The sequence below is a fragment of the Pseudonaja textilis genome, chromosome 1, assembly GCF_049901715.1.
Source record: "Pseudonaja textilis isolate UNSWEBS1 chromosome 1, rPseTex1.2, whole genome shotgun sequence".
Taxonomy (NCBI): domain Eukaryota; kingdom Metazoa; phylum Chordata; class Lepidosauria; order Squamata; family Elapidae; genus Pseudonaja; species Pseudonaja textilis.
The window spans coordinates 96455562-96599740 of NC_141990.1; the positions used below are offsets into that span (position 1 = coordinate 96455562).

At 37.0% G+C, this 144179-nt stretch overlaps 4 protein-coding genes across 11 annotated transcripts in view; 2 read left to right on the top strand and 2 right to left on the bottom strand.

Moving 5' to 3' along the window:
- Nucleotides 1-1299: 1299 nt before the first annotated feature.
- On the bottom strand, nt 1300-43345 carry RFX6 (regulatory factor X6). Its single transcript, XM_087919489.1, has 19 exons — nt 43150-43345; nt 41147-41306; nt 38934-39057; nt 36529-36590; nt 31201-31278; nt 30196-30223; nt 27070-27177; nt 23318-23395; nt 23111-23224; nt 22210-22259; nt 20828-20987; nt 18562-18706; nt 16566-16675; nt 11500-11617; nt 8367-8489; nt 5893-6102; nt 4880-5395; nt 3711-3923; nt 1300-2179 (listed from the first exon to the last, which is right to left on the bottom strand). The coding sequence occupies exons 1-19, from the start codon at nt 43343-43345 to the stop codon at nt 2004-2006; spliced, it is 2769 nt and encodes a 922-aa protein (XP_087775615.1). The 3' UTR covers nt 1300-2003.
- Nucleotides 43346-77462: 34117 nt separating this feature from the next.
- Nucleotides 77463-110727, top strand: GPRC6A (G protein-coupled receptor class C group 6 member A). The gene is made up of 7 exons (XM_026705392.2): nt 77463-77656; nt 81686-81989; nt 88331-89161; nt 95752-95964; nt 99688-99811; nt 100409-102763; nt 110234-110727. Exons 1-6 carry the CDS (start codon nt 77463-77465, stop codon nt 101539-101541), a joined length of 2799 nt encoding a protein of 932 aa, XP_026561177.1. The 3' UTR covers nt 101542-102763; nt 110234-110727.
- A 29-nt stretch (nt 110728-110756) lies between these two features.
- Nucleotides 110757-134801, bottom strand: KPNA5 (karyopherin subunit alpha 5). 4 transcript variants are annotated; one of them, XM_087912462.1, is made up of 14 exons: nt 134731-134801; nt 131201-131334; nt 129837-129938; nt 129654-129753; nt 127558-127652; nt 126790-126921; nt 124283-124371; nt 122712-122811; nt 120519-120682; nt 118737-118815; nt 116133-116258; nt 115476-115603; nt 114304-114482; nt 110757-114005 (listed from the first exon to the last, which is right to left on the bottom strand). In XM_087912462.1, the coding sequence occupies exons 2-14, from the start codon at nt 131327-131329 to the stop codon at nt 113818-113820; spliced, it is 1611 nt and encodes a 536-aa protein (XP_087768588.1). In that variant the 5' UTR covers nt 131330-131334; nt 134731-134801; the 3' UTR covers nt 110757-113817. The 4 variants fall into 4 exon arrangements, with proteins under 4 accessions (XP_087768588.1, XP_026561207.1, XP_087768591.1 ...); XM_026705422.2 differs by having other exon boundaries at nt 134700-134787; XM_087912465.1 differs by lacking the exon at nt 134731-134801 and adding an exon at nt 134300-134319.
- The window catches only part of ZUP1 (zinc finger containing ubiquitin peptidase 1), a 12781-nt gene continuing 2862 nt past the window's right edge, over nt 134261-144179 (top strand). The window contains exons 1-5 of one of the 5 annotated variants that reach the window (XM_087912496.1): nt 134261-134495; nt 137529-137639; nt 139132-139241; nt 140376-140544; nt 142389-142577. In XM_087912496.1, the coding sequence (XP_087768622.1) occupies nt 134360-134495; nt 137529-137639; nt 139132-139241; nt 140376-140544; nt 142389-142577 (715 nt within the window). In that variant the 5' untranslated portion in view covers nt 134261-134359. Of the gene's footprint in view, nt 134496-136253; nt 136474-137528; nt 137640-139131; nt 139242-140375; nt 140545-142388; nt 142578-144179 lie in introns of those variants that run through there. The other 4 variants (XM_087912509.1, XM_026705421.2, XM_087912525.1 and 1 more) reach the window with 4 other exon arrangements.

Below are 144179 nucleotides of genomic sequence, written 5' to 3' on the forward strand. Positions count from 1 at the left end.
GAAAAAAGAAAAAAAGACAACTTGCCATTGAATATTCTGTAGAACAATATCCACAGCAATGCAAGTCTATTGGCGTACAATCTTCTTGAAGAATGCTTAGAAATAGTAGAAAAATCCTAACCCTCCATAGAAATCTGAGAAACTCCTAAATTCTGCCATAAAATTATTTTATATAGACAGAAACAAAAGTTCAAATTGAAAATTGAATTTCATTGTCAAATTTACTCAGGTAAATATTCATAACAATAATTTTGCTGTGTGTTAAGTAATAATAAGATGACTTTATTGTAAAAACTTAGGTTCTACTGTTAGGTAAGAGTAGCTTGTACTACTAATGTCAAATTAATGAAGCTCCTACACCAATATGTTGACACTTTTAAAAATATTCTGTGTCTTTACAACAATAAGACTGTGGGGTAAATAATAGAGGAGAGCTATTGATATCAAAACTGTATCTTCTACTGCAAAGTCCATTCAAAGCAATGCCTGATGAAGTATCCAGAGAGAAATTCAATCTGTTTTGAATCTTTTTGACTAAGGTATCCTGGCCAAGAGAGGAAGTGAATCATCCTGACTAAGAGAGGAAGTGAAAAGGGGCAAAATGTGGGATAACAATAAAATGAAATCATGAAATCACAGTGAACCACACATATTTTGATTAGAAGATCTGTCTAACAAGGAAAGTTCTAAAAATCAGCAGATTGGGAGAACTACAGTTGCCATGTCCATAACAACCATAGATTACAAAATATTAAAATCATGTAACACAAAATAAAGTACACATAGGTAGTTACCCAGGATCCTTACATCATCACATCATCACCATACATCACCATCATGGTTATTACTATTTTGCCTATTTGTAATTAATTATTACGATAGTTTTCTTAGCAATAATTTTTTGGAAGTGGTTCACCACTGCCCTTTCCTTAAGGCATGACATGGGGAGAACTGATGAAACAAGGTAATTCAGGCCTAACTGATAGGATGGGAAAAGACGGGGTGGGGTATTCAGCAGGTTCTGACCAGTTCTGGAGAACCGGTAGTGGAAATTTTGAGTAGTTTGTAGAACCGGCAAACACTACCTCTGACTGGCCCCGCCCCCATCTATTCTCTGCCTCCCAAGTCCCAGCTGATCGGCTGGGTCTTCGTTTGTTGTTCTGCACAGGAAAACAGAACTGGAAAGCAGGTTAGTGGGGTGGGGAGGGAATGGGATTTTGCAGTATCCTTCCCGTCATGCCCACCAAACCGTGCCCTCCAAGCCACACCCACAGAACTTTTGAATCCCACCACTGCATGGGAAGAAAGGCAACGGTTGTTGCTTGGGAACAAAAATCATAAAATATGCTTTGTCTTAGTATTTTGAAATGATTTAAAATAGGATGTCTTAGTTTGGTGGCTTCAAAATCTCCCAAACAACTTCCTAAATCCTTGCCAGGCAGGTTAAAGTTGTTTAATATCCCTGTCCATCTAAAATTGATTTTATATTCCTGTCCGTCAGGAGGGTGCTGGACTGGGAAAAGTTTATCAAATGTATCATGAAAGTGCATCTTATGTTTCTAAGTCTGGAGTAGATACCACCATCAGGTGCACCTGTGCCATCCAAAGAGTTTCCAGAATATATATTGTGTATCAAAGAGAAAAGACAGCAAAATGGGGATGAGAGAAAGAGGAATTATTGATTTCGCTGGAAGGATAAAACACTGTTTAATGATTGTTTTAAATTGCAATGAGAGGAAAGAGGAAATATGAACATTCTCTAGATGTGCATTTAAACCCAGTCAGCAAGAAGAAGAGACTCCCCAAAACCACTTTGCAAGTATATTCTCATTTATATACAAGAAACAATTTGCACTCGGATTCAGAAATAGCTCAATATTATTTAACTGTAAAATCTTTCTGGATGCTCTTCAAAAACAAATTTGTAAAATTGGATGAAATTTGGATGAAAAACAACTGATGGAAAAAGTTGTTAAGTGGAGGAAGTCAGTGAGAACTAAAAATCAGGTGCCTCCAGCAGCAGTTCCCATGAAGACAATATTAATCGGTGGTAAGGATGACACCATCTCATTGTTAGCTTGTCCAGAAGAGTCCATTGGTTCCTGAGAAGGGCACTGTCGAGAATGGCCATACATGCATTGAGAGGAACTTGTAGGCAGAGCAGGCAGCATTTCTGAAGCTACAAAGAAAATGACAAGAGTTATTCTTTGTGGTGCTTCTAAAAAAGAAATAAAAAGGAAAAGATTCCAGAGCTTTAAATATGTCTAGCAAGATCATCCTCCAATCTGGATTTTGTTTCTTAAAGCCTGGTATGTCAAGATTTACATTAATTATGCACTGAATTGGGAAAGGTAATCTAATACAGAGAGTCCACAACTTACAACCATTATTGAGCCCAAAATTTCTGTTAAGTGAGACATTGGTTAAGTGAGTTTTGCTCCATTTTACAACCTTGCTAGCCACAGTTAAGTGAATCTGGTTTCCCCGTTGACCTTGCTTCTCAAAAGATTGCAAAAGGTGTTCACTTGACCTTGGGACACAATGCAATGGTCATAAGTCTGAGTCAATGGCCAAGCGTCTGAATTTTGATACACATGATCATGGGGATGCTACAAAGGTTGTAACTGTGAAAAACAGCCATAAGTCCCTTTTTTCCAATGCCGTTGTAACTTTGAATGGTCACTAAATGAACTGCTGTAAGTTGAGGACTACCTGTAACAGTTTTAATAATTCCCAAGTCGTGTTTGAAACAGGAATACGTGTTTATGTAATGATCTCAGGGAGGACACATAAGCAAAAGGGTCATCCTTATATGTCACTAACTTTGCTGGTGTGAGTCTGTGTATTAAAGTATCGTTTCTTTGTTCTGCAGCCACCACTAAACTCTGTTTTGGCTTTAGAAATTCTTTAGGTCGCTAAAGTCTTCTATTGGGTGAAGCATAGAGAAGATTTAACATAGCAAAGGGACTTGATTAAAACAGAACAAATATATCTTATTGAATATTTTTTTTAAGGGGGCTTTTAAGCAGATTTGCAAACTTTTATTATAATATCCTGTCAACCTAGCAGTTTGAAAGCATGTAAAAATGCAAGTAGAAAAATAGGGACCACTTTGGAGGGAAGGAGAGCACTGGCTCTTCCGCTTTGTAATGAAGATGAGCACCACCCCCTAGAGCCAGAAATGACTAGCACTTATGCGTGAGGGGAACTTTTATCTTTACCTTATTGTATATCCCACCAATACCAATCTGCAGCATAATTTATTCTTCTGTTTCAATACTAATTAAATCTGGATATCCTTAGCATTTTTATTCTTCAGTTTAATAGTTAAGGAATTATTAGGTAACTTTGACTACCGTATGGAGATTGTGAGCTTGGTTAACCAACACAGTTCTTCTCCCTTTCATATTCATCATCCTCTTTTAACGACCTCATAATCCCTTGCTGAGCAACTGAATGGAGCTGAGTGTTTACTGTCTGGATGCCCTTCCTGTCACCAATGCAGAGGTTTTTTTTCAGCAAATATATTCTCAGTGTGCCCAGAGAGAGAAATATCTGCCTCTACCTGGGATCGAACTCACACCTCTTGATTGTGAAGTGAGAGTTCCACCTTTAGGCCACTGCACCATTCCTCCCTTTCACATTTATTCTAGGCATGAATTCAAAAGATTGAATTCATGCCACACCAACGCTTTTTTAGTTTTACTTACTTATAGAGTTCTGACCAGCGATTGAGGCATCTGGATAATAAGATGCTGCCTGTTTCCTTCCTGTATCCTCTAGGATGCAGAGTGAATCATGAATGTCACTGTACGGAGGCAATGGGCGAATGCTGCTTACGCTGCTGATGACAGAAACGTGCTGATCTACCAATGACTCAAATCTGTGGGAGTCTGAATAGTTTGCATTATTTCCATAGAACCCTGTTAACAGGAGGTTGACAATCAGTGAGTAAACATCTCGAACAACAGACAATATTGTATAAGCACATACACTGTAAATCTTAGTTTTTTTAAAATAAAGCTAATGAATTAGTTTAATAATTTTAAAAAATAAAGTTGAACTTTCATGTTGCAGTGTATGTGCCCTTGTATTGTTATAAATATGGGACAAAGATGCTCTTCAGATAAAGATGTAATCATTCTTATATTTATATAATACTTACATTTCTTAATTTATAGATAAGGTATATTATATAAATATAATATATATTAAATATATAATATTCTTATATTTTGATATTAGAATAAAAGGATTTTTACAGAATATAGATAAATAGACTTTCTAGCAGAAAGGAATTGCCATGATGTATCCTTTTGGAAAGATTTTAATTACATCATTCATTGTATCAGTCAGGAGATATTTGGCAACCATTTAAACCTTAAATATTAAAGTAATGGCTAACAAAATCCAGTTTTTAATCCACAGGACTTTCCCCCCTTTTGCTAAACCGGGCCTGGTCATGGCCAGTGCATGGACACATCTGGCCCGCGGGCCAGGAGTTTGACAGCCCTGTTCTAGCACAGGTAATCCTTGTTTAATATCTACTCATTCAGCAACATTTTGACACTGTCATGGTGCTGACTGATGGAGACTTATTTTCATAGTTGTGGCTGTTGCAGCCTCCTGCAGAATTACCTGAATATGTATCTGTTGGTTAGATTTTCACATATACCCATGAAATGGATCCATTAACTCTTATTCTTTTCTCAACTTTTATCATATCTCTGTATTAATTGTTCACTAAATGGGTGACTTTAAATATATCTGCACATTCTTACACAAAGTTAAAATCCACATGTGAACTACTCCAAGGACTACAAGGAAACTAGACTAAACTATAGATCAAAGACAATGAAATTCTGATAAGGATTAATACCGTTAGAAGCAGCTGTGGAATATGATGATCCTTGACAAGAGCTTGTGGTGTTGTTGTTCATAAAACTGCAACTCCCATTGTTCACAAATTGCATACAATGTGTGTCCTGTGCAGCTGAAGAGGATCCATAGAGAGGAAGGGAATGGGTACTATATGAAGACACAGCACAACTGCTATTGAAGAAGTCCCGGGAGAAACGTTGCTGCTCATTGGCTGCTGGACAAAAGTTAGATTCTGCCCTCTGGGGACAGGACCCCGAAGGTGGATGAGTCTGGGCCCTGAACATGGCTGGATAAGTGGCACTGGCTCCATAGATGTTCTGGTTCATTTGTGGCACCGTCGGGTAGAGGTATTCAGAGTAAGAAGAGCAGTGCGAGTGTGCAGATAATGATGAACCTACACTGGATGGTCTGGCAGCCATCGGTCCCTGGTTGATGACACTTCCTCGGCTGACCATGGCAGGAGAAATGGGTGGAGTGATAAGATGGGCAGTGCTCTGAGAGAGGTCGGTCTGACCTGGGAAAACAAGCAAGATTTTTTTTTCTACAACCAGGCAACAAGCCAATGGTGGGATTCAATTTTTTTTTACTACCAGTTCTGTGGGTGTGGTTTGCTGGGCTTGGTGGGTGTGGCAGGGGAAGGATACTATAAAATCTCCATTCCCACCCCACTCCTGAGGGAAGGTAACTCCAAAATCCCATTCCCTCCCCATCCCACTAACCTGCTTTCCAGCCCTGTTGTCCTGTGCAGGGCAACAAAAGAAAACCCAGCCGATCAGCTGGGACTTGAGAGGCAGAGAATAGATGGGAGCAGGGCCAGTCAGAGGTGGTATTTGCCGGTTCTCTGAACTACTCAAAATTTCTGCTACTGGTTCTCCAGAACTGATCAGAACCTGCTGAATACCACCTCTGCAATAAGCAATAGTTATGGGTATTCAAGTGTGCTTCTTCTGTGACATCTTTTGGCAACTTAAAAAGAACTGATCAAAAGCAAGCATCTCCTTTGTTTCCTACCTGTGGGTTGCACATTCTCACTGTCTCCTGCAGGGCAGGGATTTGCACCGGACGATATGCTACTATGATGACCGGATGATAAAGAGAAATAGGTTTTCTCCATCAGGCATTCGTTTTTCACTGAGGCATCACTAGCAATTGGAGCAGCCTTGTTGCGGTTTGCTAGGAAACAAGAACTGGGGGATGCTGTAAAGGTGGCTTTACTGGCATCTGGAGAAAATGACAAAAGGTTTGGTAGTATGAAACATAGACCAGGAAACAAGGCAGAAACCCATCTTCTACATCTGCTGCATACCATGCCCAAAGGATGGTTTGTGCATGGTGATCACAGTATAAACGCTGCCGTTGCATTCTTGCATCTTGACATATTTCACAAAGGATGTAAGTTGCAGCAATTTGCATGGCGACGTTGTCACACAGGTTTCATCCTTTACTTTCTCTTGCTTAAATAATGGACACCCACACAGGCAGATAAGATATTTGGCGTCATCCCTGGATGGGTTGAGCAGTCTTCCTTAGCCCTAAAGCCCTCCAGATATCTTGGGTTGCAAAGGATGGAAGCTGATATCTGGTATCCTGGGCATCATTAATTTAGTGAAGGCTATTTTAGGAGACTGTACCATACTACTTCTGTTGTAATTTAGAAAGTAGTGACAGTGACTTTCACCTAAAGAAATATTCATAAACCATATAGAATAGAAATGCATTCAGGTCAGTTTAGGAATGAGACCTAGTACTTACCATGACAAGAGATCTGTTAAACAGTGTAAATTATTAAGGTGCTGTACATGATTAAACATTGCAATAACAAAGGTTATAATGAAGATGCCATTTAAAAGATGATTAGCACAGATGTGAGGGACATGGTGGCTCAGAGGCTAAGATACTAAGCTTGTCGATCAGAAAGGTCGGCAATTCGGCAGTTCGAATCCCTAGCACTGCATAATGGAGTGAGCTCCCATTACTTGTCCCAATTTCTGCCAACCTAGCAGTTCGAAAGCATGTAAAAATGCAAGTAGAAAAATAGGGACCACTTTGGTGGGAAGGTAAGAACGTTCCATGAACCTTCAGCATTTAGTCATGCTGGCCACATGACCACCATGAGACATCCTCGGACAGTGCTGGCTCTTCAGCTTTGTAATGGAGATGAGCTGGAAAGGACTAGCACATATGTATGAGGGGAACCTTTATCTTTACCTTTTAGCACAAAGGACAGAATGTATTACAGATTGAACTTCTAGCTATTAGAAAATACGATTTCTTTTTAAGAAAGTTTTTAAAAATCCTTTGAAACATAAAAGAATAAACTACTTTTATTTCTAAAGGTTTTAAAAAGAGGTTGGACAACCATTTGTCTGACATGGGGAACTAGAAGACTTCCAAGACTCCTTCCAACTCTGTTATTCTGTTCTGTTCTGTTCTTTTTAAGTATTTTTCTTCAACAATCTGCATTGGACATTTATTAGTTTCAATCACATTAATGATTCTGGCCTATTATATATGTAATAGCTTGAGCTGAATACTAAAACATACAGAATTTGAAAGCATTTTCTTATTATATGAAAATACATTTTCTTCCCTTGCATGAAGCAAAGTCAAAACTTCATTTGAAGGAATAATAAAAACTTTTGTAGTGATTTATTGAAGAGGATAAATACATTGGAGTATAGATAATTTGGATTTTAACATTTTAATTATAATTAAATAATAATAGTATAATCCAAAAATATTGATTCAACAGGGCCTGCCATTGAATTTAGTGAAATTTGGTTTGTAAGAAATATTTTGAATATTATTAAATGTTCACATGCTTTACAATGAATTATCTAGATATTTAAAGAAACAAGCATAACAGCGTTATGTATGAGACAGTTATTCCTCTATTAGACCAACATGTAAGTGTATCCAAATTATTCTGTCCTTTGATTCAATTGCTGAATACAAAGACAGATAGATAACTCTACAAATTCTTCCATACAAAATTTCTTTTATTGGATTATGTTAGGTATCCTCAAGGTAACTCACAGTTATGCCGAGATGCATCTAGTGTCCAATTCTTTGCATAGTTGAAATCATAGTGTAAAATGATAGTAATCTTTTCATCCCATATTTTATCCCATAGTAGTGGAGCCAAAGGAGAGATGCTAGCATGATGCTAGGGTCCGAGCAAGAGTGAAGAAACCTCCCCCAACCCACCAAGGGTCAATTCAGTGACCAATCAGGATTATAGATGTGACCACATAACATGGACTACATTGCCCAGGATACCTTAACTACATTTACCATGATGCATTCCCTTAAGGGAACAGCTCCCAATTACTAACTAATTATACCAATTCCCATTAACTATAACTGGCTGAACAGCACACAAATATTCACTCAATTTTGGCATCTGCCCACCTAACATTAAACAAAGAGGCACACCCCATTGGGCTCCAGAGCTCTAAAGATTGCAAACTGCCAACCCCAGTTACCTAGATTCTTCATATATTTGTCCAATAAATTCTGAAGTTCTTGTTCTTTATCATTCTGGAATTGGGTCTCCATCGCAAGCAGGATGTATTCATCTAAAAGCATGCGGATGAGATGAAATGAACCTGCCACAGGAAGAAAAGTGAAGAGATGGTGCATAACCTTATCTTGCTGACCATCTCTCAACACTGCACAAGGAGCAAGTGAAACAAACAAATAACTGCTGGACTTTCAGTGACCTACTAAGACCAACAAAGCATGGTGCTTAACTCCTTACCCTAATCTTGCTTGATGCTGGCCCACCTCACTCAATATGTTTACTGTCCTGCAAGTTATTTGACCACCGATGACATCAAAGTACAACACTGATGAAAGTGAGACAGGCTTTATACTTGAACAGACCTACAGTAGAACATGATAACATTGAATCCATGCAGGAATATGGATTTGCTGCATTTTTCGAATGTTAAACGACTAAAAAGAAGCTGACAGAATTTTGACAGCCTATTTGTAAATTTGTATGTATAACGAACTCTAAAAGAATAATGTTGTTATACATATGGCAGAATATCGTCTCTATTAAATATCTAGTGTTTGCATAACTCTCCCACCCACCCATCATATCTATTGTGAGAACCAGGTCTCTCATCTTTTCACAAAAATATATATATCTGATGATTTGGATGGTATAAGGATGAATTCATGTTCTACTTTATGACAGAGAAGTCATACTTATCCTTGTCACATGATAAACTAGTTCTGTGAGTGAAGATGTGGTAACTTGCACATGATAAGAAAGTATATGATTCAAAGGAAGAAAAATAAATAAATATGCATGGCGATCAACAGCTGTTTTTACAGGGGCTGCACAATTATTATTATTCTATTATTGTACACAAAAATGACAGTATACACAGCAAATGAGATAACCATGCTGGGTTTCGTATCACAAATCACTAGACGAACACTTCCCAAGTGTTTAGGACTGCGTGATGTATCGAAGGATTATGCAAGCAGATCCCAGTAAGGTGGCCTTCTGCAGCTAACCAATGGTGATCTTGTCAGCGCCAATGGTTTTTAAGTGCTTGCCTAGGTTTTTAGGCAGAGCAGCCAGTGTGCCGAGTACCACTGAAACCACCTGCACTGGTTTATGCCAGAGTCTCTGCAGTTAGATTCTCAAGTCCTGATATCTGGTGACTTTTTCAAATTGTTTCTTGTTGATTCTCAACTTGAAAAATTATTATTATTACTATTATTACTATTATTATTATTATTATTATTATTATTATTATTATTATTATTTAGCATAGTTGTTGGTGTCACTACACTTTTTAATTTTGTAGGGCTTGAGGAAGGGATTTAGAGGAAAAAGGTGTCTTAAGACTTCAAATAAGTTTATACTCCTATTTTAAAGAATAAAGATTTTAAAAAGTAGGGGAAGCAAACAATGTGGCTTCCAACTCCTTTACCATCAGCAATTATAGAAAAGGCTGTATTCTTTTTTCTGGTTAACAAACCAATGTTTTGTTTTTCAGCCCTCTCTTCTTGTGCACCAGTATATTTTTGTGTAGGTATGTACAAGCAAAGGATAAGTTGCTTATGATCTATAGCAGGGGTTGCCAACCTTTTGGACCTCAGGGACCACCAAACTCATAATTTTAAATCCCGCAGACCAGAGACCCTGGGAAAATTCCAAAAAAAGTCTGCAGGAAAATTCCCCATCCCGTTTTCCTATTGATCAATCATTCTTTATTTGGGAACACAGGATATCATCTCCAGCTCCATTCTCCGGGGGAGAGAGAGCGAGAGAGAGAGACTTTTGGCTTCACGCAAGGAAAGCAGCAGTAGCAGCAGAAGTCTTTCTTTCTCTCCCGCAAACTCCGCCAGAAATGAGACTTTGTGAGACTTGTCACGCCAGCACAGCCTCTTGGAGCAGGATGTCTTGCAGGGTCCCAAAGACTCATTTCTGGAGGAATTTGGGGGAGAGAAAGACCTTTGCTGCTTTACTTGCATGCAGCCAAAAGCAGAAGAAGAAAGAAGCCGCCTGGTGGCCAGGCGAGGTGCATGGGGTGAGTGAGGCAAATTCTCCCCTATGCCCTTTCCCCCCTCCCTTCACTACCTCATGTTGTTCACAATGCAAGCGATGCAAGCCTTGTGTTCCCGTGGGCCATGTGGGCAGTGCAGGCTTGTGTTCCCGCACAGCCTGGATTAATTGCTTTGTGGGGGGTACTTTGGGGGACTGCTTTGGGGGTGGCATTTCTCCATGGACCACTGAAATTTTCTCGCAGACCACTAATGGTCCCCGGCCCACTGGTTGGCGACCACTGATCTATAGGAGTGTTTCTCAGCCTTAGCAACTTTAAGATGTTTTGACTTCAGTTCCCAGATTCCAGCTATTTGAAATCTAGATAATCTTAAAATTGCTAAGATTGAGATACACTGGTCTATAAGGTCATATGCCGCAAAGGGAGGGAGGAAAGGAGGTTAGAATGGAAGTATTCCAAATAATTTGAGGGCTGCCCAACTTCCTCCCCCATTTGGATGCAGGGGGAAGACTTTCCAGAATGTTTTCTCTACAGACCCCATTAGACCCAGTCCATTTTAACTTAATCCTTTTTCTCCTTCTTCTTCTTCTTTTTGCCAGCTTCTTGACAGTTTATTGCTCACACTGTCCTGATCCTGTTTATAGGATTTCTTTCCAACATTCTGCTTGGAAAGAATAAAAAGAATAACTTCTAGCAGTCTCTGTACTTAACACCGTGCCCCATCTCTAATTAAACTACTGATGCTAGCATGATGGCCATTTGGCAATTGATGATATTTTATCTAATTATGCCACTGTATCAGAAACACAGGAATTGAGACATGGTGTGAAATGATTTACTTTCAATGCACTTAATTGAATGAAAGACAGGTTTACTTTACTGTTCTGGAGGTGGCATGCACTGCTTTAAAACTGTTTCTGATTTTTTGTTTTTCCTGGGAAAAAAAAGAGGCTTACTAGAACTTGGTTGAAGCTGAAAGGTGATACTACTAACTTATCAGAAAAGAACCCGTCCTCTGATTTAATATGAATAAAATCATCATCTGGAATACTCCTTAAACAAACAAAAGAATTGGAGAAGAATCAAATACCAAAACTGGATGCATTGTTCAAAGTGAGATTATGCATTACTCGAGCTCCAAAGAAGCTCCACTTGAGAAGGAAATCTTGGGCTCTCTTCTTTAGAGACCGACCATTCTGCTTGCTTGCCTAAAAGAGAAAAAAATACCTGTTTTTGAATCTTTTATATTTTAGAACAGAGCAGATCTCACATTCCTGTCATTGCATTAATATTTCCTGAGATCGGTTTACTTGTCTTTTTCCTATGATGGCCTCCCTAGAAAACTGCATATTAACTAATAAAGAATAGTGAACTTGCATAAAGAGATATTCACAACAGAGGTGGTATTCAGCAGGTTCTGACCAGTTCTGGAGAACCGGTAGTAGAAATTTTGAGTAGTTCACAGAACTGGCAAATGCCACCTCTGACTGGAGATTTTACAGTATCCTTCCCCTGCCAGGGCCACCAAGCCACGCCCACAGAACCGTTAGTAAAAAAATTTGAATCCCACCACTGATTCACACCACATTCATAGCCATCTCCCTTCATGAATAGCCACTGGGCTATTCAGGAGTGGGAGTGAAACACTTTTACCTCAATGATGCTAAAACAGTTCACCACTGGATTTATTTAAAAAACTAAAAGCTTTGAGAAAAGTAAATAGCTCAGGGAAAGAAAAAATAGTAGTGACAGCTAGGCAGTACAGAGAAGCCCTGAGACTTCAATCCAATGGATACCTATAGAATGTATTAAGCAATCAGGAGTTTGAAACTAAATTTCCTACCTCAAAGGAGTTTTCAAAATATGGGTTGGGATCTTGTTGAGAGCACACAAGCAATTTAGAGGAGCTGCTTTTAAAACACTTTGCCTCAAACATAATAATAGAGCTGTGACATTTTGAGTAATGTTAAATAAATGGATTAGCTTTCTGCCTGCTTCCTTTTGTTACAGTGGAACAACCACTTTATGAATCAAAAACAATAGAGTTATTATGTATGTTATATAACTTTATTTTGTTTAATACCTCTTGTAAATATTTGTGTCCCCCCAGCAGCTCTGTCATAGGGTACTTGGTAGCATATTTATAATATTTGGAATGTCTATATGTGCTCAAGAAATTCAATATTTTAATCTGGTGTTTTGCATTTCAAACCTTTGCAATGAATGGTAAGAGGAGGGGAAGCTTAAAATGACCACAAGAAATAATGATAATGGTTGGTAGTCTGCTGTCTGCAGTTTCTGTTATAAAAAGCAATGCTGATAAAAAAATGTGGAACAAGAAATGAGAATGGTTGCCTCAAAATGAAATGAGATATCCAAAAGTAAGCAAACTTATGTTTCTCTCTTATAAATGGGACTTTGCATTTGATTTTTTTTTTTTTATTTAATATGTGTAGAATCTACCTTCCCTGACTAGAAAATTTCTATGACCATCTTTCATACACTCTGACAAGGAGTAAAAAAACATGGAATTTACTGGCATGGCGTTCAGGGATATTAGCTCAGGAGTCAGAAACTGCATTCTCAACTATGAACTATACCTTGGGGAAAGAATAGGGAGCTGATATTTAATTAAACAATGGAAGTTCAAAATCTTTTGTGGGAATAATATACTAAGACTAAGTAAGCCCTTGCAGTGAATACTACTGTGAGAAGGAGAGAGGTTAAAGCTTGCTTATAGGAAGAAAACAAGCAGAGAATCTAGGACAGTCACAATAAAATAATATTAAGTTTGCAGGTCAAAAAGTGGATTTTTTAGTCTGCAAGAAGGCAAGGCTTTACCACAATGTACTGGGAACAAAATGTGCTTTAACTCTGTATCTCCTGAAAAATCTCACAACGTCTGAATGCCATAAATGCAAGAAAGCAACATTTGTACATATCCTTACCCAGTACATTTTTAGTTTCCCTCTTGTGATTGTAGACTTCCATTGGGCCAAACTCTCTCCCTTTTTTCCTCATCTTGAACCTCACACATCCTCTAGACTAACTTTTCCAATCTGATGCCCTTTAGCTGTATGAGAGAAAAGTTCCCCAAAATCTCAGTCACATTCTAAGTCAGCCCATCTGGAAAACACCAGGTTGGGGAAGGATGTTTGGAGTTTATAGTTTAAAATCCTGACTTGGAATCAGCCAGTTGACAAGGTGGTCGAAAGGAGAGGCTGGGTATTTCCCTTCTGAAGCCAAGCTTCTGTCTCAACAGATGCATCTTCCAGTTGTATGATCCTGCACCTCAGTTTGCATTGCAACCCTGTACACCTCACTATATAACATGCACATATTTATTATTTCAATATCAACCATTAGAGAAAGGCCTGATCTGGATCAGATTCAGGATATATGTGGGTGTGAAATTTTTCAAATGATTGCTCTGTATACTTTAATCCTTTAAAAATTACCCACCAATTATAGCTATTAACAAAGGATGAAAGACTGAATTGGTATCCAGAGAAGCATATACTTTAGTTCTTAGAATAATCACATTGTGAATATGCTATATCTACTTGTTAAATTTTACTCTTCTGCCTCCTCTATTATCTTCCTTGATTTAACATTAAATGGAAACTCAAAATTAGATAAGAGAGCCAATAGGTTTAAGTTATTCAGTATGACTTGGTACTAAATATATACAGTTAATCAAGTATCAAACAGCTAAAGATCAAATCAGTCAATAGTCTGATTGAAGATATATTAAAGAGATAGCAGTGATCATAATAAGGCTTCCGTTGGTTTATCTGACAGAGTACATGTACTAGAAATTCTCTTTTAAATCTCCAATCAATCTGGTAGGACTAAAGACAAACCCCTCCACTTGTAGGCTCATCTTTTCTACCCCAAAATTGGTATGCAATGTCCTACCCATCTCAAAGGACATAAATAACCTCACTGATGACCCTCACTCTGTCAAGGACCTAGGAGTACTCGTATCTAATGACCTAAGTGCCAGAGCTCACTGTAACAACATTGCCAAAAAAGCATTAAGAGTTGTAAATCTAATCTAATGAAGCATCTTCTCTAGAAATATTGAATTGCTAACTATGGCATACAAAACCTTTGCTAGACCAATACTTAACTACAGCTCATCTGTCTGGAATCCACACTGTATATCAGACATTAATACAATTGAGCGAGTCCAGAAGTATTTCATGAGAAGAGTACTACACTCCTCTGCTTGTAACAGAATACCCTATATCACCAGACTTGAAATTTTGGGCTTGGACAATCTTGAACTATGTAGTACACAAAATTATCTGCTACAATGTCCTACCAATCAACAACTACTTCAGCTTCAACTGCAACAATACAAGAGCACACAACAGATACAATCTCAATATTAACTGCTCCAAACTTGATTGCGGAAAGTACGACTTCAGCAACAAAGTGGTCAATGCCTGGAATGCACTACCTGACTCTGTAGTTACATCCTCAAACCCCCACTCCTTTAACCTCAAACTATCCACTATTGACCTCACCCCATTCCTAAGAGGTCTGTAAGGGGCATGCATAAGTGCACCATCGTGCCTCCCGTCCCTGTCCTATTGTCCCCATTTAATCGTACTTATTTTCTGTACTCTTACTCATGTTTATATTTATATCTATTATTTTGTAAGCAATTGACAAATCAAATAAATAAATAAAATAAATAAATGGACCTTAAATCTTTATTTGATTAAAGTGTTGTGCTGAGTTTCAAACTACTGGCTTATAAAAAATGTTTTTGAATTTGTAAGTATGTTTTATGTGTAACCCAAAACCCTTTATAAAATAGTTTATAAGCCATTTATGACTGGGTTTTACCCTGAAAAGTGGTATATGCCCATTTCACGAGGTTAAATAGGATCAAACAGTGTTCACATGCTCATTTTGGATAATCCTCTAGCACCGAGTAAGACATCAGACTTCAGCTGTTTGTGGTGAAGTTATAAAGTGCCACTTTCGCAAACAGCAAACAAAAGAAGCCATTTGGTATGATGGAGAGGCCCTATTCTTTTTCACCAAACAGAAGGCTGAGGGCAATGGAAGGATTATGTGCTCTGTAAATCATTACCACTTACTCTCTAATCTTGATTCATATAGTAAATTGTTCAGTACTTTTTTCCAGATGTGGCTGGAAAACACTGGATATTGTACATGTTTATTCTAGAACAATGTTCCATAACAGATATTAATTGATGAGCAATTTTCCTCCACTGCTTTTTAAAATAATGAATATCTAAATATTAACTAAGCAAACCTGGGAGTGTCGTTTTATTATCTGATTATTATTATTTTGGTAGAATGATAGAAGTGTGAAAATAGCAATTATTTTATGAGTGGCATATGATAGACAGTGCCTCTTCTTCACATGTTGTTACATCTCTGTCCATCATCCTTTAGCCTCTCTATATGGTTTATAAGGAAAAGTTCCATGAGAAGAATTAAATATTCATCCCATTGATACATGGGAAATGAGATAGGCTACAGGTTGCTAAAGGAGAAAGCATGGGCATCTGTAGTTCCCTTGTAAGTAATATAAATGTAAGATTAATTTACATTTCTTCTCTTTTTTCTCCAACTCAAAAGTATTATATTATGAATAAATAGTTTGAAAAATATACATGCATACACACACACACATACACACGTACATGTGTGTGTGTGTGTGTGTGTGTGTGTGTGTGTATACACATTCATGTTTAATTTGAGGACCAAGGATGCTTTTCACCTTTAGGTAGCATTCTTAGGGCTACTCTATATATAATGAGTGGCACCAGGATAGAACAAAAAAAAAAGAATACATGAGACCCAGTCCAAAAATCCTAGGCTTGATTTAAATGATGTTAAATGTAAAATTAACATGAAATTAATCCAAATACTGCTAATATAATTTACTTAATTTTTTCCACCATTCTGTAAAAATTACAGTCTGGTGGAAATTTTGGAAGATGTTCTGAAATCAGGCTTCAGAAGATTTTATGGAGGCCTGAAATTACAACTATTCAGAATTAGATAAAAAATATTTCATAAGAAGAAAAGATGATCAAAAAGGCAAGACCCAGAAAATCAGATTATAAACAAGCACCACTGGAAACCATTTATTTTCAGTTTTAGTTTTACCTTAATAACTCTTTGCTCAATGACAGTATCCAGCCATTCAATAAACGATTCCACAGTAGCATTCTTCTTTAAGAGGTCCTTCAGTTCTTGGAACACTGTAATAGAGTCATCTACCATGTAAAAAGGAAAATATGTGGTTGTGCTCTACTCTGAACAGGAGAGGAAGCCACTCACCCGTCATTATTAGTTTTGAAGCATGTAAAGAAAAGAAAAAGGAAGAATTAGAGCAGTGAAGGAAAAACAAGAAGAGAGAAAATATGGGAGATTTCTTGAGTTCATCAAGCTAACTGCTGGATTTATTTCCCAGGGAAATATGTGATTAGGAAGGTTCTGCATTTATTCAAAATTGACAGTTCTATCAATCAATCAAGCTACTCAGTTCTGTTCTGTATTCAAATTTTGTATCATAGAACTTGTTGTTTGGGTTACTACATGCATTTCCTTTTTCAAAAACGTTTTGTCCCACTGTACGTATTCATAGCATTCTTCTTTGAAGAACTCATGAATTAAAGGCTGAGTTCTCAGTTAATGGGATTATATTGTCTCTATTGCACATACGAGAATTCAGATCCTAGCTGCCTATTGCACACAGATGTATGTTAACCAAACCAAAAAGCCAATGACTGGAGGAAATTATAGTAAGATAGTAGAGTAGAAGAAAATCAAGCCTTCTTTTACCCATCCAATGTTATGCTTACTCATCCCATCAGAGTTTTTGGTAGAGAAAAAGAACTATGATTTATTTATAAATAAGCTTACATTTGCTGTTCTTCAGTTCATGCAAACCAGTAACAATATAATTATATCTGTCTTGACGTAGTGGGATCAAGCAATGTTTGAACCTCTATGTATTAATTAACTTTGCCTATCTCACAGCAGTGAGAAATTTATTTAATCAGAATTTTTTTTAAAAAAGGGAGAACAAAAAAAGTAATTTGGATCAACTAAATAAGTAAACAAAAAAAGGAATCCAACAAAAACATTTAGAATCTTCCTTATGTGATGAATGATTTTCATATCACACACAAAATGAAAGAGTACTGCCAGACACAAAGATATTAATCAAAATATAAAGGAACAATCACTAGAGAAATATACACGTTGATAAATTATATGTGTGTGAAGCAGCTATGCAGAAGAGAAGGGAAAGAAGAAAAGACTAATTTCAAATAACATACACAACAAATGATTATAGGCAGTCCTCGACTTACAAGTCTGTTTAGTGACCGTTCGAAGCTACAACGGCACTGAAAAAAAGTGACTTATGACTGTTTTTAAGACTTACAACCATCCTAGCATCCCCATGGTCACGTGATCAAAATTCAGACGCTTGGCAACTGACTCATATTTATGACATTTGCAGTGTCTTGGAGGCCCTATGATCCCGTTTTGCGATCTTCTGACAAGCAGTCAGTGGGGAAGCCAGATTCGGCTAACAACTGAGTTAATAATTTAACACCAGCAATGATTCACTTAACAACTGTGGCAAGAAAATTCATAAAATGGGGCAAAATTCACTGAACAAATGTCTCCCTCATCAACAGCAATTTTGGGGCTCAGTTGTGGTCATAAGTTGTGGACTACCTGTATATACTTTCCAAAGGATATGTCTTGTTTAATGGATTTTGATATTTCAACACTTTCAGGCTACTTTTTAATCCATGTGTTAAATTAGGGAAAATTTTAGGGTCAAAGAGAGCTCCCTGCAGGCAATGGGAACGTTGACTGAAAGCTCCTTTATGCCATTGAATTGAATTGGGAATCTACTGTGATCAGGGAATTTCTGTAGTCAACTGGATATTTCTATAGAGAAGTCCATTGATGTATGTGTGAAGCCAGCTGTGTTTTAAATTGGCTTCTAATGCAAAACAAAATCATATCGCGTATAGAAAGCATAAGGTAAGTTCAAGCGTGCATTTCAGTTTTACAGAATTAGAATGAAGGCCCTAGGACAGGATGAGAAACACAATCCTTTCAGATGTAAGCAGAAGCTTACATTCAGTGTAGGCCTCCACCTCAGAGTTCAGGCTCCCCGAAATTGTGAGAAGTGCCTGAGATCCGATGCCATACAGATCGACCTTTTCAATATCAGTAACCATGGCATTCACTACATGTTGATCAAAGAGAGCGGGTCGTGCAATCTGTGAAGACAAAACAGAGGAAAAATCCTGAATTTTTGTTGATAGCATAGCAGTGGCACAGCACAGCTACGTTTTCAAAATTATCCATGGTCGAATATGATTTTTTTGCTGCTTAAATATTAATATTATGTAATTGAATTTAATGAAATTAATATCTTGCTAAACATGCTATCAGATTGGTAACTAAATTTTAGCTGCCTCAAGAGCAAATACAGGTAGTCCTTGACTTACGACCATAGCTGGGCCCAAAATTTCTGTTGCTAAGTGAGTTAAGTGAATTTTGCCCCATTTTACAACCTTCCTTGCCATGGTTGTTATGTGAATCACTGCAGTTGTTAAGTTAGTGACCCAGTTGTTAAGCGGATCTAACTTCTCCATTGATTCCTCTCATCAGAAGGTTTGCAAAAGGTAAATCACATGATCCCAGGATACTGTGATTGTCATAAATATAAATCAGTTGCCAAGCATCTGGATTTTGATCACATGACTATGGGGATACTACAATGGTCATAAGTGTGGGAAAATTGTCATAAGTCACTTTTTTCCTAAGTGTGGGAAATAGTCATAAGTGTGGGAAAATGGTCATAGGTCAATTTTTTCAGTGCCATTGCAATTTTAAATGGTCATTAAATGAACTGTTGTAAGTTGAGGACTATCATTATGGGAAACAGTTTGGTGTAATAGTTAAGTCTGCAATGGCGCAGTAGTTAAAATGCAGTACTGCAGGCTATTTCTGCTGACTGCTGGCTGCCTGCAATTTGACAGTTTGAATCTTACCAGGCTCAAGGTTGACACAGTTTTCCATCCTTCTGAGGTCGGCAAAAAAGGAGGACTCAGATTGTTGGGGGCAATAGGCTGACTCTGTAAACCACTTAGAGAAGGCTATAAAAGTGATATATAAGCAGAACCGGTAGCTCTGAAGAGCAGCAGACACCAAACCTGTGTTTGCTGCTGTTTGGCCCACCCACCTGCCCAGGCTCTTACCTGTCCTTTATTTCCTGCTTTTTCAACCTCAGCTGCTTTGCGCGGCACAGCTGAGTTTGAAAAAGCAGGAAAAAAGAGGCTTTTCAAATGTTGCGTACCTGCGCACAGTGCTTTTCAGCTGTCCGGGCAGCACAGCTTAAGGTTTTTTACATGCACGTGCACGCAAAACATGCATGCGCATGAAAAATGTAGTCACCAAACTGGTAGTAACACTGGTTGAATCCACCCTTGTATATAAGTCTATAAGTCTATAAGCTATTGCTATTGCTAAGGCTCCAGGCTGGAAACCAGGCAACTGTGTATTCTACTCTGCCTTAGGTAAGAAGCTATCTGGATGATTTTGAGCTAGTCATTCCCTCTCTGCTTTAGGAAGAAGGCAAGGGAATTAAGCAGAAATTTCCTAACAATGAGGACAATTAACCAGTGGAACAGCTTGCCTTCAGAAGTTGTGGGGGCTTCATCACTGGAGATTTTTAAGAAGAGACTGGACAGCCACCTGTCTGAAATTGTTTAGGGCAGGTGTCTTAAACTCAAGGCCCGGGGGTTTGATCCAACCCATGGGGTCAGAGATCCAGCTCATGGGGTGCTGAGATCTGACCAATGGGGCTGCCCAATGAAACAACAAAGGACCAGCCGGTCAGCATCTCTGCCAGCGAAAACGGAGCTTGGGAGGGCTTGCAGTGAACTGTGTTTTCACTGGCAGAGGGTTGCAGAAGGCCATCGCAGTCGAAAACGGAGCTTGGGAGCTTATTTTCCTGGCAGAGCTCTCGGGCCTCCACAGGTGCCCCGAACATGAGTGACATCAAGCTGGCCGCGGCCCACCAGCCACGGCCCCCTGCCCCCAAGATAAAACACAACCCTGATGCAGCCCTCAATGAAATCAAATTTGACACCTCTGGTTTAGGGTCTCCTGCTTGAGCAGAAGATTGGACTAGAAGACCTCCAAGCTTCCTTTATTCTGATTCTGATTCAGGGACATGTACCTCCCCCTCCTCTTTTTCTTATGCTACTTTGCAGTACATATGCGGCGTAATTTCACTGCATTTCTACTAGGAATTTCTGCACATCCTTGAGTACATACAGTGCTTTCTGAATTTACAAAATAAATGCTGTAATCACTCATTACTTTAGCTCTACCTGGGCTAAGTGCAAAAAAGAGGTCTGACGCTTCAGGGAAGATACAAATCTCCGTGCAATCGGTAATTTCTTTGCTGCAAGTTCCTCTGGTAGATTTTCTAGGGCAGAAATAATCCAGTGTTCCCAGTTTTTAGCAAAATTTCTTATATCAGCCAATATTCTGAAACAAAAATAAAGAGTTTGGAATCGATCCATATAAAGTGTTCGTATTCTATGATTAAAAAAATATTAACAGCTTCATCCAGAAAAGTGATCGCTCAACCCAAATCAGACTTTACAGTCTGAATTTAATAGGAAAACTACAGGGCCAGAACCAGAAAACTAAATGTATAAGACTGGGAACAAGAATTTCCACTTATGGCAAACATCATTATAACAAGTTGTGCCAATACCATTGTACCAGCTTTAATTTCCACTGTCTGATTTATTCCAGAATTACAACAGCAGATTTTGACTGGATAAATAGGCTATTGCCACTTCAATCCCTTCCAATCTAAACTTTTGAAGTATTTTATAATACTTAAATTCTACAACAGAACTTAATAGAGGCAGAAAGTAGCATCTTCCTAATAAAATAGGATTCAAATGAGGTAAACGATTGGATCACTGTAGCTGGCTCATGATGAAAAGTAGATTGGCACTCCCTACACAACAGAACTATTGCTTTCTATCTGCTGCTACATACAAACTGTGCAGGGAAGCAAGAGAAATTTTGAAGACACCCTGACATGCAGATGGTGGGCTTTCAACAACAGAAAGCCTTTATAGATGTCTATTTAGAATAGTTTTTAATAATGAAAAAAGGACTCAAGCTTCATAAATTAATATGAATTTCTGCGGAACTGAAATCTAAATGAAAATAAGGGTCTTATTAAGTAAAACTATTAATTCTTTTGTAGTCCATTTTGAACTTTGATGATTTTGAATTGTCATCAAATAAGTGCCCCTCTCACACAAACTTATCAAAAAATATTTCTCTACTGCACATAATGGTCAAAATGTTATTGTCACGTTAAATCATGAACCTGTTCTTACAGATATTTCATTATCAAATTAAGCATCATCATAGGTGTGAGACTAAAAGATGTACCTTAATTTCTTTTCTAAAAGCCAAGAAATCAAAAACCAATATTAGCTATATAAGAAAAAAAGAGATCCATATTTTATAAAAGAAAACCATGCCATTGAATGGCAATCTTAAAAGGAATTCTCCCATATATCTCAATAACTGGCCAGGTTCAGGTGGCAGTTTTTGAGCTAGTTAGGCTTATACCATTTATACCGAAGAACTGATATTTTCTGTGTTTAAAGAAACAAAAATATTATTCTGATTGCAACACTGATCTTATGTTTTCAGTAAGTTCACCTACAGTGCTACCTACCCTTCTGGCATTTCTTGCATAGTTGCAGGGATGAGTACATCTATAAGGACCTTGAATACAGAAGGAGGAAAATTAATACCTCAATAATGCTATCAAGTGCATGGAATCAGGCTAACAGGCTCTGTGGTATTTTGTTGCAAATAAAAAAAATCACTGCATTACAGATAAGAAGGAATTAATTGATGACTCTTCTTGTGTAATCGTACACATGACAGTACAGGATCTGGCAAAGATACAGTGTTTGGCTGAATTCTTCACTTCCCAACTCATATTGGCTCACATTGGTAGAATGCATGGTGTTCCCTCAATAACATGAGGTCCTTCGTAGAAGTGCATATATGTGCATGGATGGGATAGAACAGCAAACTATCAGATGTAAGTTGCAAAGTGGTCTTGAACTGCTGGAAATAGTAGGGTATGTTGCAACCTATTAAGAGGCAATCTACTAGGCCAAAGTTTAAAAATGGCTTCAGTTATCGGTTGCATGAGGCTCCTTCTGTCAGGAAAATTGACATGAAATAAAAGATGCATTCTATAAAAACAAATATACTTCTTTTTTGCTTTTGAAAAACAACCATAGGACATTTTATGGATTTATATAATGTGTGAAGGCATCTACCATAAACATCCCTAACAATGTGCCTGTTTCCTGTATATAGGATCTGGTCTGTTTCTTTATTTGTTTCATTCTGTTTGGTCAACCACTTTTGCTGTCTGAAGCAATTAGTGGTGTCTGCAGCAAACCATGATTACACAATTAAATACCATTGCATATTTTGCTACCTGCCCTCCTTGCCTAACCCATTAAAGCAGCTGACCTAACTTTTCCATGTCAGTAAGAACCTGTTTTGCAAATAAAAATAAAAATAAAAATCTGTCATTGTGACTGAAGGCAACAGACCTTATAGAGTATTGAGTCGCAAACACAGAAGATGTCAAGGATAATTGCATTTTCAAGCAGGGGAAGAAGATGCTCTGGCATTCCTTGCCAGAAATGTAGTAGGAAATGTTGGATCTAGGGAGGAGACGTAAGAGAGCAAATATGAGTGAGATTTCTGGCCACACTCCTCATATTAGGAACGGATTAACATAGTTTTCTAGGTCTTACCTCTTGAAAGTTTCCATTAATGGCATTGTCAAGAACACATTGACAGTGAGTTTTGTACATCATGATAAGGGTGTCCACCTATTTTAGGAATTAGAAATTAAAATAAAGTAACATTAAACAAAATCTTTATATCTCCTTCAGGATTTTTTTCTGTAACATTTTGCATTTGGAAAGGAAGATAGATTGCAGATGATTGCAAATTAAAAGAATAATAATTTACTTAGTCATAGAAAGACCATTAATCTATTTCTAGCTATGATACTTTGCTACTTTGCCACTTTGATAGGATAGGACTTTAAACAATGGAATTCACTATCCCAATCTTGCTTATCGACACTGCAACATCCTTTCTCATAGGAGTTTGAGATTAACCAAGACACTTTCCATTGTTCTCTCGCTGTTGCCAAATAACTACTGTACCACTTTGTGCTTATGGAATTCGGTCCTCATAAAACAGAGGGCTACAAATGTTGCCATTTGTTGACATTCAGATTCTTTCCCAGGATTATGACCAATCAAATCTCTTTTGGGGGGTAAGTATATAGTAAGGACATTTGAGGTAGACAGAGGGAGCCCTAAGCAAAATGTGTAGGATACTCTCATGCCCCTGCATACATTTATTTCTAAACTGGTCAGAGTCGCATAGGTGAGATGGGCAATATAGAAATTGGGTAAATAAATAAATAAGTTGTATTTCAAGCTGTAACACCAAATAGGTTTATCTCTTTATTTTGAAGCTACTAAATTAATCGGTCTCCCTAAAAATATTCATTTACCTTGTTGATATCCATCTCCTGTAATTAACTCATTAGCAAATACCTAACATGCATGCCCACCTTGAAATAGATTCATTGCTCATAAACTTGCTGATGTTATCATCTTAATAGTATCAAACTGGAGGATATACTCATATCATCCTAATGCTGATATGGTCTGTGAGGCTGGAGACCCATTTAGAATTGCTACTAAGCTACTATAGATCAAAGGCACAAGTGCTACAGTAGTCACAGCAAAATACCAGTAGACCTGATCACATACTGCTGAAAGATTTAGACAGAGGGTGGGGGAGATTTGGCTTAGCTTTTATATTAGCAGAGGACAATTTCAGAATAAATGGGTATGACTTAACAAGCAGTGAAAGGTCAAGTAACTTTTACCATGTAAACTTCAATGTGCATCTACTTTCCTTAGGAAAGTTTGGAGGATATATCAATGTTTTAGAGTCAGGAAGAATGGTCGCTCAGAAAATGTGAGTTGGTTGGACACTACATATGCATAGGTGTTCATCAGCACTAGCTTTCTAACTTTCTCACACTATGTAGTGACATTACAGTGCATACCTATAAAGAAACATTGCTTTACAGTTAATCAGCCCAAAATGTCACAGCCCTTGCCCTCTGAGACAACGTTCCTCCACTCCTGGGAGACATGAATGACTCCCTCTCTTCACATGTTCTGGAAATCTATTAAGGCCACGCTCTGCTTGGAATTCTATTCTCTTTTAGTTAGGAGGAAGCCCTGTTGAATTTTTTTTCTTGGATGTTATTTATGTGGTTTTGTCTGGGCAGCCAAGTTTCTTTAAACTGTTTCTTTAATTAAATTATAAAAAAATTAATGGATTCAACATTATTTAAATTAACTTTAAATTTCTTTTAAATATTGCAAACACACAGAGACACAGAGCCTTGACATCAATGACAGAACAGAATTTCCGAACCTATTGCAAAAGGGAAGGATATGCACAACTGAATGTGAGCAACTGAAATTTTATTTGAAAATAAAATCCCATACTTTAAATCAGCAAGACATTTTGATAACTGACACTAGAATCCCATTCTTTAATATAATCCAGTAATTATTGAAATGTATTATCAAATCAAGAACCTATTACTGATCCAGGCCTTGATTAACATTAATTACAAGGTACACAAATAAAATCTTGATGGTTATGGTTAACAGCATTTCTTTCATGCTAAATTTGTCTATGCAGATTAGATCTAATTTAACAATTAAGTCTGTACTTTACATTAGTTGTATACTCAGACTGCCCTAACATGGGTATTATACTGTATTTGGAAATTAAATCTAATCAGTGTATGTATTTCTGTTACTTAAACTTATCATGCATATCACCTAGAGAATTATATTTGTAAAACAAGAAGAAAACACTCCGAGTTACTTTCAGCGGGATATGAGCAGAATATAGTTCTTAAAAAGCTACACCTAAGATACATTGAGTCCCAGTTCTTCCTATGAATAAAAGTGATAGATGCATGCTAGTATCTGTTTCCAATATGACACAGATTTTCTTAAACAGAAAAGTGCTGCATTTTAAGGACCTTCCTTCAGATGGAAGATACTGGAAGATGCCTTTAATGGCTCCTGTACTCTATGTCCCGGTGACCAAGTTTACTAATGAACATATTTTCCTCCATAGTATGTATTATAGAGATGATGCAAGTGCTCTTATTCCGCAAGCCATTCCTCAAAGGGATACCAGACTGTTCTACTACCCACCTATTATTTCTAAACATTAATTCTTTCATTATTTACAAGTTGTGTGTGGTGACGCATGAAATAAGGCAGGATGAGATTGCCAGTAAGCACTGATTCAGCTTATTCAATATTACTATTTTCAGCATACTTCGCAGATATTTGGACTTCCTATTTAAAAACTATATTATGATTTTATTAACTTTTTAAATAAAATATTTTATTAATAATATAACTGGTTATATATTATTTTATGGTTAAGGTTAGGGCAGATTGTTTTAAGATAGGTCTGTGTAGAAGTTTTATTTTTTAGTGTTTTATAAATATTAGACCTTCAATACAAATTTCATCCTTTTATAAGTGTGTTCATATGTCTTGCTTGTGAGTGTATATAACATGATTGCACATAAATATACATACATATATGCATACATATTACTTTTGAATAATAGACTTATTTATTTATATGTAATACAATAAAATGAGTATTTTATAGTAAATATATTTTATGTATACACTTAATGTACTGACTTTTGTATTCTTGTATATTTTATATTGGTCAAGACTGAAATAATATTGATTTAACACAATATCCAAATATATATAGTTGTATGGGTCTGTGTGTATGCCTCCCTGTATATGCCTCCCTGTATGTTCATAATCATAGGATCATAGACATTTTGACTCTTATTTGGTTCAATAATTATAGCATATTATTATTTAAAATTGATTTAACAGTCATCTACCTTTTTTTCCACAAAGAAATACAAGGAATCAGCCACATTAAGAGCACTAGTTAAGAGTCACAGTGACATGTACTTCATTTTCAAATGATAAAGAAATAAAATACAAAAGTGCTAACTTGTGTTCATTGACCAAAAGAAAAAAAAGTAGAAAAATCCACTTCGTAATTTGCCTCAAATAATTTCCTTCTGCCTTATCAGTGTTAAATAAGTCCATTGGTATTTCGAATTGATGGGGCCCTTAACTATTCTTTGTTTTGCCTTTGTCAGTACGAATCCCTCTGTTTGTAAAATATTAGGCAAGTTAATATGTAAATAATTTATCCACTGTTCCAATGGAAAACCCTTTAAAGGGTGATAGTAAAGTTTTGTTCCCTCTATAAATCAGTCAAGTCTGTTTGATTACAAACATTTGTAGCTGTTTCATATCACTACAGTGAATCATTTGAGAACAGGGGTGAAATAAAAAGTGCAAATTTAGAAGTCAGTTTAGTATGCAAACACTTCACATTTTACCTTGTCTTTAGAGATGCATTGGTCCAACACAAGGTGCTGAGCACTGGGGAATTCTGGAAGAAGAGTCCCAGTTTTGGAGCTTAAAGAATACTTCCGTGTAAAACCACCCTAAAATATATGAAATAACTTTACAAATGCATGATCATAATATGCTATGATGATCATCTTATTGAACTGTATACAAGTAATCAAATTTCTCAGTGTCACATGCGCATAAACTTCTGTTCATGTGGTTGAACTCTCTGTTATTATTATTTCCTCTGTAAGAATATCAGGTCTTCTGCATTCATCCAAAGATGTTCATCAAAACAAGAATGCATCAGGAATTTCAGCAGACATGCCACCTATATACACTGGCACTGCTAGGTTTGCAAAGACCTTGGAGAAGTTAATTCAGATTGACCATTTACGCATTTTTGCTGGATAACCTGACTGCTTTCTTTTCTGCTTCATAATTGAAATGCAGCTAATTAGAAATGCTTCCAAGAATAAACAGGTCCTATCCATAAAACTTTTCTGCCCTACTTTTTTCTAGCAGCAACAAAAGTCAGGAAGACGAAATGAGAGTGGAAGAAAACATACAAAATCTGAAATACTGTATATTTTTAAACATTTTCATACGTGCTATTTTGTCTCCTTTAAGTGTTCTTTTAAAAACTCATCATCCAGCCTTCAAAATTTTCTTATTCTCTGCATTATTCCCACCATATCACTGAGTCTGCAGATCTAAGCCTTTAACATTTATGTATAATATTTTAATTGCTGTATTAATAAATAACTTGAAACTATTTGAATAAATGTTCCCATCAAAAGAAATTTTAATGTTTATATGCCTTGCAATATCAGTAAGAGTTGCATAATGGATTCAGCTTTCAAGATATCATTTAAAAAAGAAGAAGAGAGGACAGAAGAGAAGAGCAAGAAAAAGAATAGGTATATGGGTGAGTGCAGAAATGCAAAATATAGACATCAAACAAACAAACAATAAAACAAAATTCCTACCTACATTCCCCAAAAAAGGAATCCCATTAAAATCTCCATTTAGTTTTTGGGCCCATAGCAGATATTCCTGTACATGCTTGGGAATTGCCAAGTTTGAGAAGTCCATCAAATTTATTTTAAAGATTGACTCAGTTCTGGCTTTCTTGTTTTTAACATATGGAGGCATCCTGCCCTGTCCTCAACAAAGATGGTGACCCAGATAATAAGTGATAACATGACCTTAGTTCCTGAAATTCTTAAGAAGTACTTTGAAGCCACATGGTAGGGGATCCGCTTTCTGGCTGAACCAAACAATGGAAACAGTTGGTTTTTTTTTTTAAATATATACATGTAGCTAAAACTGTGGATATTATCAGATTTTTCTTTAAAAACATCAGCAAACAAATGGAATGGAAATTACTGATGGACCTTGGTAAAAGTAAAAAAAAAACGAGTAAATCTCTTCTGAACAACTTTATTAGGGTGTTTCCTATTTCAGATCTCATATTTTAGATCTCATAATTTATACCACTAAACCAAGAAGATAAAAATATGAGTAATGTAAGACAAAGTCATAATTTATTTCATAAAATTATTCTTTACAAGTAATACAATATCTTGTATGTATAGCTTCTAGGTTTATTTCAGTTAAACATTATTACATATAGGCAATCTCACACCTAATGTCCATTTAAGATTGGCACTCTGTCTTTGGATTGTGGCCAGTCTCAAAATCCAGAAAATGTTTCAATTAACAGTTTAGGTACACTTCTTTTTTATAGTAAAGAAACCAAGATTATCCAAGCTATAACTAGCCAGAACATCAGGCTACTCAAACACAGATAAGGAACTAATGAAAGAAGTGGTGTGTAGTTCCCATTGTATGTTGACATAAACATTAGATCATTTAAAAGCTGTCATGAGTCAATATGGCTTCAGTTGAACAATTACCTATTAGTATGTGGTGATTTTTTTTAAAAAAGATAAGACTAATCTGAAATTATTTTCCAAGTATATGATAAAATACACTCTGGGACATTAAGGAGATGGAAAATAAAATGAAAGGGCAGGAGCACTGTGACAGCAAAGCTACAATTAATACATTCACTTATACGGAAGCCTGTGTCTCAGTTACATGTTTGATTCTTTTTACAAATAACTTTTACTTTGAAAACATGACAATGTGAAACTAAGTGGTGATGATACTCAGCCCCCTCATTCACATTGTACCAAGGACTTCATTCTTTTGATGGAGTCTGTCAGCATAGGATTTTTCAAAATCAGGGGAATTGTTGTGCTAGATCTTTTAATCCTTAGTCTGTTGATTAAATATTTCTCTAAAAGAAGCTCAAACATTTAATTAAAGCTAGCATTGTTGGTATAGATTAAAGTATCTTGATCTTAGATTAAAATATTTTGTTCCCCAAGTCATAGGTAGACTGCAGAGCCATTTTGTGAGCAGTACAGAGGGCAGCAAATGGGGAACAATCCTTAATTCTTTGGCAAACAAACATAACTCTTGTTCAGACAGCAAACCATTATTTCTATTGCATGCACCACCCAACATGAACAGTAGCTATACTGGATACTCTATGAATCATAACCATATTTCGCACAAAAAGTGAAAAATGGAAGAAAAATCTTGATCCTACACTTTTCCTTTTCTCTCATCCTTTCATTGCTTTTAGAATTTTCAAACTCTAAATTTTCACACATACTGGCTGGATTATGGGAGTTGAAATTCAATCCAGTCAGAAAGTAGCTGGGTGGAGCAGGTTGCACTTAACCATTCCTACCAGTATCCCTAGTCAGCATGAATTTCTATTTGAACTTAAAAACTTTCCATCTATATAAAGAAGTGGTCTGGATGTATGGACTGTACAAGTGAGAAAAAAACTAAACACAACAGCAAAGCACTGTTTGGCAAGGGGAAAGACACTGATTCAATCCCATACATCATAAATCAGGGCGAGAAAAAAAAATGTCTAAATAAGCCAGTGGTTTCTCTCAGGCAGCTTCCTCAATTATTCTATTTCAAAGTATGTGGAACATTTACAGCTGAATAACCAGAGAGTTGTATTTGTCAAGTTTTTCTCATCACTTCAAGATCAAATAAGATCAAATAAGAAAGTTGAGGGTACTCACCTCATTCTTCAACTTGCTTCCAGAAAACCTTGGAAAACCAAAATGTTTTACTTAGATTTCAGAAAAGAATGCTAGATTAAAGTTTATGATGATGATAGAACAGCATCAAATACCACATTATAAAAAACTATAATAAAAATAAATGGTAAAGGTTTACCTGTCAATAGTTTTCAACTCCAGGGCATGGTGCCTATCTTGGCTGAGGAAGCCAGTATTATCCAAAAACAATTTCAGGGTCATGTTGCCAGCATGGCTATATGCCAAAAGTACATGGAATGCTATTACATTCCCACTGAAGTGGTACCTATTAATCTATTTGCATTTGCATGCTTTTGAACTGCTAGATTGGCAGTATCTCTGCAAATATCTATCGGAATAGTTATTTTTTCTAGTTAGAATCTGTAAAGGCACTTCAAATCTATATTGGAAATGTGATAAACAAGAATGACTAAAAACCTTGTAATATGTTGTGGTTTTATTACAGTACTTGCAACCACAAAGCATTGATACGATATTTATTTTTTAAAATAGATACATATATATACCAAGGATCTGCTTTTTTATCAAGGATATTTGGTTAAGTGATCAGAAATAAAACTATTTTAATCAGATGTATGGAAATGTCTATATATAGGATGTACACACTGGTAAGCATCAACTCTTTAATAAGCAAAGCATTGCTACAACGTAATCTTACAAAGATTTGAGAATCTGCACACAAATGGTTTGTTCACAAAACAAATAAGCAATTCAATTTTTTGAAATTGCTTCATGTGTTGGTTTCTTGCCTGAAATATGCTGTTTCGCATAGAACATTTTATATCATTATATGCTATTGCAAAAAAGCAGAACCATTTAGACATCACCAAGTAACAGGCAGTTCATGTGATGAAAATTGAAATGATAAACATTAATGTGTAGCCTGGTCATAACTGATTTGTCTTTATTCATCATCTAACATTTTATTTATTACATTTTTCAAAACTTTTTTTTAAAAAAACATACCTTGTTAAACCTTTGCCAGAATACACAGAATGATAATATGCACTGCTTTCTTTGATGCCAATTCCATAATAGTGATATCTGCAGAGAAGGAAAAGGCGTATTAAGAAAGATACATAAATCATGATGGATGGTCCCAAGAGCTCATTTTATTTCTGTTTATATTTGTGTGTGTGTCTTGCTGTCTTTCCTCAAACACACATACAGATAGTCCTAGACTTATGACCATAATTGAGCCCAAAATTTATGATGTTAAGCAAAAAGTTGTTAAGTGAATTTTGCCCCATTTTATAACCTTTCTTGCCACAGTTATTCAGTGAATCCCTGCAGTTGTTGAGTTAGTAACATGGTTGTATACATTTTTTTATGAACAACTTCCTTATGAGATTAGTTTTCTCCATTCATTTCTCTAACTGAGTTTTATACATGTCCTATGAGTGGAAGCTAAAATATGACACAACACTTCGGAAATGCAGATTTCATCATATACATAGATACATGTGCTCTCTAAGCCTTTTCAGAGTTAGCAATTTTACATAAAAGGCAGAAAAAATAAGTGGTGAGAAAAAAAGAAAGGGCAGAAAAGAAAGAGAAATAAAATGACTTTTCTTTTACGTTAATACCAGACATTCAACTTCTGTCTATTTTTGAAAATTTTCCTTTCTTCTATTTCATCCAAACAACATTTCTTACACTTGTTCATTAAACTTCTCATTTGTTGTTTTTTGTCAGGGCTGATCCTGACATCCTGCTTGCACCAATGTGTGAATGGCATCTGAAATAGTGTTTTGCTAATGTAGGAGAGACTGTTTGGCCCACCATCTCCACTTTATTCCATCCAACATAAATACTTCTGTTGCAAATGGGGAATGATCTGATAGGTATTCTCTCTATCCCAATCCCTTCCCTCTGACTTTGATAGCACTTTATATTGGGCTATGTGTCGATGGTGGTATTCAGCAGGTTCTGACCAGTTCTGGAGAACCAGTAGCAGAAATTATGAGTAGTTCGGAGAACCGGCAAACGCCACCTCTGACTGGAGATTTTACAGTATCCTTCCCCTGCCATGCCCACCAAGCCACGCCCACAGAACCAGTAGTAAAAAAAATTGAATCCCACCACTGCTGTGTGTCTGGAGCATCACAGAGAAAGAAGAAATATCATTCTTTCCTGCTCCCTGCACAAGCAAAGATTTCTAAAGATTAGACTAGGGGTGTCAAACTCGCGACATCATGGCAGTGTCACATGACATATCAGGACTTTTTCCCCTTTTGCTAAACCGGGCATGGGCATGGCAAGCTCGTGTTGCATCTGGCCTGTGGCCTGCGAGTTTGGCAGCCCTAGATTAGACTAACTCAAAAAAAAGGAGCCAAATTATTTAATTGAAGACAAGGAAAAATAACCGATCGGATCTCCAAAACATTGGATAGAGGTCACCATATTATACATGTGAGTTTATATATATATATATATATAAGTTTTCGTGGGTATTTATATGTATGGTATTCAGCTTGTTCGGGTATTTTCCCACATCATTATAGCTGTGCTTTTAAAGTTGTAGCAACGTTTTGGCAGAATCTCATCTGCCATCATCAGGCTTCTGTATAGTGTTCGTCTGTGAGTCAGACTTTCACAGCTGTTTCTGTTTTAAATTTGGTGCTAGCCTACACTGTGCCAGAATGGTTTTTTTCTTCATCCTGATTGTTTGGGAGTCTTGATCTGTGTTTCTTGGTCTTGGAGTTTGCTGTGTTCTTCTTGATCGGTGTTTCTAATATCTTCTGTTTTGTAGCTTTCTTTGTCTTGATTGGCTGGCAACATTGTGTTTCCTGTATTTTCCCACGTCATTATAGTTGTGCTTTTAAAGTTGTAAGTTCCATTGATATATATGTGTATGTGTTTTCTTAAGTTTTTGCGGGTACTTACATGTATGGTATTCAGTTGCACATGCATTCAGATTTATGATGAGTTTGGAAAAAACAACAGAGCTACAGGCAGAGAAAGGTAGGCTGGATCTGTTTAATTTGTATTAGCTTGGAAAGAAATAAGAGCGGTGATGCTCATTGTTAGCTTTCTCATTAAAACTTCCAGGAAGAAACCAGCCAGGCTGATTTTTCTCACCCTCCTTTTCCATGTGCACGAACATCTGTCCCTGTGCTGCAAGCAAACCTGACTAGAGCATATGCCAACACAAATGATAGCTGATAAGGCAATGATATGATTAAGCTGCTCAGGGACTTGCAATAACTCGTTATCGCAAAGCCAGCTGCCATATCAGTTTTATTAACCCACTAAATCACTTTTAATAAATAAGATAATGCCTTTCAGAAAAGGTGGAAGGAAGTTAAGATTTAACATTGATCAAAGTGTAGACAACCCACCCCCAAATTAAACCGCAACAGGAGTTCACAGTCCCAAGGGTTGTACAGCAGAGGTGGTATTCAGCAGGTTCTAACCAGTTCTGGAGAACTGGTAGCAGAAATTTTGAGTAGTTTGGAGAACCGGCAAATACCCCCTCTGACTAGAGATTTTACAGTATCCTTCCCATGCACCAAGCCATGCCCACAGAACTGGTAGTAAAAAAAATTGAATCCCACCACTGGTGTACAGGTAGTCCTTGACTTATAGCAGTTTGTTTAGTGACCATTCAAAATTACAACATCATTGAAAAAAAGTGACATGACCATTTTTTCACACTTATAACTGTTGCAGCATCATCATGATTTACCTTCTGACAAGAAAAGTCAACAGAGAGGACAGATTCACTTAACAACCATCTTATTATAACAACTGCTGTGATTCACTTAAACAATGTGGCAAGAAAAATTGTAACATGGGGCAAAACTCATTTAACAAATTTCTCACTTAGCAACATAAATTTTGGGCTCAATTAATTATGATCATAAGTCGAGGACTTCCTGCATTCTGCAGCCCATACACATATTGCCTTCAAAGGAAGACCCTGCAATACTGCTGATGTTAGCTCTCACTCAGACTAAATCTAGGCTGAATTTATTTCTCTCATTAATTCCCACTAAGTTTATATGCATCCAAGTCTCCTGGATTGGCATAATCATTGTATATGATCCTTGCTGATTCCTCTTCCATGGATGTCCTTCATTTCAGTTCCATTTTAATGGCACACTTGACTGAAACATTATTTGCTGTTCTCTACTGCTGATCTATAATGCTTGTGCATTGCTGCTCTACTCATTAGAACTCTTAATTTTCTTCACTCTTCTCTTGCCTGAATCCCTTGTTTTTCTTCTCATACCACACCTCGTTTGCTGCTATGATAGTAAGAATTAGCAACTAAAGGCAATGGATTTGATAATAGCAGTGGTATACTCTACTGAATGTCACTTGTCATCTCTATGAAGGAATTTCCTCTGAAATTCCAGAAAACACCTGACAATAATTTGCAACAATTGTAAGTTAGATGAGAGCCAGTTTCTTACAGTAGTTAAAGCACCAGGCAAGAAACCAGGAGTCCATGATATGATTATTTTGTGTGGTTACTTTAAATATTAACTTTGTGAAACGTAGTAAATAAAATTAACACAAGTTGTTGAAAGCACTATGAAATTAGTACTAAATTTTAGCTGCCCCAAGAGCAAATATGTAAGCCAGTTTAGTGTGGTAGTTAAGGCATCAGGCTAGAAACTGGGAAACTGGGATGTATTTTAGTCTCAATTTAGGTACCAAGCCAACTGGGTGACCTTGGGCCAGTCACTTTCTCTCAACCCTAGGAAGCAGACAATGGCAAGCCACTTCTGAAAAACCTTTCCAGAAAACTGCAGGGACTAATTAAGGCAGTCTCTGAGAATCAGACAGGATTGAACAGGGGAAAAAAAAAACAAGATATTTTTTTGAAAAAAAAATTGGCTGTCGCTTGTGCAGAAAAGATAGCTAGCTACAGAACACAAATGAAGCATTTGGGAAGTGCCCTGTCTTCTCAAAGATACAGGAAATGCCAGGCATTCATTCTGTTTTAACTCAAGTCTCGCATCTTCCTTTGGCTCAAAAGATAATTCCTCCAAGTTAGCAATCATTAAACACACTACCAATGTAATAAATTCCTCTATCATTATAAGGCTTCTATTGTGGGTAGGAAATGAGCACCTTCAGTTCCTGCAGGTATTGTTTGACTCCAGTCCCTATCAGCCAAAGTGTATGTACACTATTCGGCCTCATCCAACTAGTCTTTCCAAACCCATTGTGCTAGATAGTGAGAGACTGAGATTCTTGCACTCATTCAGTATCTAAGGTGCCGGTTTCTTAAATGGTGAAATTGCCTTATTACAATCATGATCACTAATATTCAATAAAGAAATTATGGATAATAGAGCATGATAGGGAGGTAAGAAATAGCGAAAATTACACATTCCCTCCTCCCCAGAAAAATATTCATACACTATACCCTGAAGCTCTTTTTTTTTTCTTCATTTTTAACTATCAATTTGCTGGGAAATGAACTTCTTTCCATATCCATTCAATTCAAACAGCTTCATGACCAGGAAATTCACATAAAAAATTTAATAGTTAAAATCTTGTCCTTTTTTCTCTCTCATAAGAAAAGGGGGTAGGAGTGGGGGAGGCTACATTGGCAATATTTTAAATAAAAATATACAGCCAGTTTTGTACAGTGGTTAAGGCACTAGGTTAGAAATGGACAGATTATGAGATCTTGTGCTTTAGGCAAAACACCAGCTGGCAACCTTGAGCCAGTCACTCTCTCTCTGCCCTAGGAAGAAATGGCAAATCTCTTCTGAAATCTTGCCAAGAAAACTGCAAGGACTTGTCCAGCCTCTTGCTAAAGTCAACACTGATTGGAAGGTGCACAATAAACAAACAAACAAACATATAACGAGAGCTTCTCTGCAGAACTATGCCATTTGGGGTAATATATCCATCACCTCATGATCCCTTTCATTGTAACCCACATATAAAGGGGTTTTCGGGGATTATAAGGATCTGGAGCATGTGGGAAATGGGAATTGATGGTTTTCAGTAAGCCAGTCAATGCAACTTGACAAGAAACATGCAAATTGCTACATCATACTATAACCTTTATAGCAGACTTCCACACATCTGGATTTCTTTCAGATATGTAGACCTTCAGTTCCTGTAATCTATTAGTTAGCATTGTGTCTCTTGGATTATTTTAGAAATTGAAATTCAACAAAACATGGACTACCATCGGTTTGGGGTAGGTTCCTCTAAAAAGTGTTTTTCAGCTAATAATACATTTTGGGTTCCATTTACCTCTATCAAGAATGCATGACTTTATCTGGATAAGCATGAATTTAAAAAGTGTAGCTCTTAAGAACTTACTTGGAATGGCCTCTTGTACCCAGCCGCCTAGTGGTGAGGAGAGGAAATTTCTGGCGAATTGTCTATAGAAAAAGTCAAATTGAAACTGGTAAATTCAAAATGATTTTATTTTTGTTTTCTTACAATATCTGTTCTAATTGGCCCTTCTATAAGTAATTAATTATGTTAAATTCATTTTAATGATCAGTGGCAAAAGAGTAATAAACGTATGAAGTAGAAATTGCAACAAAATACGATCATGCTCCCATCAAAGGTATGATACCCAATATTATAGAGCAAATGGAATAGCATCCCCTTGGAATAATATAACCCAACTAGATATAAGGAGATTTTATTCCATTTGCTCTGTAATATTAATAGCACATGATACCATCAAAGCTTATCATGGTATTAAACAGAAATCCTTCTCTGCAATTCCCTTCCTAAAAAAAATCATTGTTCCTACTGAGTCAATTTTTAATTTCCCACAAAATTATTTTAAAATTCAATTTTATTGAAATTTGGCTTTATTAAAATGTATTCACATTGAATTATTGTGTTGTAAACTTCTATTGGAAGACTGGGGTCTTGAAAAGAAGTAAATGATGGAATGGATGAAAATAGAATGGTGCTTAGAAACTTGCTTAATATTAGAATTCAAGCAACATGCCTGTAGAGATATGGGGTTGTTTTGGTGTAGGGTTTTTTTGCACCAAAGGATGGGTGGACAGATGGATAGACAGAAACAGCTTTTTGAATTATACTCCTTTCATTTTACAGTACAATGCTATTGTACAGGTGAAGGATAGTGACCAGACGTGTGGATCACAATTCAATTGATGAAAAATTTAATAAGAGAACACATCTACATTATAGTTACATATACAAGCTCTATAGCTCCACCCAAAGAATCTTGGAATACAGTTTGATTTGGGTGGAAATGTCCTTTGATAAAACTGCAAAAGGAATGACTATCAGTCTACATGAAACATGTGCTATTGTTATCACAGAGATTTTCAGTGAGATTTCGGGGTTTTTTTTCCCTATAGATATTTCTTGCCTGAACTAGCAATTGTCGCTATTATGTCATTCGAATGCAAAATCTACACACCTGAAAATGTACCGCTCAGTTTTCCAAATGCTCTCTTTTTTTTTCTATTACACAAAGAACAAGGGGTCAAATAAGTTTGCCCAATTTATACAAGTGAGGCTTGTAGCTCTTTTAGTATAATAGATGAAACTACCAGAGTTGGAAGGGACCTTAAAGGAGACCCTATACCATTCCAGACAAGTGGCTATCAAGTCTCTTCTTAAAAGCCTGCAATGATGGAGCACCCGCAACTTCTGAAGGCAAGCCCTTCACACGTTTTCATATACACATTCATACCCCATCTATAAAACAATTGCATTTCAGTTAGTAACTTTGTGGGTGGGACTGTTCATTTGGCAAATCAATTTAATAGCTAATTGAGAGAAGCAACTCTGACATTAAATGGAAATGCGATTATGATCAAGCCTCCCACCTTGGTTTATCTAACCTGATACAGTGTAAAGCCTGGCTTTGAAATGTACTTGCACAGGGAGCATTTGAAGATGAAACAATAGTCTCCACCTCAACAGATATCATAACCCAGCAATCAACAGTAAAACAAATACAGAGACAGGCAACGAAGAGAAAAAAGATAATCCTGCTATTTTCAAAGCTAGAAGAGAGGGTTTTTTTTTAATGTTTATAATCAACTGTATTCTCCTGGTTCTGAGTCATTTAATATCATAGAGGGATGTGAACCCCAAATTTCATTAAACTAATGTGTTTCGTTTTTTTAAGGCAATTGGAAGCGATTGTGGATGTTTTAAAAAGACTGATCTCTGAAGCTGTCTTGGTATTTAGTTTCACCAGCTCCTAGTAATTTGGATTTAATTTGGAAAGGCCACCTCTCATGTTGATTAAATGATTTCAGCTTTTAAGTAGAGTAGGTGTTGGGGGGGGGAGGAGAATATCTATAGTCAGCACTCTTTCCTCACAAAAGTTGCATTATTTCAACTTTGCCAAGCTAATGGTTTTCTTTCCAATATCCTACACTCCGTAAAGCAGTGTTTCTCAAGGGTAGCGATTTGAAGATGTGCCTGGAGAAATCTGGGAGTTGAAGTCCACACATTTTCAAGTTGCTAAGGTTGAGAAACACTGCCTTAGAGTGACCTGCAAACCTCTTACTTCCAGATTAGAAAATAAAAAGAGCCACAAATATCCCCCCCAGCAGCAGGATTTAAACTACTCTTAAGATGCATCAGTTGCAGGTTTTCTCAACCCTCCTGGTTTTGCAGAACAAGTCAGAGATGTTGATTATATAAATCAAGGGAAGATAGTGGAAATGGTCTTCTAATATAATATTAAATAACGCAAGAAGATCAAGTGGCTTAATTACCTTCCCAAATGTTGCAGCGCAAGCAGGCTCAAGTTTCTCCTTTCTGCAGAAGTCCAGATAGTGCGTATAAAGGATACATCGGGGCAAGCAAACTCCTTCACAGACAATGTAATTTTCTTCTAACCTGTAGATGAAAAGCAAGGCAAGGATTTTAAAAATGATTCCTATAGTTTTGCCATATTTTTTCACTATTACTACCAAGCTTATAATATTTTAGAGAGCTTTTTGCCTTCAAAGTATAAAATATTTTAATTTTCCCCCAGTACCCATTTGTCCATTCCATTCCATTCATTCTTTAAATTTCTATAGCTACCTATCTCATTCTAATTGACTGAGCAGTGAACAATATCACAATTAAAACCATAAAAAAAAACCCAAAAACCTATTCTCTAGTAACTAAAGATGTGGTCTTTTGAATTTCTTCACAGGTCCCATTGCAAATCGTAATGTTGACTTACTAATATATATATAATTAATTGAAATAAAGAAAATCTGTTGCTTGGTCATGTTGCATGAAAAAAATCATCCTTTACTTTGATTGGGATTGGTAACATTATACATGCATACAGAAATGTTTCTTTGACACTGTCACTTGCTGTTCCCAGGATGGCAGTAGGAAAATGATGTAATAAATCCACAGGATACTGTTTTGGGCTGAATATCAGGATCAGAGTTAAAACTTGGAGAAAAAAATAGACTGGAATTTCAGTACATCTATAAAAGTAATTATTTGGTGGGCATAAAGTGGATACTTGATATACGGTAGTTTTTTATTGTTATTAAACATGAGCTTCAGATGAATTAAAGCTACAATCATGTAGCTAAATAGATATATTAGCATTAGAACAACCACATTAGCATTCAGCTGTGGCTGGCAATTAATTTTTCCAATTGGCTTTGATAAGTGCTAAGAATTTATGAGTCAACATCTTAACTGCTAATTCCTGCAAATGGATGGCAACTAGAAAGAGGCAGGTAGAAAGATTAGAATTGGGCTCAGTTTGGTTTACTATGTTATATATACTATCTATTAGATCAACTTTTACAGAATGTTTGTATATATTTCCTAAATATATATCCTTGTTAAGTACTTCATTATCAGGGATTACTACTGTTATGTTATATTTATATCCTGCCTTTCTTCTGTAAGCCCAAGTAAACTGGGAGCTCCCTTCCCATCATGACAACAGCAATAGGACAGACCTGGAGTCACCAAGTGACCTACAAGATTGAGTGATAACTTGAACCTGGATATCTTCTATTTCAATCTTATACTTTAGTCACAAGTGTTCACTGGCAGAAAAAAAGGCAATCCTGATGATTCAATGGCTGCTACAAGGTACTTTCCCCAATCCTATAATGAAAGAGGTTTATCATTGCTTTCTGCAATATTTTTCCCACTTCCCAATCAAGTCTACAGCCCTAGGGTTTTGTGGCAGCCTTCCATCCAAATGTCAACCAGCTAAACCTGCTTCTATTTAGCCTTTTTTGAACTTAGCCAAGGTACAATGTTAAAAATGGATGATTACAATATAATTGCCTAGGATTTTATTAAAGGCCATAAGCAATTGTAGACAAAACATTACATATAACTTTTTGGACCACTCTTACAGAATTTTGCAATTTTTGTTTTCTTCTATTCTATTCTATTCTATTCTATTCTATTCTATTCTATTCTATTCTATTCTATTCTATTCTATTCTATTCTATTCTATCCCATCCCATCCCATCCCATCCCATCCCATCCCATTTAAGGCCCAAAAGGAATATTGTTTCTGAAATTTAAACCAAACAGATGAACAGAAAAACTCAGGTAAATCAATACATTTATAACCATTTTCCATAAAATATACAATCCAGTTAAGTGAAACCATGCCAAAACATTTACAAAAACAGGTATTTACATTAGATGGTTGAGTTACAATACGAACAATGTATTTTCTTATATTTGTTTTTATAAATGTTACATTGATAGAGTTTCACTTGTCTAGAATTATTGGCGGTTGACTTTCATCCTTGACCACCCACAGGGGATGGGGGCCAATGACATTGCATGACATTTGCATGCAACCTCATTTTGAGATCATTATAACTTCTATCAGAAGACAAGATTTCCTTTTTCCCATGACAATACAGAAAAAGCTAACTAGCACATACTGTGTAGTAGAAAATAATTCCCCATTCATTAAAGCTTCCTTGGTTATTTAACCTACCATTGCAAAGTGAGTTGTGTCTGCTTCTTTTTATCCTTCATAATCTGAGTGATTGTTTTCTTTGGAGGCAAATATTTGCTCAGAGATTTTATCTTGTTTTCTTGAGTCTCTCCATCCTCATCTTCTGAAGAAATAGGTTCACTTCTGAAATGAATTTCTGCGCGCCAAGAAATTTAAAAAGAGAATGTATGTATTTATCTATCTCTCTATGTTATAGATTAGTTTAAGTAATGCTATGTAGATAAAATTAAGTATATTCAAATGAATTGTTGAGTATTGGATTGTATATCTGGGCAATAGCTGCAAGATTAATCACTGAAAATGTTTAATTTATTTGTAAAATTCTCTGATGATGCAAATGAAAATAAAGGAGGTAGGAAAAATTCTTTTTTGTCCATTTGTCCAATAATAATATCATAATTTGCAGACTCCATATGTCTGATAATTTGGGGGTATTTTTAACTCTGTTTTTCTCATCCAAATGTAAAACTCAGGAAAAATGCTATGGCTTTTACACTAATAAAAATATTTTACTGAGCAAATCTGATTTAGTACAGGACTCTTTTGCCAGTACAGTGTAAGGGATATGCAGATTGAGAAGGAAAGTAAACAAAAATGACATGTATAAGCAGTCCCTTCAAGAAACACTAACATTCTGACTATATGAACCCATTGTAAAATGAGTTCATATGCTGCTCCCTCATCAACAGAATTCCATACACCAAAACCCCAATCCAACAGTTTGTTGCCTGTTGGCTTTGAGACTTTAGATATTTAGATGAATGAAGAATTCTGTGTCACTTGGAAAATTACAAACTCCAGCATCAGAAAACATGGCACCATATGTCTGCAGGTAGGTAAAGCAACAGGTAGATAAATACAAGAGGCCTCTGGAAGATCAAAGAGATTTGGATATTTCCACACTTGGAGTATATATACATGGAGATATATGGAAAGATATATGGATACATAGAAGATGGTAGATAGATAGATAGATAGATAGATAGATAGATATATAGATAGATAGATAGATAGATAGAGAGAGACAGGGAGAGACAGAGAGAGAGACAGAGTCAGAGAGACAGAGAGATGTAGATGATATATATATAGATATGGAAATAAGTCCCTGTTTCTTAGGATCAGTGATGAGAGGCAACGTGATATAACTTGTTTTGAGGAAAATGAAGAATTCTGAATAACTGAAGGAAGAACTTTTGCTTCAAATATTCCATAAACATATATCCACTGAGTACAGAATAATGACATTTCCACCTTTGAATCTGTTCCAATCCCTCTTCATCTCAGTGAAAATGCATGTTTTCACTAAGGCCATATTGTGCCTCTTTCCACTGAAATTGTTTCCAGGTCACCTTTTCAATAAATAAATGACAGGGGAAGCCAATAATGTGTTTCTGCCGGAACCCCTTCCCCTCCCTATAGCTGTCCAGGGCTCAACCTGGCATCCTCCTTCAAGATTTGACTGATAGTCTATAACAAGCCTTTCCCATCTTGCATCTGACCATAGCATCAACGTGCCCTGGAAGTATCCTTTTTCTGCTTGGTCCCTATGATGTTCCTCTCCTCCCCAGCCAATGAATGAGGCAGGCTTAATTCACTTTAATTGTACAAGTGTCACCTTTTATTACTATACTGTCCAAAGGCAGCATCCTGCTAGATAATTTTTTTGTCCCTCAATACCTTGGAAGCAAGACTGCATTTACACCATAGAATTTTCTGCCCCCACGAAGATGGATGAAGAAAAGGCCCACCAAGATGGAAATTTCCTATTTACAGGAATCAGGGAAGGGAAAGAGGGAAAGTGCCCAAATATATCCCAACTTCTATCAGAAGATGTGGCTGAACACAGACATCTCTAGCTCTAGCCAGGTGAAGCAGGTTCTCCTCTGACCGAAGGTAGCACAGACATTAACCAGGTTGAAAGCAACCGAGGCGCCCAGTTGCTTCTCCGCCCAACTCCGAGCCTGTTCGAAAGTGGCCCTCACCTGCCTTGATCCCCGCTCGGAACCCCAGCTCCCCGTGGGGGCGTTGCAGTCTGCCGCGCAGCGAATCGACCTCGGACAGCGGTTCTCCAGAGGGCGAAACCTGAAGCAAACCTCTGGAGAGGAGCTCGTCATAGGAGTCCTCCAAGGATTGGCTGTGCGCAAAGGCGCCATCGACCCTGGTCGGGTCCTTGGCCATCGCCTCTTCAGGACTCGGAGCCTTCCCTGTCCATGGGGCGTCGGAGAAAGGGACCGGGTCGCGGGGGAGGGAGGTTTGCAGAAGAGTTGGGATCGGGTGATGGGGAGGATCGCTCGGGAGCCAAGCAGAAGGAAGCGCTGGGAAAGGTCCGGGGCAAAGGTGCGCAATGATGGACGGACAGGTGGCTGGAGAGTTGCCTCGACGGACGGAGACGGGCAGTTTTTAAAACGCGCTCGGGCTCCAGTCCTAGGTGACGAGGAGGAGGAGGAGGAGGAGCAGGTTGGTGGCTAGAGAGTCAACCGCGGGTCGAGATCACTGCGCCACAAGCCTCAGTCGGGCCGGGCACAACAACAAGCCCTGCCCACTGATTGTCAAGAGCTCAGCCTGGACTGCTCCGCCTCAAGTTTGTTAGAGTAAACTCCCAGTCCCGTCCCCCTCCCTCCAAACACACACACACACCACTCTCTGGAGGTCTTCTTTCAGGTCCCTTTGGGACTGTAACCGGAACCGTAGAAGAGTGGAGGAAGGCAGGAAAAACGCTGACAAGAGTGCTTCTGAACACGTACAGAATCTCAGCGGTTGTGGGGCTGGGGTGAGGTAGTTTCCCATCTATCTGGGCAATGTGGTGGATGGCTTTCAAGCCAAAGGTTTGTCTGAGGCTTCTTTTGAGCCTGCTTGCCTTCAAAGGCCAGAGAGGGAAGAAAAATATGTCTCGGGCTTAAAACAAGCACTTTCAACCCCAATCTGCTCCAGGAACAAAGCCAACTGTGCGCATAAGAGGGGAGGGGAGAATGGGATGGAGAACGCTGCTTTTTCTGCCATTAACTGGGAGCAATAGCTCTTCGGGGTCTTTTGTTATTGGATCTCTGAACCCAGGGAATGATCACTTCTTGCATTGGGAAAATGGGCCCCAAAGGGACCGTTCTTTGTGGTCCTGGCCATTCCCCGCTTCTTACCATGCTGCTTGCCATCTGTGGCAGGAGTAGGGCAGAGGAAAGAGAGAGACTCCATTCTCCCTTCTCTTGGCCTTCCTCATTTCCAATAGGATCAGTGAACTGGCACGGGAGAAACCCTTCTCTCCCCTTGTGCACTTGCCTTGGGGCAAAGGAGAGGAAGGGAAGAGGGTCTTGACCATTTACTGAGGAGAGGCACCTAAAAATGTTCCCTTCATGAGAAAGGCCGCCAGATACGTGTCAATGCCGATGCAGCGTATGTGCTGCAATGCCAAAACCACAGGAAGAAGAGGTATGAGGTGGAGGAGAGGCAAATCTCGACTGGGAAAGTGACCCCATAAGAAGAGAAGTGGGGAAAGCAGGGCTTCAGCTATCACAGCATAGGACAAATGTGTCTCTTTAGAACAGCTGGCACCAAAAAAAAAACCCTACTTCCTCTCCATCTCTCCCTGCTTTTACTTCTACCCATGAATTGAGGAGAGAAATTCTTTTCTTTTCTTTTCTTTTCTTTTCTTTTCTTTTCTTTTCTTTTCTTTTCTTTTCTTTTCTCTCTTCTCTTCTCTTCTCTTCTCTTCTCTTCTCTTTTCTTTCTTTTTTTCTTTCTGGCACAGTCGGAAGCCCTCACCCTCCTACTGGCAAAAGGAAAGGGTCCCTGCAATAAGTGGCCAGGACAAAGGAAATGGGTGACTACACGGGCCCCAAGTGGAAGCTTTGCTGGCCCCACCCTTATCCTTATGATGATGTGCTTCGGGACTGAATGGAAAAAGCTGGAAAACCCCTCTCGACAATTATAGCAGGAAAGGCGGTTCAAGCTGTCCTCTTGACAGGTTGAGTAAGTTGAACATGACATCATCCAGTCATGTCTTTGAGCTGTGTTTGCTGAAGCATCTCTGACCTGGGTCATGCCGAAGAGATTTTTGGAACCGTCTTTTATTACCTCAGACTGACATTTTCTGACTTGCTGACAGCCTAATATCCATTTTTCCCGCTGTGGTGGGGGAAGGGGAAGAAATGACCATATTTTATAGTCTTGTCTTGGACCATATCATTTCAGTCTACCACTTCTTTTCGCAACTAGGATTATTATCTACACTTGGCTGGCAATGCAGAAAGCACTGGTTTGTTTCAAGTAACATTTTACAGTTCACTCGTGTCTGTAAAACTATGTAATTTATTCCATAGTATAAAAACTCATTGATAGACAATGTCTTTTTACAAGCATATAACAGGTACATCTCCACTGGCATATAGAATCAACGGAAAGTTGCTTTTTGGCACTTTATACATGTATACATACACATACAGTATACATACGCACACAGATCCCAGGGTTGTTGTCTTTTGAATAGACAGCCCCAGGCCATTAAAAGTATATTAAAGTTCATGAGGGAGAAGTTGTAGAAATTGAGGAACTGCTAAGGGAAAAAAAACGAGATTTAGAAAGACATCCAGATTAGGACCTAGATATACTGTAGAAATATATAGAAATACGCAATAATTAATGATAGAAATGTGTACCCTTCCCCCTCCCCCATACATACAGAATATTAAACTACAGCACATAGTCTATAAATACCCCTGATGTTTGTTTTAGATATATATACATATATTAAGTGTCAATATGATATTCTTTTTTTCTTTTTTCCCCTTTTTACCTGAATTAGTGACCTATAAAGATGATATATCTTTGTTTATTAATATTAATTAAGAACTGTGAATTAATAGAGTTAATATACTAAAAAAACCTGTCAAATTCTATGCATCTATATTCTATATGGTATTTAGTGTACTGCCAAGAAAATGATATTGAAAGATGCTGATGTAATTTCAATTACCAAAACTTTTGTAAATCTTTTTAACATTTTGCTTTGTGTAAACATTTTAATATCTTGAACTTTAATAAAGTATTTTTTTAATTAAAAAAAAATAAGAGTATGTTAAAATTCAACCCCTATCATTTTTTTTCACTAGTTGTAGTGGAATAGGACACAGGCAGGTAAAGCACCCATATTCTGCCTCTCTGGAGGATGTAAATGGAAGGTTTACATCAGGGGTCTCCAACCTTGGGCCTTTGAAGCCTGGCGGACTTTGACTCCCAGAATTCCCAGCCAGCAAGCTGGCTGGGGAATTTTGGGAGTCAAAGTCCACCAGGCTTCAAGGGCCCAAGGTTGGAGACCCCTGGTTTACATTATTAATTAATGGTGTTTATTCCAATAAACTGATACAATTAACCAATTCCCACACCCCTGAGCTGGCCAACTTCTCCAGTCCAACTTTGATTATTTGTGGTGCTAATGAATGCATTTGGTAAAATGCTCTGAGAAATGGGGGAAATGAAAAAACACCTCACAATCACCCCTGGTGCATCCTCTGGGGTCTTTGGAGATGCACATGCTTTCAGAACCTTTTTCTCCCCATTTAGCTCATAGGCTTCATATCCCAAATGGCACAGTCTTTTGGATGTGTGCAACCTGCTCTGTCCTACACATTGGTAAAAAAAAAAAGTCAGTACACCAAATACAAGCTAGGCAGATGTGACCTCGTTGACAATCCTCACTCTGTCAAGGACCTTAGAATACTCATATCAAATGACCTAAGCTTGAGAGCTCACTGTAACAGCATTGCCAAAAAGGCATTAAGAATTGTAAATCTAATGATACGAAGCTTCTCCTCCAGAAATATTGAATTGCTAACTAGGGCATACAAAACCTTTGCTAGCCCAATACTCGAATACAGCTCATCAGTCTGGAATCCGCACTGTATATCGGACATTAATACAATTGAGCGAGTCCAGAGGTATTTCACGAGAAGGGTACTACACTCCTCTGCTTGTAACAGAATACCCATATCACCAGGCTTGAAAGTTGGGGCTTGGACAATCTTGAACTATGCTGCCTATGGTTGGACTTAACCGTATTACACAAAATTATCTGCTACAATGTCCTACCAGTCAGTGACTACTTCAGCTTCAACCGCAACAATAGAAAAGCACACAACAGATACAAACTCAATGTAAATCGCTCCAAACTTGATTGCGGAAAGTACGACTTCAGCAACAGAGTGGTCAAGGCCTGGAATACACTACCTGACTCCATTGTTACATCCTCTAACCCTCACTCCTTTAACCTCAAACTATCCAGTATTGACCTCACCCCATTCCTAAGAGACATACATAAGCGCACAATCGTGCCTACCATCCCTATCCTATTGCCCCCATTTATTCCTACCTATTTCCTGTATTCTTACTCATGTAGGTTTACTTATACCTATTATCTTGTAAGCGATTGACAAATCAAATAAATAAATAAACAAACCTGATTCCAATTTGACTGTCCTTTCTGATGAGGAATCAGGAATCCAAGAAGGGACAGTGAGAAAATTGGGAGATTTCAACCAATCAGAAGTGGCATAAGGAAGAAGAACATGATACATTTGAAGAAGAAATAGTTTGATGGAGAAAAAAGAAAAATGACAAGGATTCATATGATGGATCCCAGGGAAAGTAAAGAAAGGTAATCTTTGTTTTTAAGCTGTATGCTCTAGCTAGCTGTATCCTTCGTTCCATTCCATTATGGTGAGAAAAAAGAGGAACACCCCCCCACACAAGAAACTGCCTTTATCTTTGCCTTTTTTATGACTGTTTGTCCCAGAGATCACAGCATTAAAGCAGAGCTTGACTATAAGGAGCCAAAACTCAGCGATTCCAAGTCAAACTCAGAGAGTATATAATCCTATTCCTAACCATAATTAGTAGCAATTTCTAACCTTTTAAGGATTGTATTGATTTTCTATTGTTTACATTTTGTTAGTGCTTAATAAACATCATGTTGTTTAATTGCTTAAACTACAGGTTACATTCTTAATCTCCACCTCTTTTTTTCCAACCACTGGCAAAATAAAGTCCATGTTTGATAATATTCTGTGTCTTCTTTTTGTTTAATCTCCAGTGTAAGTCTGTCCATTTCTGCACAGACTAGTATCTTTCTAATTATCTCGTTGTCTCACGGTGTTTCTTCATTTTTCCAATGTTATGCAAATATAATCCTCACTGCTGTTAAGACATGCAATATTAAATATATACTTTGTTTATCAAATTTTTCTGATATTCTACTTGATAAAAACAGTTCAGATTTAAGATCTACATGTTTTCCTATCATCTTTTCTAACAATTTATGTATTTTTGCCCATTTTTTTTGTTTTTTTTGCTTTAACACAAGTCCACCACATGTGCCCCTTTCTGGTTACGTTTCCAACATTAGCTAGACATATTTTTAAACATTTTAGCTAATCTAGCAGGTGATAAATGCAATCTATAAAACATTTTATATAGATTTTCTTTATAATAAGTTGCCATTGTCAATTTATAGTTCCTTTCCCATAAGTTTTGCCATTTCTCTAATTCTATATTATAACCAAAGTTTTTTTTTACCTAGTGTGTCATTGTTTCTTTTACTTGCTTGTCTTCCATTTTCCAGTTTAGTAAAACAAATTATATATTTTCTTAATTAATTAATTTTTCATCAGAGTTTAACAATATATGATCAAAGATTACTTGTCCTTTATAAAAGCCATACTTTTTCATGTTTTTTATTTTATTGTATCTAGATTGTATTTGCAATTGAGGCCACCATGATAATATAATGCCTTGGTCTTCAAGCTCTTGCTTAGATTTTAATTTCTCTTCAGTGTCCAAAATATCTTTATATGTCACAATTTATTCAAATTTCACCAGATTTGGGTATGTATTTCATCATTGAGAGCCATTTTGGGATTTTCGAATAAATCTTAGTTCTTATTTTTCCCCCATACAGATAATGGTGAGTTGCTTATATAGCGATTTTGAAAGTATCTGTGAATTTGATTCTTCTCATAGGATCCCAGTTGTAAGTCCATGTCCTTCTAAATATAATAGTCTCTTATGCCTGAGGGTTATCCATTCTTTTAGACATGTTATCATACATGTTGGTAATATAAAAGCCAATCTGATAATCCAAATCCTCCATTCTCTTTAGATTCTTGTAGCATTTTCAGTTTAATTCTCACTTTTTTTCCTTGCCAGATAAATTTCAAGAGCAGTTTATTCAAGTCATCCAATAATTTCTTTTAAATTTTTATAGGTGCTGTTTGGAGCAGGAAAATCAATTTTGGTAGGGTATTCACTTTTACAGTAGCAATCCTTCCCAAAGTTGATAGCTGGAGATTTTTCCATTTTTCCAAATGTAATTTTATTTGCTTGAATAATTTTATGTAGTTGTCTTCTTTTATCATTGCACATCTTGCTGTTCGATATATTCCCAAATATTTAACTTTCTTAACTATTTGCAAGTCCACTTTTTCTGCCAATTGTTCTTTTTGTTTTTGTGTAAGGTTTTTGACTATAACTTTATTTTTATCTCTATTTATTTTTAATTCTGCTACCTCTCCAAACTCCTCTATCTTTTTTTAACAGTTTAGGGATTGTCTCCAATGGTTCTTCGACAATAAATACAAAATCATCTGCAAATGCTTGTAGGTTGTATATTTCCTCTTTTATCTCTATTCCTTTAATTTCTGGATCTTGTTTAATATTCCTGTTTCTAGACTTCCAAAATAAATATAAATAGTAAGGGCAATAGCGGACTTGTCTTGTTCCTTTCTTTATATTGAAATTTTCTGTGTAGTTCCCATTTATAATTACTTTAGTTGTTTGCTTATAATATATTATCTTAATTATATTTATAAAATTTTCTCCAAAATCCATACAATTTAGTTGATGTGTCATAAATTGCCAGCTTACATTATCAAATTAGCAATTAGCAATTTCTAACTTGAATTCCATAAATATGACTAGTCCCTATATTAAAAGATGCTGAATTATAACTATTAAAGCTATTGCCATTGCCCATGTTGTGACAGCGAATTATATAAGTTAATGATATTATGAAATCCGTCCTTTAAATTTCCCTGAATTCTTTGCCAATTAGATGACAGTAATTGGTTTGTGAGAGATTAAATGGTTCTACTTGCTTTTTTGTTTAGTTGAAAATATTGATCTGGCGGGTATTATAGACTTGTCTGATAGAGGACAGGAAGTCAACCTCTCCTAGCTCCAACTACTGAGATACTCTGTGATCAGCTTAGAACTAGAAGATAGTGAGGTGGTATAGCTGGACCCATAGAAACCCATGTCAACTCCCTGATGTTCTATCTCATTGTCTGGCAGTTCTGGGTGTTTGCTGCTACTTCTCAGATAATTAAAGATATTATTAGTATACTATTCAAGCCATTGTACAACAGTCTTTCTTTTTCAACTAGCCTGTGAAAAGAACTTTTTTTAAAGTGTTTTCTAGCTCCATTATGAGGAATGGACCAATCTTCGGTCAGTTTTAACTTGGCATCTCCTTGAAACTTCTGGAGGAGTGGAGGACCAGTTAATATGGTCCAAAACTAGTCCCTGATGGATCCAGATAGTTTTCTGAATGCACATAGGGAATTTGTTGCTGTGTTCATTCTCTTGGTGGCTTTTTATCCTCCTTCTTGGGTATCTCGCATGGGTAAGTCTTGGAAACATCGTTTTGCAGAAGGATTAGAAAGTGATACTGAGTGACAGCAAGGTTATTGTTTAATTTGCTTATTTACATTTATTTATAAGATTCAGATACTACATCAGTCTCCTAGCTCTAAGTAGTGTATGGTTACAATAGTAACAAAACTGCTAATTCAAGTAAATAAAAAAAACACAGTTTATTAAAAAAAATCTAACACTGAAATAATTTAATGAAAGCATCCAATACCCAGTGCCAAAGCAAGCAAATCCTGATGGAATTCCACAGGATTCTACTATAATTCTTATTGTGTTTAATGTCTACATGAAACCACTATAAGAGGTTGGAATTTAAATTGTAGAGTAGGTTCCAAAAGGATCCTTTTCTCAAAATCACCAAAAGCAACACCACACCATTACAATACGGGTAGTCCTCTACTTCCAACAGCTCATTTAGTGACCATTCAGAGTTACAACAACACTGTAAAAAAGTGACTTATGGCTGTTTTTCACACTTACGACCATGGCAGCATCCCCATGTATGATCCTGTGATCAAAACTCAGACCCCTGGCAACTGGCTCATATTTATGACGGTTGCAGTGTCCCAGGGGTCATGCGATCACCTTTTGTGACCTGCTGACAAGCAAAGTCAATGGGGAAACCAGATTCACTTAACAACTGGGTTACCAACTTAACAACTTCAGTGATTCACTTAATAACTGTGGCAAGAAAGATTGTAAAGTGGGGCAAAATTCACTTAACATCTGTCTCACTTAGCAACAGAGATTTGGGGCTCAATTGTCATAAGTTGGGGGCTATTCGTTCAAGGTCCACTCTTTTCATAGATATGTTTGAGATAATAATACATACACGAAGGAGGTGGAGTTTTCATTGTGACAGAATAAAGCTTCTTTCATTATTTCCCCTCCCCTGGCAAAACCCAGCTCTATAATTCTCTTCTTCTAATTCCAAAGTAGTATTCAATGCTCTTGAATAGTTCTGAATCTTAATATTGGGATGCTGCTGGGTAAAAGATTAGATCCGTGTTTGTTGCACAACTATTGCCTATGTTGATTTGCAGAAACTCTCGAGGTTTCAGACAGAATCTTTTCCAGTCTAGGGAATTAAAATTGGCCTTTCTACATATACAAAACAAAACTCTTTTGGTGAATTGCATCTCTTGCTTCAGGTTAGAAATAGTCCACATTGTAAGCGTGCCAAAGAGAGTGGTGATAGAGTCTCTGGAGTTTGTATTTTTCAAGGAAAGGAAAGAAATGAGCATACTTGGGCAACCATTTAGATTCCTCGGTTTACTTCTGTGTTGTAGCTAACGTAGTAACATTTTTTACTAAAATGTCAGCCTACATCAAGGTTATTGAGATTATATGTTTGTCCTGGGGTCACAAATTTTGCATCTGGATGCAATTTAAAACCAATTTGATAGTAAAATGTATCATTTCTAGTATCTTTGATGGCACGTCTGCCAAAATAGATACTGTAGAATTGATTTGGGGAAAAAAATGTATAGTAAGTCTATTTTCCAATTTTCAGTGAGTAAATCTAAGCACTTCCTTTCCACTTTTGGCTAAAATCCAGGAAACAAACAAGCAAAAAAATAGAATGATGCAATTTACACTGATTTCTAATATTCCTGAGGGGGTAGGAATGGGAAGAGAACTATAGAATCACTGTCCTTCTGAGATGATTATAGCAATTTTCCTGGTAGCATATATTTGTTTGACATGTCTGAGTTGCTTCTTTCCAATTCAATAGCGTGTTGGAAAGAAATGATGTGAAGGGCCTGTTTGCCTCTGTCTGTTTATCTGTCAGTAAGATAATCACCTGAAGACCAAATTTAGTAAATTTAGTATGAGAGAGAAACTAGTAGACTGTGAGTTCTAGTCCTGTTTTAGGCATGAAAGCCAGCTGGGTAATTTTGGATTACTCACTGACTCTCAGTGCAATCTACCTCACAGGATTGTTGTTATGGAGAAAGTAGAAAGAGGAAAGAATATAAGGCCATAGAAGTATTATAAAGGACCATAATAAAGATGGAATTTTAAAAATCTAGAAAAAGAAAGGTTCGTTTTAAAAATAGAGCAGATCTGGACAAGAGAGGGATTAAATGAACCAGATTTTTTGTCTATGTATTTGTTTATTTGTGTCACATCTTTATTATTTTTACAAGTAGCTCAAGTTGGTGAACATATCAAACACATTTTCCTCCTCTTCTTTTCCTCACAATGACAATCTTGTGAGGTGAGTTGGACTGAGAGAAAGTGGCTGGCTTTAGGTCACACAGCTAGCTTTCATGCCTAAGACAGGACTAGAGCTGACCATCTCTTTTTTTTTTAGCCTGGTGCCTTAATGGATCAGATGTGGATTTTTAAAACAAACTTCCAGAAACAAAACAAATAGACTTTTCAATGCATTTCTATGGGAGAGATCATCAATTACTTTCTTCTTAGGTCCCACTTTATCCTAGTCACATGATCCAGAAAGAGCTACTGTATTTAAATTAAAGTTGGGAATTGGAGGATTTTTATATATTGTATGTGGTGGCAGGGGAGTACCGTTTCCTAGAGGATGCCCAATAACATATCAATTTTGGGACCGTGATGCTAATATTTCTCTGACCCATTTGTGTCACAACGTTGTTATAAGATAAAATTGAAAGGTTATTATGAGGATAACATTGAAAGAGCTCCTGGAAGTTCAACAGTCTATAATATTCCACCCTACTGCAATCACATTAGTAGTGAAAGGCGGGTCAAAGAAGCAGTGCCTTTGGAAGAGAAGTTCCTTCTATTAAACTAGCCAATCAATGAAGCCATAATTATGATTGACAACAAACTGTTTCTCAAATCACAAGATGCCTGAATGTGAATGGGGTGAAGGATAGGGTTTTATTTTCCCTGGACATAACTGATGGGCATCACATTTAAAAAAACAAGAATATCAGTTCAGATTTTGTAGATTTCAGAATTTTTTTGCATTTTACCCTACACCTGCTTAGCTTCTGAGCATCAAATGTCTGGAAACAAAGTGATTTTAACTTTTTCTTCCACTTTGACCATGATAATGGTCGGGTTTTCTTTCCATACCATTTTGAGCATATTACTTTATTGGTGGATTTCCCTGCTTGGACTCTTGTCCCTGTTTTTGCCACCACCAATAATAAAATCTGATGTCCAAAAGGATTTTGCTCAACTGCTTATTGCTATTTGCACAGGCAGGCTGTGCAAGATTTTATGAATCCCTATGTGAATATTAATTAACAGCTCTATTACATGAGCATTACATTACACGCACATGTTCATACAACAGCTGTATTACATGAACATTCTAAATGTATCATTTAGAATCTGTTTGAAGATATCCTTGCTGTGGTTATGGAACTTTTTGAAGGGACACCTCCTCCCCGCCCCCCCTCCAAAAAAAACCCAACTAAGAGTCCCTGCTTTTTTATTCCTTCCACCTGTGCTAGAGAAGTAGCACCAAATGAGAGTCTGGGAACATATGTTTTTTACAGATAGACCTTTTGTATGATCCTCATACCTGACTGCCTCCCATCTGTTGCATTCACTGGAGAAAAGGGAGGGAGGAAGTGAGGGAGGGAAGAAGGAAGGAAGAAGGAAGGAAGGAAGGAAGGAAGGAAGGAAGGAAGGAAGGAAGGAAGGAAGGAAGGAAGGAAGGAAGGAAGGAAGGATATCGACCTTTCAATGCTTCCCCAATTGATCTGATTGTAAAGTAGTCCAGCATTTCACAGCATTTCACCATTCCACTAATGAATTTGTTAACTGTTCTTGGTTACTCATGAGGAGATCAGAAGGAGGGATTACAGATTGGATCCAGAAGGTGGTCAACACCTCATTGTAGGACAAAGTGATGCCAACAATCTTGAAGAGGAAGGCACCTATAATTGTCTTCTCTCTCTCCTTCTCTCCCCCCTCTCCCTCCCTCCCTCCCCCCCCCTCTCTGCATGAAGCTGGAAAAAGTGGACCCATTCCATTTGTAATTCAGATATGGGCAAGGAACAAAGGAACCATTGGTCACTGATTGTAAATAATGTAGATGTAAGTGCAAGTAATCTGAATGGACTAAACGTGCTCATCCTGGTCCAGGGGTGTCAAACTGTGGTGGCCTGAGTGCCCTGCCAGAGAAAACAGGCTCCAGAGCTCCATTTTCGGCTGCAAATGAGCTTGGGAGCCCGTTTTCACTGGCAGAAGCACCTTTGCTGTTTCCAAGGATGGCCCTGTGGACCAGATCTAAGTATCCTGCAGCCACCCAAGCCTTGAATTTGACACCCCTGTCCTAGTCCTTTTGAATTTCTCAGTGGCTTTCAGTTTATCTTTTTGGACCACTTATGATAGCTGGAGGTAGAGGTGCTACCACTCCTTCCTTAGTAGGCAATCCCAGGAGTGATAATGAGAGAGGATGGACCAGCCAAGCAACTCCTCTTTGGTGGGGTTCTGCAGGAATCAGGCCTTTTCCCCCTGTTCTTTAATATGTACAGTAAACTGAAAAAAGTCACCTGCGGGTTTGTGGTTCAGTATCATCCATATGCTAATGATACCTATTTATATGCAGAATTTGAGGCCATATGAGATATGCAACTAAGGTGTTTAGATAGTGTTTGGAAATGGTGGGGATCTGATGAAACACCCTGATCTGAGCTACCCGTAGGTATGTCTAGCCTATTGAAGAGGATTAGGAAAGACATGATAGCTATCTTCCAGTATTTGAGGGGCAGTCACGTAGAGGAGGGGATCCATTTATTCTCCAAAGCCCCAGAGAGTAGGACAAGATGCAATGGGTGGAAGCTTGTTAAAGAGAGATCTAACCTAGAGCAAAGAAGAAATTTCCCCACAGTGAGAGCAATTAATCAATGGGATAACTTGCCTCCTAGAGTTGTGGATCCTTCATAGCTGGAGGTTTTCAATAATAGACTGGACAACAATTCGACTGGGATGATATAAGCATAAGATCTCCTATCTTCAGTATGGTGACCTCTAAGGTTCTTCCAACCCTATGATTATGTGTTCTATTCTATGACTCTTTGCAAGTTGAAGTTACCCTTTGTTCATTGTGGTTTCTTGTAATCCCAGTTATATCTTTTGATGGAAACAGATTCATAATTTGGAGGTGCTGCTGGATTGTACATAGATGGGCATTACCACTCATTTGAACCATGGCAGTATGTTCCACATGATGCCCTCTTTGGAGATTACTCAGAAAATTCACTTAATCCAGAATGCAGCAACTTGACTGTTGGCAGATGCTTGCCATTGTAAGTACTGCAACACCAATGCTCCAGGCTCTGCCATGGTGGACTATCCATTTCCACTTCTGATTTAAAGTGCTAGTTTTGATCTTTAAAGTTCTACATGGCTTGGTGTAGAGGTATCTCCAGGACCATCTCCTTCACCACGTTTTGTGGAATTATTAAATGGTTGACTGAAGGAAAATACCACCAGCAGATGGCAATATTTAATAAAGTATGTCTTCTTCTGTCACAACTGGCATGATCCCCCCCCAAAGAAAAAATTAAAAGGAAACTTTTAGTAATTATAAATGCACTTTCTAAAGTCTCTAGAGTAAATCAAGATAAATGTTAAGGTTTACCAACAAGAGCATTTATATGTGGAAGTGTTATCTCTGAAAATATATTTCTGTGAAAACTATTTGGTTTGGAGGGACAACAAAGTCTATAATCATATACTTATATAAATGCTATACAACTTTATGGTTTGTTCCTTCTATAATTCAAAATACTTCCTATATAATGCAAATAAAATTATATTTATTGGATAGAAGGATTTCTAGACAACGCAGTAAAATCAGATGTGTTGCATCCTAATTTACTTTTATTAAAAGATAGACATATTCTTAGCTTCATTTAATTGTAAGAATACAGATTTTTTTCACTTCTCAGAGAAAGAAACCCAAATATTTTCTGATTTATATCTTCATTAAAAGTTATCATCTTGAAATTGTGGTTCACATCACTGACAGTATACCAAATATTATGTTATATTTTTAATTATGTAACAATATGTAACTTGAACTATGATGTAATAAAATTTGAACTTTAGTCTTAAGAGGAGAAATAATAATAAAACAAATACTATAAGAGGAGACCAAATGCTATTTTCTGAACCTTTTAAACTTGAAAATCCTTTCAATAATTAGCCAAGATTAATGTCAAATATTGAGGTAATTAAATCAATTGAGAGCCAATTTTCCCTAGTGATTAAGGCATCAAGGCAGACTCTAGGAGACTATGAGTTCTAATCCTATTTTAGGCATGAAAGCTGGCTGGGTGACTTTGGGCCAGTTACCCTCTGTCAGCTCACCCCACCTGACAGGATTGTTGTTGAGGGGAAAATAGGAGGAGGAAAGAGTTTTGGGTATTTTCACTACCTTGAATTGTTTATAAAAATAATAAAGGTAGGACTTTAAAATCTGTTTAAAAAATCTGCCCTTTCAAAGAAAATACATTGAACCTCAAGGATACTAGATGGCAGGAGATAAACTATCAGATTATTGAAATGTTGGATTATGCAGTTCACTATATCATCATCAAAAGCTTCTGAGCTCAGCAGAGACCACTTCTAGAGAAGAAATGGTGAACTGAAGGCTGCATGAAAAGCAGAGCTAATGACTGGGATGGAATAAAGAGCCAGTGAGTAGACTGGTTCCTCATAATTCCTCTCTGGACAAGGAGAAGATTTGAGATCAGATCAGCCATGAGGGTTCCAGAGCAGAGGTGGTATTCAGCAGGTTCTGACCAGTTCTGGAGAACTGGTAGTAGAAATTTTGAGTAGTTCAGAGAAACGGCAAATACAACCTCTGACTGCCCCCACCATCTATTCTCTGCCACCTGAGTCCCAGCTGATCATCTGGGTCTTCTTTTGTTGCCCTGCACAGGAGAACGGAGCTGGAAAGCAGGTTAGTGGAGTGGGAAGGGAATGGGAATGGGAATTTTGCAGTAACCTTCCCCCAGGAGTGGGGAGGGAATGGGGATGTTACAGTATCCTTCCCCTGGAGTGGGTGGGAATAGAGATTTTACAGTATCCTTCCCCTTCCATGCCCATCAAGCCACGCACATCAAGCCATACTATGCTCACCAAGCCACGTCCACTGATCCGGTAGTAAAAATTTTTGAATCCCACAACCGCTCCAGATGATTGCTCCTCACGAAGAGACTGCAAAACAGCAGTCTCCTTCAGGTTTAGAGCTCAGGGTTGGGGACAATGGCCATCTTGTTCAAACCACAATCAGAAACAACATTAAGTTATCAATCACGGGGACGGAACTCATGGGTGGATTTCTGTGTTTCAGAAATATATGTTTAAAACAATCAGCCTTTGAATCACCCTGGGATCTTTCTGAAACTCACCATAATGCCTTTTGGCCACTTGGATATTGCCTTCCCCATCTCCCCCCAAAAAATAGGGGAAGAGAAGAGAAAAAGTAAATTGTCTTATTTATGCATGTAAGTGGTACGGTTAACAATTATTTAAAGAAAAATAAAATCCATGTCAACAATAGTTGGCAGGGCTGTGACCAGTTGATTTGTATGCAAGCTTGATCTAAGATCCAGTTGCTAACCATAGATGATAAATTCAAGGCCTTACTTCCTCTGTTCCTTTATTTTTTTTAAAAAAAAATGCCTTGGCCAGGCCCTCCAATTATGACTCATGCCCACTTTGGTGTATTCTGGAGTGGTGACACTCATCTGAAATACTGAGAAACAGAACTGAAAAGAAGTGCTTTTAGAAATATGATTAGCATGACAAAGTAGTGTTATGTTGCTAAAAGAAAACTTATCCAAAATGAGATAAATAGATTTCCTTTCTGTTGGAATGAAGGACTACTGCTACAGACTGATTTTTTAAAAATGCTTCTGTACCTACTAAGGAAACAACTTGCCTTGATTTTGTGCCCTTGATGGAAGAAGTTGTGGCTTCATTTACAGTTAATTGTGTTTGCTGCAATTAAGTCTTGCCACAGATGGCAAGAGTAATGGGGTGATCCAATAGCAAAGTAGATAAGAAGCAGAAGTCAGAGCAATCTATGAAAAGGAATAAATACAAATGTTGCTCATACATAGTTCACTAATGATGACTGTTTACAAGGAAAATGTTGATCAAATTACTGGCTACTGATCAATTGGCGGTATTAGAGCTACAAGTGTCAGGTTATTTGTCACTTCTTTTCCAGGTCACATCTATCCAAACTACCAGAGTGGGAAGGCAAGGAATGTTGAGAAGAGAAGAGAAGAGAAGAGAAGAGAAGAGAAGAGAAGAGAAGAGAAGAGAAGAGAAGAGAAGAGATTCCTCTCCTGAGGAAGCATATCTAACGGAACCAAGAAGGGATTTCTCCATGGTAGCTCCCTCCTGAAGAACATTATCTCTGCAAAAATAAGATTGTCCCACACTTTGATACTAACTTTCAAGGCCCTGAAGGCTCGGTTTTGCCAGTGGGCTCGAGGAACCCAGAGTGGATAAGAACCCAACAAGTGCTCTATTACTCTAAATTGATTTCTATTGTTTTTTTTTAATATGCCATTTTTTAAAATCTTTGTAAGCCATTTTCAGAGTCACTGAAAGTGAATTGGGTGGCCATATAAATTTTCTTAAATAAATAAATAAGATGATTAGGGGACTGGAGGCTAAAACATATAAAGAAAGTTGCTGGAATTGGGAAAGTCTACTTTAACAAAAAGAAGGATTAAGGGTAATGATAGTAATGTTCCAATATCTCAGGGGCTGCCACAAAGAAGAGGAAGTCAAGCTATTCTCCAAAAGCACCTGAGGGCAGGAAAAGAAGCAATGGATGGAAACTAATCAGGGAGAGAAGTAACCTAGAATGAAGAAGAAATTTCCTGACAGTTAGAACAATTAACCAGTGGAACAACTTGCCTCCAGAAGTTGTAAAAGCTCCAACACTGGAAGGTTTTAAGAAGAGATTGGACAACCAATTGTCTGAAATGAAATAGAGTTTCCTGCCTGAGCAGAGGGATGGACTACAAGGTCCCTTCCAACTGTGTTTATTCTATTCTATTCTATTCTATTCTATTCTATTCTATTCTATTCTATTCATTAGAGCCCTCTCCAATCTATTATAGACTTCCTGTGGTTCAACTACTGATAACCCCAGCATGTTTTACTACTGTTTTAGAATAGTTATTTGGCTGTTGTTTTCAATGTACTAAGTATGCAGTTCATCATCACATTAGAAAGAGTGCTACAGGGACAGCAACATCATTGACCATTGCTTAAAAACAATGTAGTAATTGTCAGAAGCAAAGATAGATTTATCAAGAACTCAACTTGCCAGACAAATTTTAACTCATTTTGATGGTTCACTTCTTTGTAAATTGTGGGAATGTTGTAGATATATTTTGATTTAATCAAAACATTTAATAAAGTATTCCGTGACATTTTGATCAATAGGTTAGTTAAGTGTGGACCGATAAGCATGACAATTAAATATGTATATATTTTACTCATTCTTGAACAGGGTTTGTCAATAGTTCCTCATTAAATTGATACATTGAGTGGGATAACAGAATTTTATTCCTGGGCCTGTTCTCATCAACATATTTATTGATTTCTTGGATGAAGAGGTAAAAACAAGACTTTTCAGATTTTTTACAATAAACATTGAATGAGAGCTAAGACAGAAGTAAAATTCAATATTATCTTTGAATAGAGTAGACTTTTTCAGTAATTTTACCCTGAAATAATTTTCAGATTTCAGGGAATGATTGCATAAAATCACAAAAAGTGCAGTACAATGCAATCCATGTTTTATAATGTTTACAACAGTGAAACAGCAGCCAGTGGCTGAGTTGCAGCACCTAAAATTTTTCACCATTGCAAGTGCTAGTATTTTCAAAAAAATTAAATTAATTAAACAATGTTTTTAAATTGCTATCTCTTGGGGAACCCCTAGCAACCTTTCATGGAACCCCAGCTGAGACGGAGTGGTTAGAGAATGGGATGAAATTAACATAATGCAAATTAACACAGACATATGCAATATTCTTCACCGAGAATTAAAATCAAAAACATAAAATATGAGAAAATGATCTCAGAACAACTTTGACTGGCAGTAGATTTGAATTGGCAGTGGCTACATCAAAAGCAAGTGTTGTCTTCACTTTCATTATGTAATAATTCAATTTTATTCTATTTTAGGGAGAGCTTATTTATCCCTTACCTTAGGGACTGTAATCAATGCTGACCATCGCACTTCAAGAAGGATGCTGAGAAACTGAAACAGGTTCAGAAAAGGACAACTACAATGATCAGTAGACTGGAAATTATACCCTATAAAGAGAACTAAAGATGCCAGACATGTATAGCCAAGAGAGAGAGAGAAAGAGAGAGAGAGAGAGAGAGAGAGAGAGAGAAGGCGGGGAAGATGACAGCATTCCTGAGATTACAAACATAGTGTTATTTTTGTAGCATTGTTACATCGCAGGGAGAACAGTTGCTATTAAACTAAGATAAAATGGTAGGAGGAAAGGTGGAGAGAGAAAGGTAAGTCATAGAAAAAGAAAAAAGACTGGAGAAAGGAAAAGGAGAGGGAGCTTGGAGAAATTAAGAAAGAGAGAAGCCCAGGTGTCACAAAGAAGAGGGGGTCAAATTCAATTTTGGGGGGGATTCAATTTTTTTTTTACTATCAGTTCTGTGGGCGTGGCTTGTTGAGCATGAATTGGTGAGGGTGGCAGGGGAAGGTTACTGCAAAATCCCCATTCCCTCCCGCACCAATCGTGCCTACCATCCCTGTCCTATTGTTTTTTATTTTTCTTATAAGTATCTATCTCATGTATTCAAAACTATATTTCTTCTTATACCTGTATCTTGTAAGCGATTGACAAATCAAATTTAAAAAAATACTAAAACCTGCTTTCCAGCTCTGTTCTCCTGTGCCAGGCAACAAAAGAAGACCCAGCCAATCAGCTAGGACTCAGGAGGCAGAGAACAGATGGTGGCGGGGCCAGTCAGAGATGGTATTTGCCGGTTCTCTGAACTACTCAAAATTTCCATTACCGGTTCTCCAGAACTGGTCAGAACCTGCTAAATACCACCTCTGGTCAAATTATTCTACAAAACACCAGAGGGTAGAACAAGAAACAATGGTTGGAAACTAACCAAAAAGAGAAGCAAACTGGAATTAAGGAGAAACTTTCTAACAGTGAGGACAATTAACCAGTGGAATAGCTTGCATTCAGAAATTGTGGGCACCCCATCATTGGAGGTTTTTAAGAAGAGACTGGACAGCCACTTATCTGAAATACTACAGGTTCTCCTGCTTGAGCAGGGGGCTGGACTAGAAGACCTCCAAGGTCCCTTCCAATTTCTATTCTATTCTATTCTATTCTATTCTATTCTATTCTATTCTATTCTATTCTATTCTATTCTATGAAAGTCAAATCCTATCCTCTAACTTTCTTGCATTCGGGATACATAATGTTGCATTGATTGAACGTAAGTTCAGGGAAAGCAAATTCTAGCTGAATGTTAGGAAGAACTTTCTAACATTTCACATCAGTTGACAATTACAAAGATGGTGATCTCAAGTAAAAGCTAGATAGCCATTTGTCTGGAAAGTTTTAACTTCTTACATCGGGCAAGAGGCCATTTCCAGCTCTGTGTGCAGTTGGAAATACATGTAAAAAGTAGTGCATGCTCAGAGAAGCTTTTTCCACTCCTCTCATTAAAAAAACTCTGTGTGTGTGTGTGTGTTGTGTGTGTGTGGCGGGGGGGGGGAGATAGAGACAGAAATGCCCCTGCTTATACCACCCATATTGTATCAATGTTCTCTCTACTCCATCTGTCATTCCCTCTTCTCCTCTCTTATTGCTTGCATCCCCTGACAAGAAAAAGTACCCCATTACTCTGCCAAAGACAGAGGAACACTTTTCAAAACAAAACCTGAATGATAACATACATGTAGTCCTCAACTCATTATTGGGACCAGAATTTCTGTTGTGAAATGAACTGTGCCCAATTTTATGACTTTTGCCATAGTTGTTAAAGGAATCACTGCAGTTGTCAGTTAAATCATACATGCAATAACAGAACTGGCTTTCCCCGTTAAGTCTACTTGTTGGAAACTCCCTGAGAAGGTCACAAATGATGATCACCTGATCCCAGGATGCTGCAACCATTATGAATAGATGTCCCAATATTTGAGGGGCTGCCACAGAGAGGAAGGGGTCAACCTATTTTCCAAACACCTGAAGGCCAGACAAGGAATAATGGATGGAAACTGGTCAAGGAAAGATTCAATCTAGAAATAAGGAGAAATTTTCTGACAGTGAGAACAATCAAGCTTGCCTTTGGAAGTTATGGGAGCTTCATCATTGGAGGCTTTCAAGAAGAGATGGGACTGACAGAAAAGGTGTAGGGTCTCCTGCTTGGACAAGGGTTGGACTAGATGTCCTCTAAGGTCCCTTCCAACTCTGTTATTCTCTTTTAAATAGAGATTAAGAGGCTACTTAGAACTACTTCAATGTCGCTACATTCAGTAAACCATAGAGCAATGCACTGTGGAATATTGTCTATGGAGATTCTCGATCGCCCAGGTCATGGTTGTCCCAAAGGTGGTTTATTTCCCCCAAAAGGCAACTGAGCTTTCTTGTTTTTTTTCCCTTTGGAAATGTTTTGCCAGTTTTTCAGAATCGATGAGAAACAGAACATTTTCAAAGAAAAATTCCCAAGAAAGCTTGGATGCCTTTTGAAAAAAGCACCTTTGGGACAATGTGGAATATTCTATCTCCATAGTCTCTGGCAATTGGGAAAATGTGGGTTTGTAGCAATCAAAGCTAAATTTGTTTGTGTGTGTGCAACAACGTAATGTGTTGCCTGTATAAGGAGTGAATCAGTGGCATACCTCCCTTTTCTCATTTTGTCTGCACTCTTAGATTTGTTGTGCAAGTTTCTTAGTGATAACCAGCTTCAGCTAGTTTGTGCATTTCATATGAACTCCATAAAACCTTCTAAAACACCATCTGTCCAGTCTGGAAAGTGTTTTGCAAACAGTAGAAAAGCTTTTGCTGTGTTTTCCTATTCAACAGACTATGTAAGGTGATATACTTGCATTGGACAACTGATTTTTCTTAACAACCTATTAATGTTAGAAATTCAGGTACGTTATGAAGATACTTTAGTAATTTTTTAAAACCCTCTTCTGATATTTAAGCCAATATTAAAAATAAGTGATTTTTTGAAAAAAAAAAAAAAAGGATTGTGTTCCATCATTCCTTGCAATAAAAATATTTGTTTGTTTTAAATACCCATTGAACAAATGGAAATAATAATGCCATAGTTCTATATCTTTCAGAATGAGTAGAAGTAGAACACGTTTTATTTGTTATAGAAACAAAGGGGGGAAATACCATTTAGTATATTTTTTAAAGGATCAAAAAACCCATTCATTTTATATTTGGTTACCCTAAATAAACTTCTCTGGATGAAATAGTTATAAAAGATAGCAACTGGACCGAACAAGAATAATCTCATGGTTAGGTCTTAGTATTATCCAAATTTGTCCAGCTCATGCTTTTTAGGATGAATTTTTAAGATGTTCAAAGAAATGCAGCTTATAAGATGCATTTCTGCCATAAAAGTGCTCAGTGTGACATACAAGAACATTGTGAACTGAGGCATTGTTTTCCCTATCAACTAGAACTGAAGAAATATGCATACTCTTTTAAAAACAAACAATATTCTTTATTATGTTTGTTGTAAAAATTACTCCTTTTAGTTTTGGGAAGGTTGAAAACGCATCTCTTAGATTGCATGAACAATAATGATGCTGCCTTGTACGTCTTATTTTCTAAAATATATAAATGAAAATAGTACATACAGATTCTAGATGCCTGAAAAGTTGGATATATCTCACTTAGCAATGGTAATGTTTGACTCAGTTGTAGCCATAAGTTGAAGAGTAAGTGTACTTTAAAATCTGCAGAGGTTTGGATTTCCATTTCTTGAAGTGGATGGCACTATAATGCAGTTGTCTAATTGTGCCTTTATCTTTAGGTTCTCTCAGTTTTGGCCTTTGGGCAAGCATGAGTTTCAAGGATGAGGTGTAATTAATGTGCCACACAATTCTTAGTGAACTGATCTTACAGCCAATACAAAGATTTCCATCTTCTTGGCAATTAGATGGCCTACGCTTGAGTTAGAACATTACCTAGACTCTCAGGCTGGTCTTCCTTGCTATTTTCTCTCAAGTCCAGGACCCAAAATTAGATTCCCAGAAAGAGCATTAGGATTCGATGTAAACATACAGGAATGTGAAAAGGCAAAAGTCATAATGCAATCAACCTAACAGATGGCAAAGCTTCAAATTGCAGCGTGGATTCAATGAAACTCCTTTCCTTGAATTAAAAATCAGCTCATTGACTTTCTAACTGCAACAGGCACTTTAATCTTTGAAAACAAGTTGAGAATGGTCCTTTTTCCATTAAATGTTTTTTTTTCCCCCAGCTCAATGCAGAAGGGTCTTTCGCAGAAAAAAATGTTCAAGTACTTTATTTTAATTAAAGAGAAATTTAATATGCTGGCTAGACTAGAAAATAATGAAAGGGCAGCAATAAAGATCCAATTTGGTCTAAGAAACCTACTCATAAGGACTTCAGTCTCTGGAAGTGAGTTAGCTTTTGAAATTCCCAGTGGTTCTTCTACAATACTTGTCCATTTCCGTGTATCTATGCCGGATGATATAGAATGGATGTTAGCCCCATGAAAATCCATCAGTAACCAGTATGAGCCAGTTTTGCTTTGAGTTATTCTTCCAAGATTTTGTCAGTGGCCTGCCAGAAAGGTCAACAGAGCTGACAGTTATCAGCTCTACCCCATCCTGCTCTACAGAATTCCTTCCAAAAAAAATTTACATCTGACTTTTCCTGCAGTTGCTCTTTAAAAAAGTATTTCATGTCTATTCTTGGTGCTTGCAATTTAAAAGGTTTTGTCATCTTCATCTATATGTAGGAGATGATTAGGTTGAGCGGCCAAATACATCATCAGTCCTGAGCCCCTTTGTGCCCACAAGAGTTCTAAGTCCAGCCCACTTTGAATTCCTTCTATTCTTAACTCCTGCTAATTTCCCTTGACCGTTAGTCAATATTCTTGTAGAGAGCTTAAGCTTACAATAAATCCAGAGACTTCTGGTTTGAGCTTCTTCAGTAATGAACCGAAATCCATGATTGTGCATGGTTTCAATCCGTGCTCACCACTGGAGCATCCCGAGCCAGCTGGATTTGTGGCTAAGCCATCCCACAGAGGTGGTGAAGAGAGGGGAGACTGCCAGCAGGGTCAAGGAGAGCCTCATCTCTCCTCCTCAGCTGGTCATTACTCCCTTTCCTGAAGGTGGTTGCAGTGGTGGTCAGAAATGGCCACCTCAAAGAAGAACTTGACTGGAAAATAATGTGCAGGAGGAAGATAAGAAGAGAAAGTTTTGGCTGACCAGGTTAAACTGAAAAAGCAACAACATAAGGTACCCTGGAATTTGAACTATAAAAAATAACATTGTTCCCAAAGAAGACTTTGAAACAGCGAAGGAGAGAGGGAAAGGAAAGGATTTGGCTTTTTTTTCTTCCCTTCCTCATACTGACAGCTAAGAGATTTAAGTAAGAAATTGACAAATTTAAGCTGAAAATAAAATGTCAAAAGGATAATAAAGACTTTTGGATACTCACAAACCTTTAAAAGCAGGCAAGGAGAGAAAAGGAAAGAATAAAAGGGCAGGATCTGGAAAAATGGAGGAGACTGCCTGGAACTAAAAGGAACTTACAGTGAAACCTTAACAAAATTCCTAAAAGATACATTCTAACTTAAACTTTGTAACAAAATAATAGAACTCCAGGAAGAGAAAATGGAAAAAAGAAGCAAGAAGAAACAGCTTTGGATTATTTGGATTACTTGGTGATTTTTGGATTTGTGGCTATTGGATTTAAATGACTAAAATCAATTGGGTGGTTGTTTAAAAGTGTTTAAAATGGCATCACTTTTAAAAGAACTGAAAATGGAACTTAAAAACAGAAAGAAGATGCACAAGAAGGAAGAGGTTCTTTTAGCTTCGTATTTCAATTTTTAGAAATGGAAATCTGGAACTATGAGAAACAACAAGAAATGCTTGTAGAACAAGAAGGTTGGGACAAAGAAGAAGCCATCTTTAATGATCAAGTAATTTTTTGTGGGGACAAAAAAGAAAAGGGAGAAAGAGAGTGAAAGGTTTAAGATTTGAAAAAAAAACAACCAAAAAAAGAATAGTTTGAAAAATAATTACAATATTACGAAGCAACAGAAGAGAGAATCACAGAAGAGAGAATTAGAAGTAGAGAGACAAGGGGGGGAAAGGGGGAGGGAGAAGAAGGGGGGGGAAGAAGGAAAGGAAAAGAAGTTATAAAGACAGAAACAAGATATAGAGAAACAGGGAAAATGTATAAGGATTGAAAGTACAAGCCTATTTAGAGATAATGGGGGGAAATTTAATTGAAAAAGGGATTCTGCAAAGGTGCATAAGATACTATTGTTATATTAGAAATAGAAATAATTTTAGAAAATATGAAACAATGTATGATTAAAATGATGGATAAAATACTTATTGTAATGCAGTGGAATGTTTGTTAATAAATAAATGAAATAAAATGAATGAGAGAATGAAATTAGGAAAGGATGGGGACATTTTAATTATTATTCATGATTTATAAAAATATAAGTGAAGAGAAATATGGAAAAAAAAGAATTAATTATGGAAAGCTTATAAGTGTTCACAAGGAAGTATGATATTCAATTGAAAAGAAATGTTAAAGATGTTAAGATTCTAACTAATATTAATGATAGAATTGAATTGGATTGCAATGAGTGTTTTATTTACTATTGGTACATTCTTCAAATGCACACTATGTTCTCTCTCTATATACATATAACTATATACATATAGAACATAGTGTGTATTTGAAGAATGTACCAAGCAGAATTCAATTGGAAGTTATGTACTATATTGAATGTTATAATTTTAAGGCATAAATTGAAGTTTAAATAAGAGTTGAATGGATAAAATTAAAATATATAAAGGTGTCATACTCTAATTTGTAAACTACAGGGGAAATTTTGTTTAATGAGAAAAGATAATATGAAATTGAAACAGAACAGACAAAAGTCTAAATATAACGATTGGAAAGACATTGAAACTTAGAAAAAGATATATAATTTAATTTAGATATGAGATAATTAAAAATAAAGTTGAGAAAACCAAGGAAGGGGAAAAATTATGAAGAAAATGTTAAAATAGTAAGATATGGAATAGAACACAAAGATGAATATGAAATTGAGCTTGTGTCTGTATGAAGAAGTGATAACCCGGGATCATGCTATTCTCAAAAAAGATGTTTTATTTGAATTATGTTTTTGTGAAAATCCAAATAAAATTTATATTTAAAAAAAGCTTACAATAAATCTTTAAACACATTTGAACTGCCTGGATCTCCTGATTATTGTGGTGTCTGACAATATATTAGATAGTTGAAGTGCTCTTTGATTTTAACTGGCGTTTGTTTAATCAAGTTACATTTTAGATGGTGACACAATTTTATACTGATAACTGGTTTTTTTAACTGTGATTTTCTGAGAAAGGACATGATTTTCATACTTGGTTTAAGAATGTACACGTAATATTTTTTCTTTGCATGTAGGCATTGTATATCCTTGCTGCTGTCTCAATTAGGATTTTTTCCTTACTTTACATTAGGAGGGCTCAGTGTAAAGATGAGCAGTTTCTATTAAAACTCAATAGATTTAAAATGAAACATTAGATTACATAAGCTGCACACTAGACTAAGAATTCAACATGGAGTCCGGGCAGCACAGAATAAATTGATTTTTTTTTTTACTTGCTCAAATTGGAAAATTATGCTTCTCTTGATGCATAATTATCTTTAGGTTTTTTTATGCTTCAGCCACATTGTGTGCCAATCACATTAAGCTTATGATCTACTACTGTTCCAATATGTTCCTCTCAAATACTATTGACAACCTAGAATATCATCTATCCTGTATTTGCTTGCTTAATTTCTCTTCCCATTATGGAGTTACCCGATCTGGCTTTCTCTCCTCAAAGGGCTGACAGTAATGCAGCATATTTAAAATCTAGAAAATAAAGCAGCATCCACAAACACAGACATTCATTTCTGTTTTATCAGTTATTCAGCAGCAAATCTGATTTTGTCATTGATCGTGCAGCCAATACAGTATAGTAATAAATCATGGTTTGCTGATTCATGGTACTCTTTAGAGGTGAGCAACTTGTGAGAACTTCCAGATATTGCTGGACTACAGTTCTTAGCATTCTTCACTACTACCATGCTTTCAGAGACTGCTAGGAATGGATCCAACAACAGGTTTTTATCCAAAGCATACTGGAATGCAAGAATGTTGATACATGGTACTTTTGTCATTGCTTCCTTTCATCTTTAGGTTTAAAAACATCTTGCAAATGAAGGCAAATATACATTTCCCAGGATAATATTGCAGGATCCCATTTGAGTCAATCATTGGGATCAGAGGTTTAGTCTTCCAAGCTTTCAGATTTGTCCTGGAGCTCATCTTCAGGGAACCTCTGTTTTTTCCAGAAAGTGTCTGGAAATAGAAAATTTCCCTGAGGATAGGCTCCATCACAACTCTGAAAACTTGAAAGAATAAACCTCTGGTCCTGGTGATCAACTCATGTTGCATCGTGCAAAGTTTAATTTATTCACACACACAACAAAAGTTTATAGGAGTAGACATTAAAAGATGAATGCCCTAAATAGTGAGGAATTTAAACCAGTAAATACTGGACATCATCTGTATTGATCTTCAATTCTCATTATAACCATAATAAAACCATAAACTGGAATCTGGTCACTGTGTTCTACAAATATAAGCGTCATCAAAGAAAGCAAACTGAAAATTGTATTACACAAGCGTTTGAAAGGAACATTGGAATTACAGTTCATGACAGAATTATAAACAGAGAAATTACAATGGAGGGGAACATTCACGTGCTCTGTCATGTGCCTTAGCTGGTAGAATCAACACTTTAAAAACATTTTTTTAAAACGAAAAAAAATGAATAAAAAATTACTTTTTTGGTTGTCCTCTATGCTTCCTGCAACAAACAATTTAACAGACAAAACAGATAAAGATTTTACAGAGTTGATTAAAAGCAAAATGTTTGCAGTATAACTTATAAAGCAAAATGAAGCTACTGAGATCTAAAATAAAGATAGGGGTTATACAAAAGTGTGCATTCTTCTCCCACCCTCTCCCAGGGACAAAGTGTACCCCTCAAAGGACAGACTAGATGGACTCAAAGGGTCCATGATGACCTGCCTTAGTTTCCTGGAGAGCCATTTGTCTGGAATGGTTTGAAGATTTCTGCACTCAGATCCAAATTTCTTCTATCCCCATGATTCTAAGTCCTCACTAAGGAGAGGTGATCTACAAATATGTGACAGATTTCTTCTCAAATACTGTAATTTGATGGATCTCAGCAGATATCAGCAATCTCCCTTTCTTTGATGGAAAAAATGTATACTAAGCAATGCTACATACAAATGCAGCATGGAAAAATGTTCCCAAAGGTGCTTTTTCAAGAGGCAACTGGATTTTCTTTGTTTTTCCTTGAAGACATTTTGCTTCTCATCCAAGAACTGAATCTTCTTCAGTTCTTCAGCTTCACTTCTGAAGAGAACTGAAGAAGCTTCTTGGATGAAAAGCAAAACATATTCAGGGAAAAGCACAGAAAATCCAGTTGCCTGTGGAAAAAGTACCTTTGGAAAAATCATGACCTGGATGGCTAAGAATCTCCATAGACATGGGAAAATGTATGCTAAGGAGGAGAAAGAGAAGGAGGAAGAGGAGGAGAAGGAGAAGAAAGAGAAGAAGATTTAAGAGTGCTGTCTTAAGAACATGGGAAACAATCTTATGTCAAGTAACACTTTACGAGACATGGACATAGAAATACACATACATACCTCAACTGTTTGATAAAATGTTTCATATATTATATATATTACTCTTTATGAACAATTCTAAAAACAAAAGATTAATAATCAGTATCTTGTGTTTCCATAAATAATATCAAATCATGTGCCAATTATGTCATGTTTATTTTGTAAACTTCCATTCCTAATGTGAAAGCCCTCCATGTTTTCTTATCTAGTGCAACCCATGTAATTCTGTTTAACACAACTTGATATGTAGCCAGAAACCACAGAAGGATTTCCAGATCCTTCCAGCTACTAAGAATAGAGTCAAAAGGCATCCCAAGCAATCACACAGATCCTCTAGGTTCTAAAATCTGTTTCAAGCATGGGCTAATTGATGCACATCCCGAAAGAAGTATTTGTCAATGAACTGCTTTCAAAGTTCCAACGAATAGCATCAACCAGCATGGAAGAAATATATAAAAACTCAGAAACTCATATAAAGACAGTTGAATGAAATTTGATATATTCAGTTACTGAAATGCTGTCAAAAACAGGACTTTGAGGGAAATAAGCAGAGACTCACTCAGCAGAAACAATGAACCTTGCCCCTCTTAAGATTGAAGACCTGACTATTTCCAAAGACATTAGGGCTAGAATGTTAGAGAAGTATCCTGCAAGATGGAGTATTTGTTGGCATTCCCCCAACTGTGTGTTTGGTTGTTGTTTTCTGCAGTGGTTGGTTGCATTGCACCACTTCTTCTTCTATTATTGTACACCACTTGAAGTCAGTTTTGTAAGTTGGGTGGCCATATAAATACTCCTAAATAACTAAACAGATATAGAAAGCAGTATCTGTTGAAGCATCCCTTGTGAATTCGGAGCTTTGCTATAGCTTCTTATCTGGATTCTTAACTTCAGCTTGCTTCTTTGATTGGACTGTGTCTCAAGGTTATCTCAATAACTGTGGTTTGAGGTCATGTCCTTCCAGTGCAGCCCTCTTGTTATCTCAACCCATGATCCCATTTTGGATTTTTAGCTCTGGTATGAAAGGGTTGCTTTACGTTTTCTAACAGCCCAAGGCTTGCAATGTGAACAATGTGCAATGCAGAGGTGGTATTCAGCCAGTTCTGACAGGTTTTGGAAAACCGGGAGCGGAAATTTTTAGTAGTTCAGAGAACTGGTAAATACCACCTCTGGTTGGCCCCGCCCCCATCTATTTGCTGCCTCCCGAGTCCCAGCTGATCAGTTGGGTCTTCTTTTGTTGCCCTTCACAGGAGAACAGAGAAGGAAAGTAGGTTAGTGGAGTAGGGAGGGAATAGGGATTTTTACATTATCCTTCCCTTGCCACACCCACCAAGCCATGCCATGCCATGCCCATCAAGCCACGCCCACAGAACCGGTAGTTTAAAAAAAATTGAATACCACCACTGGTGCAATGCTCATGAGTAGTCAGAGGTTTCAATCTGCTCAGCTCTTTTTGGCTACTTTCCCCAAGTTGAAATGATACAGGTTACCAGATAGCTTCACTAACTTGGATCAGGCACTGCATATGATCCACACATGGATGGGTGCTTCTCAGTAATGCAGGGGCTGAAAACACCCACCCACAACTGCAAATACATATCTGGCAGAAGGTAAAGGCACTCGTCCAGCCACCTGTCAAAATCCTCTTCCTCCTCTAACCCTAGTCTGTCTTACAGAGAATGACAAGCAGATGATATTGTTGTCTGCAGAGAAATCCACCAATTGCTGTACCTTAACCTGCAGTAGAGGCTTAGAAAAACACTTTACCATTTTTTAAAAAATGAGGCCACGTAGACACTGGCTGTGCAGGCATGGCAAATTTATGCTGGCATACTTGGTGACACCTCCCAAAGAATTTTGCCCTTGGATTCATTCCTCTTCACTATATCTTTGAAAACCTTGACCTCTATTTGGTAGCTTTCACTCTCTATTTACAGCTCTTAAGCTCTGTTCTGGTGAGGTGAAAATAAATACATTTGAATCCAATTTAACAGGCAGTTTAACTCCTTATGACCCAATGTACAGTCCAAATTAGGTGCACTGTTTTACATCAAGGATAGGCTAAAGGGATTAATTGAGGTACAGTAAAATGCAAAGGAAGATGTTTTCCATTCAAAATGGATGCTGACTACAGAGAGAAGGGAGATGATGAAATGAGAGACAGTTCATATGGAATGCAAGAAATCATAAGGTAAACCAGGCCAGAAAAGTATGCAGAATATGGGTTTCGGAAGTCTTCAGCAGTGGCCATAAGAGACCCAGTTTTCTGTGTAACAAAGTAATCTGCTGCATCTGTATATGTGACACACACACACACACACACTTTATATATCTATAACTATATACACTACATCTCTCTATCATCTATCTACCTATCTACCTACCTATCTATCAGTCTATCTATCTATCTATCTATCTATCTATCTATCTATCTATCTATCTATCTAACTGTCTGTCTGTCTGTCTGTCTATCTATTTATCTATTATCTGTCATTATGTGCTCTATCTATCTATCTATCTATCTATCTATCTATCTATCTATCTATCTATCTCATCATGTATCTATGTATCTCGAGCCATGGTGGCACAGTCATTATAAAGCAGTATTGCAGACTGCCTCTGTTCACATTGCCTGGAATTCGATTCCTTTGATTCTGACCAACTCATGATTGATTCATCCTTCCATCCTTCCAAGATCAGTAAAATGAGGGCCCAGATTTTGGGGGCAATATTCTGACTCTGTAAAACAGCTTACAGAGGCTGTAAAGCACAGTGAAGTGGTACGTAAGTCTAAGTGCTATTGCTATTGCTATCTCTCTATCTAGTACCAGAGTGCCAAAATAGAGCTGTCCTGTCCAGCCAGTGTATGGGAATTGGATAGTTAGGTAGCAATTGTGAGCTGTTCCCTTAAGGGAATGCCTCATGGTAAATGTAGTTAGGGTATCCTGGAAAATGTAGTCCATGTCTCGTGACCACATCTGTAATCCTAATTGGTCACTAAATTGACCCTCGATGGGTTGGGAGACTTTTCCTCACTCTTGGTTGAACTCATGGACTTGTGGTAACTGTTCTACTTCTATCGTTACAAGATGGGAGAAAAAGGATAGGAGATAAACCATCTTTTTACCTACAAGACAGATATGCAAAGGATTGGTCATTAAAGAAGAACTTCATCACAAATGTGAGTTATGGAGATACCTGATGAACCAATAAAAGTACTTTGTTATGGATATTTTGTGGAGTTTATCTATCTGCATTTGTACAGGATATAGAATAAGAGCCTGTAATGAAAATTTGCTGATTTCCTGGTTAGGAAAATGAAGCAAAAATTATATCTATAATCTAGACATACTTTTATAATATTTTAGATTTGATATTTTGTATTATTATCTCTTGTGTTTTTATCAAAATGTAATGTGTCATCTAATAAATAAAGAATAATAATGTGGATACATGTTGCCTCTTTGTTTGTGTGGGTCAATAAGTAAGATACATGCAGATGTGATGCTTCTGCGTGTGTGTGTTGGTCTCTGTGTGTCTGTATTCTCACCTCACATACCAAAACTGAAACATTTACTTTCCAAAGATTAATCCTGCTAAGGGAGAAGACAGAGTCTAAGTCCCTTCACATAATTTCTTTTCAATATTCAATTGGGTTGGAAAGAATATGGAGTTTTTTCATCTTTCTAATGAAGGATTGATTCCCCAAGTGTTTGGTTCCTGAAGAGAACTTTGGCTGAGTGCCAGAGGATTTTAGCATTTAAGCAAATGCTTATAGTTTTTGGCATGAGTAGCTAAAAACAGAAGCAGTCTTGTAGCATCTTTTCATACCAATAATCATTCTTAAATAGCATACGAGTCAAAGAATGTATGCCTTTTAAAAATGTAAATATTAACCTGAAAAGACTAATCAGACTTTTTCTGATTTTTAGCTACCAGAAACCAATATATATGGCCCTCCTTCTGGAATGTTTGTCATGAATAGGGCAATTACCGTTAAGCATAAGAAGACACACTAAAGGATTGGAGTAATATGTTGAACAACCTAAGACACTTGAGGCACAGCATCTTAGATAGGACAAAACTGACATCTATTCAAGTTGTAATGGGAGATGAAAAAATTATACCACCTCAAAATGCTTGAAGCACAGCTCTTTACAGGTGAGCTGGCATTTTGTCAAAACAGACAAGTTACTGAAAACCTTAAACATGTAAGTACAGCAAAGTCTTTCCTCAAGCTAAATGTCTATGGAGATTCTCAGTCATGGATGTCCCAAAGGTGTTTTTTCAAGAGGCAACTGAACTTTCTTGTTTTTCTTTGAAGATCCAAGAAGCTTCTTCAGCTCAGCTTTACAGATTTACAGCTGAAGAAGTTTCTTGGATGAGAAGAGAAACGTCTTCAAAGAAAAACAAGAAAGTTAGTTGCCTCTTGAAAAAGCACCTTTCAGTCTTTCCTCAAGGTTCTACAGATAAAGGAGCTACACTGCCTACTGGCTCTGCTTCAGATATGAAGAAGGTCTTCATAGCAGGTAGACCCTTTGCAATTCCTTAGGCTCTTTTCTCAGAATCCTGCTGCAGGTACAGATTTGAAAGGCAGCTATGAAAACAGAGAAAAGACACTGCTGCTTTAAGGAGTTGCAGACTACAGGAATCTTGCCTTGCAAACTCTGAAGGACTGCACTAATCTAGTGCCTAATCATAACAGAGACTTTGAAAGTTTGTTTGGTTGAAGACAGTCTGTAGTGGAATTTATTTGTTACATTTGTAGTAGATTTATCTGTTGCAGCCACACAAAGAAGGAGCATCTAAAATCTCTCTCTCTCTCTCTCTCTCACACACACACACACACACTCTCACACTCTCCCTCCCTCCTTCCCTCCCTCCATCTCCGTGTCCCACTCCCTTTTCCTCCCTGTCCCTTTCCCTCTCCTTCCCTCCCTCCTTCCCTCCCTATCTCCCTATCTACTACCTATCATCTATCATCTACTTACCTACCTACCTACCATTAATATAGCTTTAGTACTCTGAGTGACTTACAAAATATTAAAACCAAGAGGAGAAAAAGCACAATTTTAAACAATATACAAAAAAGTAACACTTTACAGTGTCACTAAAGCCTTCACGTTTGGTATATGTGCAAGGAGGTGAAAGTGAAGCTATGTGTTCTGGAATGATAGTGGAGAAGACACTGGACCTTTTGCTTTGTTAAATAGGATGGGCCAAAAGAACTTAGAGATACTATCGAAAAGACACTCTGCCAGGTGTCCCTGGAAGTCTGATGTGTGAAGTTAGAGTCAATGGTAAGGGCTACAGAAAAGAGGGAGGAGAGAAACAAAACAAAATGAAAGTCAAAAAGAAAAAGAGGAGCTGAGATATTAGGGAGGAGAGAGGGGCAGAGAGAAGAATGGAAACAATGGAAGGTGGACATTCTGACAGGACAAAACAGGACCTCCTACCAGGCTGAGAAACTGTTCACTTGGATCTTCAGAGGAAATGTTGCAAAACTACTTTTATAGCATTAGAAACATCGAAACACAGAAAACTGACAGCAGAAAAATCCATAGAGGTCTGTTGGGTGTGTCCTTTGAGCATATTTGTGGGTTATTGTTTGTTTTCATTTTTATTTATTATTATTGTTTAATTATTTTATTTTTTGTCAGATGATGGACGTGTTTATTCCCAAGTATTTTTAAATTCAGTTACTGATGATTGACCCACTACCACCACTGGAAATTTGTTCCGAGCTTCCACTATTCTTTCCATAAAGCAGTGCTTTCTAACATTACTTCTGAGCTTCCCTCCTGTCAGTTTTAAGTTATGCCTCCATCAGAGGTGGTATTCAGCAGGTTCTGACCAGTTCTGGAGAACCGGTAGCAGAAATTTTGAAGTTGGAGAACCAGAAAATCTCTGACTGGAGATTTGACAGTATCCTTCCCCTGCCACGCCCACCAAGCCACCCCCACAGAACCAATAGTAAAAAAATTTGAATCCCACCACTGGCCTCCATGTTCTTGATTTTTGCTCAGTGTTGAAAATACTGCCTTCTAGAACTTTATTCACACCCTTAATGCAGTATATTTAAAGGTTACAACCATATCCCCTCTTTGTCTTCTATCCTCCAGGCTGCACATATTCAGTCCACATATTCCAATCTCTCCTGATACGTTTTGTCCCTCAAAACTGTTTTGCTTCCCAAATTATCCTTTATCACAACCAACGTCAGTCTAGAAACCTCCAGAAATGCAGGTAGGGGATAATGGGAAGTGTGCTGCATTGGATGAGGATGGAAGTTATTGGAAGCTGAAAGTTAGAATTCAGTGTATCTGGAAAACACCTTCAGGAAGCCTGCTCAGTCAGAAAGGTTTCACTTCTCACTCTGTCTCTCTCTGTCTCTCTCATACACATGCACATCTCTACCACCCCCAATAGCTCCTCCAGTGGTCTGTTAAACAAGACCTGTCAGAGCTGGTAACCAGCATTTGGTTAAGGCGTGTGCCTGCTTTCCAGAACAGCTCCTTTCCCTTTATGTTATTTACAGGTGAAATAGGAATGGTCTTGTTTGCGGAGCTGCTTGCTTAATTGACTGAAGGCAGCTAAAGATCAAATGCAAGAGAACGATGGCAATATTTTGTGTGTTAATACCTGTCTTCCTGATTTGCTCTCCTCTTGGTGACTCCTGCCGGAGCCCTGATGACTTTGTGGGTGCCAGTTCTCCTGGAGATATTGTCATTGGAGGCTTGTTTGCAATTCATGGCAAAATGTTACATTCTGGAGAAAAGCCCCTCAAACCTATGATTGCCAATTGTGCTGGGTGAGTAACAACAGCTCTCTCTGCCATAAAAAATGTTAGAAGGAAAATGACATGAAAGTGAATGGGGCTACTCAAAAGGGGGAGAGGACTGGAAATTTAGTGGATTTTAAAAATGATTCTTATTTAAATCTGACAGTTGAGATAAAAGGACTGCATGACTAGAGGACTGTTATACTACTATAGGCAGATAAAATCTAGTACCAGGGATTAGGGAGAGCTTCAACATCTATCTTACTCAGAAGTTATAAAATAAAAACTAATGAGTTTATCTTTATGCCAATGCTGTAGGATTGTGCTGTAAAACTAATGTGTAAATTACTGTATGACATTGATCCATTGAATTCAACAAGCTTTATTTCTGAGTACTGGGGCAGAAAGAAGGACTGAAAGTATTTTATTGATTTATATCTCTTCTGCAATAAATGATTAATTATTACAAATTTTAATATTTAGATCCATGATGCAGTAATATGATTTTAAACACATGATGTGACCGGAATCTAGCTCAAGTATACAATATCCTTTGTGCTGCAGTGTTGTATATAACTTATTTTTAAAAATAACTGGAAGTAGAAACTTTTATATAATAATTTAGATGCAATCTCAGTGAGAATCTGGGAATCTGTATCAGATCTGGACTGTAATAATCCGGACAACCACTAGATAGCACCAAAGAAATACATCAATTTCTAGCTCTTTACTGCCATCTAGTGATCATGCAGAGTTTTGCTGTACAGTTTGATTAGCCCCAATGGATTCAGCCCATTAATTGTATCATTCTTGCTCAAGAATGTATAAAGGCCATGCTTGGAATTGCAAGAATTTCACAAAATCAAGTCACTTTACCTAGGACTGACTTCTATATTATATATTAAGAGTGAAGCAATCCATCATCACTAGCTGCCAGCCAGCATTTTCAAAGTGCATCTCAAAGGGTAATTAAATTCTCTTCCTTCCTTTATACCTAACATCTTTTCCCCCAACTCAAGGGATACCAAATTTGGCCAAATGATCACTAGAGATCAGCAAAGAGATACAGAAAATACTAAAGCTAGGCTGCCATCTGATGTAGAACCACAATTTTGCAGCCCAGATCTAAAAGTCCTATCCAAACTGATGTGTTCCAAATATGTGGAAATGGAATTCTCAGGCAGCACGGCCTATCATCCTCTGTGCTGGACAACCCCTGTGACATCTAGAAGTCACTAAACTAAGGAAAACATTTTTGGATTAATGCAATTAGCAATAGCACTTAGACTTCATAGTGCTTTTATGTCAGCCTATTCTCACCCAACAATCTGCATCCTCATTTTACTGACCTCGAAAGGATGGAAGGCTGAGTCAACCTTGAGCCAGTCAGAATCTAACTCCTGACAAGAAGCAGTGAGTTAGCCTGCCATACTCCATTCTAACCATGGCACGCCATTTTTCTGAGACGTAGGTGCCTTTGTGAAACTGGGAGATATGGGTAGGAAAGAGTTAATGAGGTCAGCAGGACTACTATAGTTTTTCAAGAGCCCAGTTATTATGACACTTTACAATAGATATCAATGAACACTAACCAAGCTCTTCAACCAAATTTACTGTAATATGTGGAAATTTAGAGTCCTACCCACTTTACCAATTGTAGAAGTTGACTGGATCAAATCAGGATCTTGGTCAAGAGAGAGGAGAAGAATACCTTATTCTCACCTTTCAGCAAATCTGATACAGGAAAGATAGCAGAATCCAGGTTCATATTGTTCTTTCTCCAAATAAAAAGTTAGTTGGTGGATAGAAGGAAAATTAAGCTCCTGATCAGTTTTAACTTATTTGCTTGTGATCTCTACAGGCAGAATTGTTACCATATTATAGGTAGTCCTCGACTTACAACAGTTCATTTAGTGACCATTCAAAGTTACAATAACAGTGAAAAAAGTGAGCTATGACCATTTTTCAGTTAACTGCTGCAGCATCTCCATGGTCATGTGATCAAAATTCAGACACTTGGGCAACTGACTCATATTTATGACAATCCTGGGATCATGCGACCCTCTTTTGCGACATTCTGACACGCAAAGTCAGTGACGAAGCCAGTTTCACTTAACAACTGTGACACTAATTTAGGAACTACAGTGGTTCACTTATCAACTGTGGCTGGAACGGTTGTAAAATTGGGCAAATTTCAATGAATAAATGCCTCACTTAGCAACAAAAACTTTGGACTCTATTTTGGTTATAAGTCAAGGACTACCCGTACTTCTCTTGTGGTCGTACTGTAAGTCGAGGACTGCCTGTACTTCCATTGGCAATATTGAGATAATTATCCTGACTTTGACATTTCTAAAGAACCAGATCATTAGAGAGGAGCTTGTGCTAAGGTCCAGGGGGCTCATGCACATGTATCTTGGCTTCATCCACCATCACTCATTCTATTCACCAGTATCATGTCCAAAGGATAAACGTTGCTCTCCCCCAAAATAAGTCTCTTGACCTCTCTTAAAGGACCTAGGAAAAAATCCTAGGAAATGGTAAGGTTCTTAACCCTCTTCCTCCAGGCACTAGACTAGACTAGACTAGACTAGACTAGACTAGACTAGAATAGAATAGAATAGAATAGAATAGAATAGAATAGAATAGAATAGAATAGAATAGAAGCTGGAAGGGATCTTCGGAGGTCTTTTAGTCCAGCTCCCTGCTCAAGCAGGAGAACCTATAGTATTTCAGGCAAGTGACTATCTAGTCTCTTCTTGAAAAACCTCCAGTGATGGAGCGCCCACGATTTGTGAAAGGCAAGCTGTTCCACTAGTTAATTGTCTTCACCGTTAGGAAGTTTCTCTTAATTTTGAGTTGCTTCTCTCTGTGCCTAGTTTCTGTGATAAAAATCAACCAAAAGACAACTGGAGACACAACAAATAAGAGCTTTATTATGAAGCTTTTGCAAAAGGGAATTCTGCTCATGGGCAGAAGACATGGTTCCCAGGAAGGCTGGGGTTTATATACAGGTTCAAATATACAGTGTCTGCCCCTTTCAGGGTTCACAATCTATCCAGCTACGTATCCAATTATGCAACACCCCTATTATTATTGTAGCATAACATCTGTTTCCCCCTCCTGTTTATCTGTTTCCATTTCCAGTAAACTCCATCATTAGCATGACACTGGACAGCATAACCTGCCAGATATATAACCTTTATACAAAACAATAGAGAATTCTTACATAATATTCCAGTAAATTATCTTAGGTTAACACAGAGGTTTAAAATGGTGTTACCATTGCTTTATATTTTCACAGGTATAATTTTACATATCACAGTTTCCAACCATTGTTTCTTGTTATGCCCTTTGGTGCTCTGGAGAATAATTTGACCCTTCTCTTCTTTGTGGCAACCCCTCAAATACTGGAATACTGCTATCATGTCACCCCTAATTCTTCTTTTCTTTAGACTAGCTAAATCCAGATCCTGCAGCCCTTCTTCATATGGTTTTGTCTCCCAGGCCTTTGATCACTTTAAAACTTAGATGAATTAATTCTGAGTGTGATGAACCCATTTGGAGGAAGAGAAAGCACATTGTGGGGCTCAGTAACCTAAAAGCAGTGAAGATTGCTTATTGCCGTTGTTAGTAGTCTGATCCAAACAGTGCATTTGGTTGTCAGGGATGGAGCATTTCAACATACAGTAGACAGAGATCCAGAAGAAACTGTATGTATGTAAATACATTCACATGTTCCAAAATCCTAGAAAACATTCAGAGGTTATTTAATCTGGGTAACCGCTGCAGAATGGCATTTCTATTGTTTTCTGGAAATCAGAGATAAATCTAACCATATACATCTGTAGAGGAGAGTTCAAATAATGTTGACAAATGCCTGCCAGGTAGTTGGTCTGACTTTTCTGTCAAAGGTATGCATTATCCGTCTTATAAGTTCAAGGGACTTCATCACTATGAGTTTATTGTGAGCAAATAGGAAATATGCATCCAGATATTATATAATGTTATACAGCTTCCATTGAAACAACTAAAAATTATTTCTGTATTTCTTGGCAGCTTTGAAGTTCAAGTGTTTCTTCAGAGTCTTGCAATGGTCCATGCCATAGAAATCATCAACAACTCCCCTCTTCTACCAGGAATTAAACTGGGTTATGAAATCTATGACACTTGTGCAGAAGTTACCAGGGCCATGGCTGCAGCTTTGAGGTTCCTGTCCAAGTTTAATGCTTCCAAAGACCTGGTAGAATTCAAATGCAACTATTCAGATTACACACCCCGAGTAAAAGCTGTCATAGGAGCTACTTATTCGGAAGTGTCTATGTCAGTTGCAAGAATATTGAATTTGCAGTTAATACCACAGGTAAGTCATTCTGGAAACATATCCTTATTTTCAGTCAGTAAAATCTAAATGAATGAATGAATATCTCAACCAGGGGTGGGATCCGACAGGGTTAACTACCGGTTTGGTGATTTACGAGGTTTGGTGATTTACGATGTGATTCCCTGCATGCTGTGCGTGCCTGTAAATCATCATCAGCTTGCTGCCTGGACAGTTGAGCAGCGCTGAGTGCAGAGAAGCGGTGTTTGAAAAAGCACCTTTTTCCTGCTTTTTCAACTGCACTTGTGCCTCGCACGGCAGCTGAGGTTGAAAAAGCAGGAAATAAAGGTCAGGTAAGAACCCAGGTGACGGGTGGGCCAAAACAGCGGTTCTATGTCTGCTGCTCTTCAGAGCTACCAGTTCTACAGAGCCGGACAGAATCGGTAGAATCCCACCCCAATCTCAACGGCATAACTAGAACCTGAATATAGTTAAGAAGGAGCTGCATTTGGCACAAGTTGTGCATTTCCACAACTTTCTGGATTTAGAATACAATTCTGTACAGAACTGAGTAATGTATCTGTATTTTTCTAAAAGTATTTTTAGGCTGTATATGTTTCCACTTGTATGATATTGCATCCTCAATGCTTTAGAAGTACATTGCTAGTCTTGATATCTAGAAAAAGCAATATGGAGAAGCAGAAAATTATGTTGGCAAATTCTTCCAGGTTAAAATTACTCAGGTTTCTCCTTTCTACATACAGATAGTTCTCAACTTACGAGTATTTTTTTTAACAACTGCTCAGAATTTTGGTGGTACTGAAAAAAGTGACTTTATCAGCCGTCCTTACTCTCATGACTGTTGCAACATCATCATGTGATCAAAATTTGGATGTTTAGCAACTGGAGCATCCCGGAGTTATGTGATCACCACTTGAGACTTTCCCAAGGGGTTACTGACAAGCAAAGTCAATGGTGGAAGCCAGATTCACTTAATGACCACGGCAATAAAAGAGGGTGTGGCTTATTTACCAACCGCATCACTTAGCAACAAAAGTTTCAGTCCCAACTGCAGTTGTAAGTCAAGGACTACCCATGGAGAAAAATGCTTTTACGAACATGCAGGACAATTTAGCAGTCTGATCTTCTCTTACAATCTGATGTGTTACAAAAGGTTAACATCCCTCCCTATTATCTCTGCTCATTGAAAATGCTTTTAGTTGTAGTTCAGCAATATCTAAAAGGCCATGTTGTCAGCTCTGTTTTACATATTCTAATTGGAATAGTCATTTGAGATTAGAGGCTCACGTACATCTAATTTTCTGCTACATTTTCATTCATTATGACAGCACAGCCATGAACATGAGTGTAAATGTGGAAACGAGGAGTGGGGGAGGAGAGGCAACTGTAAATAGGAAGTAAATTTAAACAAAACTGTTTCTCTACTAATACTTCATCTGTAGAAATCAACATGCCAACTGATCTTGAAGAGAAACTTTCCTTTTTTTACAGTTAGTGCCTAGACAAATTTGGGTTTATCCTTTAAATTATCTAGAAATAGGGCTGGAAGGAACCTTGGAGGTCTTCTAGCTAGTTGTTTACTGAGAAAAATCATTCAAATACCTAGGCATAGTTTTCAGGCCATGATCACATATAGATGAAAAAAGCAAATGTAGGATAATTAAGTAGTTCAGAAGGTCCATTCTACACTAACGAGGCATTCTTTCTCCCTGCTGCATATGTATTTGGCCAGTCAAAGCACAGTGGCCAAATAGGCCTATGCAGATCCCCTCTTCCCCCCAGAAAAGTCTAGATCAAGTTCTTTGCTATACCTGAAGCCTGATTCTTTGCTGCAAGGTGACCATTGAGACCAACACCTGGGTATCTACTTTCAAACTGTATATGTATTTTGCTCCTGTAGATTTGATCCCACAAATTCTCTTACAGAGAATTTTACTTCCTCCTGCTTTAATGCAATAAATTAAAGTTTTGAAGGTCCTCCCCGCTTTAACTCTGTACAGTACTTGGACAGGAGCATGCAATTGAAGATTTGAGGTAACAGATTAATGACATGGATGCACAACTAAAACTAGCATAATTTCCCATGGAAATATTCCCAATTATCTCCCTTACTCTTCTTAGACCTGCCAGATATTGAAGTCAAATCATAATCCATAAATATTTTCTCTTCTAGCATGTTTCAGTGTGGTTGCTTTTAGAAGGGAATCACAAGTGAATTCCATTTGACTAAGGTTCTGCCCATGTGCAGGGGCTAAGGGAATACTGAAATTGTAAATCACATTTCATTTATACATTTTATGCTGATACCTATTTATAGTTGATGTCCTCATATTTGAACAAATTCTCTGGTCTCCTCTGTTGCTTTTATTTACTCTCAGACAGCTGTGATTTTGCTACTTAAACTTCAGCCAGGTTTAGCTATGCATATGTGAAATGTGTAGCTGATTTATGGATATGCTTACTCAGTTTTATTCTTAAAGATTTTTTTCCCCCTTTCTCTCTGCCTAACTTATTTTGGTCATCAGGCTTCATTATTGGTCATGGACCTCAGGAAAGATTTATTTTCTTTTTTAAAAAGGTTTTATTGTTTTTAAAACAACCATAAAAAAATACAACATAAAAACATCAAACCATCTTCCATATATGTGCATACAGTGTGTCGGTTGGTTTACAAATCGTTTGGTGCTTCCACTTCGTAGTCTTCAATTACAATTACATTGTATATGTTCTCATATTGTCAATCAAATATTCCTAAATACATTAATATTATTGCTAATCAATCATTCGACTATACTATTATTCATTCATGTTTTACAAGATAATCCATATTTTACTTAATTTGTTTTATGACAGTTCATATTATCATCTCAAATCTATCCTATAATCATTTTGTAGATATAATAAAAATACATCTTTATATATTCATTATGTTCTAAAAATCTGCATATTTCATTACCATGTTTTATTGTCTAACCATTGATAGAATAGATCCCAAATTTTATAAAATTGTTTATCTTCTTGTTCTCTGATTTCAAATGTCAATCTACCATGTTTTATTGTCTAACCATTGATAGAATAGATCCCAAATTTTATAAAATTGTTTATCTTCTTGTTCTCTGATTTCAAATGTCAATCTACTCATTTCAGCACATTCCAATATTTTCTTAACAGCTTCCTCCTGTGTTGATATTTTCTCATTTTTCCAGTTTTTAGCAAATACAATCCTAGCCACTGTTAATACATTTACAATCAAATATTTCAATTCTTTACTATATATTTCAGGTAAAATTCCCAATAAAAATATATCTGGTTTCAAGTCTATATGCTTAGGAAAGATTTATTATCTTGAAGGAGTCCTCATACACTCCCTGGTAAGAGGTGAAGAAGCTGCTGAAAGCATAGGAATGATCAGGAGACACACGTGACTGTAGATTGTTTTGCTGAAAAGCAAGGATGCCTACATAGGTGAAGGGAAGCTTGCCTGAGGGAATGTTAACATTTGCGATGTGTAAACAGGGCTTCTCTTGCTCTTCTGTCCTTTCCTGGACTACAAAGAAGCCAACCATTTCAACAAAATGCTGAAGTGAACAATGCGATGGCATGATCCAAGCTCTTCCCCTTTCCTATGTGAGTGAGATATTACAATACCTGTCCCACCGGAGCAAAGTTTGTGCTGGGACAGCCCAGTGTTTGTTTCATCATTGCCTTCTTGCTTGCATTCAAACATGGCTTTCCCTTCTGAGTTACTATTATGGTTAAGGCTTCAGGCTAGAAACTGAGGGACCCTGAATTTTAATTGATCAAAGGCCTGGAGATTAAACCATATGAAGAACAACTGAAAATGTTGGGTCTGGATAGTCTAAAGAAAAGAAGAATTAGGGGTGATGTGATAGCAGTATTTCAGTATTTGAGGGGCTGCCACAAAGAAGAAGGGGTCAAATTACTCTACAAAGCACAAGAAGGAAGGACAAGAAATAAAAGTTGGAACCAAGAGAAAAAGCAACCAGGAATTAAGGAGAAACAAGTTGAGGACAATTAACCAGTGGAACAGCTTGCCTTCAGAAATCGTGGGTGCTCCATCACTGGAGGTTTTTAAGAAGAGTCTAAACAGTCTCCTATCTGAAATGATATAGGTTCTCCTGCTTGAGCAGGCGGCTGGACTAGAAGACCTCCAAGGTCCCTTTCAGCTCTATTCTATTCTAACAGTTCTGACTTGAGCATGGGTGACCTGGGCTAGTCATTTTCTCTCAGCCCTGGGAGCAGGTAAGGGCAAACTCCTTCCAAAATCTTATCAAGAAAATTGCAGGAATCTGCCTAGGTAATTGTCAGGACACAACACTGCCTCAAAGGCTATACACACACATACACATACACGAACACACACACACACACACACACACACACACACACACACACACACACACACACAAACTTATTCAGTGGCCTTCAACAGTTCAACAGTGGCCTATAGCAGTTCATTTAGTGACCATTCAAAGTTGCAAGGACAGTGAAAAAAGTGAGTTATGATCATTTTTCACTCTTACAACTATTGCAGCATTTCCATGGCCACATGATCAAAATTGAGACATTAATGGCAACTGATTCATGTTTGTGAGGTTTGCAGTGTCCTGGAGTCATGCGATCACCTTTTGTTACCTTATGACAAGCAAAGTCAATAGGGAAACATTACTATCTTAACAACTGCAGTGATTCACTCAACAACTGTGGCAGAAAAGGTCATAAAATGAGACAAAACTGGCTTAATAATTGTCTCACTTAGCAACAGAAATTTGGGGTTAATTGTGGTTGTAAGTTGAGAACTACCTGTATTTTGACTTGCTTCTAGTGTTCATATTTTCTTCACTATTCATATATGCCTTCACATAAATATGTGTGCTTTACATGTGTGTACACATTCATACCGGAACACACATACACTTTTTCGTTCTCCAGGTAAAAAGGATGGGTTTCTATCCGAACGTGCAATCCTAGATAGCTGGGTATTATACAATCATTACATGTTTATAGTTTTATCTCCTCTTCCATAGAAAAGATGTCATATTAAATTCAGGGTTATCTTCTTTTTTCTTTAAAAATGGTACCTATTTACATTTCACAAATTTCACAAATACATTTCAAAGCTACAAAAATTTGGGTTCTGTGCAACGCTGTGCATGTTGAGATCTAGAAAATTTCCTTTCCCAGACAGGAAAATAACCCAGCAATAAGAAATTTTGGGCAGCAAATGAAGTTATTCAGGCTAGAAATGTATACTACTTAGCAATACAGACATTCCCTCGAATGCAAGAGGCTTTCCTTTTGAAGAAATTGAACAAAGCTGCTTTGGCAAGGAATGAGCCACTATGTGGAAGCTATAAGAGCTTTTTCAACCCTGGCTGAATATAACCTTCTACCTAAATAGTCAAACTGTTTTGACAACGTGACTGGTATTTTTAAGAGCTTCAATTGACCATATCAAGTGGGGTAGCTATGTCAAATACAAAACAATGAAATAGCTCTGTTGTTTTCACTTGTTAAAATTAGCATTATTCAGAATACCTACCCTTCCTGCCTACCTTTGTTAGCCACATAATATTGTAAAAGATTCAGTCTGTATGTGAGCCTTCCCACATTTCATGCCTGCTAGAGGTAATAAAAATCCCCCCCCCCCCCGGAAGGTTTAGCCATCATGGCTCAATTTACTCATCGTGGAACTTTTCTTGGGATGGATAATGGTGGCCAGCCTCTATCCTAGTTAGTGTTTATCCTACAGTGGTTCCATTGCAGCATAGAACCCAAATTACTCGATTAAAAATTCATGGCTGATTTTTTTAAATTGCAATCTTTTACTGAGACCAAAATGGCTGATAAGGGAAACCTAGAAAACATGACAGAAATCTTAGAAAATTTCTAAGAATGCAAAATTCAATTCAATAACATAAAAGGGAATACTAGCTCTTTTGCCTGAATGATAATTACCTAAGACTTCCATCCAGATAAGTGTTTTGTATTGATTCATATATGGAGCAGGGTATTTCAGAAAACTGCTATCCACTCTTAGATTTTCCTCTAAAAACTTAATAACTAACTTTGCTTACATTTCCCCCCCAAAGTATGTGTGTGTGTGTGTGTGTCCGTAGACACACACACACTCATACACACACACTTTTTCAGGACCTAAGAATGTAGAGGTGTTTAGACCATCAGGTATTAGAAAATGAAAGCTTTAGAGCTATCATGAAGTCATATCAGCGCTGAGCTCATTTTGCTGAGCGTATAACCCTTAAATAATGGCCTGTATTGGTGACCTAGTCAAAACATCTCCCTGTTTCCATAACTGAACTGTTTTTTCCTCTCTGCAGGTCAGTCATGCATCCACCGCAGAAATCCTTAGTGACAAAGTGCGTTTTCCTTCTTTCCTGCGCACTGTGCCCAGCGATTCCTATCAGACCAAAGCAATGGCACGATTAATCCACAAATCAGGATGGAACTGGATTGGAATCATCGCCACCGATGATGACTTTGGGCGGCTCGCTGTGGAAAGCTTTGGGTTACAGGCCATGGCCAACAATGTCTGCATTGCCTTTAAAGAAATGTTGCCAGCTTATCTCTCGGACAGCACGATCCACGGCAAAATTAAACAAGCACTTGAAAAGATTGTCAAGGAAACCAGGGTAAATGTCATCGTCGTCTTTCTGAGGCAATTCCACGTAATGAGACTTTTCAGAAAAGCAATAGAAAGGAACATAAATAAGACCTGGATTGCAAGTGATAACTGGTCAGCGGCTGTGAAGATTAGCACCCTTCCAAATATCAGTCGCCTGGGGAAAGTGGTTGGATTTACATTCAAAAGTGGCAACATGTCCTCTTTCCATGAATTTTTGAGCAATCTGCCAACCACACCCAGGGGCAACAACACATTCTTAAGGGAATATATGATGCTAATGTCAACATGCTCCCATATAAATGATCAAGATCTGAGCAAGTGCATTTCAAACCATTCGGCAGAGAGTTTGCTCCAAAATCAGATTCGCCCAATCAACAGCCTTTGGCGAGAGGAATTTCTCATTGCCAATATTGAACCAGGATTTATCCACAGCACCATGCTGGCAGTGCATGCCATTGCCAAGGCCATTCAGAAACAGTGCAAAGACAGAGACTGCAAAGATCCATATGCTTTTGCTCCTTGGGAGGTAGGGCTTGATTATATTTTTCATGCTCATTTGGCTCTGCTTTGCATCTCTTTTTTCCTTGCATATTAGTGCGCAAATATTAATATGAGGGCCTATTTTTGTTATTTATTTAGGATGAGGTAAGGATGCTCTATCATCAAGATTAAAACAGCTTGAATGTAATATAATGTGTCACTTTCCGTATGTGATGTTCTGGTTTCTTAGCAGTTGAAATTGTGTTCATTTACTTGCTTCTGCAAGCCAGAGATCTTTGTTTCTCATGGTAGTTGGAGAAACCTTACATCACCATACACATCATGCAACAGCGTCCACTCTCACTGGATTCACAAACATGCAAAGCCACGTCTTGTTAAGTAAGCCATAAAGAAGCTGGATTCATAGTAGTACATGCTAAACTAAAACCAGACAAACCACATCATAACTTAGGATAATGTGTGATTGTGCCCTGTGTTTTAAGAGATAGCACATTTTGTTAAATAATCAACAACAGTGTGTGTGTGTATATATATATATATATATATATGCATATTAGAGGATTAAGATTCTCTTGTTTAATTTTGTTTGGGGATAAACATTTGAAATTGAGGAGCCACTTACAAGATCAGTTTTAATCATTAAAATTTAACTCCAATAAGAAGGACTTAATTGAAATGTAAGTTTTTTGGGGGGAGGAAGCTTCATTTTTGCTCCTACATAAAAATAGAAATAGATATCTTTACTAGTCCATATAACCCCCACACACACACACCTTTTCCCCACCAAAAGATTACTTGATAATTTCTGGGTGGGTCAACATTTGGAGAAAGCCAAGATATCATGAATACAACTTGGCAAAAGGGATGTAGATCAAATCCCAACAGCAATTCCCCTTCAAAATTCTGAGCATCACATTTGAGTTAATTCTTTTGAAAGAAAAAGCCTTAGTTTCAAGAAGAAATTTTTCCACTATGATCTATAGCCATTTGCTCCTATCTCAGCAATAATATATTGTTTCATCATGCTGTTTCCAAGTGTCATTGGAAAGTACCTTACCTAAAAAATATTCTAAGCAAAACATCATAGAAAGCAAGTCGACATTGGTTTTTACCCACAGATGAAAGAATAAAGAGAATAATCTCAGTGAGAGATACCCTTGAGATTATCAAGAATTGGTGCTTAGCATATACTGAGGGCTCTTCATCCATTTCAATGCAGCCGGTTTTCATGCAAGTCCTTAGTTAGTCTGACTCTAAATAATGGCCATGTTTACTTAGTTAATAGACAACCAACACTGGCCTAATGCTTAACCATCTCTTAGCAAACTAACCTAACAATTTTCTAGAAAATGGCTCTCAAACAGGAAAAAGGATATTGCTAGCTTCTTTCTTCAGTATCAGCCTGAACAGAGAGATTTCCACTTCAGCTAATTTTCTCTGACTTTGCCCTTTCATTCAACATCAAATATAAGTAAATCATTCCTGACTTAAAAGAAATAGTTTTGTGACTTTCAAGTACCCAGAATATAACTGCCCCAAATCATTTATCTTCCTCTAAGAGAGGCAAAACAGGTGTAGAGCTATAATAATCAATCAAATAGAATCCAATTGACATTTTTATCTAAATATCAGGGCTAGAATATTCTCTTCTGCATTTTTCTTTTTCCCTTATACAGCAGAATCTATTTATAAGGCAAATAGCGAAGCACCCTTCATAGCCCTTAACCTTCTTTTGATCTTATAATTGAAGAAATATTTGTAAATTTGTGTAACCCTGAAGTCATAATCCTCCTGGACAATCAATACAAACTTTTGATAGACATATATATATATATATGAGCGTTTCTGGATTAGTTGCACACATTCTTACCAAGCTATCCAAGCTTTGATTGTTTAGGATTGGATCTTCTTTCTCATAGCCAGGCCTGAGCAAAGGGGGTTCCAGGGCCCATGGAGTTAAAGGGGAGTCCATGAAGGGGAATTTTTTTTAAAAAAATTACAAAACTAAATTTTTAAAAAGAAAAACAATATTGGATATATACTTTATACTCTATACTTTGTGTGTATAGCAAAACCACCTTGCGGCCAGAGGTGGTATTCAGTAGGTTCTGACCAGTTCTGGAGAACTGGTAGCGGAAATTTTGAGTAGTTCAGAGAACCAGCAAATCCCACCTCTGACTGGAGATTTTATAGTATCCCTCCCTTGCCACGCCCACCAAGCCATGCTCACAGAACTGGTAGTAAAAAAAACTGAATCCCACCACTGCTTGTAGCCTTGTTTGACATAACCTTTAGTAATCTGAAACTCAATGAACAGTTATTTATGTAATTTATTGAATTTTAATTTCTATGGCGCGCGCCCTCTGCAGGAGTCAAACTGTGCTCCCAGCCTGCCCTGCCCTGCATGCGACGCCCTGCCCAGACCGGGCCCAGTCCCGCCAGCTCCATGAATAGCCCGGCCAAAGAGTTTAGTCTTGTTCTAGCACTTAATAATCCTCTCAGCGGCCCTGGTCATAGCACCTACCCTATGGATCAACATTCCTCCAGATCAGTGGTGGCTAACCTTTTTGGGTTTCTGTGCCATAATTGCACATGCCAGCACCCAGAAGGCAATGCATGTGCACACAACCCCGCCACATGCCCCACACGTCTGTGCTCATGCATGCATGTCTCCTGTGCACCCCCGCCCCCCCATGCATGCATGCCAGATACCTGACAATCAGCTGTTCAGCGGGCGGTGAGCACATGCGCAGTAGACCTCCTCTGGACGAGGGCTTGCGTGCCGACAGTAATGGCTCTGCATGCCACTTCTGGCATGCATGCCATAGGTTCAACATCATGGCCCCAGATAGTTGCATGATCCCCATGCTCCCCACCTTCAAGTGAGCCCTAAAAAACTGGCTTTTTTCCCAAGAGTTGGTTGCAAAGTTTGGGTTCAAAGGGTCAAAGTGGGGAACTTATAAGTGAGTGTTTTTATCAGTTCTCTCAGAGCAAATAAATAGGGAATTTCTATAATGTTTTTTCTTGCTTTCTCGTCTTCTGAATGCTCCCATTTTTGTCGTTTTGGAGTTGGGCAGTCTAGACTCTGTGTGTGTGTGTCTGTGTCTCTGTGTCTCTGTCTGTGTGTCCATGTGTTGAAAGGATTTTTGAAATCCAAGCCCACTGATATGTTATACTTGCTTCTCACATAATGTGTTGAGCTTAACATTAATGCTGTTATTTGGGGAGTACTCTGTCAACTTATCTTATTTTTTGGGTGGAGATACACTTCCAAAAGAGTTTCCCCACAATTGCTGAACTCTCAATTTTCTGGCAAGTGTACCTGAGTTTAAAATGGTTTCGTTTGTTTTTAGCAAAGACTCTTGTGGTCATCCTTTAAATTAGTATTCCTTTCAATCAATAATCGGGGGGGTCCACCAATTTTTGTGAACTTTAATTTCCAGAATTCTCAAAAATTGCAAAGGGGCACTTGGAAGCTGAAGAACGCCCCCATACACACACACTTTTTTTTTCTGAGACAAAGGATTCCCCAAATGAAAGTCATTCACTTTATTATAATTTTTAATCATGTTTACAAAATGGGACTTTCCTCATTTGGAAGTACTGTGATTGGTTATCAAACATTAGGATTTACAAACAATTTGAAGTATGGCTATGCACTTTATACTCTGCTTGTGAATTTCCAAAGTACAGCAGACAGGGCACTGTATGTCTGGAAGAGAAAATGCATAAATAGTCAATAAAAATGGTCAGGAATTTAGATCATCCCCTTATCAGGAAAGCCAAAAGTTTGCGGGTGGCACGATAGAGGTTGAGACATCTATCAGTTTGGAAAAAGTAGATCAAAATATTTTTCTTCTCTCCTGAAAATAACAGATAATCAGAGTTGGAAGGGACCTTATAGGTCATCTAGTCCAACCCCCCACCCAAGCGGGAGACCCTACAGCATTTCTGACAAACGGCAGTCCAATCTCTCAAATACACAGTGTTGAACTCTTTTGTGAAAATGACAATTTCTTCAAGCTAAATGACAATTTCTAACAGTACTGTCTCATGTCTATGTATATTTATTGATATGATGTGGCTGTAGTATTATTTTTATCCTTATTATTATCTTCTTTACTCCCCCATTATAGTTGTTGTTGTTATTGTTATTTTATTTTGCATGCATACAGAGTCTTTCTCTACTGGAAACAAATTCTTGTGTGTTTAATCAAACTTGGCCAAATAAAGTATTCAATTCAATCCCAAAATGCATTTTTTTTTCACAGGTATACCCTTCTAAAACTCTAAATAGTGATTGGCACAGGTTAGAGTGGCTTTTTTCCAGTTTGAACAAATGTACCAATAATATTTTATCTATATTAGTGATCTGTTTGATTAATATTCTTTCTTTCCTCCAAGAATTTGATGCAGCTTCTGTGAGAAGCTCTTCTCAACAGAGCAGGAATATTTGATGCTAAAAGTGTTGTGTTTTTTTTTTTTTATGGTAGTTTAGTGAAATTCCACTTTCCCAATGTCTTTCTGAATGTCATTTGAGGGTAAAAAGATCAAGAAAAAATTACTGGTATTATGCACTATATACAGGATTCCATCCTGGAGGTATCTGATTGGCTTTTGCTAGAAGCAGGGTTTGGTGGGGGAGAGGGTAACCGGAAGTTTGGCTTGATTTAGAAAGGTAATGTGCATGTTGCTAGTCATTGAATTTACAATATTTGATTTGGGGAGAATACTAGCATCAAACATAAATACTTTCCTAAACCATCAAATGCTTTGTCATTCAGTAATTCACAGCTTTATCACCACATCACTTTCCCTGAAAACACTGTATTTGAAATGATAGCATTGATCTGTAATGAGCCATACCCTTCACATAAACATAATATAATTTGATATTACAGACATCAAATAAAGCAATTAAACACACAGACAACAAGCTTTCACTCAGTTTAGTATGAAATCTAGGAACAAATGCAGCCAGTTTTATTAAAGCTGTCAAGACTGTATTCCTGTGTCCTGAACAGTTTCATTAAAAGCAAAACTATACACAAATGGCACATCTATTTCCTAATATATCCAAGTGGTCAAATGAGGAGAATATGAGGTGTGAAATGAAATACTGAAGGACTGTATTTGAGTGATGAAACCAATGTGAAGGGAACAGAATGGATTAGGACTCTTTTTCCTGAGTTGCTAGAATCTTAGTTGCAAGGGGTTATCATTTGTTTTATTTTACTCCGGATAGGGGCATATTCAACACTGTCTTCTTCTTTTACAACCACAATAGTCTGCTATTCTCCAATGTGCATAGATCAAGCTATAGTGAAGTGGTAGAATGCCTGGTACTGTAAGAAAGCATTGTATTCCTGTATCCCCTTCTATGTAAAAATTAAACTCCTAATAAACTTAAAATATAAGTTATTTGCAAATGCAAAATTATAAACTGAACAATGATATGACAGCCTGGGCTTTTGTCTGCTTTGCTGTTATTCTGTTTGTAGTCAGTTGAGGTCAACTTGCAGTCTGAAAGTGATGTGGTTTATCCCAGCTGAACATTCAACCATCTCATTCAGGTTGAAGTTATTGCGGTGAGAGGATGCAATTGTGAAATTCTCTCAGAGATGGGCAGCTGGCCAGATCAAGTCACAGGTGGACTTTTAAGCCTTGAGAACAACCTTGAGAATCATTTCAATTATATTTCTAATATGGAAGGGGAAAAAGAGTTAATCACATGAGGTTTGTATCAATGCAATACTTCAAATGCATTTCCAAAAAAAGCTGGTGCAGGCTTTGGAAAAAATATGAAGCTACTTTAAAGAGTTACAGACAGGAATTATGTTCATATACAAAGCATTTTTCCAAAGTGCTTCAGAGAAGTAATTGCATGAACTGTGCTTAATATTTTGAGTTATATGATTGATTCATATTACAAGTATTTTTTTCTGACTTAGCTGACTTCTTCAGTAGCCCTTGGAAAGCCAATCAAAGGTCAACTGTGGCCTTCAATTCAAAGAAGATAGTCCATAGCCTGTATGTCATAGTATTACTACTGCTAAAACTCATTGAAGCCCAAATTGTCCCATGTCAAATACATCAGCCATACTTTCACTAACCATGTCCTTCTCAACTACAGTTATGATGAATAAAAGCCAAGATCTGCTTGTTCCTAAAATGATACACACATTATAGAAAGCTACACTGAAGACTTCATAGCATTTGCAAAAGTTAATCACATTATTAACTTTCTATACAGCTTAGTAATATTGTTAAAAGCTTATTTGTTTCCAAGGAAATAAGATTAAGTTAATATTTTGTTTTTATTTTAGCAAGTAAAACCAATAATTTTATTTTAGAGATGAGCTCAAGCTGATGAACTGCCTTCTGAAAAAAAAAGTAATCAGGAAAAAGATTTCTTTGTGTTTATTTCATTCCATGATCCTTTCTTATTATTATTTGCCCACCAACTCCCCTTGCTTAGATGGTTTCAATAAACGTTCTTCTTAATCTATAGTTAGCACAATCCTGAAGTATGCAATGCTATTAGTAGCTAGTATCTGGTGTTTGCCTTCCTTAAGCAATATTGTTTTTAATCATTCCTTGTTTTCATTATTGCAGTTGCTCGAAATACTTAAAGAGATAAAGATCACAGATAATGAACGGGAGGTCTATTTTGACTCTCAAGGAGACATTATCACAGGATATGATGTCCTGCTCTGGAAGGAAATTGATGGAAGAGTGGTGATTACCAACATGGCAGAGTATGACCTGGAGAAAGATGACTTCATATTTTCAGATAAAGAAGATGAAATTGAATTCATGAATCTAAAGGTATCTGAAGGCACCTTGGAAAAACAATGGGACTGAAATACACATGGGTGTATCTGTTCAGAAGATTTGTATAGATTTGAATCCATGCTTTAGTTTGCCACTAAATGGAGAAAGAAAAATGCAGGAAATATTGGATTAATAGATTATGCATAGGCCACCTGGATCCCATCCAATCGTTTAGATTAGAATATGAATCCATAAGTCTAATTTGGTAACAGCTAGTATAAGTTGTACTGAAAAACATCTAGAAGACTCTAGAGTCTAAACTGATTATCCTTGTAAGTCAAAAAGCTGCTTTAAGGAGTTAAAGAGTAGCCTTTCATTGTCACTCCCAGACCCTCTGAAGCACCTTTTCACCTTCAAATGTGAGGGGCTGTAGAGCCCTAAACTCCTGTCATTAAAACATAAAATACATATTTGTTTTCTCCCATTGTCACTTCTGGTCAAACAGGTTTTTGAAACAGTTCTACAACTTGTTTTCCAGAAATATAAGTGGGATGAGAGTACCTTTATGCCTTTCTTTGAAATATTTTAAGACAAAATCTCCTTACCACAATGTGTGAAAATAATTTTACAATAATAGCACATTAATACATTTTTAAAAGGCAATTATTTGAAACATCAGCATAAAGAAATCAAACTAACAATTGTAATAGGAACTCTAAATTGCAGAACAAAACTGGGCATTCATTATTTTAAGAAAATGCATGTAGATTGTGGTAGTCCTTTACAGAGGTCTATGAGAAGATATTCTGTAATGATGACACTTTTTTTTTGATCAACAACTTGATAGATTTGTACCTTTAGGCACATGAATTAGGTTTATGTGGCTTAACAGAAGAGCCAAGGGGTGCATGCACTTCTTCAGATAAGATTCAGAAGGCATTTAGAGATTAAAAGATCAATACCAGAGCAGGAGCTAAATTCTAACTTTTCCTCAAACTTTTGAGTTATGGGTGTAATATATTTTTATTGCCTTTGCCCAGAAGAGCAACTGAGAATACCCAAGTGACCTTGAAAAATAGAAAGTTAAACAATGCTCTAATATCAGGACACAGATGAGAGCAAAGTCCTTTTCCAGACAGGAATATAGCAGGTGAATCAGTAAAAGATGACCCTAATAGTCTTCCAGTAACTAATAGTGACACACCTAGAGAACTTCAGGCTGTACACATGGCCCTTTGAAGCGAATTCCTTTTAACACTGTTGTCACAACTCCATTATGATGATATGGGTGCCCCTCTTATGGCCTCTAGGTCTCAGCTGGCCTTCTATAAATTCCCTCCAAAGATCTCCTTAAGATTTCTATTCCCTCACTGGAACTAATTGAAGGAAACTCCAAATAAAGCTATTGACTTATTAGCCCAGCTGGCAAGATTTCTGTGGAATCCCAAAGACAGTCCATATTTAAGGATGTCACAACAATACCATCCACTTAGGTCTGTTCAAAAGGGAATGGAGCTGTTGTAACTTTATGTTTTGTGGTCCTACCTCAGCTGGTCACTTGGTAACAGTACTGTACTGAAGGACAATGAAGGATCCAAGAAAAACAACAGGTGATGATGTCCCTACCAATTCTCCATTGATCCACCAGGGGCACCAAGTTTGCAGATGCACCACATTGCACCCACAGATACAAGGAATCAGTTTCATCTAAGACTGTATACTACATATAGCAAGCAGTCAGGCTTTTCACATGCTTCCATTCTCAGTTAATAAAAATCTGTGAGCAGGACCCAGATTAAATTAGTGGAATTTAAATTTAGAGTCAGGTTAAATAAATGATATAGGCATTGTGGCTGACCTTAACATGTGCTGGAAGCCTTTTCTTTGCCACTACAGCATCTTCTCATTGGTGGTATCGTATTGTAAAAAGTATTATCTGGTGCATACATTGGTTGTTTCAGCTCCCAGATATTGGTCATTTCCACTCCTGTCATTTAAACAAAAAATCCTCAAGTTTTTTGGTCTTATTAATCTCCAGCAATAGATTTTTAAAAAGAAAGAAATAAAACACCACTATCATGCTTTCTGAAATTTAAATATGTTGATAATTTTATCTTTATTTTGTGCATTTATTTCTATAAATGCATTCTCTTTTTCTGTAAACAGCCCAGTGAACATAAAATGAACACAGTAACTATGCTATTAATAAATAAATAGTGCTTTTCATGCAATAGTGCGTTCAGTGCTTTTCACTCACATGACTGCAGTGGGCCCATCAACACGCCCCTGGTCCCCTCATGTTTCTTGCCCCAACTACCTTTACCTAATTGTTTAAGGTATTTTTATTTACAAAAATAATAATAAATGGGAACTTGGCATGTTACAAAGTCTTGACCAGTCTCAAACATAATTTTTCCTTACAAGACTGTCTCTAAACATCATAGAATTGTCATCCCCAAAAGTTGCATTGGTAGAAGGCAATTGCTCAGTGCTTTGATTAGAAATGTATTCACACTATTATCATCCTAGAGGGAAAACAAGAAAGATATAACAGATTGTCAAGAGTATTGTATAGTGTTAAAGTAACTTTACAGTTTCTCAAATTAGCCAATTGGGGCTTAAGGCCTGATGCGGCCCTCTTCATGATATCAATTTAGAAAATTAGTTCCCTGCCGTAGCAATCACTTCAAGAAGAGCATTAAGAACATATCCCTACATTCCAAATATGCCCATCGGTTTGAAAAGGTTGCCAGACCCAACCCTGGACAATCATTGATGGTTTTCAGAGTAGCAAACAGCTGTCTATCATTTGAAATACAGATGGTCCTTGACTTATGATCATAATGAAATTTCCATTGTAAGTCATGAGGGTCATAAGTCAAGCTACCCATATGATTAGACCTGATTTTATGATTTGTTTCCAATGCCTGTTAAAGTGAACGCCACAGTCATTAAGTAAAATCTGCAGTCATTAAGCAAATAATGTATTGCAGGAAACTGGGCAAAAAGGCTAGAAATCAACAAAAAACATAGTGCATTGTGGTTACATGACCATGGAATGCTGCCACCAGTAGTAAAGGTGAACTGGATGCTAAATGCCCCAAATATAATCATGTATCCCAAAGTGTATGCAGCCATCAAAACTCCAGAAATGGGTCATAAGTAGCTTTTGTGGGGGTCTATTGTTAAGCAACCAGTCATAAATTGAGGACTATCTGTAAGAAAGTAGGAGAGAGCAAGGGAGGAGCTCCATGACATTCTTTGCAAGACTATGGCAGTATGAAATTTCAGCATGGCCATTCAGTGGCATTGTCTATCATGGATGGCACATAGGCAAGTTACTTCCACCACAGTGTGTGGGTGGACATCAGCTATAGCAATAGCACTTGGACTTATATACCATTTTACAGCCCACTCTAAGCAGTTTACAGAGTCAGCCCATTGCCCCCAACAATCTGAGTCTTCATTTTATAGACTTCAGAAGGATAGGATGCTGAGTCAACCTTGAGATGGTGAGGATCAAACCCCTGACAATGAGCTGAATTAGCCTGCAATACTGCATTCTAACCACTGCACCATCAGGGCTCCTAAGTATTTAGGATTGGCCTCAAATAATATACATTTGACAGAAATAGTCTGCCCTGGATTTGGATTATTTACACTAAGGGTCAGATTACAGAATAATGTTCCTGGTAAATTTACAATGAAGACATGTTAGTTAATAATTTATTATCATTACTGTTTTTTTTCCCTTCCTGGTGTTTTTTGTTCTTGCAGAATGTCCAGTCCAAATGCTCTAGGAAATGCAGACCAGGACAAGTGAAAAAAGTTTCCGCAAGTCCACATACCTGCTGCTACGAGTGCATCAGTTGCCCTGAAAACTACTACACAAACCAGACAGGTGAGAATCCTCAAGATTAAATTTGTTGAAGGATATAACATTTTTATGGGTTTGTTTTAAAAGAAACCCTCACAGAAAAACAATAATACATGTTTTTTTTATCTCGTGGGTCTCAAATGTGGGCTTGCTAACTTCCAACCCAGCATCTTAACCACACAAGCCCCCATGCTCCTTCCTTTTCCATTATAAAAGCAAACATGAGCCTCTGAGGGGTGAGCTGTGGAGTGGGGAGATATGATATTTAGTATATGTCATGGCATCATACAAATGGTCAGTTGTCAGGATGCAAGTATATTATAGCAGCATTCAGTGATAATGTCACTGAGTGGACCTCTTCATTTTAATATCATTGTAATTTGCTGCAGACGCCACTGATGGTTGATTTGAAATGGCTTACAAAACCATTCTAATATATTGCTCAGAATTTTTTCCCCCCATTCTTATTCTTATACTTGTGCCTAGACTTTTGTCAGACCAAATATCTCCCAAATTAAACAAAAATAATTAATTCAAATGAACCAAGTTGATACATTTCTAAACTCTCAACAACTTATGGGAACTGATAGGTGATTTTTTGTTTTGTTTTTCCACACATAGATATGGATTACTGCATTTTATGCAACAACAGAACCCACTGGGCCCCAGTGAACAGTTCAACCTGCTACAGGAAGATGGTTCAATACCTCAACTGGAATGACTGGTTTGCTGTTTTGCTAGTGGCTCTCTCTGCCCTTGGAATTGTGTTGATTTGTGCCATTTTCATAATATTTACTCGAAATGTGGACACTCCTGTCGTAAAGGCATCCGGTGGCCTAACTGTATGCTACGTTATACTCCTCTGTCACTTCCTGGCTTTTGTTAGCACAAGCTTATTCATTGGCCAGCCCAAGGCATATAAATGTAAACTAAGACAAGCTCTCTTTGGCATTAGCTTTGCCCTCTGCATTTCATGCATTTTGATTAAGTCCCTGAAAATCTTGCTGGCTTTCAGTTTTGATCCCAAGTTACAAAAATGGCTGAAGGGTCTCTACAGGCCCATCCCCATAGTGTCTTTTTGCACAGGGATTCAGATCTTGATTTGTTCGGTCTGGATCACCGTGAGAAGCCCTTTCGTGCAGGAGAACTTCTCCATCCGTAGAGTTATCATCCTGGAATGCAATGAAGGTTCAGGGGTGGCCCTCGGCATCATGTTAGGATACATTGCCCTCCTCGCATTCATCTGCTTTATCTGTGCTTTTAAAGGTAGGAAGCTCCCTGAAAACTACAACGAGGCAAAATTCATTACCTTTGGCATGCTCATTTATTTCATTGCATGGATTATATTCATCCCTGTCTACACAACCACTTTTGGCAAGTACTTGCCTGCAGTCGAAATCATTGTCATTTTAATATCTAACTATGGCATCTTGTGTTGTACATTCTTCCCCAAGTGCTACATCATCCTGTATAAGCAAGAAGCGAATACTAAATCTGCCTTCCTTAAAATGCTGTACAATTATTCTTCCAAGAGTGCAGGGAGTATCAGTGTCAATCAAAGTTCTCTGGACTCTAAGAGTGGGACCCCTCCGGTTTCTAGCACAAATGCTTGTTGTAAAGTTAAGGGTGAGAAAAACTGGCTGAATGGTAGTTGCCATTTGCAGGGCCCTGGGCCCAGAGAAGTGAGAGGGGAAGTCCACTTCAAAAATACAGCAGGGCCCACAATACCAAGGAGAAGACTCTCTAGCATATGAAGGGAGATTGGAAGTGTGTGGGAGGGGTTGGGGGGAGGTGTTCTGGAAATATCATTTCAGGATAAGATCAGTTAATCAATCCTTAAATACCCATCAACACCCAGGAGATGCAGTCTCTGCAGACATGATGTTGACTTCCTATGATAGTTCCTTCTCTGCTTTCTTCATCTATTTACCCAAGTGTGATTCCTAGCTTACCTAGGATTTGAAATCAGAGGTTGAAATGATTCTCAGCCTGAGGAAAATAGTAATCCTGGGTTAAGGGAAAAAATATTTAGCCTTTATTAGACCAGTGGTAGGTAACATGTTTTGTTTCTTTTTCCTGTGGAGGGCTATTGTGACCTAAAGGCCAGGGTGAAGCAAGTGGGAGAGACAGACAATGCCAAAAAAGAATGGGAATCCCAGGATTTTGCTTTCTGGCCTCCCTTTGCTTCCTGGGTTTTCCTTTGATTTCTTTCGCTCTTTTTCTGACTGTATTTTTCCTTCTCTCTCTCTTCCCTTTTGCTAAACATAAAGTAAATCACTTTTGCCCAGGGTCCAAATGGCTTCCTTGACTTGTGAAGGACTTTTAAAATTAAGATGAAAGCTACATTCAATAAGGCTAATGTCTCTTTATGGTCTGGTAGCCATGGTTGTTCATCCTTGTACTTGACCATGGTTAAGAGAAAGAGTCCTTGGGTCCACACATTTTATTAAGGACAATATGTGATTTCAGCCATTGTAACTGTGGCTTAATGTGGTGTGTATACCAGCTATTGTGGTCTGCAAACCATTGTTTATAGTACAGCAGAATGTGAAACATGCATTCACCTATTGTAAATAAGACTATTTTCATAAATATAGGTACATAAAGACTACTTATTTTAAACAACATGTAAATGGTACTTCAACAAACCACAATGAGGCCAACCTCAGTTTTGTGTGACACATAAACCAGATTAATGAAGGGAAGAGAAATTTTGAGCAAGGGAAAAAAATCATATAGCTGGCTTTTGTTTTACGAAATGATTGTTTTAATGAAATTGGAAATTGAATCCTAACAGCAGCCAATTTTGACTCAGGTGCACCAGTGATTACAAAGTATAATGATACAATAGCAATGATATAATAGTTTTGCTTTCCTGCAGCACTGAGCAGAACTTCAGTAGTGACTCCATCCTTAGGGGTATCTGCAAATCAAAATGTTATCAAAGCGATGAAATGTACATGGTAGTGTCATAATGTAAGTCTACTCATTATGTACTTGTACATGAAATTTTGCAGAAAAGAGTAAAATGCTTTTGTGATGTTACAGAGCATGTTTCTTCAATGCACCCTCCTTCCACCCTCCCCCTCTCCAGGTGCCCCCAATACACATTATGGAGTTAAGTTCAAATATTTCATGAATTCAAATAACCTTAGCTCTCCTTTGGATTGAGACTACTGAAGATAAAGAATATGTCTCAGCAAGGAAGAGATCTCTTGAATTCTGAAATGAGCTGAGAAATGATTTGTTCTCACACCTCCGTACAAATAAACTAGGCTGCTCTTAAAGTTTTAATGGGACTATTTCAAGCACAAGCTTAAAGGCTGTCTCTCCAAAGATCTGAATGAATTGCATCATAAGCAATATTCTTTTCTGCTTCTTTCCACTGTGCTGTATTCTCCGAGTTGCATACATATCTTATTCCTGAATTTTCCATTGTTGTGCTTAAAAATCAAGAGGAGTCAGGAGGTATTGAATTATCTTTCATGCAATTAAAACAGGAAATTATTGCTGATTTAATCCATATTATGTCATTCCTTAATATAAGAAGTGATTGGAAAGTAGCTGCAGATAACAGGTACTAAAAGACTAAGGCTATTTCCTTGACAAATTTATAGTAACATGGCTAGAATGTTTATTAACAAATGGATATATCCTTTAGCAGTAGCCCTAATGTATCTAACGATAGGGTGAACTAATGACCTCACTGAAACAAAGAAGGGTATTTATCATGCTTTTTAGACGCAAGATTTACACCCATTAGTCTTGGTATAAAACCATGCATCTCTTTTTTTGTCAATACACACACACACATGCACACACACACACACACACACAAACACACAAACACACACTGATTTATAAAATAATTTACATAACTTCTGTTGAGAAGTTACTTTGTGATATTATGGATGGAGCTGAAAGGGATTTATTTTTGGAAAGATTACACTGTGAATACCTGTGGGCATATTCTTTTCACCTTTGAAAAAGTGTTTTTTCTCTCTCTCTCTGAATACATATTTGTGTGATACATATACATGTGTGTGTGTATTTATCTCTACATACAGACACATACACAGAAACATTTGAATGTATATATACACATGCTTGTAAATATTTGTAAATGCTGTTACCAATACTTCACAAGTCTTCAATGTTAAATATTTGCTGTTGAAAGCTAAAATGCCTGAAATTTGAATGTGGTTTCAGAACAGAGCCTCGCATTTAATAAAATGGCTATTCTTTCATCAATGTTGGAATGAATATTTTTGTGAACAGAAACTTCTCATTATAAAAGAAAGAGTATAATTACACTCCTCTTAAAGATTTGAATTTATCTTCTTCTGGAATACTTTTCTCTGGAGAGGGGATGATGAATAACCAATAATTGTATTGTTTTTATAGAAATTCAAAAAGAAACTTTTCTCTTTGGGGATGAAAAACAGATTAAACTGGAAATTTCTGTGGAGCAACTCAGTGGTTAAGAACAGATATTTAGATATGTCTTTACAAGTAAGACATTTGAAAGATCAAGGAATTTTATTGAATTGTAGGAAGTTAGCACCCATCCCTCTCCTAGAAAAATGAAATATCCTGGGAAATATTAAAAATATTAAAAAGGCAAAAGAATAGAAACTCAAGAGCAGAAAATCTCCAGGTAAAGGTATAGCAATTGCCCAAGAGCCCTTTCAGTGCATCATCATCCAGCAAGGCTAAACCAAGCCTGGAATTCAGGAAAACCTACAAAGTTAACTAAGACCCGCCCCTGGGTCTCATTGACAGCCAATGAGATACATTTCTTGCACAGGAACAGGAAAAACTAAGGTAGGGCCCAACAGAGGGTATATAAGGGCCTCTCAGCATCTTGGTCAGCCTCTACTTGATCTCTTCCTTTATCTAGAAGCACGTGATCCTCCTTCCTTTTCACTCTGGAGCTCCAGGCCATGTGGTCCTGTCCACCATTAAACCTTCCAAACAGCCTCCATGTTTCCAGTGTCTTTTTCCCCATTTGGAACTGAACCCAGAAGGATAATCTTCCAACAGAATCATTAGAAGACAGCATAGGATCAGTAAGGGGCTATATGTCCAATGGGTCAACAATAGGATCTTTTGTCTTTTTCACAGTAGAAAAAATGAGCTATAGCAGAAGGTTTAAGTTGTGCAGAGACTTGTACAGTTTGTTCATACAATTCCCCCTCCCCTAAACCTTCCCCCCAAAAATGTTTGTGCCAATTCATTACTGTTTGGGGTACTTCTCTTGATGCCACACTCCCTGTTGGTTTTGTTTCCAATGGTGTTCTCACTATAGCCACCATTTCAGTGGATGGACAGTTGCCCACACCCCAATAACTACCCTAGCTCCCATACGATCTTCCAGCAACCAATACAAGTGCAAGCTGCACCAATAGTTCTCTTTTTATGGGTAAAGATTTAATATCAAGCTCCTTTTAAATAGGAATTTCATTAATGTCTTCAGATGTAAGAAACAGCGTGGGCTGGTTTGAAAAACCAAAACAGGACCAGCTCTCTACAACCTAAAAGTGAAGGACTGTAGCAGAAAAGAAGTGCAAGAGTTATTGAACACTGCCCTCTTATGGACAAAGCACAAATTGCTGCTATGTTGAAGGTGGGAAAAAGTTGTACCTATCTATAGAGGCCATTTGCCTTTTACACTACAGATGCCTGTCATGATAATATCCTACTGTATTTCAGTCTCAGCTGTCCCTTTTCTAGTACTTGTTTGAGGCAGCAACTTCAGTGAAAAGTAAATGCCTGCTGTCCCGTTTATATCCCTAGGAGAGTTAAAGACTTTTATTGGCCAGCCATCTTATGCAACACAACTCTGGTGACTCACAATAGTATTGGTGCTATTCATTGCTTATAAGAAACAGCAAAAATTGGGTGAAGTTGCATATATAACTGCACATTTATCTACTATTCTATAGTAACTATCCCATAACTCAGTGTGCCTCAGTGTTAAAAAAAGGTTGTTGGATTTGAGATTTGGAAGACCCTGATAAGCCCTGTGGATTATGTATCCCTTTGGGCTTCTCCTCAAAGTCTGTTGTCTCTGTTCCTTAGATCAAAACACCATCTAAAATGGGTTGCAATTATGAGGTGGTTCTTGACCCACAAATAACAAAAAGATATTACCGTATCTTGCGAGTAGATATGGTTCATTATGCTCCTTCTATTTCCAAACAATATCTGGAAAAGGCATCAGGCAACACTGTGATGCAAAGCAGTGGGTATACTTTATTTATTTATTTATTTATTTATTTATCTTTGTCAATTGCTTACAAGATAATAGGTATAAGTAAAAACATAGTTATGAATACATGGATACATATAAGAAAAAGAAAAAAAGAAAAGAAACAATAGGACAGGGACGGTAGGCACATTGGTGTGCTTATGCATGCCCCCTATAGACCTCTGAGGAAAGGGGTGAGGTCAATGGTAGGCAGTCTAAGGTTAAAGTTTTTGGGGTTTGGGGAAGAAACCACAGAGTCAGGTAGAGTATTCCAGACATTGATCATTCTGTTGCTGAAGTCGTATTTCCTGAAATCAAGTTTGGTGCGATTAACCTTGAGTTTGTATCTATTGTTTGCTCTTGTGTTGTTATGGTTGAAGCTGAAGTATTCATTGACAGGTAGGACATTGCAATGTATGATTTTATATACTATACTTAGATCAGACCGAAGGTGGTGTAGTTCTAGATTTTCTAAATCTAGAATTTTGAGTCTGGTGGCATAAGGTATTCTGCAATGAGTAGAGGAGTGGAGAACTCTTCTTGTGAAATATTTCTGGACTTTCTCAACTGTGTTAATATCAGATACATAATGTGGGTTCTAGACTGATGAGCTATATTTGAGTATTGGTCTAGCAAATGTTTTGTATGCTCTAGTTATTAGTGTAATGTTACCAGAGAAAAAGCTACGTAAGATTAGGTTAACAACTCTTAACGCCTTTTTGGCTATGTAGTTACAGTGGGCTCTAGCACTTAGATCATTAGAGATGAATACTCCAAGATCCTTGACAGAGTTTGGAACATCAACAAGGTCTTGACTATTCAGTCTGTTGTTGTTTTTTTTGCCAATATGTAGGACAGAGCATTTATTTGTTGAGATTTGAAGTTGCCATTTGTTTGACCATTCTGATTCATGGTCAAGATCTTTTTAAAGGGTAACAGTATTGTCTGTGGTGTTGAATAGCTTTACATCATCAACGAAAAGAATGCAGTTGCTCTTGATATGATCACAGAGGTCATTTATATAGAATATGAAAAGAGTTGCTCCTAGAACCCTGCCTTGGGGGACACCATTGTTGACAGGTACAGAATTTGATAAGACACTCCCAATTTTGACCATTTGTTGTCTCTTTGACAGGAATGCTTCTATCCAGTTATGCAGGTGTCCAGAGATACTGTAAGTTTTTAATTTTAGGAGTAGTTTGTCATGTACCACTGAATCAAAGGCTTTGCAGAAGTCTATGTAGATTGCATCTATTGCTTTGCCCTGATCGAGTTGTGTAGTCCATATGCTTTTGCAGTGTAAGAGTTGCAGATTACATGATAGTTTTTTCCTAAAACCAATTGTTTATTAGAGAGTAGGTTGTTTGTTTCTAAGTGGAGGATGATAGATTGGTTAATAATTGATTCCATGACTTTACAGGTGACGCAGCATAAAGAGATTGGTCTGTAATTTTCAACTAGGGTGGGGTCTCCCTTTTTGAAGATGGGGATGACCGTGGCTTGTGACCATAGTTTTGGCAAGGAGCTGGTCCTGAAAGATTTTTCAAAGATTATGCTTAGAGGCTCGGCTATGGCAGTGGATAGCTTTTTTAAGAAGTAGGCATATATTCCATCCAGTCCAATAGATAGAGGTGGTTTTAGATTGTGTAGTACTTTTTCAACATTGTCTTCTGTAAAATTGATATGTATTAGATCATTGTAGTTGTCTGTGGTTCGACTAGAAAATACTGGGCACGATCCATTGCTGTTTACAAATACTGAGCCAAAGAATGTGTTAAAGAGGTTGGCTTTAATGGTGTCGTCATTGCAGTCTTTACCATTAGGTCCTTTCAGGGGTGGGATTGACCTTGAGTCTTTTAGTTTGTTGTTTACAAAATTGTAGAAAATGTGGATGGAATTGGTGCGTAGAAGGTTTTCTTCTTGTTTAATGTGATAATTGGTGCATTCAGTTTTTATCTGGTGGCATAAATTTTTGTATCGGGTTTTGAAGTTGGCAACGTGACCAGATTTGTTTTTCCGCCAAAGTGATTTCTTTTTGGATAGTACCTTCCTTATTGTTATGTGTAATTTGTTTTTTTCTGGTTTTGGGAGTTGTTAATGGTACATATAATTTGATGACTCTTTTGACTTCAAGTAAAAATATGTTGTAATGGCCTTCTACAGTATTGCATCCAGAGAATAGAAATTGCCAATCAAGGGATGAGAGGTCGTTGTTTATAAGACCATAGTTGCCTTTTTTGAAGTTATATTTGGGGATTCCATTGTTGTGATGGTTTTTGTGTGGAGATATGTTGAGACAAAAGTCAATCATGTTGTGGTCACTGTTGGAAAAGGGTTCTTTAATTTGTATTTCATAAATTGAATTCAAACTATTGCAGAAGATGAGATCGAGGCAGTTGTTAAGTCTAGTGTTGTTGGTTACTAGTTGTTCTAGTCCCAGATTTGTTACAGGATTGTAGAAGGTTGCATGTGTGGGTTCAGTTGTACATTCGTTAAGAGTCCAGTTAATATGAGGTAGATTGAAGTCACCAAGAAAGATAAAAGCGTGTGGGCAGGATGTTGCCCATGTTAGTCATGTATTTAGCTTGTTTGCATGTTCGATGTCATAATCAGGGGCTCTGTAACATAGTAAGAACCGAAATGTGATATTTAAGGACAGTTCACAGATGATGATCTCAGGAATAACAAGCTCCTGGGTAACTTGGATGCTTTTTAGATGTAGGGACTTTTTATAGAATAAAGTTTTTATACATTAAACTTTAAACAATAAAAAAATCAAATAGGGTGGAGTTGAAAGCTAGTTGCAGAGAACTGACTGCTTTCAGTAGTTCTATGCCTGGGGGAATCCCAACATTTCACCCCAGACAATGAAAAAGAGAATCTCTGGTGGGGATGGATCAGGCAATGTTATTTACTTACATAGGCTTTCTAGAGAATAATCTCTTTCGGAGTCCAACATAGGTTGCAGGGCTTTTAAAAGGTTAAAAGAAATACCCTTGCACATACCTTACACTTTAGAAAGTGCAGGTAACTATAGAATAAAATCATAGGGCCGAAAGGGACCTTGGGAGTGTTGTAGTCCAATCCCCTATCCATGGCAGGTTTTATATACCCTATATCCGTGATGACGAACCTATGGCACGTGCGCCGGAAGTGGCATGCAGAGCCACTTCTGCCAGCATGCGAGAGGTCTCCCAGGAGAGCCCCACTGCACATGCATGTGCTGTCCGCCCAACAGCTGATTGTCAGTTATCTGGCATGCATGTGCAAGGGGTGGGGGTTGCAGAGGAGACATGCAGTGTGCAGGGGGGTCTCATGCACATGCAGACGCACACCGTGGGGGATTGCACGTGCAGGCGCAGGTGCATGGCATGCATGGGGGTTGTATACACATGCACAGATGTGTGGCATGCAGAGGGGCTGCCCATGCATGCCCAGGTAGTGGAGGCCCTACGCACATTGCCTTCTGGGTGCTGGCATACGCGCGCACAAGTGCGCACACAATTTTCGCCATGGAAATCCAAAAGGTTAGCCACCACTGCCCTATATAATTATTTATCTTTTAGTGCCGGAGGGAAGGAGTGGCAGAGGCAGAGATTTGCTACCTGATTTTATTTATTTTATTTTTTATTTTATTTGGTTTGTCAATTGCTTACAAGATAATAGGTATAAGTAAAAACATAGTTATGAATACATGGATACATATAAGAAAAATAAAAAGAAACAATAGGACAGGGACGGTAGGCACGTTGGTGTGCTTATGCACACCCCCTACAGACCTCTTAGGAATGGGGTGAGGTCAATAGTAGACAGTCTAAGGTTAAAGTTTTTGGGGTTTGGGAAGAAACCACAGAGTCAGGTAGAGTATTCCAGACATTGACCACTCTGTTGCTGAAGTCGTATTTCCTGCAATCAAGTTTGGTGCAGTTTACCTTGAGTTTGTATCTATTGTTTGCTCTTGTGTTGTTATGGTTGAAGCTGAAGTATTCATTGACAGGTAGAACATGATGTATGATTTTATATACTATACTTAGATCGGACAGAAGGTGGCGTAGTTCTAGGTTTTCTAGGTCTAGAATTTCAAGTCTGTTGGCATAAGTAAGACCTAAAATACGAGTTTCACTTCTCACCAACAGCAAACCTTCCCCAACTGATGTTGTACGACCTAAAGTCTGAAATTCTCTTCCCAGAATCAGCAACTCTACTCTTACGGCCTGCTGAGCAAGCAACTTAACCCACCAGTGATCACGACGACTTCTCAACAAGTTGACATGCAACCAACCCAATTGCCACACTCAATCCACAGGCAAGAGTTCTCGCCACAACTGCAAGACAACTCTAATGCACAGTGTGGAATCTACACCCAACCTCAAGAGGTACTACCTACATATGTGGAGACGGATAACGACCTCCTAATAAAGTACTCTGACCGAACCATGTACTGTCCACAACACATGCCCTCAAGCCAGAACTCTACACCTATGAGGACGTCATACAGAGATGACCTGGCCCAATCTAATTAAGCAAGTTTGGCATTGCCAACCATAAGCCTGCTTCAAAGGCAGTGTCTAAGGCACAGAAAGACATGGGCTGGAAAACTCTGCATTAAGAAATTGTTGTCTCATGTATCAACAATTAAATTTTACTGAGATCAATCATTCTCCCAACAATTTGCACAGGAATCTGAATCTGCCAGCCAAAATAACTATACACAATGTGTATCATGTAAAATACCTTTATTAATTTTGCATTGTAGTGTTCAATAACATTCCCTAATATTGCATACTGTTGATATTTGTAGATTGAGTCTGTAGTTTGTCAAAGATGCAATAAATTACAGATGATCATTTTAAACACAATAAAAATGTGTTTTTATAGATCTCAATTCTTTTAGCAGTTTCATAATACACATTTTCTAAATACATTTTAGTTAATTAATATAACAAAATGTAAATAAGGCGTCAGCAAATAAATCCAACTGAGATAATATGTAAAAGTAATTGTACTTTGCTTTAAGACCATAATCCATCTATTTTCTAAATGTAAACCTGCTTCAGTAAAAGCATATTATATTTTGTATCTGAAATACATATTTGGCATGGTTGCATAGTTTAAAGTCTTGTCAAATTCAGGCCAACTACATGAGAATGTATCAATTTGAATTAGGAAAGAATTCTTAAATCTGAAATATATTTCAAATTGTTCAAAGATGTAGTACTTAGGATTTTTTTTCCTGTAATCTTACACATCCTGCAGATGCTGTTGATATAAAGTCTATTAAACAGCCAATTCCTGAAACCTTTCTAAATCATATGTTTTAAAATCTCAATTGTAAGAGAATTTGACCCAATACTAATACTTAAGCATTTAAAATTAAGGTCAAAATTAAGCAATATACAGAAATTATCATACTCATGATTTATAGAATGAAATTATCCTTTCAAAACAGTTGTGTTAATTCACATTTGAGATTTGTTTTTTCCTAAATCATATGTAATCTTACATTTTTGCTTGGATAAAAATGCTTTGATGAGAGCATTTATTTATTCATTCGGAAATTAAGAGCAGGCACAACTGGTAATTTGTGTAATGCGAACAAACCTAATATGGTTATACCCTGTCACAACCGTTGTTTTTTTTAAAATAGAATAATTCCGACAAAATTCAGTTTCAACTGGCAAATTTAAACTATACTTGGAATGAATGATACAAATATAAAACATCCCTAATACTCAAATCCCATTATCCATTGATGGGTCTAGGACATCTAGCTGCAGATTTAAGCAGACTTCTTATGTCTTGCACTGGACTTCCAGCAAATTTCCAAATGAGGTGGCTTCCTTTAGTTATGATCCTCTATTCATACATATTGATTTTTAACTAATAAGCTTTTATTTTCCAAGGCAAGCAGCACTTCCACAATTCTTCGTGAGTAGATATTGTTGTTATACTGCCTTTTGTGAAGGCTATGGGCCACGTTGCAGTGAATCTTGTATGTAGTAGAAATATATATGTCAGCTACTACAATAGAAATACAGAACAAGTTCCACATGCCATGACAGTAGAGTTAATACAGGAAGCAGCTGAATTGAGCACTTTAGCCTTTTATTCCTGACTTATATGAAAACTACTAAGTAATCTAACAGCTTCATTCCGAACCCCCCCAAACTGATCTAGCACTGAAACAAATGGATGTCTATAACAACAACATAAGATGCACGGCACAATGGCCAATTATGACTTACTTTCCTTGGCAGATCATTCTTGGAGAACTTGAATATATGACAAAAAGAGCAATGTTTTAACTCAAATACGTGTTCGTGAATGAACAGTTATTTCATTGAATGCAAACTCCTTTTTGAAAATTTGAGTACACGAATTTGAAATTTACACAGTATTTTAAAAAGGCAATCACTTGTAGGTATTATACATCACTTTTTAAAAAGTATTATACAGATCAAGACATTTCTGATAAGCAAAATTATCCGAGTACTTGAATTGGGCTGGGCTATAGCTCTCCCAATTCATATAAGATTCATACTCAAATAAAACAAATGGTCTCAAGTGTTCATTCTAGTGTAAAATAAAGTTGACCAGTATTATATAAACTTATTTTACATATGTTGTCAGAAATAATAGTATATTCAAGTGCTTTCCTTCAATTAATTGGAAAACATTTTTTTTTCCCAGTGCTACTGCTGATCTGTTAGAAAATATACTTTTGGTGATCTGTTTTCAATAAGTTAGAAAAATTGCCAAACATTTAAAAAAGGGGTTTTATAACACATTCATAGATTTGGTCAAATATAATACACTGTGTTAATAAATAATCTGTTTTTTAAAAGGGTATATTTCAGCCTCACACATTTTAGTAGCTTTTAAGTTAAACATGGATATTGCAATTTGGAATTCCTAGTATGCAACTATAGAAAGTTCCCTTACAATAATCATTACAATATAAACTTACTTTTCTAATTGAGAAATTCATAGTAGGTAGGAAAAAAACCTTCCAGCTTTTTAATGGACAAATATCAGCAGATAAAGCTTTCCACATCATGTCATCAACCTGTCATTAAAGAAATCAGCTGTAATAGTTCAAGCACTGGCAACTTTTGCAATTCCACAGAAATTAAAAGGATGAAGGAACTTCCTTTACATAACTAAGAACAAGTCTGGATGAACTACAAACTGAAACTGGCTACCTCTTTTCAAATAGCAGAAATACTGCATTTTTGACATAACGCTGATGTTTGATGTTATGGTATGTAACCAGCAACCTGCTCCTAGAAATGTTGGTTTTAAATATATTTCACCAGTTTGTCTCAAAGTGTCACGCATAAAACTATATTTTACTATTTAAATAAATAATTTTCACATTCTAAGTTTAATATTTACTAGGAGCTCATGCCTGTAGTTCTGAAACATTTTTTTTTGCTCCAAGGAAGAGAGGTAGATTTTAGTGTAGCTGGGCATATAAACCACACTGCCAAAATCCAAAATATCACAGTTGTTTATGGATAATGGTGCAATTTTAGCAACTGCTTGAAAACTCAGAATCTGCTGTCTGCTCTGAGGTGAGAATTCAAGCTATGTAACCTTATTTTTTATCTTGTGAATGGTTGGTATTTCTAGGAACGAGACAATGGCAACACACAATAGGAAAAAAAAAAGCACATGTTGAGTTCATGAGTTGCTCCTTTATCTTCTTCAGCAAAACGTTCCCCCTCAGGGCAGCAACTGAAGGCCACCACAAAAGCACTCCTGTCCTCTGATCCAAGGGTTACAGCTGGAACCCTTCCATGGGGGCTTCCTGTTGCTGGAACACAAATTGCTGTTCGTTTTCATCCACTTGGGGCACAATGTTTGCATCTTCCTCTTCCACCCCAAAATAATGTTCAATGAGATCAAAAGCCTTTTGGTAGATTTCTTGGTTTTCATGACTTTGAAGAATTTCAATTTTATCCAGTCCTGGAATTAAGAGAAAGAGACAAGTAAGATCTATACTGCTCAATATAGTCAAGCAGTGCTCAGTAATAAACAGCTCTTAACTCCACAAACAGGGAAAATAAAGACATTTCTTGACAACTCCCAGAATAGAAAACAAGAGACTTGCAATCCAAACTTATACATTGTTACTTCATAGTATATCTTGTGTTTATTAGGAATCATTCCCCTACATAAAAGTCTACAGCACTGCACTGCAGAGTTGACAATTTTATAACAGAAATATTGAAAATATTTGCTGTGGCATTAAGTTATCACTTACCATAGGCTTCCTCTATACGGGCACAGTAAGGATTCACCCCAATTCCATTTTGCTTTGATTCTTGTTCTCCATGTCGCAATATGTTTTCAAGTCCATTCAAGGCTACCTGGACTATTTTAGAGTCCATCACGGTCAGAAGATCACATAGAGGTTTGGTACAACCTAATGCCACTAAGTAACTTTTATATAGAAAAGGGTGGTGGGGAAGAGGATGGAAAATAACTAATCAGTTTTTTTGTTGTCGACTGTAATTATCTACATATGAGGATGCTTTCAATAAATATTAAATATATAATTTTGAAAACATTAAAAGAAATACACTCCTTATATGATTAAGTTATAATTTTATCCCAAACACCAACAATACATTTTTTAAAAAACTGAATGATCTATGAACAAACTTTCATTTCCAACATGAACTCATGTTATATAATTTCTACTCATATGAAAGTGTTAACACTTTACACTGTCCCAAGTGAATCAACGTATTATCAAGTATATATAAAGGTGAGAAATTAAACAAAACATTTTTTTCTGAAAATACCTGTTTTACCAAACTATTGTTCATAAAAACATAGGAAGAGAAAAATAGCATTTGCCTACCCAAGGACAAGATTTCTTTTCTTTGTGGCTTTTCACATATACAGGTTTGATTCACACATTCTCGAAAACATAGGGTGGCAATTTGGTTTTGGCTTCATATGATGCACTACGGTTTGTAAACCGTGCCATTTAAGATAACTACATATGGGCCAAGTTTAAATGAACAATGACTTAGAAAAAGTGTAAATCTAGCCAAGCGGGGATTCTATATTATTTATATTGCACTGATATATAGCAGAATTCCTAAGAAACAGCAGTAATTGTGGGAACAGACAGACCTTCATGGTACTGGATACCATCAAAAATATCTGCCCTAAAAGGCTGCCTCACTGTTTTCAGACATATATCGAAAATGTTTTTCATATCAGTAAATCTAGGAACATACAGTTTTGGCAAGTTTAAATTAATTAATATTCGATGTTTCATTCTATTTCATGACACTGCATTCTTAACATGCTACTTTTTATTATTTTATTTTGATTACTTTTTATGCCAATTGTTTATATTTTACATCATTTATTTTGTTTTTCGAAACTTGTTATTTTTATTCTATAATTACTGTCTATTACCTAATCTGTTGAGGAGTCCCTCCAGATGTCGCATTAGTAATGGCCCATGCTGCTTCCTTTATAGTACGAAATTCAGCTTTCTGAAGAATTTCAATCAATACTGGAAATATATTTGCATCTATAACAGCCTAAAGGAAATATATATATATATATAATATTGTAATAACTCTGAAATTCTTTAAGTCAATAGATTAACCAAATACTGAGCTTACAATAAACTCTCAATTTCTAAGACATTTGTTCAATGGATTCTGGATGTACCAGAAAAAAAATGGACTTGATCACCAAATAAAAATATTATTATGAAACTGCCTGGATTTATATCATCTATATAGCAACACATACAAATAATGTAAATTGATTCAATTACCTCAATTATGTAAAGAAAATAAAACAAAAAATAATAAAAAAGAAAAATAAAAAATTTGCAATAATTATACAAGCAATATACATATGGGTTTAATGGACATTTAAATGTATGGATATGCGGTTGTATTGATTGCATAACCTCCAGATAAAGCCCATCCCTTCTCACCTATCCAGCACTATTCACTAAGCGCTGGATAGATTAAACAAAAATAAATAAGGTTGAGGAACAAAAAAAACCATTAAGGGTAAAAAATAATTGTGCATAATAAAGGCAACTAAATATATTACCTGAATTTGTGCTCTGTTTCCTGCAGTGATGTTAGATACTGTCCAGCACGCTTCTTTTCGAATAGATTCCTTGGGACTACTCAGCAAATGTAAGAGACAGGGTAATGCAGAGCAATTTAGAATTACCTAAAATAATTTGAAAGATGAAAAGTTCTGCCGAAATAATGTAAAATAAAGTACATTGCATATAGCTGAAATAACAGTATTTACATGTTGAGTTACTATTTCAGTGAACAGTGTATGCATATGAGTATGAAAAAAGGCATGTTATGCTTTCTGAAAAATCTGTTCTAGATCCCAATAAAAACTAAGTGTGAAGGTGCACAAATGTAACACAAAGGGTGGGAGGGAAGATACATAATAAACAAAATTGTACCTGGGCATTCAACTGCTTTGCAGCTTATCGAATTTGGTACTCAATGCATTTTGACATAAAATTTTTGTCCCAGAACTAATTTGATACTCATTAGTTTGATACTCAATGCACAAGCTAGAACTTGTCAGTGTCAGCTGCCTTGTGGCTCACTACATTATTTCTTATGGGAAAATGTATTTGGTACTCATTGTTTTGGGTACTCATCATGCCTCCCATGATTAATGACAAGTGCTGAGATACCACTGTACTGTTCAATTGCTATCTACACAAAAGCAGGACCTATCAAATTTTATGTGAAATGAAAATAATTCTAGCCCGTCCTGCAGTGCAAAGGGACTATTTATTGCACGCCACTATAGGTGACAACTCCTACAATTACTTATATGCTTCACATTTTGCAAGTCTACTACCACTTTGAGTTACAATACTTCAACAGACAGAAAGGCAAATCTAAACAAAACAAAAATGTGCATTAAAAAACATACACATAAATTGCCCCCTCAGCTGAATATCGATAAATGTGTTTGAAGAATAGTTTGCCCCCTTGCAAAACAGATCTACAATCTACAAACTTCTACAGCTCTATTTGCCCAACTAATTTGACCTATCTTCTATTTACTGTAAAAAAAAAAGTTAACAGGTAAATCCAACAACAAAACTTCATTTCAAAGCCCTCTGTTAAAAATCTATTAAGTATTTCACACAGAAATACAGAAAGTCCACAACAGCTTGTAATTTACCATAAACCACTGCAATCATTATCTCTGATATGTCCAGGATCAAATATCTTCAACTGATTCTTTATAATAAAACTTTTCCTTAAAATTATAACTGGGATCTTTCCAAACAGTTGTATTTCATTCCCCAAAGTCATAGATCTCTATTGTGAATATCTCCACAGCACTTGTTGTTCAGAAGGTTTCTGTACAAGTTGAACTACAACACCTCTTAACAGTTGTCTTCTGATCAAAAATGTCATGCCCCTGGTGGAGACTGACTCTGAGGAAGAGGAGGAACAGCCAACAGGGAGTGGGAGTGTGGCTCCAGAGGTGGTGGAGGCTGGGGAAGGGCAGAGGCCGGCTGAGCAATCAGAGGAGGATCCAGGCCCATCCCCTATCCATCCTAGGTCACACAGGGAGGAGAGGATCAGGGAAAAGCGAGGTCTACTCAGGAGATTACCACGATCCTCCTCATGGCTTGCAGCTGGGAGCTATGTATATAAGTTTGTAACTGCGTAGTCAGAATTTGCTGGAGTCAAAGTTTAATGTGTTCTTTGAAAGAGGTTTATCTTTGCTGGCATTCTTCCCATGGACTCTCCTCAGTCTATCTTCCTAGAATGGATGATTAATTATCTTGGCTTGCTTCGGAACTCTTGTCAATGCGGTTTGTTTTGGTTTTCTTTTTGCCTCATTATTTACTTTTGTGACTTTAAACTGTGCCTAATAAAACAGTGAAGGCATTACTGGATTTTAATGTATGTTTTGAGTTTTGGGTTATTTTGAGAGACTACGGGTCATCACAGAAAATAAGAAGTCTATTACACACAGTGTCCATCAGTTTTCTTAAGAAAGTCCAATCCATACATTCTTCCTCCACATATTCAATCCTCACCCATTCTCTCTATATGACCAAGCTATCTCAATGTATTTCTTTCAAAGTGGTCTTCATCATATCAGTTCATCGGCTCTTTTAGTTTCAAGCCAGCAAAGCAGGAAAGTATTACTTCATTGTAAACATCTCCGCTATTTGAAAGACTTGCTTATTTCAAAACAGAGCTTTCAGACACGGAAATATCGCTCTTCCACATTATAAAAACCTGGATAGCACAAATGCTGGAATCAAAATAGAAAAAAGCTCATAGCAGGAGAATGGACTTATCCATATAGTCCTTGTTCTTTCCAACCTCTACATAATCAGGTAGAGGTATCTGTGTTTGCTTGAGTTTGTGCAGAACAGTTAGAACAACCCAAGACCCTCTTTTACTGAAGTTCCAGTTTACATGGGAAGCTGTAGTTGCTTTCCAAGGGACCATGAGTACTGCTTCCTTTCAGACTTCCTATGTTGACAGAGACTGGAAAGGAGGGAACTGGACTCCATGCACTATGAACTTAGCATTTGGTAAATGCCTGAATAAGGCTAGCATATCCCTATATCTGATAAGTTCAGATGTAAAGATTCTATTGTATCTTTCAGAAAGATAACTGAAATAAGTTTAAAAATCAGTTTACCTGAGTTTGAATATCATCACCAGTCACAATATTTCCCACTGCTCTTAAGGCAGGCGACACGACCTTGTAGTCATTGTGCCTAAACAACGGAATTGTTAAAATATTTTAAAGATAGAAAAATAGAGGTATTCTTCCTGATATAATCACTTCTTTTTAACATGTTCATATGGGATTGGGGATACTATGCTAATTATTCTTTCATACAGCTTATCAAAGAATTCCACCATATTTTGATCTCAGGGCAGAACAAAAGCCCAGCATCATCATGTTGAAGAAGCAGGATTTAACGACAAGAATTGACTTCTTAAAACAGTGGCATAGAAGTTGAAAAAAAGCTGGGCTGATTTAATTAAATGCAGAAACATGCTGTGCTCACATATTACATAAAGCACTTCTTCTGAACATACATACATACATACACACACACACTCACACCCCTTTTAAAAGCTTTTTCAAAATTTTATATATGAATTTTTTAAAATTCATATACACAATATGATTGCACATATAAATCTTTTTCATTCCTTTTGATGTTAAAAAAACAGATTTTTATATTATATCTTTTTCAACAAGATGTAATATTTTAGAAATGAGCTCACTGCATTTTTTATTGGAGATAAGAGTGAAATTAATGATTTAAATATATTGTTTCATTTTGTATAAAAATTATACGCCTTGACTCAACTTTGAAACTTAATATTTTCAGATGTTTTCCTTCTTTTGAAGTTTATCATATAAAAGTGAACACCTGGAAAAAATGGATTTTTCACAAACATATGATTCTAACTATTCAGTAGTCTGAATTCATAGATTAGCTGTGAGGACTACTGTATTATGACTTGTCTATACAATATACTTTTATTTATGTATGAGAATATATGTCCTATATATATTTCATTTAGCTTTTAAGCCTTTTTCTTCTTTTTTTCTTCTTTTTGTATTTTGTTAACTAAAAAAAGAGAAAAAGGGGAAAAAACCTCAGAACCTGTAGATTTTTTAAAAAAATAATGGCTACCTCCACTAAATCTCTTAAGAAAAAAAAAATCAACAAGGGATGTGATCAGTGCTTTCAGAATGGTACTGAAGGCACTAGCTGCAATGAAAGGAAAAACCATGAAACTGAATAAAATGGAATGAAAAATGTCTACCTACTTGAAATAATTCAAGTGAGCTCTTGGTAATATGTTTTTTATATGGTCAAGAGTATGACCTCTACACTAGAAAAAGAAATCAATAATAAAATCAACTCTAAAAGAAAAAGTGAATCTCCCGAAATTGTTCAATAAAGTCTAATCACTTCCATTGGCACAAATTCAAACCATGCTGTGGGGAGAAAATGGAAAAATATTGCTTCAGGTGGTCTGTCTGTGTGGGTGAGAGAAAGAGAGTGTGCACGTGTGTTTGGGGTGGGAGAATAACACAGAATTTTCAAATGGAATTATCATTACCTGACTAGACCTTTACACTGGAACATTGGATTGCAACATTTGGTGGCAGACTCCTTGTATCTATGTACTACTAAATACAGGCACAAATTAAGCTGATAGATAAAAATAAGCTGAACTAGATATTTGTGCCTATCTTGAATTTGCCAATTGTAGAATTCCTGCTGTCTCACAGGAGAGAATAGAGGCAAGAAAGACAACTACCACTGCAGGCTTACTTGTAGAGCTGATATGGTATGAAGAATCTATATCTGACACACTGATTTAATTTAATGCCTTCCACTATCTTCTGCAGCATTCTGCTGGTGAAATAATTATCTGATTTAAAGAGACTTACATCAGAAGCTCTACTAATCTTCTGCAGACCCCGGAATCAATAACTGCTTGTATTTTATCATTCGGTCCATCAGAAAGGTAAGAGAGAGCCCAGCAAGCATCTGCTAATACATCCGAGTCACTGCTAAACAACAATCTTGATAGAACACCTAAGCAAGGACGAACCTTAAAAGTTTAGAAAGAGAGAATTGCAAATTGTAAATTTACTTTTTACTACAAGCATTTTTCCAAAGATGGAAACAAAGAACTATTAAAATAAAAAAGCAATGATACTTTTAAAAATATTCTTGTAATCATATCTCTTTGCAGAACGATATATATGCCAAATCTACAAAACACTTTATTCCACAGCAGCCATACTAATGTCACACTAAAATATCCTTAAAATATAGTAAGGGCAGCTGACTATGTACAAAAAAAATAATAATGAAAGTGGAACTGAACCAAGACAAAAATTAAACAAACCTAAATTAAAGATACCTTTAAAGTATCAATTGGAATAAATTGATAAAGAAAAGATTATCAGTTTAAAATAGCAATTTAACAAAATTCAGATACCTTACTAAATGCACCAAAAGCAGAATAAAATGAAAAGCTTAGTTCAAATTAAATCCAATAGCTGGTAAAACTTAAATGGTATTTGCTTAGAAACAGTTTTTTTCTGCCTTAAGAAAATTATGGGAAGGGGACTAAATTAGGCACCAGCCACCTCTTTCAGGCACTTAGTTATATAGTAGCAGAGCAACAAATAAATAAGACTATTGCTGTACCTCTCTTCTACTGTAGGCTTAAGTCCTTGAAAGTGGGCATTACATTTCCCTAAACTGTAGGAAGTATTGGAGTTCAACTCTCCAAAATTCTCAGGGCACATGGCTAGCAAACTGTTAAAAATTTCAGCCTGGAGAAGGCTAGATTTTTTTAAGATGTTGCTGATTTGAATTCAAATATTTCGTCTCTAACCTAGCACATAATGGTTTTTAAAATGGCAGTTTTTCTTGTGATAGGTAAGTCTGTGTGTGGTATGTGTAGAGCAGATTACAGCCTATTGACCACATCTTGAGAAAATACAATCTAAGAACAAACTTTTCCAGGCTCAGGAAGCCCAAAGAAAACCTTAGTTGGGTAATATCAAAATGGGGTCCATTTGGTTAAAGGAAAAAGGAATTCCTAAGAGCTTAAACACTTTGAACACACTCTCACACAAAAATAGTATAATGTCCTGGACTAAATACAGACTAATTAAAAGAGGCATCTCTAATATAAAACCAAAGGAGTGAAGAGGTACCACTAATACTGGAACTGATACTATGATGGCAGTCTCCAATTAAAGGAATGTTGGATAGCTCAGGGACAGATAGGATATGTGAGACTGACAGCGAGGGAAACTTGGACCATGAAGCAACATACCTACATACATACACAGTGTTATGGGTAGTCTGCAATAGGAAAATGAGCCCACTGAAAGATATGACTCTTTCATTTGAAGATACAGGCATCTTCTTGTTGCTTATTACTGATTAGTGGCATGTCCTATTTCCAAAATGGGTGTGAAATAAGTCAACACAGTGAGGAAGTATTTCAAACTTGATTCCCTAAAAGATGAATCAGTAAATTGAAAGCCTTAAGGTATGATATTTCCCTTTAACTATAACTCTTTAAAAACGTATGAGTATATTCTACTATTTCACAGATGGTCATTCTTACAATGTACCCTATATTTACTTTTTCTTAGTTATGTTGGAACTGAGCTGGCTTGAGTTTGTGTGCACACACACACGAACATACATGGTGAATCTAAATTTTCTTGAACTGAGACCAGTATAAAATAACTTTAGCTGGGACTGATCCACCTTCAGGATATTTCAAGTATAGCATAACTCACTAAATTACTTTTTGGTTGAACTGACTTTTATGTTATGCACTTCCAGCAGATACTGCATAGAGCCATTACTGTTTTGCTCTGTTACAGCCAAATGTTAATTTAATTTCATTAGTTGTCTACTCTGAATGTAAACATCATCAGGAAAGTTAATGTACTATATTGTTCCACTCTATGACAAAAAGAAATCTTTACCTGGACATAAATAGTTGACACTTTGAAAAAAATTAATTTATACAAGAAGATACTTTGGAACAACACAACATATGCATTTTATTATTCTAGCATTTTTATAGAGTGAAACATGGGCCTTACCTTGCTAAAATCTGGAGGTGGATTTTTGCCTCTACAGAGGTTTGAAAGTGCCCAGACTGCATTTCTGGTAGTTGTGAGCCTGTTAGAATGTGTTAAGAGTCTGCCAAGAAAATAATAATAATAATAATAATAATAATAATAATAATAATAATAATAATAATAATAATAATAATAATAACAACAACAACAACAACAATAATAATAATAATAATGTACATGAAAATAACTTCACTTTAATTAATATAGCTATATTCAATAGTTTTCATGTAAAGTAATCATGTAATGATGGAGAAGCATTCCAATGGCAGAAGTGATTATTTTTATTTGTATCTCCTGGGCAGTCAAACTCGTTTACTTGTGACCTTATCTGAGCAAATTGGGGAAATGCATGGAACAGAACTGAGAAAGAAGAGAAGTGTCGGGCTTCCACAGTCCTACCAACTTGTCCTCTGGAGTGAAGCCCAACACGTTATCTGGATCGGGGAGGGAGCGTCTGTTCCTGCAGTGTCCAAAGCGTTGCACTGATAGAGGAACATCTTCCGATTCTGCATTTCCCATCCAGGCTTGACTCATCCATCTTGTATCGATATGAACATTAGGGATGAGGGTGGGAGAGGTTTAGTGCTCCGATTCCTTGTTTGAGGCCCAGCACAAGACATGACGGAACTTTGGGGGTGGATCTGGGGGGAAATTGTGGCGCAGAGGAATACAGCTGTTTGATTAGTTGCATTCGGAAATGCGGGGTTGCGGAGCGCATGGCTTGTGGGGAGGGCGGATGTTGGTTAGCTACACAGGGTGGGGCTACATGATATATTGCGCTGAGATGCGAATGATCTCAGCGCTGACTTTATTCGGAATTACCGTTGTTGCCGAGTTTGAAGGAAAACAAGCGTAAGTAAACGTATCCATTCACAAACAACTGTGAGTAACATGGTTTATTGCGAGAATTCCTGCTGAAACAAATGGAAGCTAACAGAAAGTAGCTCTTTTGTAAATACAAAATTTGATATAAACCACTTATGTATTATTAATTATTATTATTTTTTGGAAAAAGAGAATTAAAAGAAACATGTTTTTATAATTTTTAGACAAATAATTAGAATTATTATTTTAATAAAAACTGTTATTTAAAATAGGCATGTTCTAGCACCAGGAAACTTTATGTCAAGATACTAACACCAAAAGTATATAACTGACACTTCAAACCTTTGCAACTCTATTCAGAAGTTCTGATGAGTCCAATGGTGCTTAATTCCATAGAAATAAATAATAAATAATAAAAGATTGGGCAGTGTTTTGGAAATAATACAATGTATTTGCAATTGTGTAAAGCACTTATGCCTATTCTCAAAATTACATGCCTATGCCTACTAAATGATTCTGGGAAATGACTTGGATGTTTAAAAAGAATTTCAGATATGTTTCTAATTCTACCCATTCCAAAATGGAATCTGAAGCATTGCACTGATCATTACCAACCTACTGTTTATAAATTAGCAATTAATCTGGATGCTTTAGTTAGGTAGTTATGTATACCATTCTGTTAACTATCAGAGATGATCTGTACTTACTGTAAGAGTGGAGGAAGTATTCCACAGCTTAATACATAATCTCTGCATTCTGCATTATCTCCAGCAATATTGCCAAGGGCCCACACTGCCTTAGAAACAAAGATGTAAATTAATATTCATAATTATTTTAAGGCTTTTAAATACATCTATAATTCTTATGCTTGCAGTTTATAACATTATCATTTATACGGAAGTATATAAATTGTGTGCCAATTTTTTTTTAACTGCTATTACTTAAATAGCTAATGTTAACATGAAAGAAACTACCATGAGAATTTATGTTTGCAGCTGAGCCTCAAAACATCTTGTATTGTTAACTGCTAGAACCCCTGCAAAAGATCGTGGCTATTTGGTCTAGCATAGGAGCAATCACCTAAAGAATCGATGTGCCAATTCTCACTTCTCTGAATAGTTGTAAGTTGTTATAGATACGGAAATATGTATATAGGTAGTCCTCAACTTATGACATTTGAGCCCAAAAGTTATGTTGCTAAGCGAGACATTTGTTAAGTGAATTTTCACCCATTTGACAACCTTTCTTGCCAGTTAGGAATCACTGCAGCTGTTAAGTTAGTAATACTGTTGTTAAGTGAATCTGACTTCTCCACTGACTTCACTTGACAGAAGGTTGCAAAAGGGGATCATGACTCCGAACCACTGCAACCATCATAAATATGAGTCAATTGCCAAGCATCTGACTTTTGATCACATGACTATGGGGAATGCTGTAATAGTTGTAAGTGTGAAAAACAGTTGTAAGCCACTTTTTTCAGTGCCTTTGTAACTTCAAAGTCACTAAACAAACTGTTGTACCAGAATTTCAGTCACTAAATGATTAATCACATGACCAGACCTGATTTTATGACCATTTTGCTGTGGTCACTAAGCAAATCATGCAGACATTAAGTAAATCACAGTCATTAAGTGAATCCAGCCTTCCCAATTGACTTTGCTTGTTAAAAGCTGGCTGGGAATGTTACAAATCACAATCACGTGACCCCAAGACCCTTCAACCATCATAAATGCCAGCCAGCTGCAAAGGGTCTGAATTGAGATCATCTGACTGCATGAGCGGTATGATGGGCATAACTTCACGGACAGGTCATAAGTCACTTTTTCCAAGGCTGACATAATTTCAAACTGTCATAAGTCAAGGACGACCTGTAGTTAGAGATAGTAAGGGACAAATGCATAATTTTGGTGTAGCAGCAGTATGATGTATCAGCTCAACTTCATGCAGGCTTCTTCTAGAACCAGCATAAGTTCTACTTGGTGGGTAAACCACAGTGAACCAAAGCACACATAATTTGTTTCTTCCATTTGGAACTGCAACGATCTCTCAATACAAACTAGGCCAAAGTCTCACATTTGTGACTTTGTTTGAACAAATACTTTGACCAGAGAAGCCTCAAAAGAGCTACATCTAAGACCTAACTACAGGAATGCTTTTGTGACTGAGGAGGTAATTAAAAACAGATCTCCAAAATTTAGATTCAACTGCTTCTACCGGTAGTATAGCAGTATATTTGCACAGTCACAGAATAGAAAGCTTGGAACTTCGGCTTTGAATAATGGAATTACTGCAGAGTTATCTCCTTGTAGCTTGAATAATCTGATTATTGTGTTAGAAGTTTCTTGGTCCTGCAATTTAATATTTGAACACTCAAAATTTCTAGGAAAATTGGTAGATAACTTAAAAGCCTTCACTTACTCTATTTGGATATTATTCTTTTAGATATAAAGATGATTAATGAGAAGCTTAGTAAATATAATATGTATTTATTAGTATCATTGCCCATCTCACAGTATAAATTCATTTTTGTCCATGAGCTTATAAAGCAAGAATTCTTTTATTTCTACATAAGAAATAGCAGTATTTTATCACACTAAGTACAGAGTCACTGATATGAAAGAAATATACTGAAATAATACTTCATATCAAAATCCAAAACTGCTGCTACATCTGAAAATTTATAATAATGCAAGCCTAAAGATCACCAAGCAGCAGATTCTTTCCATCTTGCATCCTGATGAACTGGATGCCATCAGACAACAGTTATAGGAAAGGACACACTTGAAGAAGGGTACCATCACAACTTTCATGAGATGAATATAGACACTGCAGAGCTTACAAGCCACCCAGAGTAATTGAGAGTTGAATAATATATCCCCCAACTGGGTTAGGAGAATAGTTTATATCGAAGTATTGTTTCTAAACTTAAACACATTTAACTTCTAGTTCTAGCTTCCTGTGAATTGTAATAAATTGACAACTGAAGCAAAAACTTCCAATATCTTCTGAATTGTGCTGTCTAAAGACAAAATGGTGGAGAACACACAAATATATGATTCAAGTATTTAATGTTAACCATAGTTTAGGATTACATCTAGATTAATTTTTGTTTTTATTCAAATATGTATAATTTTTTCCTTCCCAAAATTCTCTGAGGCATAACATTTTACAGTACAATTGAATCTGCACAATAAAAAAATTCACAAAAAGTTACCTGCTCCTGGACATCTTCATGTTCAGAATTCAACAATTTAATAAAAATTGGGACTGCTCCAGTTTCAATTACTACTTTGGTATGCAGGAAAGTTCCAGATGCTATATTTGTAAGAGCCCATGCTGCTTCAAACTAGAAAGAAAAAATATGACTTTTAAGAGTTTATTTTACAATCAATTCTGTATGTTTATTTTTTTATGGCCCTTTTTTTTCCATACCAGAATATAGTCTTCAATTGTATTGTGTGAATCTCTGCAGTGAAATAACAGTTCAGTATTCATGTGGAATATTCAACTTAATCATTTTCACACAATTTTAGCAAGAGTATAAATGTAGTCTTGGAAAATAGTAAAATATTCTCATACTTCAATAAAATTTAAATAATTTCAATAAATGGGAACAATTTACATTTGAAACTTTGGGAGAAATAATGGTAAACTATGACAGCACAACAAGCAAATAAAAGTCTCAATCCAGTGTTGTCTCAATTTATCTACTTTTTATATTATTTAATATCTTTTAAAAAATTATCTGCTTGTGGGAATTACATGCTCACTATGGAACAAAATTTAAATTGTGTTCTCCTACAAGACATAATATTTACGTTTTGAGGCCATTTAACTTGTAGAGCTGTTAAAATATTTAACAAATGCTGGGGAGAGAGAAAGAGAGAAGCAAAACCTCCCCTCCTATTCCAAAGGTAAGATATAACATTGTAATTCTTTGTACTTCCTTCCAAATGTATCTCATATTATTTCATGAACTCACTTGAAGAGTGCAATTATCATTTTTTTCTAGAAATTTGACGAATCTCTCCACAACTCCTGGTTTCTGAATAACTTCATCAATTGGAGGATTAGGTTCTGAAATGAAAGATAAAGTAATCCAATAAAAATAAGTTACATATAAGTTCACTACAATGGAAAACAATTAAGAAGGAAGTATAAAAAACACTGAACAGCACAGCTTCTATAATGAACTTGCTGGAATATTGCAGATAAATTAAAGTCCCCATTTTAAACTATGGTATGCAAGGTGATTGCTCTGAGGGAAGTCACTTGTCTCTAAATCTAACCTAACTCACTGATGTATGGCAATATTAACATGCTGTGAGAAACTCTCTGAAATAATATATAAAACAAATGTAAATCATCTGCCATACATAAGAAATAAGCCAAAGCTCACTGTCAGGCAATACGTAAGTCAACAAATGTTTACTAAGAAATGGCCTACAGTTTCTCATTGTTTCATGTGTAAGAACCCAATTAGTCCACAGATTCATCTAGCCTAGATGCTTCACAGTGATGTGTGATGCTTCTAAGAAGTCCCTAAGCAATAGCTACTTTTGTATTGCTCCTTCCCAACTTTAATAATCAGTTAACATATTAACTTTGAATGGGAAGATTTCATTTGGTATGATGATAATAGCCATGAAAGCAGAGCTTCTAATCCTCTTTTAGGCAATGTTATTGCCATCTGTTGCCCTAGTTTATCACACAAATCAATCATTATTGAATGAAGAATTTTTAAACTATGATGCAAGAAAGCCTCAGGATGGTGCACTCAAACCTTTCCATAAAAACTTAAAAGAACTAGCAGAGACCAACAGTAGTTTAGAAGATACACCACCATCAAAACTATGCTTTTATAACTTGAATAACAGCTGAAAGAAAAAGCAATCAAAACATGCTTCCCTTTAACCAAGTGCCAACTTACACAAAAGCCTTAAAAATGAAAAGATCTGTCCTACATTTTACTTACATTCCTGTTCTTTTTTATAAATAAGGGAGAACATGTAAGTTAATTTGTGAAAACAGACATAAATGGTACCCTTTGGGACCAAACTCTTTATAGAGACTAGAGCACTTGTGTCTTCCAACACTTACGATTAAACAATGACTATGCTTCTTCAGCCTTTTAAATTACTGTAAAGCTTAGTGTTTGGGGACTAATTCCAAAATAAACATGTTCTACTACACTGCAGAAATGTCTGAACTGTTGGGAAGAAGCAGAGTCTCTCTTTTCTTGCTGTTTCCATCTCCATTATTTCCTCCCTAGTAAAATATAATATTAATGTACCGTAGCATATACACACTAGAGGGGGAAACCTTAATTATTTCCATCAAGCAATTATTTAGCTTCTTTCCAAATTAGGCTAGTTGTTAGCTTGCTTTATTAAAAAAATCAATTGAAAACACTGGGTAGACATAACATGGAATAAACACAGTTATCTTTTCCCTAAAAAGTACCTAAAAATTAAGCTGAAGAATCCTTAAAAAGGATTACTCTTTCCTCAAAAACAAGAGATAGAAACCTGAAAAGGGAAAGAAAAATCATCTCAAACCAAACAAAATAAAACTCTATCTTACATACTAAACTTCAGCACAATGATAATAGTCACTGCTTCATTAATATCAATTAATATTACATCAAATACAAGATAAATTATAGTTTGCTTCATCTTTTGACTAGTAGAGAATATTCCCTTTTCCAGCAGGATAAGTTATATATTTCTAAAAGCTGTTCCTTAATCACTTCCATTTTAACTTTTATGCCACAAAAACAATCAACTTTCATTTGAGTGACATTAGCAACTTTGCTAATTAGCTAAACTACTGGCACAACAGAGAGAAACCCATACAATGTAAAAAGTGGCTCTTTTCCATCTGAGGATGTGTGTTTTTTCATTTTGTAATTGGACATTTGACATTAAATTATTCCTGTTCCAATAAAACCACTTAAGATTAAAAAACAAATTAATAACTTTTAACATGTATTGTTAAAAATTGTTTTTCAATTTAATGCAAATACTGAAACTAAAATTTATTAAATATTAAAAAGAAAATCATGTTTTGCTGATTTACCTTTAGAAAGTAATTTTCTGAACTTCTGGGTTGCTGCAAGTTGTTGACTAGGATCATCTGAGAAAACCATTTGCACCATGTCACACGTAATCACATCTTCCTAAAAATGGAAAATCATTAGAATTAGCTTAAGTTTTAACCAGATTTGTAAACATGCTTTAAGGCATGTGATAGATTCCTTACCTCCAGAACTGGTACAGTAGAGCTTACATCAGGATCCTGGATTGGGCTCTCCTGCATTGACTCTTCGCCGGACAGCAGAGAAACATTTCTACGTTTAAATAACTGAAAAGAAATGTAAGAAAAACATGTAATTATTTGGGGAGGAGGAGGAGGACATACTACTATTTTTTTTTCTATTACTTTCTCACTTTTTGATCAAGCCTTCAAGTTTTCACTTGGAACATGAAAACTGGATCAACAATGCATTGCTATTTATTTGTTTGTTTAGTTTACATTGCCCCCTATTCGCCCATGGCGACTCAAGGTGGCTTGCAGAAGATAAAACCACATTTAAAACAATAAAAACTAACAAAAAGAAACAAATAAATTAATATAGTACAATATTAGCTCTAATCCCACTTTGGGAATCCTTTTACAAACAAGATGCTTAATTAATATTTAGGAATATACTGTATACACTGGTTGTATTTTAACTCAGTGTGATGACATTTTCAGATAATATTATATAAGCAAAAAAATAAAATAAGTACAATGAAAACTATTGTGAAAGGAAAAAGAGTGCTTTGTGATTAAAAAAAACCCTAGCTTTTCTCTTTATTCAATAAAAATGAAGAAAGGTCAATTTATTTTGTCAAAGCTGTATCATAAAAATTGCTCCTGCAGAAACAGTGTTTCCAAAATACGTTAAACAGTGTTTATTCTTTGCAGAATCGTTTTAGTCTAAAAAAATTTCATACGCAAGACTAAAAATATCCCTTAAAATAATACTTTTGTGCAAAAAAGAAAGGGAATAAAGGAAAAAGGGAAGAAAAAAAACTTAAGAAAAGATAAAAATATAAACTTCTGATTCCCTTTGTAGTGAACGCAAGTACAAATACAAAGTTATTGCTTATTTTATGATTATCAAAAAATGATCCCTTTTTCTATTATCTTTTTCTTTTCATTCTCCATCCTCATTTCATTCTGTATGGCGTGTTTTAAGTCTGAGGGTATTTTCAAGTTAAAAAGTAACATATATACTGGTGTAAGAAACAAATAAAATTATTCTGTGCCAGCAAAAAAAAAAAGTTATGACAATACATCTCTAAAGACAAGGATAAATTTCACCACTCTGTATTATCCAGGGGGCTATTACTACAACTCAACCTTCCTGTGAGAAGAATTTTAGAAACTTGCTTTCAATCAAATTTATTGCATTTTATTTATAATGGACTATATTGCTCATAAGCTGCATTGGGACAAATGAATGAATGAAGGCAGATAGCCAGGGATCAGAGTTGGACCATAAATCATTTCCTCAATATGAGCAATTTAACGGACTTTACAACAGTCATTGTTCAACTATGATTTAAGTAAGGACTTACTTGTTCTTCCCTTTTTTGTTTCCGAAGCTGAATGCCTTCCTCTTCTCTTCGTCTTCGCATTTCTTGGGGATTGAGGGCATTGTTTTTATAACTTTTGATTCTATAATTATCTTTTTCTGGGCTTGCCATGTTATCTGCAATAAAGAACAAAAGGATTTTCATCAAGCTAATGACATTTTCTGGAGAGAAAAAATATTTTTTGTTGATAATGAAGAAAAGAAACATTTGATGTTTTGAATGTTGAAAAATGGCAAAGATGAAAAATAAAATGGAACAGAGGGATGTCAAAATATGAACATGTTTTTTAATGAAATGACAGTATTTGAAGACTCCAACTCCTTCATAGAGTTCAAACTATCTTATTTCTCATAATTTGCCCATATGAAGAGCTGTGGTGGCGCAGTGGTTAGAATGCAGTACTGCAAACTACTTCTGCTGCCTGCCTGCCTGCTTGAAGTCTCACTGCAGTTTGAGTCTCACCAGCTCAAAGTTGACTCAGCCTTCCATCCTTCTGAGGTCAGTAAAATAAGGACCCAGATTATTGGAGGCAATATGCTGACTCTGTAAACCACTTAGAGAGGGCTGTAAAGCACTATGAAGTGGTATATAAGTCTAAGTACTATTGTTATATTGATTTTATGTCAGGCAGAAAATATAACTTGCCTTACTTATACAGACTAAAGTAGATATTTCAAACAAGGTTTTAATTAATACTCCTTAAATTTCTCTAATACACAGCGTTTCGTCAATTGTCACTGATGTTATTATTTGAATGGCACTTTTCATTTGTGTTTGTCCTCATGACTAACAATGCCACAGAAAAATTGGTATCCTTTCATATTCTAAATAAAATATGTTAGTATATATATAAATATTATGTGGAATTGATAAAAATAGCTATTCAAATACTACTGATATTATATAATATCAGTATTATATATATGCTCCTAAGAAAGAAGCTTTTAATGAGTCTTCTCCCAAGTAAATGGATATAAAATTGTATGCCAAAGATGTAACACAAAAATGTATAGGCATATCCAAATTATTGAACTTGTTTTGTTCAGTTCTGCACAAACATACCAATACAGTAATGAGTGCCATTAAATTAAGTGGGTCTTCTAAATGAATTAAAACTGGAACTGCATAACATGTTCACCTTGTTCACATACTGAATTAACCTAATTTGTATGTAAAATTCTTAAAATACATGGGATAATTGAAAAAAAACTATTATTATTAGAACATCAATGTTGCCATTGCAAGGTCCAAAAAGTACTGATGTTTAAAACACAGAAACAACAGTCCAAGCAGCGTGATGGAAACTAATAGAAATACACCAAAACAGACTTGTTTATAGCAGCACAAAGTACAAAATCAAATTAACTGATGCACAGAACTTTCAATGGGCGAACAATCAGCACTTCAGAAGCATTATGAAAACAAAGTGCACGTGCCTAAGTATCAGATTCTACAATTCTGGTCTCTTGAGAAGCAATTATGCTTCAAATAGAGGGGCACATTCAGCAAAACTATACAAATGAATTAAGGATTTTTATATTATTTGCACAGGAAAACCCCAAAGAGACACATAGCCTTTTTTAGTGTTCTGTATATGGACAGCTGACCTCATCATAAAGAGAAAATGTTTGCATAGTGTCGGATACAACTGAATCAATTGAAAACTTCAGAGCCTCGTCATCAAGCATAGGTAGTGGTCAATGTTACACCAACCAGAAGCTTTACAAAAACTTGAAATATCTGTAATACAACACTGTAAATTAATCCTGAGTTAGGAGGCACAGCAATAGAAGCTGGAGTAAAATTTTGTACAGCTATATATGAATACCCAGTTTCAACAAATGAAATATCAAAGTCAAGAAGGATGCAACCCTCAATTTTAGCAGTCATGCTCCCTTCTAAGTCTGAAGCAGTCTTCAAGCCTTACTGTTTCCAAATTTAGAAGCTTTGTCAGGTGTTTCTCTGGAAATTCTGACTAAAGCATTTGAACAACTTTTGCTATCACAATGAAACATACAAACTCTTCTCTCCTTAACTGGTTTTCCCTTCTCTAAACTAGACAGAACTGGGTACTGCTCCCTGAAAGTGTTAAGCAGAGGCAGGAAAGGTGGGCTGGAGGAGCATTAAAAACTCTTCCCTGTGTCTATGAATGCTATATATAGAAGCTGAGTTTGGGGCATTCCAAAGAAGGGTAATAGTGCACACAGGTAGTCCTCAACTTAGGATCACAACTGAGCCCCACATTTCTGTTGTTAAGTGAGTTTTGTTAAGTGACATTTGTTAAGTGAGTTTTGCCCCATTTTACAACTTTTCTTGTCACAGTTGTTAACTGAATCACTGCAATTGACAAGTTAGTAATTCGTTTGTTGAGCGAATCTTGACTTTGCTTAGCAGGTGGTTGCAAAAGGTGATCACGTGACCCCGGGGCACAGCAAAGGTCATAAATTGCATCTGACTTTTGATCCACATGACCATGGAGATGCTGCACAGGTTACAGCAATAGCAATAGCACTTAGACTTATATACCGCTTTCACAGTGCTTTTACAGCCCTCTCTAAGCAGTTTACAGTGTCAGCATATTGTCCCCAACAATCTAGGTCCTCATTTTACCCATCTCGGAAGGATGGGATAATGGTCATAAGTCACAATTTTCATTGCCACCATAACGTTGGTCACTAAACAAACTGTTGTAAGTCAAGGACTACCTGTACTTTTTTTTTTTGCTTGGGAGGGGAAAGAGATTACTGCTGAACTACTACTCCCAGCATCCCCCTGGCTTTGGCTATACTTTCTAGGGAGGCTGGGAGTTGCAGTTCAACAGTTATCTGGCGAAGCATCAGCTGTTTACAGGAGGGAGGCAGGGCAGACGCTCACCATTTTTTGCATTCCTGACCCTAACACTGTAATCCCCGATCACATGTGTGAGGATCACATGTGTGAGGAATCGCTCTGGAGTTAACTATTGCTTCCAGTTGTTGCTTTTTTAAAAAAAAAAAAATCCACTCTCTCATCTATGTTGCCATGAACAAAAAAAAAGAGCACGGAGAGCAAGAAAACAACGCACAGACAGCTGTCTCCTACCCGGGTTCAATGGGACATGGATCCTGCAAATGTCTAATCCGGGCTACCTCTTAAATAAACATGTTCGATTCCAACTGTCACTCGCCAATTTTACAAAGGCGCCAGATTGAAGAGAGGGTGAGCGTGCCGCCGGCCCGGAAGAGGGTAAATATGCAATTAAGGAGGGGAACCCCTGTCCTCTCCCCAACTGCACCGGGTAAGCTTTGTTATTTCAGGAGAAGCTTCTCGAGCGCCGGGCAAAGGCGAAAGAGACCCGCACACCATCCTTTTGCCTCTCCCAAATGGGCTTCATTCGGTTTCTAATGGCCAGCTTCCCCAATTTAGTCTCTACTGAAGCAAGGCCACAGTTTAATCCCGCGTCAGTCCATCCTTCACCTCACATGCACAAACGCCCACGTACCCATCGGAGAGCGACCCCAGGCGCCGCTCACCCTCCACCGCAGAGAAATCGGGATCGTAATTGAAGATGGCGGCCCAAAGGGCACGGAACGCCAAACTTGGCGCCGCCTCTTTTCCCAGCGTGCCCTGCGCGAAGGAGCCGCGAATTGGTCGAATTGCGCCGCTTTCTCCAAAAGCTCCGTAGAGATAGGCAAAGGGGAGAGAGAGTAGATCCATAGAGATAAACAGGGGTTTCGAGCGAGTTCTTAATTAGAGAGACAGGGCTTAAAAGGACGCTCAATAAACTCTATGGAGATCCTCTGTCATCCAGGTCATGGTTGTCCCAAAGTTGCTTTTTATAAGAGGCAATTGGACTTTCTGGTTTTTGAAGCTTGAGCTGAAGAAGCTTCTTGGATGAGAAGCGAAACGTCTTCAAAGAAAAATCAGAAAGTTCGGTAGCCTCTTGAAAAAGCACCTTTTGGGACGTTGACTTGAAAGTTTATGTGCTAATATTTTAACCTATCCACCACCACCACCACCACGAGAACGTAAATACAGAACGCATCGTCCTAATACAATCGTCTGTTTCAGTCAGCCGGCTTTAACTTTTAATCCCGGCAAAGAATTGAAACATGGTTTTGCACGCTAGGCTTTTATTTGGCAGCCGCCCATCTGATTCATTCACACAACTCTTTTTTGCCTCTTCCGACCGCTTTTTCCCGTCCGCTAAAAACTAACAATCTGTTGGATGATAATATACATTCGAGTAGCTTTCGAGTCCTAGCAACCACATAGATAAGATTTTATCCGTAACATTCTCCAGTGCCTAATTGTTCTTCTAGGTCTCCCAAAAGTGCACTCATTGCCAGCGTAGCTGAGTCCCTCCTCTTGGGTTCCTGGTCGTTGCGGAGTTAAAAAAAAATGCAAAAAAATGCCTAACATATATTTCTGGTAATCAATCACCCTTTAAAATTCCACGATTGATTTTTGCTTAGGCCAACATAGTGATTGCTTTTAATATATCGTCATGACAACCACTGTTAACCTTATATCCTTGAAAGTGCCTAATTCCAACATTTATTTTGCGCGCTGAGTAGAAAAGCTTTGTTGTAGATATCAAAGGTGTTTTTTCAAGAGGCAACTGGACTTTCTTGATTTTCTTTGAAGACGTTTCACTTCTCATCCAAGAAGCTTCTTCACCTCCCCATAATTCAGTCAGAGCTGAAGAAGCTTCCTCGATGAAAAGCGAAACATCTTCAAAGAAAAACCAGAAAGTCTCGTTGCCTCTTGAAAAAAAGCACCTTTGGATCAACCATGAGCTGGACGACTGAGAATCTCCATAGACTTTGTTGTAGATTAGAGATGTACAGCAAGCTCGTGAACGGGAAACCATAGAAACCAGATAGTGACAGCTCCCATCTCAGACCAGCGGGCGCACAGACCAAGAAGCTACGTATAAAACTACGCGCAAAACAAGTTTTTGAAAAACCAGTTTCGACGCCTAATCCAAGCGTTTTGACGTTGCATTATTAAGGGGACTAAACACTCGCTGCAGCACATATCGCGTAAGGAACGCCTGCGCGCGGCGTCTCCGCCCTCCTCCGCTTACTTCGGCACAGCGGCGCTCGCGGCTTTGCGATTGTTTAGCTTGGTCTTAAAAGGGGCGTGGCTTATTTGCATTCAGAGAAAGAAGAGCCAGTCAGCGCTGTTTCTCCGGCAGCCGGGATAATGGACGGGGCCAGGAGAGGTCGGCCGGGAAGCCCGCCTGCCGGTGCTCCGTCTCCCCTTCCTGGTGAGTCAGAGGGGGACACCCGCCCTGGCCTCCGCCGCCCTCGGACGCTGCGAGTCTGGAGACCACCGCTGAGTTCCGTTTGCGGTCTCCCACCCGCCAGCGCTCTACGAGGGGGCCGAAACGCCTGCCCGGTTGTTGCAGAGATGCAAAGGGATTGGATTAAAATGTTTCCCTGGGGAGTCTCGGTTTATTTCGTTTTTTGACCGAGCGCTTGGAGTTTGGCGTATCCTCCTTTTGCCACCTCCTAATTGCAACCGGATCTTGGCTGCACTTTAAGCAAAAAGTGCATTAAATATAAGACGGTAGTAGAGGAGGGTTCAGGGAAGCTTCCCTGTTTTCTTCCCCAAATCTATGTCCTCAAAGTGGCCGTAAGGATGTGCAAGTCTGCAAAGCACCTGCTTACTATTGAGTCCTGACCTTGTATCTTTTCCCACAGGATACCCATGACTCCCATTGACCAGTGGGCACACTTTGCATAACTGATGAGACTATATTTCCTGTCATTTCTTAAGGAGCTTGTTGCAATGCACATGACACTCTCCTCATCCTGCTTCTTTTCCTACAGCAAACCACTTTGTGAGGTAGATTGGTGTGGCCCCAAATCACTAGCGAGTTTTTGTGGCTGAGGATAAACTAGGGTTTCCCCATGCCTAGTCTCTTTAACTGATACAACTGCCTTGGTTCTTTATACAGCAAAAATCAAGAATACTGCTCTGTATAGATTAAGTCAACTGCAATTCAAAATGCCAAACTTTGATTGTCAGATGTTTCTGGTGCTTAATTATTGATTTGTTTACAACCACCATTTTAATTGCCACTACTCTGTGTCTTTGAGCAACACTATTGTGGAAAATAAATGTGGCTTTTTCATTTGAAGTGCCACTACCCCACGGTAAATCTGTCAGATCAGCATGGGCTTCAAAGCTCCCTGACGCTAAAGCTGACTCTTAATACAAAGTTAAGAATTTATGGATTTTGTTTGGAGGAGTTTGGTTTCTTTGATTTTTGTAGGAATGGCTAGTGAAATCATTATTTATCCTTTATTTTTTTTCAATGTAGAAAGTAGTCTGGCTCTATATGAATGTCCTATATGCCATCTTAGTTGTACCGATTACCCAGTTCTGCAAGATCATGTCGAACTGCACCTGGATGAATGCAGCATTTTACAAGGTAAAATAAAGGATTCCAAAATAAGACATGTTATCATTTAAGCACGTCTGGCATGATTTTGGAAGTTTCATCCAACTATGAAAGTTATAAAACAATATATTGTAATTGGAAAGATGCTTCAGTATTGTCACTTGGCTGTTTCTTCTAATACTGTAGAATGAATCTCATAAACACTGAAATACCATGCATATAAGATACTCATTTGTATTCAGAGTAGGTAAATAACTGCAACTTAAATAGTTTCAATAATAAAATGTCATAGGCAATAGAAAAAAGATTTTAAATAATTGATGCAAGCCTCTGCCTCAAAGCTTTTGAGTCATTGAGTCACTGTTTTTTTCAGTCAAGGCTATTGAACTAAGGCAATATACATTTTTAAAAGTTTGTAAATCATTTTATATATAAGATGAAATCTGATAGGACAATACATACGTGATTAGCAGAATTCTAGTATTGAAGGCTAAATATAATACTCCTTGCCCCCTATTATAACAATTGAGAACCACAGTTGCCATCTGAAATATTCATTTTCCTGCTTCATCCAGCTGAGTGATACTACGTCGGTGCTATAAGAGTTTCATAACTTTTCCATACTATTCTCAAATTCTAAATACTACTTTTCTTAAACAGGCTATTATATTTTTTTAACCTTATGTAAACAAATTGTTCTTTCTAGGAAATGAGTGATGAATCTTTGCTTCTAAAAAGGATAGTTGCATGCTATGCTTTGCCTCCAGAAATTATGTAGAATTATTCAGTTCAAAACAATCTTACAAACTTTTCTTCTGGAAGAAGAGAAAAAGAAGTACACATGGTTCATTTTCCTTCTTCCTGGCATCCACTGATGTCTTCCTCACACTGTTGCACTGAAGCTTTCTCAGATCTGGAACAGAGTTTCAGAGATATAAGGGAAAGATACATTCCTGCATTCTTCCTCTGCTTGTTGGAATGTTGATCTCACTGGGGATGATAATTGAGCATTACTTAGGATTTAAGATTAAGTCCCAGGCATGAGGATTATGCACCTTAGAAACAAACAAAGCAGTTATGACTAGGAAGAAATACATCCTGCAAGTTAATAACCAAGTGCAAATTAGTATAATTTACTGATCAAGTAAACCAGTTTTTATATATGAAATAGGCGGGTAGGTTTCAATCTATAATTTCTGTGATACTACACTGATGAGTAGTAACTAGAGTTCAACATAAGCAGCTATATAAATGTTTTAAATAAATACATAAAATTATTTGAATTGCATTGATTAGTTCAGCTTTTCATTACATCTGTATGAATGTAATGGGCACAGTTAAGAATTTAATCCTGTGCCTCAGTGAGTATAGGTTAATTCTGTGTAAGCATACATAGAATTATGCTGCAAATTTGAAACTGTAGATGTTGCTGAAATTATATAATATGTGTAGTTTATTTTAGGATAATTAGATATTCAATATTTTGAAATACGTTAAATGTCCATATTTTTAAACATAATAGGAAGAAACTTGAATGATCTAGAATTGGCACAGCATCTTCAAAATGAAGAGGATAGGCAAAGAAGAACAGAGACTGGAAGACAAGAAAAGGATGATTTCCAAAAGTTGCAGGTATGATACTAGTCTTTTAAAGGCGCATTTGACAGACCTTCTGAATAAATAAAGCGAGAAAGTATATGTGCAATAAGCATGAGTAGCTATTTATTTTTCATAGATAAAGCGATTGATATTTGGAAACAACAGTCCTGGTACAGGACTGTTTCATAAAAGAGCCACTTTATCAAAGCAGGTCTGGGTTGGGTCAATTACTGGAGGGGAGACTATTCAGAAATCTCACGAATCATGATGGAAAAAAAGCAGGATATAAATTACTACATTAACATACATTATGTGGGTGGCTGAATTTTTTTTCTCTCAATTGCTTGTACAACACTTCTTCAATCAGAATAGAGCTGGAAGGGGCCTTGAGGTCTTCTAGTCCAATCCCCTGCAGAAGTAGAAGACCATTCATACCATTTCTGTCCAGTCTTTTCTTATAAACTTTCAGTAATGAAGCACCTGCAACTTCTGAAGGCTGTTCTACTGGTTAATTGTCCTCACTGATAGGAAATTTCTCCTTAATTCCAGGTTGCTTCTCTCCTTGAGTAGTTTCCATTCATTTTATCATGTCTTGCCTTCTGGTGTTTTGAAAAATAAGCTGACCTCCTCTTCTTTGTGGCAGCCCTTCAACTGGAATACTGCTATCATGACACCCGCTAATTCTTCTTTTCTCTATAGATTGGCCATATCCAATTCCTGCAACTGTTCTTCATATGTTTTTGTGTCCAGGCCCTTAATCATCTTAGTTGCTCTTCTTTGCACTTTTTTTTCAAAGTTGCAACATCTTTTTTGTAATGTGATGATCAAAATTGGATGCAGTATTAAGTTGGAATTTTGATTTATTAATAAAGAAGTAGAGCAAAACTTTTTCTGCCAAAGCTTTCTATAGAATTGCTGATGGAGTTTCAAAACATAGCTCTCTACAAATAATTATATACTGAAGCCTTATACTGTTGATTTACTGTTCTGTAATTCAGCTATAAGTGTTCATAGCTATCTGTAGCCTAATAGTTGTTTCTAGAAAAATATTCCTAATCTGATGCCCCCTGAATTCCAGTCAGCACGATCAGTAATAAGGCAATAGGGAAGCTATGATCCAAGACATCAGCAATACTCGCCCTTAAAAGAATATTTTGTCCACCACAGAGACAATATGGTTTAGATGGTTCTGGAGGGTACAAGCAACAGTCACTAAAAGCCATGGCAAAAGAAGTTGATTTTGGAAGGATGCAACCATCTGACTATCACAGAAGAAAAGCTGATATGTTGGAATCTCTGGCTTTAGGTGTTGATGATGGAAAGACAAAGACTTCAGGTTAGTAAGTTCTTGCTTTAAAACCGGATTCAGATGTCTAAAAAGGATTGTTATTGAAATAGTCATTCATCATTGAATATTGTGACACTGTGTAGTATAGACGCATTTAAGAAAGCACTGTTTGTTTCCTTGTGCTCTCAAATTAATACAGTAAGAATATAAAAAAGGATATAAAATGTTCCAAAAGTGGTGATTCTTAAAAACCATATTAAGGATAGTGTTTTCAAAAGTATTAATTCCTTGGAGATGTAACTATTGCCTTCAGTTAAAAGAAAATGCATGGCTTAGTTTTTTATTTGACAGTCATCATATTTATAGTCTTTCTTCCTCTAAAAAAGAACTCATTTCTCTTTCTAGTTGTAGGAACAGTGTCATTACTGTCAGGTTATATGTAGGCTCATTGTTTGTATGGAAAGTTATTTTTTATGAATCTGTTTCTGCCTAATTTATTTTGCTCCATAACTAATTTTCTGATTTAATAACATAATTGTTTCAAATAGGCAATATTCAATCTAAATAAAGGTATCCAATGATAGGTTCAGGCAGAAAAAGTTTTTTCCCCTTGCCTAGTTTCCTTAATTAGCTACTTCATATGTAGCCATTATCTTACTATAACAATGTGTTTGAAGACACATCCATAAGCAATAGCAATAGCACATAGTTATATACCACTTCATGGTGCTTTACAGCAGTGGTCACCAACCAGTGGGCTGGGGACCACTGGTGGTCCATGAGAAAATTTTGGTGGTCCACTGCGAAACGTCACCCCCAAAGCAATTAATCCAAGCTGCATGGGAACACAAGGCTGCATGCCCACATGGCCCGTGGGAACACAAGGCTTGTGCCACTTACATTGCAAACAACACGAGGTAGTGAGGAGAGGGGGGAAAGGACAAAGGGGAGAACTTGCCCCACCCACCTGGCCTGGCCACTGGGCTGCTTCTTTCCGCTTCTTTTTTCTTTTTCTTTTGGCTACATGCAAGGAAAGCAGCAAAAGTCTTTCTTTCTCTCTCCAAACTCCACTAGAAATGAGGCTTTGGGACCCTGCAAGGCATCCTGCTCCAAGAGGCTGCACTGGCGCGACAAGACTTATAAATTCTCACTTCTAGCGGAATTTGGGGGAGAGAAAGAAAGACTTCCGCTGCATTCCTTGCATGAAGCCAAAAGTCTCTCTCCCCCCGAGAATGGAGCTGGGGACGGTATCCTGCAATCCTAAATAAAAAATGATTGATTGGTAGGAAAATGGGGTGGGGAATTTTCCCGCAGACTTTTGGGTTTTTTTTCCAGGATCTCTGGTCTGTGGGATTTAAAATTATGAGTTTGGTGGTCCCTGAGGTCCAAAAGGTTGGTAACCCCCGCTTTACAGCATTCTCTTAAGTGGTTTACAGAATCAGTACATTGTCCCCAACAATCTGGGTCCTCATTTTACCGACCTCAGAAGGATGGAAGGCTGAGTCAACCTTGAGCTGGTCAGGATCAAACTGCTGGCAGTGAGCTGAATTAGCCTGCAATACTGCATTCTAAACCACTGCACTACCATGGCTCTCTAGTCTGGATCTGAAGTATTCTTCTAAAAGGCTTGTGTTATTTTAGCATTATAAGGCTTGTGTTGTTTAGCATTATAAAGTTGCTTATAATTGTTTGCAGTAGGAGTTGGATTACAACATCTTTGGAAGAGCTGAAAAGATCAGATTGAGAGATAATCTGAAGAATCTTTGTAGATGCTAAAAGTCAACTCTGGCTTGGATAGGCACATAATCAAGCCATATCTTGTAAAACAAAATTGAATAATTTGTAAATTAGGCTTTTGCAATATTTCTCCATTTGCATCTTTTTCAAACTAGGAATTATGGAAACATTGTGCCAGTATTATCAGAATGAATGCAAAGATATAAAGCATGTGTGGCTTTCTGCAGGAGTGGATCACTTTCACTGTTCTCTTGGAGACAAAGGCTGGGGTTGTGGTTATCGGAATTTTCAAATTCTGTTTTCTTCTCTTTTGAGAAATAACTCCTACAAAGACTGCTTGAAAGGTTTGTACTTTGTTACACAGTTTTCATTGCAATTAAAGCAATCTACTTCAAACTTGATTTGCATAGGGTCTTCTGTGATTTAGTATTCTTTTAATTTTGAGATACTTTTGGGAAATTTTGCAATATTCATAAAGGGTTTCCAGGAAGAAATCACTTCTGATCTCCCAGATCAGACCTGTCAGTATGTAGACATCCCCGATTCTGACATGACCTTAGCATACTGTTATGATATCTGTTGAATGTAATAGAGCAATAGCAAGAGACAATACTGAAAAAGAAAGGGAGTCTTCTGAGCTGGAACTTGTTTTATTCAGTTGTATCCAGAGCCTGCAGAAACGCAACTCTTCTAGAACAACATCAAATTTTAGATTTTCCACATTCCTTTAACATTTTAAAGATTTTATTTAATATTAGAATTTTATAATATTTTATACTATTGTCCTTACTAATGTAAATGGCCACTGGTTTAATAGTTAAGGCACCAGGCTAGAAACTAGGAGATTGAATTCTAGTCCTGCCTTAGGCATGAAAGCTGACTGGGTGACCTTGAGCTAGTCACTCTCAGCCCAACCCACCTCACAGGATTGTTGTCGGGAAAATAGGAGGACGTAGTATTATATATGTTTACCACTTTTGAGTTATTTTTAAAAAAATAAAGGCGGAATTTTAAAATAATCTAAATAGTTTGCAACTACTTCCACAGTACATAAAGTATTAAAATAATTAGACATTAGTTCAAAATATCAATGATAAAATCCTGTTGGAACAAATTGGATTTGAAGAACTTTCTAGATGCAAGTAAGAAGATCAGTTTCCTCAGTTCATTAAAGACTGCATACCAGAGATCATTTTGAATCAAAGAAAAAAGAAGAAAACAAAAGACTGATTAGCACCATCATTTTTGCAGCCCTTTTCTCAACTTCCCATTCCTGGATTAAGGTTATGGTAAACAATAATTACACTGCCATCAACCTACATATTCTTAGGGATGGCACTTCACTTGCCATTTTTGAAAGGGGAAGATTTTATTCCTATAGGTCTTTTCCAGTCTCAGTCCAAGAAAAATTTCCTCTCTTTGATTTTATGCCTGTTGACAGATATGTCTATCAGTCAAAAGGAATTATAGGTAGTCCTCAACTTACAACAGTTCATTCAGAGTTACAACAGCACTGAAAAAAATTGACATGACCATATTTCACACTGGAGACTGAAAAAGAGCATTCTAACATCTCCATGGTCATGTGATCAAAATTCAGATGCTTGGCAACTGGCTCATTTTTATGATGGTTGCAGTATCCCAGGGTTTTGGGACCTTCTGACAAGCAAAGTAAAAGGAGAAGCCAGATTCACTTAATAACCATGTTACTAATTTAATAACTGCAATAATTCACTTAACAACTGTGGCAAGAAATGTTGTAAAATGGAGAAAGATTCACTTAAATAACTGTCTCACTTAGCAACAGAAATTTTGAGCTCAATTGAGGTTGCAAATCGAGGACTACCTGAATTTTCCAAACTAAGGACTGACCCATAATCTCTTGAGAACAAAAATATCATAAGTTCTAATTTTCCTTTTGCAAGATTTTATATATTATCCTCTTT

Excerpts from the sequence above, each read along its gene's own strand:
- RFX6 (XM_087919489.1), bottom strand. The coding sequence starts at position 43,345 with ATGGCCAAGGACCCGACCAGGGTCGATGGCGCCTTTGCGCACAGCCAA. Across the intron at positions 36,591-38,933 it reads GCGCTGCAACATTTGGGAAG|ACAATTCGCCAGAAATTTCC; the intron begins GTAATTAAGCCA and ends CTTTTTCTATAG. Across the intron at positions 18,707-20,827 it reads CTTTTTTGCACTTAGCCCAG|ATTGCACGACCCGCTCTCTT; the intron begins GTAGAGCTAAAG and ends TTGTCTTCACAG.
- GPRC6A (XM_026705392.2), top strand. The coding sequence starts at position 77,463 with ATGGCAATATTTTGTGTGTTAATACCTGTCTTCCTGATTTGCTCTCCT. Across the intron at positions 77,657-81,685 it reads ATGATTGCCAATTGTGCTGG|CTTTGAAGTTCAAGTGTTTC; the intron begins GTGAGTAACAAC and ends ATTTCTTGGCAG. Across the intron at positions 89,162-95,751 it reads ATGCTTTTGCTCCTTGGGAG|TTGCTCGAAATACTTAAAGA; the intron begins GTAGGGCTTGAT and ends TCATTATTGCAG.
- KPNA5 (XM_026705422.2), bottom strand. Across the intron at positions 120,683-122,711 it reads CACCTCCAGATTTTAGCAAG|GTTCGTCCTTGCTTAGGTGT; the intron begins GTAAGGCCCATG and ends TAAACTTTTAAG. Across the intron at positions 114,006-114,303 it reads CCGTATAGAGGAAGCCTATG|GACTGGATAAAATTGAAATT; the intron begins GTAAGTGATAAC and ends TCTTAATTCCAG.